Source organism: Oncorhynchus tshawytscha, linkage group LG08 (genome assembly GCF_018296145.1).
Source record: "Oncorhynchus tshawytscha isolate Ot180627B linkage group LG08, Otsh_v2.0, whole genome shotgun sequence".
NCBI lineage: Eukaryota > Metazoa > Chordata > Actinopteri > Salmoniformes > Salmonidae > Oncorhynchus > Oncorhynchus tshawytscha.
In genome coordinates, this window is record NC_056436.1 from 52,037,312 (window position 1) to 52,181,490 (window position 144,179).

Genomic DNA, 144,179 nt, shown 5'->3' on the forward strand with positions numbered 1-144,179 from the left:
CCAGGTATAAACCAACATTGACCCGTGCTAGATAGTGTAGGGGTAGACAGTGCCTGGGAAGTCTTTAAATGTAGATTCCTTGATGTGGTGAATGTGATGGCTCCCATTAGAGAGATCAGAGTAAAGCAGAGATCTAGCCCTTGGTTTAATCATGAGATTCTAGAATCTATCCAAGCAAGGAATAAGGCCTTTAAAAAATTTAAGAACTCCCAAGAGCAGCATAATTTTGTCCTATATAAATGTCACAGAAATGAAGCACAGAGCAGGATGGATGAAGCACAGAGCAGGATGGATGAAGCTAAGAGGGGTTACTTTGCTGAGAAAATCATTGAAAACAAAAATGACCCTAAAAAGCTTTGGAAATCATTTAAGGAACTAGGATGTAGTAGTACTACCAAAACAAACTAAACAGTATTGGACTGAACATCAAAGATGAGATGGCATATGAAAAAGCAGAGGTTGCCAATGAATACAATTTTTTTTTTTACTTCTGTTGCCAGCAAGCTGGTTAGCAAGCTGCCCACCAGTTCTGGTTGTTTGGAAGTAGCCAAGTCAAGAAGTATTATGTAGAGTTAGGGGTTCAGCCAAACTCTTTTTATTTTGTAAAGGTAGCAACAGCCAAAATAGTCAGTATGCTGGCAGAGCTTAAATGCTCCAAAGCCACAGGCCTGGATAATATTCCTGCAAGGTTTCTAATAGATTCTGCTGAACAAATTGGCGCTTGTATTACACATATCGTTAATCTCTCTCTTGAACAAGGCACCTTTCCCAGGGACATGAAACAAGCTAAAGATATAACTCTGTATAAGAAGGGGATAAAGTCTGACCCTGGGAATTATAGACCTGTATCTATCCTCTGTGTAACATCAAAGATCCTGGAGAGAGATGTACACGAGCAAATGTATGAATATGTTAACTAACAGGGTCTGATGTATGATTTTCAGTTGGGTTTTCGAAAAACATACTCCACTGATTCATGTCTATTTTACTTGACTGACTTGACTGACAATTGGCTCATTCATCCCCCTCCTCTCCCATGTAACTATTCCCCAGGTCGCTGCTGCAAATGAGAACGTGTTCTCGGTTAACTTATCTGGTAAAATAACAGATACTAACAAAAACTTCATCAGGAAAGAGATATAAATCTCTGTGGAATGGTACTGCTTGACCTACAGAAGGCCTCAGATACAGTTAACCACTGTCTCCTAATCTACAAACTGGAGGCACTGGGGTTAAGCAGTATTCCTCTAGGCTGGGTAAAGTCCTATTTATCAGGAAGGGAGCAAGTAGTAGAGGCTAATGGTTCACTGTCTCAGGCAAAATCAATGAGTTGTGGTGTTCCGCAGGGGAGCGTACTTGGGCCTCTGCTGTTTTTATTGTATATTAACAATATGAAAGATGCTTGCTCTTGCCATCTTTTTCTTTATGCGGATGACTCTACACTTCTGGTGTCTCACAAAAGTGAAACTATGTTGGAGAGAATACTTAGCACAGAGATTACTAACATTACTAACTAAGCTAAAGTCTCTGCACTGAAGCAATTATTTTTAGATCCAGACTTAAATTGTGTAGGTCGTCTGAAATCAGAGTGGAGTTAGGGGGTGAGGTGCTGACTACTAAAACCTCTGTTAGCTACATGGGATGTATCCTTGATGGAATCTTGGGAGGTGTGAGAATGGTCAATAAGGTGCTAGGGAAGGTTAATGCCAGAACTAAGTTTTTGGCTAAAAAGTCCAAGCTGTTTGATAAGAACTCCATGATAGTGCTAGCTACTGCCCTCATTCAATGTCATTTTGACTATGCTAGTACTTCTTGGTTTGGGGGCTTATCTAAATTTATGAAGGAGAAGCTCCAGATAGCCCAGAATAAGCTGATCAGGGTAGTATTGAAGGTAAGTCCACATACTCACATAGGGGGGAGCTGCTTTCAGGAACTAAACTGGCTGCCTGTTGAGGCTAGGGTGTCCCAGATTAGAGTAGGTTTGGTTTACAGGAGTATTTATGGTCCTGCGCCCAGATATCTAAGTGATTACTTTCCTCGTGTTAGGGATGCACACAATCACAGCACCATATCAGGCGTTGCTGATGTGTGCTCATACAGGTTCAGGAGTAATGCTGGGTAAGGTACTTTCTTGTATACTGGAGCCTCAGAATGGAATGAGTTGCCTCTGCCTATAAAAACAACGTCCTCTCTGGGCAGCTTTAAAAATAAAGTAAAAATATGTTTGATGTCCTCTGTGACCGTATGAATAACCCTTATGATGTAACTGGAATGATGAGATAGATGTTCCTCTTCTATGTTTTGTTTTATTATTTCACTGCCATACTGTTTTTTGATCTTGTCTAGCCATCTTGTCTCTAGAGGAACACAATGGAAATAAGTCCCGGACTTTATTGTGTGTTAACCTCGATGATTTTATTCATGTGCATGTATAGCTTTGAAGTTTTATGTGTGCTTGTTCTTTTTTTTTAAATGGTCAAATTAATAAACTAAACTAAACTAAAACAAGTCCCCTTGATGAATGTTTGTGAAGTCGTGATTTGTGGTCGTTTGTCATGTCTTGTTAATTGGTTTTGGACCCCAGGAGGATTAGCTAGTGTTACGGCGTTAGCTAATGGGGATCTGAATAAACATGACAAATTGGAACTATCCGAGATCAGCACTCCTACTCTGTGAGGCTTTGTGAATGTGGGCCGGCATCGTTGAGTGCACTTTACTTATGAGTGGTCATGCTGTTTGCATACTGCCGAAGCACTCAAAGCACTCGTAGAGCAAGCACGCTGACCTGCCCTAAAATTGCCGCTTTAAAATGAACATTAAAAACATGAAATGAAGTGCAGCTCCATTTTAACTTCATTGTCCGATAGTTTGAGCGAATCCTTTTTTTAAAGGCCTAGCTCTATTTTTTTGACAGGTATTCATTTTTAAACTTAAACTTCTAGGTTAAGGTGCTGGGGGTGGGCGGGGGAGCATAGCGAGTGCGGTTATTCTATTAAAGTACGGTCTTCTTTCAAAATGTCATGTCTCATGCTCAACAGACAGTAGGAAATAAAAGCTGAATGCGTAGATGAAATATAGAAACATTGCCTTTATGAGTTCGACAAGAAAAGCAATCTGCTGAGGCATTTCATCAGTATTATGTCATGTCCATTCATTGTGCCAGGTGACCAAACTTAAAGCTTTAGAAACTTTAGGTGGATTTATTTGGTACAAGCTCAACAGGATTTTGCTTTCATTGTCCGATCCTACAGTAGTATCATTACATCCCAAAAAGCACCAGAGACCAGCGCCAATAGCATTGTTATTCAGATTGAAATTAAAAACAGTAACGCATTTAACAATTTTTTAAGTTGGGTTTTCATCCAATCAGTTATTGGGAGATCTCATCGCACGCTACGCTATAACAAGTGTGTGGGCTCTGTTTTAATCAACTTATGGATTTGTTGATTTTACAGCATTACAGATCACGGACATGAATTTGAAACTGATATAAAGTTAGATAATCAGAGTTGGGACTATATGTGCAGGGACACCTTCTGCAAAATCTGAGCAATTAGAATGTCCCAAAGAACTTGAGCCAACATTGTGTCCTTCCCTTACACATTATTTTTATGATCGTCATTAACAAAATCCCTCTATGCAGGGTGTGAGAATATCGGTAAATAGGTTAATTCATTCTGCGTTTTAACACTTCAGTTTGGACTCCGCTTAGTACATGGCCACTATATGCGTTAATTCTATTGTGTATCTGGACACTTCCGTTTCCACTCCACTATAGCCACAGGTTATTTTAGGACACCAACGATAACATCCACCCCTTTCAGGACAACACAGAACAGTAGAACAATCATGGTGCCCCATCTAGGAAACCTATGACATCTGAAGTACACCTTACTCCCGGAGGTAAAGCATCAACAATGTCTGCTGTCCTGACAGACACAACCTATCATGATTAGCTGGGAGGTTTTGAAAGTGCAGGGTCATACAAGTACTTCTCAAACTATACATAATTAATACAAAAGGAGGGGACTTAAATCCTAGGATTGAACCCGAGGAACAATAGTTTGTCCCTGTGGTCCTCCTATTCAAAAGTATCCTCGACAAGATAGCTGCTACAGCTACACAGATTCTGAAGTGAGTTATTAGCCGATTCGTCAGCCTAACGAAAGCACAAAAAATACCCATTGCCATATCCCCTCAAATAAATGACTGAAGTTCTCATATTAGTACTCATTTCCTATTCTTTTACATGTTAATAAAAAGCCCATTGTGTGGATTCAGAAGCAAATAGCGAAAATGGCACAATTCACCTTTCATTAAGAATGAACAACTACAGTGCCTTGCGAAAGTATTCGGCCCCCTTGAACTTTGCGACCTTTTGCCACATTTCAGGCTTCAAACATAAAGATATAAAACTGTATTTTTTTGTGAAGAATCAACAACAAGTGGGACACAATCATGAAGTGGAACGACATGATCCAAAACATAAAGCAAAATCTACAATGGAATGGTTCAAAAATAAACATATCCAGGTGTTAGAATGGCCAAGTCAAAGTCCAGACCTGAATCCAATCGAGAATCTGTGGAAAGAACTGAAAACTGCTGTTCACAAATGCTCTCCATCCAACCTCACTGAGTTCAAGGTGTTTTGCAAGGAGGAATGGGAAAAAATGTCAGTCTCTCGATGTGCAAAACTGATAGAGACATACCCCAAGCGACTTACAGCTGTAATCGCAGCAAAAGGTGGCGCTACAAAGTATTAACTTAAGGGGGCTGAATAATTTTGCACGCCCAATTTTTCAGTTTTTGATTTGTTAAAAAAATTTGAAATATCCAATAAATGTCGTTCCACTTCATGATTGTGTCCCACTTGTTGTTGATTCTTCACAAAAAATACAGTTTTATATCTTTATGTTTGAAGCCTGAAATGTGGCAAAAGGTCGCAAAGTTCAAGGGGGCCGAATACTTTCGCAAGGCACTGTATTACATATTGCCATGGGATAAATAATCAGGTTCACTCTCCCATGTTGCACTCTTCCATCACATGTACAGCTGTTTCTCAAGATCTTGCACACAAATTAAATGCTATTGAGCCCACACTACTACACTGTCTGAGCCAAGAACTACATGTTTTCTGGTAAGATTTAATTACAACACTGGGTGGGGTGAATATAATTTATATGACATACATTATTTTTTTGTTAACTAGTAAATAGTAGCCTACAGCAAAGTGCGTTTAAATCATTTATAACTTGTTAACTATGTCTGCTAGTTAGTTTTTTCTACCATGTGGGTTTTAGCTTGCTTGAGCCTGCTAACTGAGGAGTGTTAATTCACCTGTTTCCATACATGTTTCATTCTAAAACATTTATCTTACAAAGGAGTTGTTTAATCTAACTGCTTAACTATTTATCTGTACATGGAATTGTATTTGTTTTTTTTACTCATTTTTACAAGAAAACGCCATGGTCACTATCTGATGTGTGGAAACATTTTACTGCAGCTAACATTTTACTGCAGCTAATGTAGAAGGAAAAGCTGTTTACATTTGCAAATACTGTGCCAAATCGTATGTGAAGAATGCAACAAAGATGCAGAATCATCTGGCAAAATGCATAAAGTTCCCTCAGCGCTCACAACAAGCAACCTTTGACAAAAATCCCTCTACTTCTATTCGAGGTGAAAATTATGAATCAGACACCTTATCGATAGCAGCAGCTCATGGTCCTCCTGGAATCAGAAGTTTTTTTGACTCAATGGAGGAACGTAGAGAAATGCTGATGAATGTCTTGCTCGAGCTGTGTATGCAACTGGTTCAACTCTTATGCTCACAGGCTGTGTATTGGAAGAGATTTCTGAATGTTCTTTGCCCAGCATACACCTCTCCAACCAGGCATGCTTTATCTACTCATTTGCTGGATGCAGAGTTCAACAGAGTTCAAGTGAAGGTCAATCAAATCAAAGAGAAAGCAGACTGTATTGCAATCATCCCCTATGGGTGGTCGAATGTCCGTGTGCAAGGAATAATTAACTACATCATCTCCTCCCCTCAACCAGTATTCTACAAGAGCACAGACACAAGGGACAACATACACACCGGTTTCAAAATTGCAGATGAGTTGAAGGCAGTCATCAATGGCCTTGGACCACAGAAGGTATTTGCACTGTTGACAGCCTATGCTGCGAACATGAAGGCTGCTTGGTCTAAAGTGGAGGAGTCCTACCCTCACATCACACCCATTGGCTGTGCTGCTCATGCATTGAATCTGCTCCTCAAGGACATCATGGCACTGAAAACAATGGATACACTCTACAAGAGAGCCAAGGAATTGGTTAGGTATGTGAAGGTTCATCAAGTTAGAGGAGCAATCTACCTCCCCAAGCAAAGTGAGAAGAATAAAGCTGCCCAGCAAGACCCATTTGGGTGGTGTTGTCATCATGTTTGTCAGTCTCCTGGAGGGGAAGGAGTCTCTCCAAGAAATGGCCATATCACAGTCTGTCGATATGAACAGCCACATCAAGAGGATCCTCCTGGATTATGTATTTTGGGAGAGAGTGGTAAGCAGCCTGAAACTCCTGAAACCTATAGCAGTAGCCATTACACGGATCGAGGGAGACAATGACATCCTGTCTGATGTTCAGACTCTGCTTGCAGATGTTAGAGAAGAAATCCGTACTGCCCTGCCCACTTACCTGTTGCTCCAAGCAGAGGAAACTGCAGTTCTGAAATACATCAAAAAGCGTGAAGACTTCTGCCTGAAGCCCATACATGCCGCAATGTACAAGTTGGACCCCAAGTATTCTGACAAGAACATCCTTTCTGGTGCACAGATCAATAAGGCCTATGGTGTCATCACTACCGTGTCTCGCCACCTTGGCCTGGAAGAGTGCAAGGTTCTAGGCAGTCTGGCAAAGTAAATTTCCAAGCAAGGACTTTGGGATGGAGATGCAATATGGCAGTCGTGCCAACATATCTCATCAGCCACCTGGTGGAAGGGACTTTGTGGATCTGAGGCTCATTCCCCTGTTGCCTCCATCACTCTCCATCCCACCAACATCAACTGCCTCTGAGCGCAACTTGTCCTTGTTTGGGAACACACACACCAAAGCGTGCAACAGGCTGACCAATACAAGGCTTGAAAAATTGGTGGCCATCTGTGCAAATTTGAGGCTTTTTGAGCCTGACAACGAGCCATCCTCAACAAGGTTGGGAAGTGACAGTGAAGATGAGGCCTCAGCGTCTGATGTTCAAGAGGTGGACATTGAGGAGGTCCAGGGAGAAGACATGGAAGCCTGAGAGGAAGACAACCAAAGCTTTAGTTTCTAGACTATCATTTTACAGATGCAGACATTTTCTTGGAGATGTGATGGATCATTGGGGATCATTCAATATTCCCTTTTGTTGTTCCGTGAAATAATCTCATGTGAAGAATCAACTAATTTAATTAAAGTTCAATTCGTAACTAAATTGTTTTTTGATTTCGATTGGAATTCTATTTGCAATTATGTCTACTGCTGATTAGGTAAAATATTTGTTTGTCTCCATATGATATGGTTAATATATCCAATGCAAAAAAACATCTATATTTAAATTCTTAATATTCATTTGCATATATTTCCGTTAATTCCCACGGAAAGTTTCCACCTCTGAATGTGCAACCCTACACACAACATTTAATGATTTGAGTTAGTTCATATAAGCAAATCAGTCAATTGAAATGAATGAATTAGGCCCTAATCATGCCCAGTAGTGCATTGGCCCAGCCACATGGGAGCCAGGCCCAGCGAATCAGAATTAGTCCCCCCCCCAAAAAAGTGCTTTATTACAGATAGAAATACTCCCGTTTCATCAGCTGTCCGGGTGGCTGGTCTCAGACAATCCCGCAGGTGAAGAAGCCAGATGTGGAGGTCTTGGGCTGGTGTGGTTACATGTGGTCTGCAGTTGTGAGGCCGGTTGGACATACTGCTAAATTCTCTAAAATGTGGTGAAATGTGGCTTATGGTAGAGAAATTACCATTCAGTTATCTGGCAACAGGAAAAATTCCTGCAGTCAGATTTTAGTGGCTGTTTATTGTCCCCACACAAGGTGCACCTGTGTTATGATCATGCCGTTTAATCAGCTCCTTGATTTGTCACACCTGTCAGGTGGACGGATTATCTTGGCAAAGGAGAGATGCTCACTAACAGGGATGTAAACAAATGTGCGCCCCAAATTTGAAAGATAAAGTTTTGTGCGCGTATGGAACATTTCTAGAATCTTTTATTTCAGCTCATGGGACCAACACTTCACATTTTGCATTTACAGTGCCTTTGTAAATTATTCAGACCCCTTGACTTTTTCCACATTGTTACATTACAGCCTTATTCTTAAATATTTGTTTCCTTTAATTTACATACAATACCCCATAATGACAAAGCAAAAAAAGGTTTTCAGAAACTTTGCAAATAATAACCGGAAATATCACAACTATAAGTATTCAAACCATTTACTCAGTACTTTAAAGCACATTTTGGCTGTGATTACAGCAACAAGTATTCTTTGGTATGACGCTACAAACTTGGAACACCTGTATTTGGGGAGTTTCTCCCATTCTTCTCTGCAGATCCTCTCAAGCTGTCAGGTTGGATGTGGAGCGTTGCTGCACATCGATTTTCAGGTCTCTCTATACATGTTTGATTGGGTTCAAGTCTAGGCCACTCAAGGACAGAGACCTGGGCTGAGCTACTCCTGCATGGTCTTGCCTTGTGCTTAGGGCCATTGTCCTGTTGGAATGTAAAACCTTCGTCCCAGTCTGAGGCCCTGAGCAGGTTTTCATCAAGGATCTCTGTACTTCACCTCAATCATCTTTGCCTCACACCTGATCAGTCACCTAGGCTGATAAACATCCCCACAGCCCCCACGCTTCACCGTAGGGATGGTGCCAGGTTTCCTCCTGATGTGACGCTTGGCATTCAGGTTAGAGTTGAATCTTGGTTTCATCAGATCAGAGAATCTGGTTTCTCATGGTCGGTGTCTTTTGACAAAATCCAAGCGGGGTGTCATGTGCTTTTTACTGAGGAGTGGCTTCCGTCTGGCCAATCTACCATAAAGGCCTGATTGGTACTGCAGAGACAGTTGTCTTTCTGGAAGTTTCAACCATCTCCAGAGGAACTCCAGAGCACTGTCCAAGTGACCAGATTATTGGTCAGCTCTCTGACCAGGGACAGTCAATGCGGCAGACATTTTTAAGTATCCTTCCCCAGATCTGTACCTCGACACAATTCCTTTGACTTCATGGCTTGGTTTTTGCTCTGATATTCACTGTCAATTGTGGGACCTTAGCTGTGCCTTTCCAAATCATGTCCAATCAATTAAATATACCCCAGGTGGACTCCAATCATGCCGTAGAAACATCAAGGATGAGCAATGGAAACAGGATGCACCTGAGCTCAAATTCAAGTCTCATAGCAGAAGGTCTGAATACTTATGTAATTAAGGTATGTTAATACAGTCGCTAAATTTGGAGAAACTTTTGGCTTTCATTATGGGGTTGAGATTGCTGAGGGATTTATTTAAATCCATTTTAGAATAACACTGTAACGTAACAAATATGTGGAAAAAGTCAAGCGGTCTGAGTACTTTCCATAGGTTCTGTATAGGTAATCTGGGAAGAGAGGTACACATCCTCCATTTGATTTTCAGCTAAAACCATGAAGACTGAAAGGCAGCAGTTTGCCTCAATTTATGCTGTATATTAGCACACTATTTAGGGTTCCTGTTTTCCACCAGGTTCTCTTCAAAGTTCACTGCTCAAACTTGTAGTGTTAACCATTTTATTCAAACATGTCCCATATAAAGATTAACATTAAGATCTTACAAAGATTATGACTAACTCACATACATAGTAAAATGCCACAGACAACACCATAAATATTTTCAGTAGAGTATGAACATGTTAAATTAATTATACATAGTCCCGCTTAACATTCAAAATGCCCTTGAATTCATCAAACTATTGAATACGTGACAGAAGTCCCAGCAACAGCTGAACCCTCATTAACCAGGTGATAAAGTGCTCCATTAGATGTACAGACTAAACTGAAGGACTATCAGAGACAAACACACTTCACCATCCAGGGCCCTGTTCAGGAGGGCGTAACATTAGAACATTTAGATAGGAATGTATTGTCCAGAACAGTATGATTGTCTCAGACAGAATAGGGGATCGTGAATCAGCTCGGTCCATTAGCAACATTCAGAAGACATCACCTCAGGACTCCTTTAGGATGGCCATTCCTGTATAAATGCTGCCATCTAGGGGGTATATTGATTCTCTGTTACACATTGGAGAAGGCTGTCAACATTGATCCAGTCAGGACAACACAGGAGGCTACTATGAAGATTGAACAGTTTACCAAGCCCTGAAACAAGACGAGCATTAGTCAATACAGCAAATATCTGATGGCATGTCACACTGGTTTGTATTACATTTGGAAATTCTAGTGCAAAAACTAAATTTAGAAAATTAACGTGGAACTTTATTTTATCTTTCCACAAAATTACATAAATGGCTGAGTTCATACTTCAATTTCAGCAATTGTCAAGTGTGTCTTGTTCCCAGAACCTGAGGCAGTTTCCTAGACTAATAAATCAGCTAAATTTGCTCACTCCGGGACACTTACTTTGACTTCTTTGAAAACCAGACATCCCCACAGAGCTGCAACTAGACAATTACCCTAGAAAGAGGAATTCTGTTAATTGAAATTGGATCACTTACACCTTCATGTTTACAAACGCACCATTGTCAGGTCCTCTCCATTTAGCATTACCGGGAACAGTAGCACATTCAAGAAACTGACAATGGCACAAACTATATTCTGTTAAAAAGACATCACCAAATCTCAATTTCATAACCTATACACAGACATAGTTTTTATAGCACAACTTGTGCCTATGAGTCATTTAGCAAAAACACACTACATGACCTAAAGTATGTAACCTGCTCGTCGAACATTCACTCCAAAATCATAGGCATTAATATGAGCTGGTCCCCTCTTTGCTGCTAAAAACCCCTCCCCTCTTCTGGGAAGGGTTTCCACTAGATGTTGGAACATTGCTATGAGGACTTGCTTCCATTCAGCCACAAGAGCATTTGCGAGGTCAGTCACTAATGTTGGGCGATTAGGCCTGGCTCAGTTAACAGTTCCTGTCCTTCGCCAACTCCTGATTCGTACACCAGGCTGCCAGATGGTGAAGGGTGGCAAGCTTTACACCACTCTAGCCAACACTTGGCATTGCGCATGGTGATCTTAGGCTTGTGTGTGGCTGCTCAGCCATGGAACCCCATTTCTTTAAATCCCCGACAAACAATTAGTGCACAGACATTGCTTCCAGAGGCAGTTTGGAACTCGGTGGTGTTGCAACTGAAGAGACTATTTACGCGCAACGTGCATCAGCAGTCCAATTATTTGTGGCTTACCACTTCACAGCTGAGCTGTTATTGCTACTAGATGTTTCCACTTCACAATAACAGCATTTACAGTTGACCAGGGAAGATCAAGCAGGGCTCAGATTTGACTGACCTTTTGCAAAGGTGGCATTCTACACAGTGAAAGTCAAAGCCCTTAAGGCCAGTCTATTGCCAATGTTTGTCTATGGAGATTGCATGGCTGTGCGTTCAATTTTATACACCTGTCAGCAACTGGTATCACTGAAACAGCCAAATACACTAATTTGAAGGGGTGTCCACACAAAGTATGTCAGGGGGCATCCCAGTGGTGTACTTACTGCACAGACGATGGGAAAGGTGACCACGGCACTAAGGTAGTTGTTAGCCAGAAACCAGCAATAAGTGGCCAACGTCCACATCAGACCTGACAAAAAGCCTGAACATAGGAGAATGAAATTTAGTGACCCCCTACTTAACATTATTTACAAAAATAGTATCACACATGGCATTATCTTTCCCGGCCCAATTCTTTAACCAAGTGTTTCTCAACTTGGGTCCTCAAGTACACCCAATAGTACATATTTGTTGTGACACTGGACCAAAAACTCCTGATTCAATTTGTCAAGGGCTTGATGATTAGTTGACAAGTTGAATTAAGAATTTGTCTGGGGCAACAAAAATGTGTGCTGTTGGGGGGGGTAGTCAAGGACTGGAGTTGGGAAACACTTCTAAGCCAGCCCTGGACTCAACCTGCCCTCATGGATGATGATAGAAACCCCCACAATTGCATAAAGCCCATATTTTAAGGGGGGAGGGTAGAAGTTCAGGGCACAGTTCAGGCAGAGGAGAATTAGAATGAGTGGAGAGCACCTGGCAGGATGGCTCTGGAGAACAGCCTGGGTCTGCTCCTCATGGCTACACAGTAGATGGAGAAATACACCGTGCTGGTGAGGTAGATTCCACAGCACATGGCAAACACATAGTCAAGATCTAGGAAATGGGGGGCACATTAGGTTGACAATATGTAGACTTTACACGTTGTTGAGGCTAAACACTCTTCAGCATTACACAAACTACTGAGTTTAACTTCACTAGTGTAGGGGGCAGCATTTGGAATTTTGCATGAAAAGCGTGCCCAAATTAAACTGCCTGCTACTCAGGCCGAGAACCTAGGATATGCATATAATTAGATTTGGATAGAAAACTAAAGTTAGCAACAGAACTGATAAGGCAGGCGAAAACCTGAGGAAAATCCAACCAGGAGGTACTATTATTTTGAAAGGCTGTATTTCAAATGAAAGCCTTTCCACCATACAAAGACTTGGGACCCAGTTCACTATCTCTATAGCTTCCACCACACGTGGCCAGTCTTTAGGCATTGTTTCAGGCGTTTACTCTTCAAAGAGAGGACGGTGGAAATTTCCAGACATGAGTCCTGCACATGACCGGGAAGACACTTTTCTTGTTTTTCCTTTTTTATTGATGAAGCTTTTGTCCCGTTGAAATATTGAGTATTTATGACAAAAACCTGAGGATTGATTTTAAACATCGTTAGACATGTTTCTACTAACTTTTGTTGGACTTTTTAAAACTTTTCGTCTTGGTGTTTAGAGCGCGCCTTGTGCCTTGAGGTTTTTGGATATAAAGAGAGACATTATCGAAAGAGACATTATCGAAAGAAATTAACATTTGTCTAACATGGAGACCTGGGAGTGCCACTAGATGAAAATCAAAGGTAAATGATTCATTTTAACACTATTTCTGACACCTCTCCTTGGTTGGAAAATGGCTGTATGGTTTTGGTAGCTAGGCACTGACCTAACATAATTGCAAAGTGTGCTTTTGCCACCGTAAAGCCTTTTTGAAATCTGACAGGGTTTGCATTAAGGAGAAGTTTCTGTAAATGTATGTTAAATACTTGTATCTTAAATCAATGTTTATGATGAGTATATCTAATTTGATGTGGCTCTCTGCACTTTCACCGAATGTTTGTTTGAGAATGCATTTCTGAATGCACCAATGTAAACTGAGGCGTTGGATATAAATATGAACTTTATTGAACAAAACATACATATATTGTGCAACATGAAGTCCTATGAGTACCATCTGATCATCAAAGGTCAGTGATTAATTTAATCTCTATTTCTGACTTTTGTGAGCCCTCTCCTTGGCTGGAAAATGACTATAGTTCTGTGACTAGGCGCTGACCTAACATAATCGCATTGTGCTTTCGCAGTAAAGCCTTTTATAAATTGGACACTGGTTGGATTTACAAGAAGTTTCTTTAAAATGGTGTATAGTCTTGTATGTTTGAGGAATTTTAATTATGGGATTTCTATTGTTTAGAATTTGGCACCCTGCAATTTCACTGGCTGTTGTCAAGGTGGGACGCTTACTTGTACCAGAGATGTTAATGCGTGATTGGCTACAGTCTCTAGGATCCTGCCACCTAGCACCTCACCGTATAGACTGGCTCCATAGCAGATGCTGTCGTGGTCTGCCGCATGGCTTTTTATGTAGAGGATTGGAACAAAGGAGGCCCCATACAACAGGCCTGCAACAACAGCCAACAAGCAGCCTCTAAAGAAGTCAAAAGGGTGGTGAGAGTGTTTATGACTGCATCAATAATTACTGAGTTAGCCCCATGTCCAAAAGTCAAAAGAAAATGAATGTTCAGTTAAGTCACATCCCAACATGTAACTAGAGCCCAAATCAATTGGCTTCAGCCCAGCTCCAACCACTCAATTGTGAACACAACGGTCATGAATGATTAAGGGTTGTACTCACACACAGCGTTTTCTCTTTGCTCCCATGACATCCACCCAGGACTCCGAAGGCCCATAGACACCAGAATTCACAATCTTAAGTAGACAAAATAGTCAAGTCAGATGTGTACACGATAAGTCAGCACAGCAGTTTCCCATGGTCATCTCAATGCAAACTCAAAATACATTCCTGCAGTTGTGACAAGTCTGTCCTGTGGTGGCAGAAGAATTGATCGTTACACTTTTTGCCTCACTGATGTTTCTAGAGAGCTATTACAATAAGTGTCATGAATGACATACTTTATAGACAAACCAGTCATTGGCTGATGTGCGGTAATGTCTTGGTGTTAAATCTGGTCTTGCTGTGAAGTTGCGGTGTGGTATGTGTTGTGGTACGCTTTCATGTCACCGTTGCTGCGGTCTGACATGTATCCAAAATGATTGCCCCTCAGATTATTTTTTTAATTGAACTAACTGATACTGCATGGCTATTGAGCAAAGGCATTTGGACTTCCAAACATCAAGCATAATTACCCTGTTAATCAGTAAGGGGGTGCATTCTGAATGTGGAGGTTCTCCAACATTAGTCCTCACAAAGAAAAGGATGAGTCCACTGGAAACAAATTGTAAATGCCATGCAATTTTTATGAGAGTTTCAAATACACTATATAAAATGAATAACAAATTGACCAGTGACAAGAGTATTATTCTGAGTTATTGGATTAGGTGCTTTCATGACTCATTACCTCAACAAGCACAAACCAGCACCACAGTAGTTCAATACTGGTCTGGCAACTTCCTGTGCTTCAATACCAAACCATCCAAACCTGTTGAAGAAAAAAATACTTAAATTACCTCTGACTCAATGTCTGGTCTAAGAACATAATCCCTATGGAAATTGTTCTTTTGAGCCTAAATATGAATTGCCCTTTCAAATGTAAAATATGAGGACTTACTGTGCAAAAACAATATATATATACACACAAAAAAACAACCTTACCTTGAACTTATCCAGCCCATCAGCAAACTGCTGGATCCCCAAATACAAACTCCAAGTCCAAGGCCAATGGCTTTTACTACAGGGACAACTGTTAAACTGCCTGTAAACATTTATGAAACATTTCAGTAGTTCGGGGGGGGGGGGCCCAATTTATGTTTGTGTGAAGGTTACAGTACAGCTTGAAAGTTGGAGTCATACCTGTGGCCCAGGCTGCACCTCCCAGCATTGCCAACGGATGGAATTTGGGAGAGTGGAGTATCAAGTCACCAATCATCGAAACTACCAATATGGATGCACAGTTCACCCACTGGAAAAACATCCCTGAAGATGTATTTATGTTAAAATATTACAAGATGGTCAAATGAGAGAAGTTTAAAAACATGCATTATGATTTTTTTATGGATCTCTTACCATCACCAGTTTCTATCTTTTTGACGGGGACAAAGTTGCTGCCATACAAGATCACAGCAATACTGTTTGCAACAAAGCCATAAGCCATTTCAGTCTTGTTCGATGAACCGAGCAAAGGTAATCTTCTTACTTCAGTGTTCATTGTAGCATTTTCATCTACATGCACATCTGAAGAATGTTACTGAATTTAGTCAAGGGCCATTTTATCAGAGTCAAGTAGTCCAGTAATACCAATAGACAAGAGCATTTCATATGCTGTTATTATAAATATATATTTTGAAATGAATGTTGTGAACCTTTAGCAACATGAAACAGGATTAAACAAGTGTTGTCTGGAAGATTGTTCAAGCAGCCAGCCAGCCATACAGTTTCTTCAAGACACACTGCAGATAATGATCATTTCAAGGCAGCATGCATTGTTGATTTTTTTACCAACTCAAGCATCTGTTTGCTAGCACATAGGTATATGGTGAGTAGGTTACATACCTTGTTCGACTTTCTCCGCTTCTGAGAAATTCCCCGGAGACGACCACATCATGACAGCAATCAGGAGAAAAAGTTTAAACATGTTTATATCTAGCATTTCTGCCATAATTGACGATAACCTGTTTCAAAACTTGCACAGATGTTGTGCAAGGCCATGTTTTAAGGACAATTACGTGCAGTTCCACAACAAGGAATAATGCCTCAACAGCTGACACTAATTAAGATAGGCAATCAATTAGGCTGCTGGCCTTAATTTTGAGTGTGTTCCCCAGTGGCGATACTGATGCAGGTTAGGTGAATGTGATTAACGTCAGGAAAATAATTAGAGTTAGGCTCAGCGACAATGCTTCAGTTGTCCCCAACACTAGTTGGCCTACTCCATCTAAACAATAATTTGATCTTAACAGACTTGCCTACTTAAATAAAGGTTACATTTAAAAACTTTATTCAACTAGGCAAGTCAGTTAAGAACAAATTCTTATTGACAATGACTGCCTACACCGGCCAAACCCGGACAACGCTGGGCCAATTGTGCGCAGCCCTATGGGACTCCCAATCACAACCGTTTGTGATACAGCCTAGATTCGGACCAGGGTGTCTGTAGTGACGCTTCTAGCACTAATATAAACATAAATGAACCATCTGTGACCTCAAATAATCAATGAGCACGGTTACTTGCACACAGTAATACAATTATTGTGGATAGTCAGATTAATATAATTGTTGTTGTTTTTTCAAACCTTTACATGCTGTGCAAGAACAACGACTTCCCTGGTAATCCTGTTCACATGGGACTTTAAAAATATGCAGGATATCGGCAATCAAAATAAACGTTCTACTACAGTGACCATGTTATTTTTGCATATGAAAACTATTTCTAAAATGCATACTTTCAGTTTTTCCGAAACTCACTTCACTCCAGAACAGGAGGGAAGCTGTCTGTTCAACAGCCATCACTAGCCGGCCTCCACCCAGTACCCTTCCCTGAACTTAGTCATTGTCACTAGCCGACTACCACCCACTTATTCAACCCTGCACCTTAGAGGCTGCTGCCCTATGTAAACAGACATGGAATCTCTGGTCACTTTCAGATTTTAACACTGGTCAATTTAATCATGTTTACATACTGTTTTACTAATTTCATATGTATATACTGTATTCTACTGTATTCTAGTCAATGCCACTCCGACATTATTTGTCCTAACATTTATATATTTCTTAATTACATTCTTTCACTGTTAATGTGTGTGTATTGTTGTGAGTTGTTAAATACTACTGCGCCGTTGGAGCTAGGAACACTAGCATTTCGCTACACCTGCGATAACATCTGCTAAATATAAAAATATGTTTGTTTAGGCTATTATTGTGACAAGAAAATGATGTATCTTTCGGCCTGCATGTATGGCATTGTATATTACATGCACAAATGTATACATGTATCAATTCTTGCATATATATATATAAGTCTGTTAACTTATCTGATTCATCTGTTTTGCCAGGTGTCCCTGTTCATTCTCTATGGCAACAAAGACACCCCTTCCTGTCTTGCGATGACACACTGACATAAGGTATAACCACAGCCTCTCTATATTGCGTTCTGACTTTGGACCACATTTTCTTCCGGTTGAAAATGAGTATTGGAAGTTAGCCTATGCCTCATCACTGTCCTTATCCTTACCTGAGCTCAATGCAAAGATAAACAGATAACCATGTTGGAAATCATACGTTTTTTCTGTGGTCTAATGGAGAAATGGAGTGCTCTAAAATCCTGGAATTTTTTCTCTGTCTGTTCCTAACAGGTCATGCTATTATTTTCTATTCATTAGTATTTTTTCTCAAGTTGAACAGTTCCAGCAGAGAGGAAGTGAAATAGACTTATAAATGTAAAATGTCCCTCATTAGATGGTTATTTTATAGCACAGTTCCTATAGCTCAGTGGTAGAGCATTTGACTGCAGATCAAGATGATGCCCCCTTAAATCAAGTTCTTTCAAAGAGTATTTTGAGGGTAGGACTCTTTTTTTGGAATATATTACTCAGGGAAAATTGTCCCTCATTAGACAATTTCTCACGTTCAAATCCTGGCACACCCTTGAAATCAAGTACTTTCTAAGTGTATCTTGAGAGAGGGAGTGCTCCTTTTTTGGTTATGTTACTCAGTCTAAAATGTCCCTCATTCAATGTTTTTTCTCTGTCAGACAGTTCCTAACAGAGGTGGAAGTGCAATAGACTTCAGATCAATAGGTCTCAGATTGTAATTTTTTTGTCATCTTGAAATCAAATACTTTATGGGTATGTTTTCAAAGAGAGAGTTTTCTTTATTAGGTTATGTTGATCACAAGCTAAAATCTCCCTTATTAGACAATTTCTCAGGATCAAATCCTGGCGCCCCCTTGAAATCAAGTACTTTCTCAGTGTTTCTTGAGAGAGGGAGTGCTCTGCAAGACAGTTCCTAACAGAGGTGGAAGTGCAATAGACTTCAGATCAATAGGTCTCAGATTGTAATTTTTTTGTCAACTTGAAATCAAACACTTTATGGGTATGTTTTCAAAGAGATAGTTTTCTTTATTAGGTTATGTTGATCACAAGCTAAAATCTCCCTTATTAGACAATTTCTCAGGATCAAATCCTGGCGCCCCCTTGAAATCAAGTACTTTCTCAGTGTTTCTTGAGAGAGGGAGTGCTCTGCAAAAATGTCCCTCATTAGATGGTTATTCTCTGTCAGACAGTTCCTAACAGAGGTGGAAGTGCAATAGACTTCAGATCAATAGGTCTCAGATTGTAATATATTTGTCATCTTGAAATCAAATACTTTATGGGTATGTTTTCAGAGAGAGAGTGTTCTTTATTAGTTTTTGTTGATCTCCAGCTATAATGTCCCTTATTAGACAATTTTTCTGCCTTTAGACATTTTATAGGAGAGGGGGTATAGCTCAGTGGTAGAGCATTTGACTGCAGATCAAGAGGTCCCAGGTTCAAATCCTGATGCCCCCTTAAAATCAAGTTCTTTCAAAGAGTATTTTGAGGGTGGAGGACTCTTTTTTCGAATATATTACTCAGGGAAAATTGTCCCTCATTAGACAATTTCTCACGTTCAAATCCTGGCACACCCTTGAAATCAAGTACTTTCTAAGTGTATCTTGAGAGAGGGAGTGCTCCTTTTTTGGTTATGTTACTCAGTCTAAAATGTCCCTCATTCAATGTTTTTTCTCTGTCAGACAGTTCCTAACAGAGGTGGAAGTGCAATAGACTTCAGATCAATAGGTCTCAGATTGTAATTTTTTTGTCATCTTGAAATCAAATACTTTATGGGTATGTTTTCAAAGAGAGAGTTTTCTTTATTAGGTTATGTTGATCACAAGCTAAAATCTCCCTTATTAGACCATTTCTCAGGATCAAATCCTGGCGCCCCCTTGAAATCAAGTACTTTCTAAGTGTTTCTTGAGAGAGGGAGTGCTCTGCAAAAATGTCCCTCATTAGATGGTTATTCTCTGTCAGACAGTTCCTAACAGAGGTGGAAGTGCAATAGACTTCAGATCAATAGGTCTCAGATTGTAATTTTTTTGTCAACTTGAAATCAAACACTTTATGGGTATGTTTTCAAAGAGAGAGTTTTCTTTATTAGGTTATGTTGATCACAAGCTAAAATCTCCCTTATTAGACCATTTCTCAGGATCAAATCCTGGCGCCCCCTTGAAATCAAGTACTTTCTCAGTGTTTCTTGAGAGAGGGAGTGCTCTGCAAAAATGTCCCTCATTAGATGGTTATTCTCTGTCAGACAGTTCCTAACAGAGGTGGAAGTGCAATAGACTTCAGATCAATAGGTCTCAGATTGTAATTTTTTTGTCAACTTGAAATCAAACACTTTATGGGTATGTTTTCAAAGAGATAGTTTTCTTTATTAGGTTATGTTGATCACAAGCTAAAATCTCCCTTATTAGACAATTTCTCAGGATCAAATCCTGGCGCCCCCTTGAAATCAAGTACTTTCTCAGTGTTTCTTGAGAGAGGGAGTGCTCTGCAAAAATGTCCCTCATTAGATGGTTATTCTCTGTCAGACAGTTCCTAACAGAGGTGGAAGTGCAATAGACTTCAGATCAATAGGTCTCAGATTGTAATATATTTGTCATCTTGAAATCAAATACTTTATGGGTATGTTTTCAGAGAGAGAGTGTTCTTTATTAGTTTTTGTTGATCTCCAGCTATAATGTCCCTTATTAGACAATTTTTCTGCCTTTAGACATTTTATAGGAGAGGGGTATAGCTCAGTGGTAGAGCATTTGACTGCAGATCAAGAGGTCCCAGGTTCAAATCCTGATGCCCCCTTAAAATCAAGTTCTTTCAAAGAGTATTTTGAGGGTGGAGGACTCTTTTTTCGAATATATTACTACAGGGAAAATTGTCCCTCATTAGACAATTTCTCACGTTCAAATCCTGGCACACCCTTGAAATCAAGTACTTTCTAAGTGTATCTTGAGAGAGGGAGTGCTCCTTTTTTGGTTATGTTACTCAGTCTAAAATGTCCCTCATTCAATGTTTTTTCTCTGTCAGACAGTTCCTAACAGAGGTGGAAGTGCAATAGACTTCAGATCAATAGGTCTCAGATTGTAATTTTTTTGTCATCTTGAAATCAAATACTTTATGGGTATGTTTTCAAAGAGAGAGTTTTCTTTATTAGGTTATGTTGATCACAAGCTAAAATCTCCCTTATTAGACCATTTCTCAGGATCAAATCCTGGCGCCCCCTTGAAATCAAGTACTTTCTAAGTGTTTCTTGAGAGAGGGAGTGCTCTGCAAAAATGTCCCTCATTAGATGGTTATTCTCTGTCAGACAGTTCCTAACAGAGGTGGAAGTGCAATAGACTTCAGATCAATAGGTCTCAGATTGTAATTTTTTTGTCAACTTGAAATCAAACACTTTACGGGTATGTTTTCAAAGAGAGAGTTTTCTTTATTAGGTTATGTTGATCACAAGCTAAAATCTCCCTTATTAGACCATTTCTCAGGATCAAATCCTGGCGCCCCCTTGAAATCAAGTACTTTCTCAGTGTTTCTTGAGAGAGGGAGTGCTCTGCAAAAATGTCCCTCATTAGATGGTTATTCTCTGTCAGACAGTTCCTAACAGAGGTGGAAGTGCAATAGACTTCAGATCAATAGGTCTCAGATTGTAATTTTTTTGTCAACTTGAAATCAAACACTTTATGGGTATGTTTTCAAAGAGATAGTTTTCTTTATTAGGTTATGTTGATCACAAGCTAAAATCTCCCTTATTAGACAATTTCTCAGGATCAAATCCTGGCGCCCCCTTGAAATCAAGTACTTTCTCAGTGTTTCTTGAGAGAGGGAGTGCTCTGCAAAAATGTCCCTCATTAGATGGTTATTCTCTGTCAGACAGTTCCTAACAGAGGTGGAAGTGCAATAGACTTCAGATCAATAGGTCTCAGATTGTAATATATTTGTCATCTTGAAATCAAATACTTTATGGGTATGTTTTCAGAGAGAGAGTGTTCTTTATTAGTTTTTGTTGATCTCCAGCTATAATGTCCCTTATTAGACAATTTTTCTGCCTTTAGACATTTTATAGGAGAGGGGGTATAGCTCAGTGGTAGAGCATTTGACTGCAGATCAAGAGGTCCCAGGTTCAAATCCTGATGCCCCCTTAAAATCAAGTTCTTTCAAAGAGTATTTTGAGGGTGGAGGACTCTTTTTTCGAATATATTACTCAGGGAAAATTGTCCCTCATTAGACAATTTCTCACGTTCAAATCCTGGCACACCCTTGAAATCAAGTACTTTCTAAGTGTATCTTGAGAGAGGGAGTGCTCCTTTTTTGGTTATGTTACTCAGTCTAAAATGTCCCTCATTCAATGTTTTTCTCTGTCAGACAGTTCCTAACAGAGGTGGAAGTGCAATAGACTTCAGATCAATAGGTCTCAGATTGTAATTTTTTTGTCATCTTGAAATCAAATACTTTATGGGTATGTTTTCAAAGAGAGAGTTTTCTTTATTAGGTTATGTTGATCACAAGCTAAAATCTCCCTTATTAGACCATTTCTCAGGATCAAATCCTGGCGCCCCCTTGAAATCAAGTACTTTCTAAGTGTTTCTTGAGAGAGGGAGTGCTCTGCAAAAATGTCCCTCATTAGATGGTTATTCTCTGTCAGACAGTTCCTAACAGAGGTGGAAGTGCAATAGACTTCAGATCAATAGGTCTCAGATTGTAATTTTTTTGTCAACTTGAAATCAAACACTTTATGGGTATGTTTTCAAAGAGAGAGTTTTCTTTATTAGGTTATGTTGATCACAAGCTAAAATCTCCCTTATTAGACCATTTCTCAGGATCAAATCCTGGCGCCCCCTTGAAATCAAGTACTTTCGTGTTTCTTGAGAGAGGGAGTGCTCTGCAAAAATGTCCCTCATTAGATGGTTATTCTCTGTCAGACAGTTCCTAACAGAGGTGGAAGTGCAATAGACTTCAGATCAATAGGTCTCAGATTGTAATTTTTTTGTCAACTTGAAATCAAACACTTTATGGGTATGTTTTCAAAGAGATAGTTTTCTTTATTAGGTTATGTTGATCACAAGCTAAAATCTCCCTTATTAGACAATTTCTCAGGATCAAATCCTGGCGCCCCCTTGAAATCAAGTACTTTCTCAGTGTTTCTTGAGAGAGGGAGTGCTCTGCAAAAATGTCCCTCATTAGATGGTTATTCTCTGTCAGACAGTTCCTAACAGAGGTGGAAGTGCAATAGACTTCAGATCAATAGGTCTCAGATTGTAATATATTTGTCATCTTGAAATCAAATACTTTATGGGTATGTTTTCAGAGAGAGAGTGTTCTTTATTAGTTTTTGTTGATCTCCAGCTATAATGTCCCTTATTAGACAATTTTTCTGCCTTTAGACATTTTATAGGAGAGGGGGTATAGCTCAGTGGTAGAGCATTTGACTGCAGATCAAGAGGTCCCAGGTTCAAATCCTGATGCCCCCTTAAAATCAAGTTCTTTCAAAGAGTATTTTGAGGGTGGAGGACTCTTTTTTTCGAATATATTACTCAGGGAAAATTGTCCCTCATTAGACAATTTCTCACGTTCAAATCCTGGCACACCCTTGAAATCAAGTACTTTCTAAGTGTATCTTGAGAGAGGGAGTGCTCCTTTTTTGGTTATGTTACTCAGTCTAAAATGTCCCTCATTCAATGTTTTTCTCTGTCAGACAGTTCCTAACAGAGGTGGAAGTGCAATAGACTTCAGATCAATAGGTCTCAGATTGTAATTTTTTTGTCATCTTGAAATCAAATACTTTATGGGTATGTTTTCAAAGAGAGAGTTTTCTTTATTAGGTTATGTTGATCACAAGCTAAAATCTCCCTTATTAGACCATTTCTCAGGATCAAATCCTGGCGCCCCCTTGAAATCAAGTACTTTCTAAGTGTTTCTTGAGAGAGGGAGTGCTCTGCAAAAATGTCCCTCATTAGATGGTTATTCTCTGTCAGACAGTTCCTAACAGAGGTGGAAGTGCAATAGACTTCAGATCAATAGGTCTCAGATTGTAATTTTTTTGTCAACTTGAAATCAAACACTTTATGGGTATGTTTTCAAAGAGAGAGTTTTCTTTATTAGGTTATGTTGATCACAAGCTAAAATCTCCCTTATTAGACCATTTCTCAGGATCAAATCCTGGCGCCCCCTTGAAATCAAGTACTTTCTCAGTGTTTCTTGAGAGAGGGAGTGCTCTGCAAAAATGTCCCTCATTAGATGGTTATTCTCTGTCAGACAGTTCCTAACAGAGGTGGAAGTGCAATAGACTTCAGATCAATAGGTCTCAGATTGTAATTTTTTGTCAACTTGAAATCAAACACTTTATGGTATGTTTTCAAAGAGATAGTTTTCTTTATTAGGTTATGTTGATCACAAGCTAAAATCTCCCTTATTAGACAATTTCTCAGGATCAAATCCTGGCGCCCCTTGAAATCAAGTACTTTCTCAGTGTTTCTTGAGAGAGGGAGTGCTCTGCAAAAATGTCCCTCATTAGATGGTTATTCTCTGTCAGACAGTTCCTAACAGAGGTGGAAGTGCAATAGACTTCAGATCAATAGGTCTCAGATTGTAATATATTTGTCATCTTGAAATCAAATACTTTATGGGTATGTTTTCAGAGAGAGAGTGTTCTTTATTAGTTTTTGTTGATCTCCAGCTATAATGTCCCTTATTAGACAATTTTTCTGCCTTTAGACATTTTATAGGAGAGGGGTATAGCTCAGTGGTAGAGCATTTGACTGCAGATCAAGAGGTCCCAGGTTCAAATCCTGATGCCCCCTTAAAATCAAGTTCTTTCAAAGAGTATTTTGAGGGTGGAGGACTCTTTTTTTCGAATATATTACTCAGGGAAAATTGTCCCTCATTAGACAATTTCTCACGTTCAAATCCTGGCACACCCTTGAAATCAAGTACTTTCTAAGTGTATCTTGAGAGAGGGAGTGCTCCTTTTTTGGTTATGTTACTCAGTCTAAAATGTCCCTCATTCAATGTTTTTTCTCTGTCAGACAGTTCCTAACAGAGGTGGAAGTGCAATAGACTTCAGATCAATAGGTCTCAGATTGTAATTTTTTTGTCAACTTGAAATCAAACACTTTATGGGTATGTTTTCAAAGAGAGAGTTTTCTTTATTAGGTTATGTTGATCACAAGCTAAAATCTCCCTTATTAGACCATTTCTCAGGATCAAATCCTGGCGCCCCCTTGAAATCAAGTACTTTCTAAGTGTTTCTTGAGAGAGGGAGTGCTCTGCAAAAATGTCCCTCATTAGATGGTTATTCTCTGTCAGACAGTTCCTAACAGAGGTGGAAGTGCAATAGACTTCAGATCAATAGGTCTCAGATTGTAATTTTTTTGTCAACTTGAAATCAAACACTTTATGGGTATGTTTTCAAAGAGAGAGTTTTCTTTATTAGGTTATGTTGATCACAAGCTAAAATCTCCCTTATTAGACAATTTCTCAGGATCAAATCCTGGCGCCCCCTTGAAATCAAGTACTTTCTCAGTGTTTCTTGAGAGAGGGAGTGCTCTGCAAAAATGTCCCTCATTAGATGGTTATTCTCTGTCAGACAGTTCCTAACAGAGGTGGAAGTGCAATAGACTTCAGATCAATAGGTCTCAGATTGTAATATATTTGTCATCTTGAAATCAAATACTTTATGGGTATGTTTTCAGAGAGAGAGTGTTCTTTATTAGTTTTTGTTGATCTCCAGCTATAATGTCCCTTATTAGACAATTTTTCTGCCTTTAGACATTTTATAGGAGAGGGGTATAGCTCAGTGGTAGAGCATTTGACTGCAGATCAAGAGGTCCCAGGTTCAAATCCTGATGCCCCCTTAAAATCAAGTTCTTTCAAAGAGTATTTTGAGGGTGGAGGACTCTTTTTTTCGAATATATTACTCAGGGAAAATTGTCCCTCATTAGACAATTTCTCACGTTCAAATCCTGGCACACCCTTGAAATCAAGTACTTTCTAAGTGTATCTTGAGAGAGGGAGTGCTCCTTTTTTGGTTATGTTACTCAGTCTAAAATGTCCCTCATTCAATGTTTTTCTCTGTCAGACAGTTCCTAACAGAGGTGGAAGTGCAATAGACTTCAGATCAATAGGTCTCAGATTGTAATTTTTTTGTCATCTTGAAATCAAATACTTTATGGGTATGTTTTCAAAGAGAGAGTTTTCTTTATTAGGTTATGTTGATCACAAGCTAAAATCTCCCTTATTAGACCATTTCTCAGGATCAAATCCTGGCGCCCCCTTGAAATCAAGTACTTTCTAAGTGTTTCTTGAGAGAGGGAGTGCTCTGCAAAAATGTCCCTCATTAGATGGTTATTCTCTGTCAGACAGTTCCTAACAGAGGTGGAAGTGCAATAGACTTCAGATCAATAGGTCTCAGATTGTAATTTTTTTGTCAACTTGAAATCAAACACTTTACGGGTATGTTTTCAAAGAGAGAGTTTTCTTTATTAGGTTATGTTGATCACAAGCTAAAATCTCCCTTATTAGACCATTTCTCAGGATCAAATCCTGGCGCCCCCTTGAAATCAAGTACTTTCTCAGTGTTTCTTGAGAGAGGGAGTGCTCTGCAAAAATGTCCCTCATTAGATGGTTATTCTCTGTCAGACAGTTCCTAACAGAGGTGGAAGTGCAATAGACTTCAGATCAATAGGTCTCAGATTGTAATTTTTTTGTCAACTTGAAATCAAACACTTTATGGGTATGTTTTCAAAGAGATAGTTTTCTTTATTAGGTTATGTTGATCACAAGCTAAAATCTCCCTTATTAGACAATTTCTCAGGATCAAATCCTGGCGCCCCCCTTGAAATCAAGTACTTTCTCAGTGTTTCTTGAGAGAGGGAGTGCTCTGCAAAAATGTCCCTCATTAGATGGTTATTCTCTGTCAGACAGTTCCTAACAGAGGTGGAAGTGCAATAGACTTCAGATCAATAGGTCTCAGATTGTAATATATTTGTCATCTTGAAATCAAATACTTTATGGGTATGTTTTCAGAGAGAGAGTGTTCTTTATTAGTTTTTGTTGATCTCCAGCTATAATGTCCCTTATTAGACAATTTTTCTGCCTTTAGACATTTTATAGGAGAGGGGTATAGCTCAGTGGTAGAGCATTTGACTGCAGATCAAGAGGTCCCAGGTTCAAATCCTGATGCCCCCTTAAAATCAAGTTCTTTCAAAGAGTATTTTGAGGGTGGAGGACTCTTTTTTCGAATATATTACTCAGGGAAAATTGTCCCTCATTAGACAATTTCTCACGTTCAAATCCTGGCACACCCTTGAAATCAAGTACTTTCTAAGTGTATCTTGAGAGAGGGAGTGCTCCTTTTTTGGTTATGTTACTCAGTCTAAAATGTCCCTCATTCAATGTTTTTCTCTGTCAGACAGTTCCTAACAGAGGTGGAAGTGCAATAGACTTCAGATCAATAGGTCTCAGATTGTAATTTTTTTGTCATCTTGAAATCAAATACTTTATGGGTATGTTTTCAAAGAGAGAGTTTTCTTTATTAGGTTATGTTGATCACAAGCTAAAATCTCCCTTATTAGACCATTTCTCAGGATCAAATCCTGGCGCCCCTTGAAATCAAGTACTTTCTAAGTGTTTCTTGAGAGAGGGAGTGCTCTGCAAAAATGTCCCTCATTAGATGGTTATTCTCTGTCAGACAGTTCCTAACAGAGGTGGAAGTGCAATAGACTTCAGATCAATAGGTCTCAGATTGTAATTTTTTTGTCAACTTGAAATCAAACACTTTATGGGTATGTTTTCAAAGAGAGAGTTTTCTTTATTAGGTTATGTTGATCACAAGCTAAAATCTCCCTTATTAGACCATTTCTCAGGATCAAATCCTGGCGCCCCCTTGAAATCAAGTACTTTCTCAGTGTTTCTTGAGAGAGGGAGTGCTCTGCAAAAATGTCCCTCATTAGATGGTTATTCTCTGTCAGACAGTTCCTAACAGAGGTGGAAGTGCAATAGACTTCAGATCAATAGGTCTCAGATTGTAATTTTTTTGTCAACTTGAAATCAAACACTTTATGGGTATGTTTTCAAAGAGATAGTTTTCTTTATTAGGTTATGTTGATCACAAGCTAAAATCTCCCTTATTAGACAATTTCTCAGGATCAAATCCTGGCGCCCCCTTGAAATCAAGTACTTTCTCAGTGTTTCTTGAGAGAGGGAGTGCTCTGCAAAAATGTCCCTCATTAGATGGTTATTCTCTGTCAGACAGTTCCTAACAGAGGTGGAAGTGCAATAGACTTCAGATCAATAGGTCTCAGATTGTAATATATTTGTCATCTTGAAATCAAATACTTTATGGGTATGTTTTCAGAGAGAGAGTGTTCTTTATTAGTTTTTGTTGATCTCCAGCTATAATGTCCCTTATTAGACAATTTTTCTGCCTTTAGACATTTTATAGGAGAGGGGGTATAGCTCAGTGGTAGAGCATTTGACTGCAGATCAAGAGGTCCCAGGTTCAAATCCTGATGCCCCCTTAAAATCAAGTTCTTTCAAAGAGTATTTTGAGGGTGGAGGACTCTTTTTTCGAATATATTACTCAGGGAAAATTGTCCCTCATTAGACAATTTCTCACGTTCAAATCCTGGCACACCCTTGAAATCAAGTACTTTCTAAGTGTATCTTGAGAGAGGGAGTGCTCCTTTTTTTATGGTTATGTTACTCAGTCTAAAATGTCCCTCATTCAATGTTTTTTCTCTGTCAGACAGTTCCTAACAGAGGTGGAAGTGCAATAGACTTCAGATCAATAGGTCTCAGATTGTAATTTTTTTGTCATCTTGAAATCAAATACTTTATGGGTATGTTTTCAAAGAGAGAGTTTTCTTTATTAGGTTATGTTGATCACAAGCTAAAATCTCCCTTATTAGACCATTTCTCAGGATCAAATCCTGGCGCCCCCTTGAAATCAAGTACTTTCTAAGTGTTTCTTGAGAGAGGGAGTGCTCTGCAAAAATGTCCCTCATTAGATGGTTATTCTCTGTCAGACAGTTCCTAACAGAGGTGGAAGTGCAATAGACTTCAGATCAATAGGTCTCAGATTGTAATTTTTTTGTCAACTTGAAATCAAACACTTTATGGGTATGTTTTCAAAGAGAGAGTTTTCTTTATTAGGTTATGTTGATCACAAGCTAAAATCTCCCTTATTAGACAATTTCTCAGGATCAAATCCTGGCGCCCCCTTGAAATCAAGTACTTTCTCAGTGTTTCTTGAGAGAGGGAGTGCTCTGCAAAAATGTCCCTCATTAGATGGTTATTCTCTGTCAGACAGTTCCTAACAGAGGTGGAAGTGCAATAGACTTCAGATCAATAGGTCTCAGATTGTAATATATTTGTCATCTTGAAATCAAATACTTTATGGGTATGTTTTCAGAGAGAGAGTGTTCTTTATTAGTTTTTGTTGATCTCCAGCTATAATGTCCCTTATTAGACAATTTTTCTGCCTTTAGACATTTTATAGGAGAGGGGGGTATAGCTCAGTGGTAGAGCATTTGACTGCAGATCAAGAGGTCCCAGGTTCAAATCCTGATGCCCCCTTAAAATCAAGTTCTTTCAAAGAGTATTTTGAGGGTGGAGGACTCTTTTTTTCGAATATATTACTCAGGGAAAATTGTCCCTCATTAGACAATTTCTCACGTTCAAATCCTGGCACACCCTTGAAATCAAGTACTTTCTAAGTGTATCTTGAGAGAGGGAGTGCTCCTTTTTTGGTTATGTTACTCAGTCTAAAATGTCCCTCATTCAATGTTTTTTCTCTGTCAGACAGTTCCTAACAGAGGTGGAAGTGCAATAGACTTCAGATCAATAGGTCTCAGATTGTAATTTTTTTGTCATCTTGAAATCAAATACTTTATGGGTATGTTTTCAAAGAGAGAGTTTTCTTTATTAGGTTATGTTGATCACAAGCTAAAATCTCCCTTATTAGACCATTTCTCAGGATCAAATCCTGGCGCCCCTTGAAATCAAGTACTTTCTAAGTGTTTCTTGAGAGAGGGAGTGCTCTGCAAAAATGTCCCTCATTAGATGGTTATTCTCTGTCAGACAGTTCCTAACAGAGGTGGAAGTGCAATAGACTTCAGATCAATAGGTCTCAGATTGTAATTTTTTTGTCAACTTGAAATCAAACACTTTATGGGTATGTTTTCAAAGAGAGAGTTTTCTTTATTAGGTTATGTTGATCACAAGCTAAAATCTCCCTTATTAGACCATTTCTCAGGATCAAATCCTGGCGCCCCCTTGAAATCAAGTACTTTCTCAGTGTTTCTTGAGAGAGGGAGTGCTCTGCAAAAATGTCCCTCATTAGATGGTTATTCTCTGTCAGACAGTTCCTAACAGAGGTGGAAGTGCAATAGACTTCAGATCAATAGGTCTCAGATTGTAATTTTTTTGTCAACTTGAAATCAAACACTTTATGGGTATGTTTTCAAAGAGATAGTTTTCTTTATTAGGTTATGTTGATCACAAGCTAAAATCTCCCTTATTAGACAATTTCTCAGGATCAAATCCTGGCGCCCCTTGAAATCAAGTACTTTCTCAGTGTTTCTTGAGAGAGGGAGTGCTCTGCAAAAATGTCCCTCATTAGATGGTTATTCTCTGTCAGACAGTTCCTAACAGAGGTGGAAGTGCAATAGACTTCAGATCAATAGGTCTCAGATTGTAATAGATTTGTCATCTTGAAATCAAATACTTTATGGGTATGTTTTCAGAGAGAGAGTGTTCTTTATTAGTTTTTGTTGATCTCCAGCTATAATGTCCCTTATTAGACAATTTTTCTGCCTTTCAATTTTTCTGCCTTTAGACATTTTATAGGAGAGGGGGTATAGCTCAGTGGTAGAGCATTTGACTGCAGATCAAGAGGTCCCAGGTTCAAATCCTGATGCCCCCTTAAAATCAAGTTCTTTCAAAGAGTATTTTGAGGGTAGAGGACTCTTTTTTCGAATATATTACTCAGGGAAAATTGTCCCTCATTAGACAATTTCTCACGTTCAAATCCTGGCGCCCCCTTGAAATCAAGTACTTTCTAAGTGTTTCTTGAGAGAGGGAGTGCTCTGCAAAAATGTCCCTCATTAGATGGTTATTCTCTGTCAGACAGTTCCTAACAGAGGTGGAAGTGCAATAGACTTCAGATCAATAGGTCTCAGATTGTAATTTTTTTGTCAACTTGAAATCAAATACTTTATGGGTATGTTTTCAGAGAGAGAGTGTTCTTTATTAGTTTTTGTTGATCTCCAGCTATAATGTCCCTTATTAGACATTGCCTTTATTTAGGTATTCAGTGGTAGAGCATTTGACTGCAGATCAAAGGTCCCAGGTTCAAATCCTGATGCCCCCTTCAAATCAAGTTCTTTTCAAAGTTTTTTGAGGTTATCACAAGCTAAAATCTCCCTTATTAGACAATTTCTCAGGATCAAATCCTGGCGCCCCCTTGAAATCAAGTACTTTCTCAGTGTTTCTTGAGAGAGGGACTGCTCTGCAAAAATGTCCCTCAGTAGATGATTTTTCTCTGTCAGACAGTTCCTAACAGAGGTGGAAGTGCAATAGACTTCAGATCAATAGGTCTCAGATTGTAAAATATTTTGTCATCTTGAAATCAAATACTTTATGGGTATGTTTTCAGAGAGAGAGTGTTCTTTATTAGTTTTTGTTGATCTCCAGCTATAATGTCCCTTATTAGACAATTTTTCTGCCTTTAGACAGTTTATAGCAGAGGGCTTTTGCTCAGCTGTAGAGCATTTGACTGCAGATCAAGAGGTCCCAGGTTAAAATCCTAATGCCCCCTTAATATCAAGTTCTTTCAAAGAGTATTTTGAGGGTAGAGGACTCTTTTTTCAAATATGTTACTCAGGGAAAATTGTCCCTCATTATACAATTTCTCACGTTCAAATCCTGGCACCCCCTTGAAATCAAGTACTTTCTAAGTGTGTATTGAGAGAGGGAGTGCTCCTTTTTTGGTTATGTTACTCAGTCTAAAATGTCCCTCATTCAATGTTTTTCTCTGTCAGACAGTTCCTAACAGAGGTGGAAGTGCAATAGACTTCAGATCAATAGGTCTCAGATTGTAATTTTTTTGTCAACTTGAAATCAAACACTTTATGGGTATGTTTTCAAAGAGAGAGTTTTCTTTATTAGGTTATGTTGATCACAAGCTAAAATCTCCCTTATTAGACCATTTCTCAGGATCAAATCCTGGCGCCCCCTTGAAATCAAGTACTTTCTAAGTGTTTCTTGAGAGAGGGAGTGCTCTGCAAAAATGTCCCTCATTAGATGGTTATTCTCTGTCAGACAGTTCCTAACAGAGGTGGAAGTGCAATAGACTTCAGATCAATAGGTCTCAGATTGTAATTTTTTTGTCAACTTGAAATCAAATACTTTATGGGTATGTTTTCAAAGAGAGAGTTTTCTTTATTAGGTTATGTTGATCACAAGCTAAAATCGCCCTTATTAGACCATTTCTCAGGATCAAATCCTGGCACACCCTTGAAATCAAGTACTTTCTAAGTGTATCTTGAGAGAGGGAGTGCTCCTTTTTTGGTTATGTTACTCAGTCTAAAATGTCCCTCATTCAATGTTTTTTCTCTGTCAGACAGTTCCTAACAGAGGTGGAAGTGCAATAGATTTCAGATCAATAGGTCTCAGATTGAATTTTTTTTGTCAACTGGAAATCAAACACTTTATGGGTATGTTTTCAAAGAGAGAGTTTTCTTTATTAGGTTATGTTGATCACAAGCTAAAATCTCCCTTATTAGACATTTCTCAGGATCAAATCCTGGCGCCCCCTTGAAATCAAGTACTTTCTCAGTGTTTCTTGAGAGAGGGAGTGCTCTGCAAAAATGTCCCTCATTAGATGGTTATTCTCTGTCAGACAGTTCCTAACAGAGGTGGAAGTGCAATAGACTTCAGATCAATAGGTCTCAGATTGTAATTTTTTTGTCAACTTGAAATCAAACACTTTATGGGTATGTTTTCAAAGAGATAGTTTTCTTTATTAGGTTATGTTGATCACAAGCTAAAATCTCCCTTATTAGACAATTTCTCAGGATCAAATCCTGGCGCCCCTTGAAATCAAGTACTTTCTCAGTGTTTCTTGAGAGAGGGAGTGCTCTGCAAAAATGTCCCTCATTAGATGGTTATTCTCTGTCAGACAGTTCCTAACAGAGGTGGAAGTGCAATAGACTTCAGATCAATAGGTCTCAGATTGTAATATATTTGTCATCTTGAAATCAAATACTTTATGGGTATGTTTTCAGAGAGAGAGTGTTCTTTATTAGTTTTTGTTGATCTCCAGCTATAATGTCCCTTATTAGACAATTTTTCTGCCTTTAGACAGTTTTATAGCAGAGGGGGTATAGCTCAGTGGTAGAGCATTTGACTGCAGATCAAGAGGTCCCAGGTTCAAATCCTGATGCCCCCTTAAAATCAAGTTCTTTCAAAGAGTATTTTGAGGGTAGAGGACTCTTTTTTCGAATATATTACTCAGGGAAAATTGTCCCTCATTAGACAATTTCTCACGTTCAAATCCTGGCACACCCTTGAAATCAAGTACTTTCTAAGTGTTTCTTGAGAGAGGGAGTGCTCCTTTTTGGTTATGTTACTCAGTCTAAAATGTCCCTCATTCAATGTTTTTCTCTGTCAGACAGTTCCTAACAGAGGTGGAAGTGCAATAGACTTCAGATCAATAGGTCTCAGATTGTAATTTTTTTGTCAACTTGAAATCAAACACTTTATGGGTATGTTTTCAAAGAGAGAGTTTTCTTTATTTGGTTATGTTGATCACAAGCTAAAATCTCCCTTATTAGACAATTTCTCAGGATCAAATCCTGGCGCCCCTTGAAATCAAGTACTTTCTCAGTGTTTCTTGAGAGAGGGAGTGCTCTGCAAAAATGTCCCTCATTAGATGGTTATTCTCTGTCAGACAGTTCCTAACAGAGGTGGAAGTGCAATAGACTTCAGATCAATAGGTCTCAGATTGTAATATATTTGTCATCTTGAAATCAAATACTTTATGGGTATGTTTTCAGAGAGAGAGTGTTCTTTATTAGTTTTTGTTGATCTCCAGCTATAATGTCCCTTATTAGACAATTTTTCTGCCTTTAGACATTTTATAGCAGGGGGTATAGCTCAGTGGTAGAGCATTTGACTGCAGATCAAGAGGTCCCAGGTTCAAATCCTGATGCCCCCTTAAAATCAAGTTCTTTCAAAGAGTATTTTGAGGGTAGAGGACTCTTTTTTTTGAATATATTACTCAGGGAAAATTGTCCCTCATTAGACAATTTCTCACGTTCAAATCCTGGCACACCCTTGAAATCAAGTACTTTCTAAGTGTATCTTGAGAGAGGGAGTGCTCCTTTTTTGGTTATGTTACTCAGTCTAAAATGTCCCTCATTCAATGTTTTTCTCTGTCAGACAGTTCCTAACAGAGGTGGAAGTGCAATAGACTTCAGATCAATAGGTCTCAGATTGTAATTTTTTTGTCAACTTGAAATCAAACACTTTATGGGTATATTTTCAAAGAGAGAGTTTTCTTTATTAGGTTATGTTGATCACAAGCTAAAATCTCCCTTATTAGAAAATTTCTCAGGATCAAATCCTGGTGCCCCCTTGAAATCAAGTACTTTCTCAGTGTTTCTTGAGAGAGGGACTGCTCTGCAAAAATGTCCCTCAGTAGATGATTTTTCTCTGTCAGACAGTTCCTAACAGAGGTGGAAGTGCAATAGACTTCAGATCAATAGGTCTCAGATTGTAAAATATTTGTCATCTTGAAATCAAATACTTTATGGGTATGTTTTCAGAGAGAGAGTGGTCTTTATTAGTTTTTGTTGATCTCCAGCTAAAATCTCCCTTATTAGACAATTTCTCACGTTCAAATCCTGGCACACCCTTGAAATATAGTACTTTCTAAGTGTATCTTGAGAGAGGGAGTGCTCCTTTTTTGGTTATGTTACTCAGTCTAAAATGTCCCTCATTCAATGTTTTTTCTCTGTCAGACAGTTCCTAACAGAGGTGGAAGTGCAATAGACTTCAGATCAATAGGTCTCAGATTGTAATTTTTTTGTCATCTTGAAATCAAATACTTTATGGGTATGTTTTCAGAGAGAGAGTGTTCTTTATTAGTTTTTGTTGATCTCCAGCTATAATGTCCCTTATTAGAGAATTTTTCTGCCTTTAGACATTTTATAGCAGAGGGGGTATAGCTCAGTGGTAGAGCATTTGACTGCAGATCAAGAGGTCCCAGATGCAAATCCTGATGCCCCCTTAAAATCAAGTTCTTTCAAAGAGTATTTTGAGGGTAGAGGACTCTTTTTCGAAAATGTTACACAGGGAAAATTGTCCCTCATTAGACAATTTCTCACGTTCAAATCCTGGCACACCCTTGAAATCAAGTACTTTCTAAGTGTATATTGAGAGAGGGAGTGCTCCTTTTTTGGTTATATTACTCAGTCTAAAATGTCCCTCATTCAATGTTTTTTCTCTGTCAGACAGTTCCTAACAGAGGTGGAAGTGCAATAGACTTCAGATCAATAGGTCTCAGATTGTAATTTTTTTGTCAACTTGAAATCAAACACTTTATGGGTATGTTTTCAAAGAGAGAGTTTTCTTTATTAGGTTATGTTGATCACAAGCTAAAATCTCCCTTATTAGACAATTTCTCAGGATCAAATCCTGGCGCCCCCTTGAAATCAAGTACTTTCTCAGTGTTTCTTGAGAGAGGGAGTGCTCTGCAAAAATGTCCCTCATTAGATGGTTATTCTCTGTCAGACAGTTCCTAACAGAGGTGGAAGTGCAATAGACTTCAGATCAATAGGTCTCAGATTGTAATATATTTGTCATCTTGAAATCAAATACTTTATGGGTATGTTTTCAGAGAGAGAGTGTTCTTTATTAGTTTTTGTTGATCTCCAGCTATAATGTCCCTTATTAGACAATTTTTCTGCCTTTAGACAGTTTATAGCAGAGGGGTATAGCTCAGTGGTAGAGCATTTGACTGCAGATCAAGAGGTCCCAGGTTCAAATCCTGATGCCCCCTTAATATCAAGTTCTTTCAAAGAGTATTTTGAGGGTAGAGGACTCTTTTTTCGAATATGTTACTCAGGGAAAATTGTCCCTCATTAGACAATTTCTCACGTTCAAATCCTGGCACACCCTTGAAATCAAGTACTTTCTAAGTGTATCTTGAGAGAGGGAGTGCTCCTTTTTTGGTTATGTTACTCAGTCTAAAATGTCCCTCATTCAATGTTTTTTCTCTGTCAGACAGTTCCTAACAGAGGTGGAAGTGCAATAGACTTCAGATCAATAGGTCTCAGATTGTAATTTTTTTGTCAACTTGAAATCAAACACTTTATGGGTATGTTTTCAAAGAGAGAGTTTTCTTTATTAGGTTATGTTGATCACAAGCTAAAATCTCCCTTATTAGACAATTTCTCAGGATCAAATCCTGGCGCCCCTTGAAATCAAGTACTTTCTCAGTGTTTCTTGAGAGAGGGAGTGCTCTGCAAAAATGTCCCTCATTAGATGGTTATTCTCTGTCAGACAGTTCCTAACAGAGGTGGAAGTGCAATAGACTTCAGATCAATAGGTCTCAGATTGTAATTTTTGTCATCTTGAAATCAAATACTTTATGGGTATGTTTTCAGAGAGAGAGTGTTCTTTATTAGTTTTTGTTGATCTCCAGCTATAATGTCCCTTATTAGACATTTTTCTGCCTTTAGACAGTTTACAGCAGAGGGGGTATAGCTCAGTGGTAGAGCATTTGACTGCAGATCAAAGGTCCTAGGTTCAAATCCTGATGCCCCCTTGAAATCAAGTTTTTTCAAAGTGTTTTTGAGGGAGAGGAGTGCTCTGCAAAAATGTCCCTCATTAGACAATTTCTCAGGTTCAAATCTCTTGAAATCAAGTACTTTCTAAGTTTTCTTGAAGAGGGGTGGAAAAATGTGCAATTAGATGGTTATTCTCTCAGATCAATAAGTGCAATCTTCAGATTGGTCTCAGATTGTAATATTTTTGTCATCTTGAATCAAATACTTTATGGGTATGTTTTCAGAGAGAGAGTGTTCTTTATTAGTTTTTGTTGATCTCCAGCTATAATGTCCCTTATTAGACAATTTTTCTGCCTTTAGACATTTTATAGGAGAGGGGGTATAGCTCAGTGGTAGAGCATTTGACTGCAGATCAAGAGGTCCCAGGTTCAAGTCCTGATGCCCCCTTAAAATCAAGTTCTTTCAAAGAGTATTCTGAGGGTAGAGGACTCTTTTTTCGAATATATTACTCAGGGAAAATTGTCCCTCATTAGACAATTTCTCAAGTTCAAATCCTGGCACACCCTTGAAATCAAGTACTTTCTCATTGTTTCTTGAGAGAGGGAGTGCTCCTTTTTGGTTATGTTACTCAGTCTAAAATGTCCCTCATTCAATGTTTTTCTCTGTCAGACAGTTCCTAACAGAGGTGGAAGTGCAATAGACTTCAGATCAATAGGTCTCAGATTGTAATTTTTTTGTCAACTTGAAATCAAACACTTTATGGGTATGTTTTCAAAGAGAGAGTTTTCTTTATTTGGTTATGTTGATCACAAGCTAAAATCTCCCTTATTAGACAATTTCTCAGGATCAAATCCTGGCGCCCCTTGAAATCAAGTACTTTCTAAGTGTTTCTTGAGAAAGGGAGTGCTCTGCAAAAATGTCCTTCATTAGATGGTTATTCTCTGTCAGACAGTTCCTAACAGAGGTGGAAGTGCAATAGACTTCAGATCAATAGGTCTCAGATTGTAATTTTTTTCAACTTGAAATCAAACACTTTATGGGTATGTTTTCAAAGAGAGAGTTTTCTTTATTAGGTTATGTTGATCACAAGCTAAAATCTCCCTTATTAGACAATTTCTCAGGATCAAATCCTGGCGCCCCTTGAAATCAAGTACTTTCTAAGTGTTTCTTGAGAGAGGGAGTGCTCTGCAAAAATGTCCCTCATTAGATGGTTTTTCGTCAGACAGTTCCTAACAGAGGTGGAAGTGCAATAGACTTCAGATCAATAGGTCTCAGATTGTAATTTTTTTGTCAACTTGAAATCAAACACTTTATGGGTATGTTTTCAAAGAGAGAGTTTTCTTTATTAGGTTATGTTGATCACAAGCTAAAATCTCCCTTATTAGACAATTTCTCAGGATCAAATCCTGGCGCCCCCTTGAAATCAAGTACTTTCTCAGTGTTTCTTGAGAGAGGGAGTGCTCTGCAAAAATGTCCCTCATTAGATGGTTATTCTCTGTCAGACAGTTCCTAACAGAGGTGGAAGTGCAATAGACTTCAGATCAATAGGTCTCAGATTGTAATATATTTGTCATCTTGAAATCAAATACTTTATGGGTATGTTTTCAGAGAGAGAGTGTTCTTTATTAGTTTTTGTTGATCTCCAGCTATAATGTCCCTTATTAGACAATTTTTCTGCCTTTAGACAGTTTATAGCAGAGGGGGTATAGCTCAGTGGTAGAGCATTTGACTGCAGATCAAGAGGTCCCAGGTTCAAATCCTGATGCCCCCTTAAAATCAAGTTCTTTCAAAGAGTATTTTGAGGGTAGAGGACTCTTTTTTTTCGAATATATTACTCAGGGAAAATTGTCCCTCATTAGACAATTTCTCACGTTCAAATCCTGGCACACCCTTGAAATCAAGTACTTTCTAAGTGTATCTTGAGAGAGGGAGTGCTCCTTTTTTGGTTATGTTACTCAGTCTAAAATGTCCCTCATTCAATGTCTCTGACAGTTCCTAACAGAGGTGGAAGTGCAATAGACTTCAGATCAATAGGTCTCAGATTGTAATTTTTTTGTCAACTTGAAATCAAACACTTTATGGGTATGTTTTCAAAGAGAGAGTTTTCTTTATTAGGTTATGTTGATCACAAGCTAAAATCTCCCTTATTAGACAATTTCTCAGGATCAAATCCTGGCGCCCCCTTGAAATCAAGTACTTTCTCAGTGTTTCTTGAGAGAGGGAGTGCTCTGCAAAAATGTCCCTCATTAGATGGTTATTCTCTGTCAGACAGTTCCTAACAGAGGTGGAAGTGCAATAGACTTCAGATCAATAGGTCTCAGATTGTAATTTTTTTGTCAACTTGAAATCAAACACTTTATGGGTATGTTTTCAAAGAGAGAGTTTTCTTTATTAGGTTATGTTGATCACAAGCTAAAATCTCCCTTATTAGACAATTTCTCAGGATCAAATCCTGGCGCCCCCTTGAAATCAAGTACTTTCTCAGTGTTTCTTGAGAGAGGGAGTGCTCTGCAAAAATGTCCCTCATTCAATGTTTTTTCTCTGTCAGACAGTTCCTAACAGAGATGGAAGTGCAATAGACTTCAGATCAATAGGTCTCAGATTGTAATTTTTTTGTCAACTTGAAATCAAACACTTTTTGGGTATGTTTTCAAAGAGAGAGTTTTCTTTATTAGGTTATGTTGATCACAAGCTAAAATCTCCCTTATTAGACAATTTCTCAGGATCAAATCCTGGCGCCCCCTTGAAATCAAGTACTTTCTCAGTGTTTCTTGAGAGAGGGAGTGCTCTGCAAAAATGTCCCTCATTAGATGGTTATTCTCTGTCAGACAGTTCCTAACAGAGGTGGAAGTGCAATAGACTTCAGATCAATAGGTCTCAGATTGTAATATATTTGTCATCTTGAAATCAAATACTTTATGGGTATGTTTTCAGAGAGAGAGTGTTCTTTATTAGTTTTTGTTGATCTCCAGCTATAATGTCCCTTATTAGACAATTTTTCTGCCTTTAGACAGTTTATAGCAGAGGGGGTATAGCTCAGTGGTAGAGCATTTGACTGCAGATCAAGAGGTCCCAGGTTCAAATCCTGATGCCCCCTTAAAATCAAGTTCTTTCAAAGAGTATTTTGAGGGTAGAGGACTCTTTTTTTTGAATATATTACTCAGGGAAAATTGTCCCTCATTAGACAATTTCTCACGTTCAAATCCTGGCACACCCTTGAAATCAAGTACTTTCTAAGTGTATCTTGAGAGAGGGAGTGCTCCTTTTTTGGTTATGTTACTCAGTCTAAAATGTCCCTCATTCAATGTTTTTCTCTGTCAGACAGTTCCTAACAGAGGTGGAAGTGCAATAGACTTCAGATCAATAGGTCTCAGATTGTAATTTTTTTGTCAACTTGAAATCAAACACTTTATGGGTATGTTTTCAAAGAGAGAGTTTTCTTTATTTGGTTATGTTGATCACAAGCTAAAATCTCCCTTATTAGACAATTTCTCAGGATCAAATCCTGGCGCCCCTTGAAATCAAGTACTTTCTAAGTGTTTCTTGAGAAAGGGAGTGCTCTGCAAAAATGTCCTTCATTAGATGGTTATTCTCTGTCAGACAGTTCCTAACAGAGGTGGAAGTGCAATAGACTTCAGATCAATAGGTCTCAGATTGTAATTTTTTGTCAACTTGAAATCAAACACTTTATGGGTATGTTTTCAAAGAGAGAGTTTTCTTTATTAGGTTATGTTGATCACAAGCTAAAATCTCCCTTATTAGACAATTTCTCAGGATCAAATCCTGGCGCCCCTTGAAATCAAGTACTTTCTAAGTGTTTCTTGAGAGAGGGGGTGCTCCTTTTTTGGTTATGTTACTCAGTCTAAAATGTCCCTCATTAGATGATTTTTCTCTGTCAGACAGTTCCTAACAGAGGTGGAAGTGCAATAGACTTCAGATCAATAGGTCTCAGATTGTAATTTTTTTGTCAACTTGAAATCAAACACTTTATGGGTATGTTTTCAAAGAGAGAGTTTTCTTTATTAGGTTATGTTGATCACAAGCTAAAATCTCCCTTTTTAGACAATTTCTCAGGATCAAATCCTGGCGCCCCCTTGAAATCAAGTACTTTCTCAGTGTTTCTTGAGAGAGGGAGTGCTCTGCAAAAATGTCCCTCATTAGATGGTTATTCTCTGTCAGACAGTTCCTAACAGAGGTGGAAGTGCAATAGACTTCAGATCAATAGGTCTCAGATTGTAATATATTTGTCATCTTGAAATCAAATACTTTATGGGTATGTTTTCAGAGAGAGAGTGTTCTTTATTAGTTTTTGTTGATCTCCAGCTATAATGTCCCTTATTAGACAATTTTTCTGCCTTTAGACAGTTTATAGCAGAGGGGGTATAGCTCAGTGGTAGAGCATTTGACTGCAGATCAAGAGGTCCCAGGTTCAAATCCTGATGCCCCCTTAAAATCAAGTTCTTTCAAAGAGTATTTTGAGGGTAGAGGACTCTTTTTTCGAATATGTTACTCAGGGAAAATTGTCTCTCAATAGACAATATCTCACGTTCAAATCCTGGCACAACCTTGAAATCAAGTACTTTCTAAGTGTATGTTGAGAGAGGGAGTGCTCCTTTTTTGGTTATGTTACTCAGTCTAAAATGTCCCTCATTCAATGTCTCTGACAGTTCCTAACAGAGGTGGAAGTGCAATAGACTTCAGATCAATAGGTCTCAGATTGTAATTTTTTTGTCAACTTGAAATCAAACACTTTATGGGTATGTTTTCAAAGAGAGAGTTTTCTTTATTAGGTTATGTTGATCACAAGCTAAAATCTCCCTTATTAGACAATTTCTCAGGATCAAATCCTGGCGCCCCCTTGAAATCAAGTACTTTCTAAGTGTTTCTTGAGAGAGGGAGTGCTCTGCAAAAAAGTCCCTCATTAGATGGTTATTCTCTGTCAGACAGTTCCTAACAGAGGTGGAAGTGCAATAGACTTCAGATCAATAGGTCTCAGATTGTAATTTTTTGTCAACTTGAAATCAAACACTTTATGGGTATGTTTTCAAAGAGAGAGTTTTCTTTATTTGGTTATGTTGATCACAAGCTAAAATCTCCCTTATTAGACAATTTCTCAGGATCAAATCCTGGCACCCCTTGAAATCAAGTACTTTCTAAGTGTATCTTGAGAGAGGGAGTGCTCTGCAAAAATGTCCCTCATTCAATGTTTTTTCTCTGTCAGACAGTTCCTAACAGAGATGGAAGTGCAATAGACTTCAGATCAATAGGTCTCAGATTGTAATTTTTTTGTCAACTTGAAATCAAACACTTTATGGGTATGTTTTCAAAGAGAGAGTTTTCTTTATTAGGTTATGTTGATCACAAGCTAAAATCTCCCTTATTAGACAATTTCTCAGGATCAAATCCTGGCGCCCCCTTGAAATCAAGTACTTTCTCAGTGTTTCTTGAGAGAGGGAGTGCTCTGCAAAAATGTCCCTCATTAGATGGTTATTCTCTGTCAGACAGTTCCTAACAGAGGTGGAAGTGCAATAGACTTCAGATCAATAGGTCTCAGATTGTAATATATTTGTCATCTTGAAATCAAATACTTTATGGGTATGTTTTCAGAGAGAGAGTGTTCTTTATTAGTTTTTGTTGATCTCCAGCTATAATGTCCCTTATTAGACAATTTTTCTGCCTTTAGACAGTTTATAGCAGAGGGGTATAGCTCAGTGGTAGAGCATTTGACTGCAGATCAAGAGGTCCCAGGTTCAAATCCTGATGCCCCCTTAAAATCAAGTTCTTTAAAGAGTATTTTGAGGGTAGAGGACTCTTTTTTTTGAATATATTACTCAGGGAAAATTGTCCCTCATTAGACAATTTCTCACGTTCAAATCCTGGCACACCCTTGAAATCAAGTACTTTCTAAGTGTATCTTGAGAGAGGGAGTGCTCCTTTTTTGGTTATGTTACTCAGTCTAAAATGTCCCTCATTCAATGTTTTTCTCTGTCAGACAGTTCCTAACAGAGGTGGAAGTGCAATAGACTTCAGATCAATAGGTCTCAGATTGTAATTTTTTTGTCAACTTGAAATCAAACACTTTATGGGTATGTTTTCAAAGAGAGAGTTTTCTTTTTATTAGGTTATGTTGATCACAAGCTAAAATCTCCCTTATTAGACAATTTCTCAGGATCAAATCCTGGCGCCCCCCCCTTGAAATCAAGTACTTTCTAAGTGTTTCTTGAGAGAGGGAGTGCTCTGCAAAAATGTCCCTCATTAGATGGTTATTCTCTGTCAGACAGTTCCTAACAGAGGTGGAAGTGCAATAGACTTCAGATCAATAGGTCTCAGATTGTAATTGTGTCAACTTGAAATCAAACACTTTATGGGTATGTTTTCAAAGAGAGAGTTTTCTTTATTTGGTTATGTTGATCAATCATTAGACAATTTCTCACTTTCAAATCCTGGCACACCCTTGAAATCAAGTACTTTCTAAGTGTTTCTTGAGAGAGGGAGTGCTCCTTTTTTGGTTATGTTAGTCATTCAATGTTTTTCTCTGTCAGACAGTTCCTAACAGAGGTGGAAGTTAGACTTAGATCAATAGGTCTCAGATTGTAATTTTTTTGTCAACTTGAAATCAAACACTTTATTATGACAATTTTCTTTATTAGGTTATGTTTATCAAAGCTAAAATCTCCCTTATTAGACAATTTCTCAGGATCAAATCCTGGCGCCCCTTGAAATCAAGTACTTTCTCAGTGTTTCTTGAGAGAGGGAGTGCTCTGCAAAAATGTCCCTCATTAGATGGTTATTCTCTGTCAGACAGTTCCTAACAGAGGTGGAAGTGCAATAGACTTCAGATCAATAGGTCTCAGATTGTAATTTTTTTGTCAACTTGAAATCAAACACTTTCTGGGTATGTTTTCAAAGAGAGAGTTTTCTTTATTAGTTTTTGTTGATCTCCAGCTATAATGTCCCTTATTAGACAATTTTTCTGCCTTTAGACAGTTTATAGCAGAGGGGGTATAGCTCAGTGGTAGAGCATTTGACTGCAGATCAAGAGGTCCCAGGTTCAAATCCTGATGCCCCCTTATAATCAAGTTCTTTCAAAGAGTATTTTGAGGGTAGAGGACTCTTTTTTCGAATATATTACTCAGGGAAAATTGTCCCTCATTAGACAATTTCTCACGTTCAAATCCTGGCACACCCTTGAAATCAAGTACTTTCTAAGTGTATCTTGAGAGAGGGAGTGCTCCTTTTTTGGTTATGTTACTCAGTCTAAAATGTCCCTCATTCAATGTTTTTTCTCTGTCAGACAGTTCCTAACAGAGGTGGAAGTGCAATAGACTTCAGATCAATAGGTCTCAGATTGTAATTTTTTTGTCAACTTGAAATCAAACACTTTATGGGTATGTTTTCAAAGAGAGAGTTTTCTTTATTAGGTTATGTTGATCACAAGCTAAAATCTCCCTTATTAGACAATTTCTCAGGATCAAATCCTGGCGCCCCCTTGAAATCAAGTACTTTCTCAGTGTTTCTTGAGAGAGGGAGTGCTCTGCAAAAATGTCCCTCATTAGATGGTTTTTCTCTGTCAGACAGTTCCTAACAGAGGTGGAAGTGCAATAGACTTCAGATCAATAGGTCTCAGATTGTAATTTTTTTGTCAACTTGAAATCAAACACTTTATGGGTATGTTTTCAAAGAGAGAGTTTTCTTTATTTGGTTATGTTGATCACAAGCTAAAATCTCCCTTATTAGACAATTTCTCAGGATCAAATCCTGGCGCCCCTTGAAATCAAGTACTTTCTAAGTGTTTCTTGAGAGAGGGAGTGCTCTGCAAAAATGTCCCTCATTCAATGTTTTTTCTCTGTCAGACAGTTCCTAACAGAGGTGGAAGTGCAATAGACTTCAGATCAATAGGTCTCAGATTGTAATTTTTTTGTCAACTTGAAATCAAACACTTTATGGGTATGTTTTCAAACAGAGAGTTTTTTTTATTTGGTTATGTTGATCACAAGCTAAAATCTCCCTTATTAGACAATTTCTCAGGATCAAATCCTGGCGCACCCTTGAAATCAAGTACTTTCTCAGTGTTTCTTGAGAGAGGGAGTGCTCTGCAAAAATGTCCCTCATTAGATGGTTATTCTCTGTCAGACAGTTCCTAACAGAGGTGGAAGTGCAATAGACTTCAGATCAATAGGTCTCAGATTGTAATATATTTGTCATCTTGAAATCAAATACTTTATGGGTATGTTTTCAGAGAGAGAGTGTTCTTTATTAGTTTTTGTTGATCTCCAGCTATAATGTCCCTTATTAGACAATTTTTCTGCCTTTAGACAGTTTATAGGAGAGGGGGTATAGCTCAGTGGTAGAGCATTTGACTGCAGATCAAGAGGTCCCGGGTTCAAATCCTGATGCTCCCTTAAATTCAAGTTCTTTCAAAGAGTATTTTGAGGGTAGAGGACTCTTTTTTTGAATATATTACTCAGGGAAAATTGTCCCTCATTAGACAATTTCTCACGTTCAAATCCTGGCACACCCTTGAAATCAAGTACTTTCTAAGTGTATCTTGAGAGAGGGAGTGCTCCTTTTTTGGTTATGTTACTCAGTCTAAAATGTCCCTCATTCAATGTTTTTCTCTGTCAGACAGTTCCTAACAGAGGTGGAAGTGCAATAGACTTCAGATCAATAGGTCTCAGATTGTAATTTTTTTGTCAACTTGAAATCAAACACTTTATGGGTATGTTTTCAAAGAGAGAGTTTTCTTTATTTGGTTATGTTGATCACAAGCTAAAATCTCCCTTATTAGACAATTTCTCAGGATCAAATCCTGGCGCCCCTTGAAATCAAGTACTTTCTAAGTGTTTCTTGAGAAAGGGAGTGCTCTGCAAAAATGTCCTTCATTAGATGGTTATTCTCTGTCAGACAGTTCCTAACAGAGGTGGAAGTGCAATAGACTTCAGATCAATAGGTCTCAGATTGTAATATATTTGTCATCTTGAAATCAAATACTTTATGGGTATGTTTTCAAAGAGAGAGTTTTCTTTATTAGGTTTTGTTGATCTCCAGCTATAATGTCCCTTATTAGACAATTTTTCTGCCTTTAGACAGTTTATAGGCAGAGGGGGTATAGCTCAGTGGTAGAGCATTTGACTGCAGATCAAGAGGTCCCGGGTTCAAATCCTGATGCTCCCTTAAATTCAAGTTCTTTCAAAGAGTATTTTGAGGGTAGAGGACTCTTTTTTTGAATATATTACTCAGGGAAAATTGTCCCTCATTAGACAATTTCTAACGTTCAAATCCTGGCACACCCTTGAAATCAAGTACTTTCTAAGTGTATCTTGAGAGAGGGAGTGCTCCTTTTTTGGTTATGTTACTCAGTCTAAAATGTCCCTCATTCAATGTTTTTTCTCTGTCAGACAGTTCCTAACAGAGGTGGAAGTGCAATAGACTTCAGATCAATAGGTCTCAGATTGTAATATATTTGTCATCTTGAAATCAAATACTTTATGGGTATGTTTTCAAAGAGAGAGTTTTCTTTATTAGGTTATGTTGATCACAAGCTATAATGTCCCTTATTAAACCATTTCTCAGGATCAAATCCTGGCGCCCCCTTGAAATCAAGTACTTTCTCAGTGTTTCTTGAGAGAGGGAGTGCTCTTTTTGGTTAACTCAGTCTAAAATGTCCCTCATTCAATGTTTTTCTCTGTCAGACAGTTCCTAACAGAGGTGGAAGTGCAATAGACTTCAGATCAATAGGTCTCAGATTGTAATTTTTTTGTCAACTTGAAATCAAACACTTTATGGGTATGTTTTCAAAGAGAGAGTTTTCTTTATTAGGTTATGTTGATCACAAGCTAAAATCTCCCTTATTAGACAATTTCTCAGGATCAAATCCTGGCGCCCCCTTGAAATCAAGTACTTTCTCAGTGTTTCTTGAGAGAGGGAGTGCTCTGCAAAAATGTCCCTCATTAGATGGTTATTCTCTGTCAGACAGTTCCTAACAGAGGTGGAAGTGCAATAGACTTCAGATCAATAGGTCTCAGATTGTAATATATTTGTCATCTTGAAATCAAATACTTTATGGGTATGTTTTCAGAGAGAGAGTGTTCTTTATTAGTTTTTGTTGATCTCCAGCTATAATGTCCCTTATTAGACAATTTTTCTGCCTTTAGACAGTTTATAGCAGAGGGGGTATAGCTCAGTGGTAGAGCATTTGACTGCAGATCAAGAGGTCCCAGGTTCAAATCCTGATGCCCCCTTAAATTCAAGTTCTTTCAAAGAGTATTTTGAGGGTAGAGGACTCTTTTTTTGAATATATTACTCAGGGAAAATTGTCCCTCATTAGACAATTTCTCACGTTCAAATCCTGGCACACCCTTGAAATCAAGTACTTTCTAAGTGTATCTTGAGAGAGGGAGTGCTCCTTTTTGCAAAAATGTCCCTCATTCAATGTTTTTTCTCTGTCAGACAGTTCCTAACAGAGATGGAAGTGCAATAGACTTCAGATCAATAGGTCTCAGATTGTAATTTTTTGTCAACTTGAAATCAAACACTTTATGGGTACGTTTTCAAAGAGAGAGTTTTCTTTAGTTGGTCATGTTGATCACAAGCTAAAATCTCCCTTATTAGACAATTTCTCAGGATCAAATCCTGGCGCCCCCTTGAAATCAAGTACTTTCTCAGTGTTTCTTGAGAGAGGGAGTGCTCTGCAAAAATGTCCCTCATTCAATGTTTTTTCTCTGTCAGACAGTTCCTAACAGAGATGGAAGTGCAATAGACTTCAGATCAATAGGTCTCAGATTGTAATATTTTTGTCAACTTGAAATCAATCACTTTATGGGTATGTTTTCAAAGACAGAGTTTTCTTTATTGGGTTCTGTTGATCACAAGCTAAAATCTCCCTTAATAGACAATTTCTCACTTTCAAATCCTGGCGCCCCCTTGAAATCAAGTCCTTTCTAAGTGTATCTTGAGAGAGGGAGTGCTCCTTTTTTGGTTATGTTACTCAGTCTAAAATGTCCCTCATTCAATGTTTTTTCTCTGTCAGACAGTTCCTAACAGAGGTGGAAGTGCAATAGACTTCAGATCAATAGGTCTCAGATTGTAATTTTTTTGTCAACTTGAAATCAAACACTTTATGGGTATGTTTTCAAAGAGAGAGTTTTCTTTATTAGGTTATGTTGATCACAAGCTAAAATCTCCCTTATTAGACAATTTCTCAGGATCAAATCCTGGCGCCCCCTTGAAATCAAGTACTTTCTCAGTGTTTCTTGAGAGAGGGAGTGCTCTGCAAAAATGTCCCTCATTAGATGGTTATTCTCTGTCAGACAGTTCCTAACAGAGGTGGAAGTGCAATAGACTTCAGATCAATAGGTCTCAGATTGTAATATATTTGTCATCTTGAAATCAAATACTTTATGGGTATGTTTTCAGAGAGAGAGTGTTCTTTATTAGTTTTTGTTGATCTCCAGCTATAATGTCCCTTATTAGACAATTTTTCTGCCTTTAGACAGTTTATAGCAGAGGGGGTATAGCTCAGTGGTAGAGCATTTGACTGCAGAATATGAGGTCCCAGGTTCAAATCCTGATGCCCCTTAAAATCAAGTTCTTTCAAAGAGTATTTTGAGGGTAGAGGACTCTATTTTTGAATATGTTACTCAGGGAAAATTGTCCCTCATTAGACAATTTCTCACGTTCAAATCCTGACACACCCTTGAAATCAAGTACTTTCTAAGTGTATCTTGAGAGAGGGAGTGCTCCTTTTTTGTTTATGTTACTCAGTCTAAAATGTCCCTCATTCAATGTTTTTTCTCTGTCAGACAGTTCCTAACAGAGATGGAAGTGCAATAGACTTCAGATCAATAGGTCTCAGATTGTAATTTTTTGTCAACTTGAAATCAAACACTTTATGGGTATGTTTTCAAAGAGAGAGTTTTCTTTATTAGGTTATGTTGATCACAAGCTAAAATCTCCCTTATTAGACAATTTCTCAGGATCAAATCCTGGCGCCCCCTTGAAATCAAGTACTTTCTCAGTGTTTCTTGAGAGAGGGAGTGCTCTGCAAAAATGTCCCTCATTAGATGGTTATTCTCTGTCAGACAGTTCCTAACAGAGGTGGAAGTGCAATAGACTTCAGATCAATAGGTCTCAGATTGTAATATATTTGTCATCTTGAAATCAAATACTTTATGGGTATGTTTTCAGAGAGAGAGTGTTTTATTAGTTTTTGTTGATCTCCAGCTATAATGTCCCTTATTAGACAATTTTTCTGCCTTTAGACAGTTTATAGCAGAGGGGGTATAGCTCAGTGGTAGAGCATTTGACTGCAGATCAAGAGGTCTCAGGTTCAAATCCTGATGCCCCCTTAAAATCAAGTTCTTTCAAAGAGTATTTTGAGGGTAGAGGACTCTTTTTTCGAATATATTACTCAGGGAAAATTGTCCCTCATTAGACAATTTCTCACGTTCAAATCCTGGCACACCCTTGAAATCAAGTACTTTCTAAGTGTTTCTTGAGAGAGGGAGTGCTCTGCAAAAATGTCCCTCATTAGATGATTTTTCTCTGTCAGACAGTTCCTAACAGAGGTGGAAGTGCAATAGACTTCAGATCAATAGGTCTCAGATTGTAATTTATTTGTCATCTTGAAATCAAATACTTTATGGGTATGTTTTCAAAGAGAGAGTTTTCTTTATTAGGTTATGTTGATCACAAGCTAAAATCTCCCTTATTAGACAATTTCTCAGGATCAAATCCTGGCGCCCCCTTGAAATCAAGTACTTTCTAAGTGTTTCTTGAGAGAGGGAGTGCTCTGCAAAAATGTCCCTCATTAGATGGTTATTCTCTGTCAGACAGTTCCTAACAGAGGTGGAAGTGCAATAGACTTCAGATCAATAGGTCTCAGATTGTAATTTTTTTGTCAACTTGAAATCAAACACTTTATGGGTATGTTTTCAAAGAGAGAGTTTTCTTTATTTGGTTATGTTGATCACAAGCTAAAATCTCCCTTATTAGACAATTTCTCAGGTTCAAATCCTGGCGCCCCCTTGAAATCAAGTACTTTCTAAGTGTATCTTGAGAGAGGGAGTGCTCCTTTTTTGGTTATGTTACTCAGTCTAAAATGTCCCTCATTCAATGTTTTTTCTCTGTCAGACAGTTCCTAACAGAGGTGGAAGTGCAATAGACTTCAGATCAATAGGTCTCAGATTGTAATTTTTTTTGTCAACTTGAAATCAAACACTTTATGGGTATGTTTTCAAAGAGAGAGTTTTCTTTATTAGGTTATGTTGATCACAAGCTAAAATCTCCCTTATTAGACAATTTCTCAGGATCAAATCCTGGCGCCCCCTTGAAATCAAGTACTTTCTCAGTGTTTCTTGAGAGAGGGAGTGCTCTGCAAAAATGTCCCTCATTAGATGGTTATTCTCTGTCAGACAGTTCCTAACAGAGGTGGAAGTGCAATAGACTTCAGATCAATAGGTCTCAGATTGTAATATATTTGTCATCTTGAAATCAAATACTTTATGGGTATGTTTTCAGAGAGAGAGTGGTCTTTATTAGTTTTTGTTGATCTCCAGCTATAATGTCCCTTATTAGACAATTTTTCTGCCTTTAGACAGTTTATAGCAGAGGGGGTATAGCTCAGTGGTAGAGCATTTGACTGCAGATCAAGAGGTCCCAGGTTCAAATCCTGATGCCCCCTTAAAATCAAGTTCTTTCAAAGAGTATTTTGAGGGTAGAGGACTCTTTTTTTGAATATATTACTCAGGGAAAATTGTCCCTCATTAGACAATTTCTCACGTTCAAATCCTGGCACACCCTTGAAATCAAGTACTTTCTAAGTGTTTCTTGAGAGAGGGAGTGCTCCTTTTTTGGTTATGTTACTCAGTCTAAAATGTCCCTCATTCAATGTTTTTCTCTGTCAGACAGTTCCTAACAGAGATGGAAGTGCAATAGACTTCAGATCAATAGGTCTCAGATTGTAATTTTTTGTCAACTTGAAATCAAACACTTTATGGGTATGTTTTCAAAGAGAGAGTTTTCTTTATTAGGTTATGTTGATCACAAGCTAAAATCTCCCTTATTAGACAATTTCTCAGGATCAAATCCTGGCGCCCCCTTGAAATCAAGTACTTTCTCAGTGTTTCTTGAGAGAGGGAGTGCTCTGCAAAAATGTCCCTCATTAGATGGTTATTCTCTGTCAGACAGTTCCTAACAGAGGTGGAAGTGCAATAGACTTCAGATCAATAGGTCTCAGATTGTAATATATTTGTCATCTTGAAATCAAATACTTTATGGGTATGTTTTCAGAGAGAGAGTGTTCTTTATTAGTTTTTGTTGATCTCCAGCTATAATGTCCCTTATTAGACCATTTTTCTGCCTTTAGACAGTTTATAGCAGAGGGGGTATAGCTCAGTGGTAGAGCATTTGACTGCAGATCAAGAGGTCTTAGGTTCAAATCCTGATGCCCCCTTAAAATCAAGTTTGTTCAAAGAGTATTTTGAGGGTAGAGGACTCTTTTTTGAATATATTACTCAGTGAAAATTGTCCCTCAATAGACAATTTCTCACGTTCAAATCCTGGCACACCCTTGAAATCAAGTACTTTCTAAGTGTTTCTTGAGAGAGGGAGTGCTCCTTTTTTGGTTATGTTACTCAGTCTAAAATGTCCCTCATTCAATGTTTTTTCTCTGTCAGACAGTTCCTAACAGAGATGGAAGTGCAATAGACTTCAGATCAATAGGTCTCAGATTGTAATTTTTTTGTCAACTTGAAATCAAACACTTTATGGGTATGTTTTCAAAGAGAGAGTTTTCTTTATTAGGTTATGTTGATCACAAGCTAAAATCTCCCTTATTAGACAATTTCTCAGGATCAAATCCTGGCGCCCCCTTGAAATCAAGTACTTTCTCAGTGTTTCTTGAGAGAGGGAGTGCTCTGCAAAAATGTCCCTCATTAGATGGTTATTCTCTGTCAGACAGTTCATAACAGAGGTGGAAGTGCAATAGACTTCAGATCAATAGGTCTCAGATTGTAATATATTTGTCATCTTGAAATCAAATACTTTATGGGTATGTTTTCAGAGAGAGAGTGGTCTTTATTAGTTTTTGTTGATCTCCAGCTATAATGTCCCTTATTAGACAATTTTTCTGCCTTTAGACAGTTTATGGCAGAGGGGGTATAGCTCAGTGGTAGAGCATTTGACTGCAGATCAAGAGGTCCCAGGTTCAAATCCTGATGCCCCCTTAAAATCAAGTTCTTTCAAAGAGTATTTTGAGGGTAGAGGACTCTTTTTTTGAATATATTACTCAGGGAAAATTGTCCCTCAATAGACAATTTCTCACGTTCAAATCCTGGCACACCCTTGAAATCAAGTACTTTCTAAGTGTATCTTGAGAGAGGGAGTGCTCCTTTTTTGGTTATGTTACTCAGTCTAAAATGTCCCTCATTCAATGTTTTTTCTCTGTCAGACAGTTCCTAACAGAGGTGGAAGTGCAATAGACTTCAGATCAATAGGTCTCAGATTGTAATTTTTTGGTCAACTTGAAAGCAAACACTTTATGGGTATGTTTTCAAAGAGAGAGTTTTCTTCATCAGGTTATGTTGATCACAAGCTAAAATCTCCCTTATTAGACAATTTCTCAGGATCAAATCCTGGCGCCCCCTTGAAATCAAGTACTTTCTAAGTGTTTCTTGAGAGAGGGAGTGCTCTGCAAAAATGTCCCTCATTAGATGGTTATTCTCTGTCAGACAGTTCCTAACAGAGGTGGAAGTGCAATAGACTTCAGATCAATAGGTCTCAGATTGTAATTTTCGTGTCAACTTGAAATCAAACACTTTATGGGTATGTTTTCAAAGAGAGAGTTTTCTTTATTAGGTTATGTTGATCACAAGCTAAAATCTCCCTTATTAGACAATTTCTCACGATCAAATCCTGGCACACCCTTGAAATCAAGTACTTTCTAAGTGTATCTTGAGAGAGGGAGTGCTCTTTTTTTGGTTATGTTACTCAGTCTAAAATGTCCCTCATTCAATGTTTTTTCTCTGTCAGACAGTTCTAACAGAGGTGGAAGTGCAATAGACTTCAGATCAATAGGTCTCAGATTGTAATTTTTTGTCAACTTGAAATCAAACACTTTATGGGTATGTTTTCAAAGAGAGAGTTTTCTTTATTAGGTTATGTTGATCACAAGCTAAAATCTCCCTTATTAGACAATTTCTCAGGATCAAATCCTGGCGCCCCTTGAAATCAAGTACTTTCTAAGTGTTTCTTGAGAAAGGGAGTGCTCTGCAAAAATGTCCCTCATTAGATGGTTATTCTCTGTCAGACAGTTCCTAACAGAAGTGGAAGTGCAATAGACTTCAGATCAATAGGTCTCAGATTGTAATATATTTGTCATCTTGAAATCAAATACTTTATGGGTATGTTTTCAGAGAGAGAGTGTTCTTTATTAGTTTTTGTTGATCTCCAGCTATAATGTCCCTTATTAGACAATTTTTCTGCCTTTAGACAGTTTATGGCAGAGGGGGTATAGCTCAGTGGTAGAGCATTTGACTGCAGATCAAGAGGTCCCAGGTTCAAATCCTGATGCCCCCTTAAAATCAAGTTCTTTCAAAGAGTATTTTGAGGGTAGAGGACTCTTTTTTTTAGAATATATTACTCAGGGAAAATTGTCCCTCATTAGACAATTTCTCACGTTCAAATCCTGGCACACCCTTGAAATCAAGTACTTTCTAAGTGTATATTGAGAGAGGGAGTGCTCCTTTTTTGGTTATATTACTCAGTCTAAAATGTCCCTCATTCATTGTTTTTTCTCTGTCAGACAGTTACTAACAGAGGTGAAAGTGCAATAGACTTCAGATCAATAGGTCTCAGATTGTAATTTCCGTGTCAACTTGAAATCAAACACGTTATGGGTAGGTTTTCAAAGAGAGAGTTTTCTTAATTAGGTTATGTTGATCACAAGCTAAAATCTCCCTTATTAGACAATTGCTCAGGATCAAATCCTGGCGCCCCCTTGAAATCAAGTACTTTCTCAGTGTTTCTTGAGAGAGGGAGTGCTCTGCAAAAATGTCCCTCATTAGATGGTTATTCTCTGTCAGACAGTTCCTAACAGAGGTGGAAGTGCAATAGACTTCAGATCAATAGGTCTCAGATTGTAATATATTTGTCATCTTGAAATCAAATACTTTATGGGTATGTTTTCAGAGAGAGAGTGTTCTTTATTAGTTTTTGTTGATCTCCAGCTATAATGTCCCTTATTAGACAATTTTTCTGCCTTTAGACAGTTTATAGCAGAGGGGTATAGCTCAGTGGTAGAGCATTTGACTGCAGATCAGGAGGTCCCAGATGCAAATCCTGATGCCCCCTTAAAATCAAATTTTTTAAAGAGTATTTTGAGGGTAGAGGACTCTTTTTTGAATATATTACTCAGGGAAAATTGTCCCTCATTAGACAATTTCTCACGTTCAAATCCTGGCACACCCTTGAAATCAAGTACTTTCTAAGTGTATCTTGAGAGAGGGAGTGCTCCTTTTTTGGTTATGTTACTCAGTCTAAAATGTCCCTCATTCAATGTTTTTTCTCTGTCAGACAGTTCCTAACAGAGGTGGAAGTGCAATAGACTTCAGATCAATAGGTCTCAGATTGTAATTTTTTTGTCAACTTGAAATCAAACACTTTATGGGTATGTTTTCAAAGAGAGAGTTTTCTTTATTTGGTTATGTTGATCACAAGCTAAAATCTCCCTTATTAGACAATTTCTCAGGATCAAATCCTGGCGCCCCTTGAAATCAAGTACTTTCTAAGTGTTTCTTGAGAAAGGGAGTGCTCTGCAAAAATGTCCTTCATTAGATGGTTATTCTCTGTCAGACAGTTCCTAACAGAGGTGGAAGTGCAATAGACTTCAGATCAATAGGTCTCAGATTGTAATTTTTTTGTCAAACTTGAAATCAAACACTTTATGGGTATGTTTTCAAAGAGAGAGTTTTCTTTATTTGGTTATGTTGATCACAAGCTAAAATCTCCCTTATTAGACAATTTCTCACGTTCAAATCCTGGCAAAAATATAGTACTTTCTAAGTGTATCTTGAGAGAGGGAGTGCTCCTTTTTTGGTTATCTCAGTCTAAAATGTCCCTCATTCAATGTTTTTTCTCTGTCAGACAGTTCCTAACAGAGGTGGAAGTGCAATAGACTTCAGATCAATAGGTCTCAGATTGTAATTTTTTTGTCAACTTGAAATCAAACACTTTATGGGTATGATTTCAAAGAGAGAGTTTTCTTTATTAGGTTATGTTTATCACAAGCTAAAATCTCCCTTATTGGACAATTTCTCAGGATCAAATCCTGGCGCCCCCTTGAAATCAAGTACTTTCTCAGTGTTTCTTGAGAGAGGGAGTGCTCTGCAAAAATGTCCCTCATTAGATGGTTATTCTCTGTCAGACAGTTCCTAACAGAGGTGGAAGTGCAATAGACTTCAGATCAATAGGTCTCAGATTGTAATATATTTGTCATCTTGAAATCAAATACTTTATGGGTATGTTTTCAGAGAGAGAGTGTCTTTATTAGTTTTTGTTGATCTCCAGCTATAATGTCCCTTATTAGACAATTTTTCTGCCTTTAGACAGTTTATAGGCAGAGGGGGTATAGCTCAGTGGTAGAGCATTTGACTGCAGATCAAGAGGTCCCAGGTTCAAATCCTGATGCCCCCTTAAAATCAAGTTCTTTCATAGAGAATTTTGAGGGTAGAGGACTCTTTTTTCAGAATATATTACTCAGGGAAAATTGTCCCTCATTAGACAATTTCTCACGTTCAAATCCTGGCACACCCTTGAAATCAAGTACTTTCTAAGTGCATCTTGAGAGAGGGAGTGCTCCTTTTTTGGTTATGTTACTCAGTCTAAAATGTCCCTCATTCAATGTTTTTTCTCTGTCAGACAGTTCCTAACAGAGATGGAAGTGCAATAGACTTCAGATCAATAGGTCTCAGATTGTAATTTTTTGTCAACTTGAAATCAAACACTTTATGGGTACGTTTTCAAAGAGAGAGTTTTCTTTATTTGGTCATGTTGATCACAAGCTAAAATCTCCCTTATTAGACAATTTCTCAGGATCAAATCCTGGCGCCCCCTTGAAATCAAGTACTTTCTAAGTGTTTCTTGAGAGAGGGAGTGCTCTGCAAAAATGTCCCTCATTAGATGGTTATTCTCTGTCAGACAGTTCCTAACAGAGGTGGAAGTGCAATAGACTTCAGATCAATAGGTCTCAGATTGTAATTTTCGTGTCAACTTGAAATCAAACACTTTATGGGTATGTTTTCAAAGAGAGAGTTTTCTTTATTTGGTTATGTTGATCACAAGCTAAAATCTCCCTTATTAGACAATTTCTCACGTTCAAATCCTGGCACACCCTTGAAATATAGTACTTTCTAAGTGTATCTTGAGAGAGGGAGTGCTCCTTTTTTGGTTATGTTACTCAGTCTAAAATGTCCCTCATTCAATGTTTTTTCTCTGTCAGACAGTTCCTAACAGAGGTGGAAGTGCAATAGACTTCAGATCAATAGGTCTCAGATTGTAATTTTTTTGTCAACTTGAAATCAAACACTTTATGGGTATGATTTCAAAGAGAGAGTTTTCTTTATTAGGTTATGTTTATCACAAGCTAAAATCTCCCTTATTGGACAATTTCTCAGGATCAAATCCTGGCGCCCCCTTGAAATCAAGTACTTTCTCAGTGTTTCTTGAGAGAGGGAGTGCTCTGCAAAAAGGTCCCTCATTAGATGGTTATTCTCTGTCAGACAGTTCATAACAGAGGTGGAAGTGCAATAGACTTCAGATCAATAGGTCTCAGATTGTAATATATTTGTCATCTTGAAATCAAATACTTTATGGGTATGTTTTCAGAGAGAGAGTGGTCTTTATTAGTTTTTGTTGATCTCCAGCTATAATGTCCCTTATTAGACAATTTTTCTGCCTTTAGACAGTTTATGGCAGAGGGGGTATAGCTCAGTGGTAGAGCATTTGACTGCAGATCAAGAGGTCCCAGGTTCAAATCCTGATGCCCCCTTAAAATCAAGTTCTTTCAAAGAGTATTTTGAGGGTAGAGGACTCTTTTTTTGAATATATTACTCAGGGAAAATTGTCCCTCAATAGACAATTTCTCACGTTCAAATCCTGGCACACCCTTGAAATATAGTACTTTCTAAGTGTATCTTGAGAGAGGGAGTGCTCCTTTTTTGGTTATGTTACTCAGTCTAAAATGTCCCTCATTCAATGTTTTTTCTCTGTCAGACAGTTCCTAACAGAGGTGGAAGTGCAACAGACTTCAGATCAATAGGTCTCAGATTGTAATATATTTGTCATCTTGAAATCAAATACTTTATGGGTATGTTTTCAGAGAGAGAGTGTTCTTTTTTAGTTTCTGTTGATCTCCAGCTATAATATCCCTTATTAAGACTATTTTTCTGCCTTTAGACAGATTCTAGCAGAGGGGGTATAGCACAGTGGTAGAGGATTTGACTGTAGATCAAGAAGTCCCAGGTTCAAATCCTGATGACCCCTTGAAATCACGTATTTTCAAAGAGTATTTTCAGCGTAGAGGACTCTTTTTTAGAATATGTTACTCAGTGGAAAATGTCCCTTAATTTATAGACAATTTCTCAGGATCAAATCCTGGCGCCCCCTTGAAATCAAGAACTTTCTAATTGTATCTTGAGAGAGGGATTGCTCCTTTATAGCTTATGTTACTCAATCTAAAATCTCCCTCATTAGATGGCTTTGCTCTCAGTCAGACAGTTCATAACAGAGGTGGAAGTGCAACAGACTTCAGATCAAGAGGTCTCAGGTTCAAATTATTTTGTCAACTTGAAATCAAATACTTCTTGGGTATGATGGGTCGACAGGTGTCCCGCTGGCACCTGGCCCTTATTTCATGCAATTCCACTCATTTTGCCATGGGGTGAAGATCATTATTTTTCAGTTTTAAAGCAAATTTCCTGCAACTCTACACATTTTGCCATGATTTATGTTACTATGATATCTGAGAGTGACTAACAAAATCAATGTGGGCACGTGCACCTTCATTCCCGGTCAATAATTTGACCATGATTACTACAAGTTGAGAAAGCTGGCTAGGATAATTTACCAATCTAAAAAATGTTTTCTGACATTAGTGACTTTCTAATTTAGTGACTGTCAATGACTGACATAAAAAAGAGAAAAACTACTGATGCACAACATATTTTCAAAATGGCACCTTCCGTATTCTAACTTTCAACTGTAAGTTGAGACACCGACTGAGTCCCCCCCCCAAAAAAACGTTGAAATATATATATATATATATTGGGTTTTGGGCCGCTAAGCGACCGGTTATGTTGCTTATGCCCAAGACCGGCCTGGTAATGGCCATCGAGTGCAGTAGGTATTTTAGCATGACAGTCCTGAAGTTAAGGGAAAGGCTAGATTATGTACATTCAATGTGTCTATTTAGGAGCCTTGGACTTGGCTAGCTCTCTTTGGGAGAGAAACAGACTATGGCTGCATTCCAAACATGTAAAAAACAATCCTCTCCCCTCAGCCCTCAAATTAAGTGGACACTTCTGATTACATATCATGATGTATGATGAGTTTACACTTTCAGGCCAAGGGGTGAGGGAAGAATGAAGGAATTTTAAATGGACCACCCTTGCCCGGAAATTCATCACTTCACAGTTGGGTTTTCAGTCAACATGGATCCACCGGTAGCTGTTGTGGGTGTGCTTTATATGCCCTACAGTTAAATATTATTGCATTTCATATCTTGGCTAGAAGACAACACACCCGCAGACATCAAAAGTAGCCATTCGATGATATCAGGTAAATCCAAAATTACAATGTCTGATTTCAGGGAAAGTAGTATGCTCTAGCTATCATTTCCCAAAGCTAACCAAACAAAAACAACATTACTTTTACGATACGTGTTTGTACCATTGTGCATTAGTTGCACAATTTCTAACTGATTTACATTAGTTTTTACTTACACTTGTACGTTGACTTCTCCATATTGATGTTAGTTTTAAGTTTTGGCTGACTTTTCTTAGTGGATGTAGAATCATTGCAAATTGAATTATGGAGTGTTTTAGGCCCCAAGTGAGAGAGCACTACACACAAGGAAGAACGTCTTGTGAACAGGTCAGGGTTCAAGAACAGTTGAAACTGGAGCAGCAGCATGACCAGGTGGATTGGGGACAGCCAGGAGTCATCAGGCCAGGTAGTCCTGAGGCATGGTCCTAAGGCTCAGGTCCTCCGAGAGGGAGCATACTTAAATTCACCTTGAGGAACAACAAAATGTAAAATTGAGGACAAACCATCCACAGAGATGAACTGATATCTTTCCGACAGATCAAGATCTAAACCAGGCAAGCACTTGTCTATGTAGACCATTTAGGGTTTCCAATCTCTCCAAAACAATATGGTGTCAAATGAAGCACTAAGGTCTAGGAGAACGAGGACAGATGCAGAGCCTTAAGTCTGACACCATTAAAAGGTCATTTACCATCTTTACGTGTGCAGCAATGATGGGGTCTAAAACCAGACTGAAGTGTTTCGTATACATTATTTTGTCTTCGGGAAGGCAGTGAGCTGCTGAACAACAGCTTTTTCAAGAGAGGCATTAGTTCAAAGAGTCCCTAGTTTGCTTTCTAATGATCATGATCTTTTCTTCAAAGTTCATGAAATCATCTCTGCTGAAGTAAACACCATCCTCTCTTGGGGAATGCTGCTTTTTAGTTTGCTTTGTGACAGTATCAACATTTATTTTTGGATTGTTCTTATTCTCCTCAATTAGGTTGGAAAAATTGGATGATCGAGCAGCACGGAACTGTCTTTCCAAGCTAGTCTGAAGACTTCTAGTTTAGGGGGAGAGCCATTTCCATTCCAATTTTCTGGAATCTGGTTTCAGTGCTCAGGTATTTTCTATATATTTTTTAACCTTTATTTAACTAGGCAAGTCAGTTAAGAACAAATTCCTATTTTCAATGACAGATTAGGGGCAGAAAGACAGATTTGTACCTTGTCAGCTCGGGGGTTTGAACTTGGAACCTTCCGGTTACTAGTCCACCGCTCTAAACACTAGGCTACCCTGCCGCCCCATACACCAGGGAGCTACTTTCTTGTGACAAATGTTTTTTGTTTTTGGGATGCAACTGCATCTAGGGTGTTACGCAAGGTTACATTTCGATCCCCAGTCAGGTGGTGAACCAGTGTTTGTACTCCGACAACCTTGGGTAGATGGAGGGAGTCTGGAAGGGCATCTAGGAATTTTGTCTGAGAATTTATATCATGGCTTTTGATGATCCTTAGTTGGGGTCTGAGCAGATTATTTATTGTGATTGCAAAAGTAATAAGATAGTCCAAGATTATGAGGAAAAACATTTAGATCCATAAAATGTATTGCATGGGACAAAACTAGATCCAGGGTATGACTGTGGTATTGAGTAGGTCCGGAGACATGTTGGACAAAACTCACTGAGTCGATGATGGCTCCGAAAGCCTTTTGTAGTGGGTCTGTGGACTTTTCCATTTGAACATTGTAAGTAAATTACAGTAAATTCATCAGGCTTGAGCCATGTTTCAGGCCATTCACATCAATATTATGATCAGTGATTAGTTCATTGACTATGACTGCTTTGGAAGTGAGGGATCTAACATTAAAACCTGTTAAAGATAGGGCTGACTACTGCCCCCTTTGGAGGAATTGCGTGCCCATATTAAACAGAAAAAAAATCTGTCAAAAATTGCTAATATATGCATATAATAATAATTATTGAATAGAAAACACTCTAAAGCTTCTAAAACCGTTCAAATTATGTCTGTATGTAAAGCAGAACTCTCAAGGCAGCCATTCTCCCAAACTCTCTCTTGTCATCATGAAAGTTGGCCCAACTTTGACGTCATCGCCCCCACCCTTCCCAACCAGCTACGGATCTGGGAACAGTTCCTATCTCTTCAGCACGGTGTCCTCTTTCAGTGGGGCCTCACATTGTGAGAATTGCGCGCTCCCTCGAGTTTTGGCGGGCTGAAACCTCCGGGTCACGCGAAAATACATGTACTTTCATGCGTGCGTCGGGTCCGGAGCTCTCTTTCTTCCAGGATTGACCAAACGATGTAGGTTTGTCTGTTCGAGCTAAGGATTGTTTTGCATGTTTAGAACATGCTAATGTTTGATTCTGCACTTAGTTTGACCAGTTTAGTCGACATATAATATGTAATTTTGAAGTTTAGATGCGCATCCACTAGAATTTTGGCTGCATTTCAACTGGAATTTGTCGTGTTTGATAACCTAAAGACACAGACTTGAAAACCAAACGCAGTTTTTGGTAAGTATAACTCCTTCCACGTCTTCTGATCGAAGAACATCAAAGGTAAGGGAATATTTATGTGTTAATTTTGGGTTTCTGTGGACTCCAAGATAGCGGAGTCATATTGCTAATCTATGAGCGCCGTCTCATATTATAGCCTAGTGAACGAATTCTGTAACGTTAAAAATAAATGTAACACAGCGGTTGCATTAAGAAGAAGTGTATCTTTCTAACTATATGTAGAACATGTATATTTAGTCAAAGTTTATGATGTGTATTGCTTGTTATTTGACGTTATCTGCCGGGGCTATCATCATTTCTCCGGACATTTGAGTAGCATTTTTTGAACATGGCGTCATTGTAAACAGAGATTTATGGATATAAATAGCATATTATTGAAAAAAAACATAAATGTACTGTATAACATGTCCTATTACTGTCATCTGATGAAGATTTTCAAAAGGTTAGTGAATTATTTTTATTTTAATCCTGCGGTTGTTGATTGCATATTTTGTTCACCGTGGCTATTCAAATTAGCTGTGTCTTTGGTGGTGGTTTGACAAAAATATGTGCTATGTTTTCGCCGTAAAACATTTTAGAAATCTGACTTGCTGGCTAGATGAACAAAGTGTTTATCTTTCATTTGAGCTATTGGACTTGTTAATGTGTGGAGGTTAAATATTTCTAAGAATATTTTTGCGTTCCATGCGCCACGTTCCAGCTGAACGGGGGAGGGGTCGTTCCCAAAAGGGAACCCTAACCCGTCAACAGGTTTTAAGCAGACCTATTTTGAGATGTGAGATATCAATCTTTCAATAATGGAGTCGCCAATATTGAAGGTTTTAAATTTGTCAGAGCTAATGTTGTCTGGCTTCAGCGGCTCAGGCCCCGTAATGGGCGGAGAAGAGACCTGAGAAGGCCCAGCCTCTGTCTCAGACTCATTGCTTAATGGGGAGAACCGGTTGAAAGTTTGTCGGCTGAATGAGCGACACCAGTTGAGCAGTCAAACAGCATTTATTTCCAGAAGCCTTGAGAAAATTGTCAGGCTGTAGGAAAGGTGCGGGGAGGGGGATTTACACTACTATCTGTAATTACTGGTGGCAGAGATGCTGTTTCATCATTTCCTACACTTAAATTGCCCTTGCCTAATGGTTGCATCTGAAACCGGGCTTGCAACACGGCTATCCTCACCATAAGGCGACGGTTCTCCTGTATATGATGAGTACAGCGACTGTAATTAGAAGGCATAGCGTTAATGTTCGTACTTTGCTTTTTCGGCGGGTGCGGGTCCTGCAGAATAATATGCAGGTAAAGCATTTGGGGTGACAAATGTATTGAATAAGAGTTGAGCAACCACTTACTATACACCATTAGACATTTTGTCAAACTGTATTATTCTTAGCTGTAAGCAGAAGGCTACCATATATTCATTGGCATTGGTTTGATTTTTAACAGTTTAGCCACGTATTAGTTCCTATTTCACCCCAGCGAGCGAGATATAGAGAGAGAGAGATGACATGATGGTAAGGGAGAACTTTGCTGCCCTCTAGTGTTCCGCTGCAGGACATGTCATGTCAAATGTACTCTTGACGATGTCCTTGCCAAGACTTTGGCTGCATCGCAAAAGTGGCTGTCTCTCCTCCTCTTTCCTGCACTGATGCAAAAATGATTGTCAAATGACTACTACATTGCTTTAACATATCCTGTGTCTTCACGTGAATTCAGATGGAGAGAAGAAGTATATATTTTTTTAAATATTTTTTTATTATAAAAAAAAACATTTTAGGGGTGGATCAGCTTTAATATCGCAGATTGTTGCTTCCATCTATGTACTTGTCGGCGTTATTTCCAATCTACCATATATTTTTGAGGTAAATATATTTACAGTTGAAGTCGGGAAGTTTACATACACTTAGGTTGGAGTCATTAAAACTAGTTTTTCAACCACTCAACAAATTTCTTGTTAACAAACTATAGTTTTGGCCAATCGGTTAGGACATTACTTTGTGCACAACACAAGTCATTTTTCCAACAATAGTTTATAGACAGATTAATTCACTGTATCACAATTCCAGTGGGTCAGAAGTTGACATACAATAAGTTGACTGAGCCTTTAAACAGCTTGGAAAAATCCCGAAAATTATGTCATGGCTTTAGAAGCTTCTGATTGACATCATTTGAGTCAATTAATTGGAGGTGTAACTGTGGACATATTTCTAGGTCTACCTTCAAACTCAGTGCCTCTTTGCTTGATATCATGGGAAAATCAAAAGAAATCAACCAAGACCTCAGAGGAAAAATAATTGTAGACCTCCACAAGTCTGGTTCATCCTTAGGAAGGCCAACATCCCGGTGTTGCCTCTTCACTTATGACGTTGAGACTGGTGTTTTGCGGGTACTATTTAATGAAGCTGCCAGTTGAGGACTAGTGAGGCATCTTTTTCTCAAACTAGACACTCTAATGTACTTGGCATTTTTCTCAGTTGTGCACCAGGGCCTCACACTCATCTTTCTCTTCTGGTTAGAGACAGTTTGCGCTGTTCTGTGAAGTGAGTACCACACAGCGCTGTACGAGATCTTCCGTTTCTTGGCAATTTCTCGCATGGATTAGCCTTCATTTCTCAGAACTAGAATGGAATTTCAGAAGAACGTTATTTGTTTCTGGCCATTTGGAGCCTGTAATCGAACCCACAAATGCTGATGCTTCAGATACTCAACTATTCTAAAGAAGGCCAGTTTTATTGCTTCTTTAAATCAGAACAAGTTTTCAACTGCGCTAACAAAATTGCAAAAAGGTTTCCTAATAATCATTTAGCCTTTTAAAATGCTAAACTTGGCTTAGCTAACACAATGTAGCATTGGAAGACACGAGTGATGGTTGCTGATAATGGGCCTATATAGATATTCCATTAACAATCAGCCGTTTCCAGCTACAATAGTCATTTACGACATTAACAATGTCTACACTGTAATTCTGATCAATTTGATGGTATTTTAATTAACAAACATTTTTGCTTTTCTTTCAAAAACAAGGACATTTCTAAGTGACCCAAACTTTTTAACGGTAACACTAGACTCTATTATTATTATAGTGAGAGATTTTAATACCGTTTTAAAATATCTCTTTTGACTGTAAAGGAAATCACGCTACAAACTTTCACCCTCAGACACTAAAGGAAATCATGAATGTCATGGATATATTGGAATTAGTGGATATATGGTGGCTTAAATACCCTAACCTAGTGAGATATTCATTAATCAAGCTAGTAGTCTTTCTTATGTCATTCTCTCTGGTAGAACACTGTTGTACTACTCCCTTCACAGAACAGTGCAAACTGGCTCTAACCAGAAAAGAAAGAGGGCACAACTGAGCAAGAGTTACATCAGAGTGTCTAACATCTGTGAAAATTAGACCATAAAGAAATATTGAATCTAGAAAGGTTATTCCTCAACTTCTCCATCAGTGTTTAGTTCAAGTGGCCTGGGATGTTCTAGCAGTGTAAGATGCCGTGTTCAGTTCACTACAGGGACATTACGATATGGTGTTTATCAGAGCCGCATGTTATTTTCTCAATAGGTTTTCAAGTGTTTGTTTCAGGCTCCAACATAGAACTTCTGTCATGATTTTTAAAAATTAAAGGCAATATTTGATAGCGTGGCTTCTTATTCCTTCTTCTTTTCACAGGAGAAATGACAAAATGACATAGTCCTTTATGGTAACATGACGTGACACATAGTGGTTGAAATTTTATGTGGTTACTGTTTTACTGAGTCAAATTTATGCAAAACACTTATCGTGTCAGTCGGCTGCCTTGGACAGTGCGTCCGTATTGTGACAAGAACTGAAATAATGAGATGGGACATTCAAGCCAGCTCAATTGTTACTGTCAGATTTCAGCCTTGAATTAGCATATTTGGTCATTTTCATGTATTAGAGTATTACAATGCCAGGTGAGAATTGTATGATTCGCTTGGTGAAGAGATTGGCTCTGTTTGACTCCTATAAATACTTGGGAGTTATAGTGGACAATAAGCTGAACTGGAAAGAGAATTCCCAGAATATCAACAAAAAAAGAAATCACAATCCAGACTGTACTTTTTAAGGAAGCTCTGATCTTTTAAATGTGTGTGACAAAATGTGGTGCATTTTTGACAGCAGTGCAGTGGCTTATGTGTTGTATTATGCTGTTGTGTGCTGGAAAGGAGACTTAGCAAAGTAGGAAGTAAATAAACTGGGCAAAATCATAAAGAAAGCAAGTGCAACAATCCGACGCAGTCTGGAGTCAATGCAGGACATGTTCGTAAAAAGGCTGCCAGGTAAAACACATAATCATGAGCAATGCCACACACCCACTCCACAGGGCTTGAATGCAATACAGAAGCAGATTCAGTAGCAGGTTCGTCCTGCCCAAAAGCTCCACAGAGAGGTTAGGAAGGTCATTTTTACCCACAGCCATGAGGCTTTTTTCCCCCAGGAGGCCGGACAACTGATCTTTTTCTTATCTTTTTATGGCTGTTAACGTGCAGCGGTCTGTGTCTTCCTATATGTTCTATCATGCGTTTGCCCACCGATACGGCTCATGCCTTTGGAATTGTATTGATTGATGATGCTGAAGTGATAAAACAATTTCCCAAGTTGGGATTTCTAAAGTACTACTCTACACCGAGGGTAGCCGTAGCTTGTTACCGGGGTCATCTCGGCTAATATCGGTGCTCGTTAGGAACTTACCCCCTTCTAACAAGTCAGAGTCTTGATGGACAAATGTATGTGTCAGTTACCTCAAATGTATGGAGAAATTAACATGGAAATCACCTATTGAGGGCCGAACTTGAACACAATGTTCCAGACAACTTTTAATAATTTATTACCTTGTCTATCAAAGCCCTCCTACCCTCTCCCCTCTGAACCCAGTCAACCTGTTTCCCTTGGTACCTTCCTTTGAGTCAAGTGGCCAGAGTCTGATGAATGAGCTGAAGTAACATTTGGACAGGACAAAGGCAGTTGTGAAGCCTTCTCCCACCTAGGGGAAAGCAGAGAATAATAACATTCGGGCTCTCCGATAGAGGAGAGAAAGAAAAAACAATGTCACAACAATGTGGTGTTCTGTGGTTCATGTGTTGAAACGTGACAGTCAGCATAGCATAGCCCCGGGATTTGAGGTAAGGAACGTACGTCCATCAAGGACATGTCAAGCTGAGATTGTTTACTTCCACGGTTCCAAACGCCATGTGCAACTGCGTGGTATCATGTTCCATTTGCACGCTGCAAATACAGCAGAAGGCTGAGGATGTTGAGTGGTTCAGGAATTGATTCCATCCACGTAGACATAACATTGCCTCCTTACCATTGTGACATAAGGGAGAAAAAAAGCCATTTGCTCTCTCTTTTTGAAATATTGAATGTGACACAAAAAGCTTTGAAAATAAATCACAGATATGAGCAGTCACTTTTTTTTCTCATTGTATGCGAGAGAATTGCTGTCTTAAATAAAACAACAGGTGTCTAACTTCTATCAGATGTTTTTCTCTCCAATTTGATTCAGTCAGGAAATGAATGACATTCCGTTTGAAAATGATCACATTTCGATAATGACTCGTGCAGGATAAAAAATAAATAAAAAGAGATGTGAAACGTTGTGTGCCACACGTGGCTCGTTGCATAAAGCCACTGGATAAATATTGGATGTATTAAAGAGCAACCACTCATCAACACAGACGGAGGTAGGACATTTGGAGAGGGAGAGAGAAGGGCGTGTGTGTGGGTGGGTGGGTGAGTCCGTATTTGTGAGAAGAGGCGTGAGAAGAGATGGTACATGGAGAGAGAGAGAGAGGAGTAAAGAGAGACTGGGGAGAACAAGAATGATTGAGAGATCAGATCACACTCATAACTCTGCTTTACTTCATAAAACTTCCAGCCAGTGTCTGATACACTCTAAACCACTGGAGGGCAACGTTGTCCTGCATTTCATTACCCTACAGACGGTTACTTTGGTAACGTGTGGGGTGGGGGAGCTATCACAATTGACATGTTTTCAAATATTTAGATATAGTCAGATTGCATATCTCTACAGTTAAGGGAGGCAATGAGACATTCCTGCAAATAAAAAAACACTGAGGGTACACCTTGTCACATACCATATAATTATAGGTAAATGTGCAAGATGCTGTGATGAAAAACAATTAAATGAATTTACTATACATAGATGTATCAAAAAGTCTTTGTCTCTAGTGAAGAATTATCATTGAGAGTACAGAGAGGGTACCAGTGGGTGGTGATGGGAGTGTGAGGAAGTCTAGGCAAAGCCTTTTACAACCAAACAGTGTCCCGAATTTACGATTGCATAAAACAAGGAAAAAGCGGAGCGAACCAGGCCGTGTGTATCTTGTTGAAAGCCACGTGCGCTTGTCGGAATGAAGGCAGGGGAAATTTGCTTGAAATGAACAGCGTCGCACGGCTGCCGCTAAAACGCTAAAAGCTGTGGGTCGTATCAAAGTTTAATGCCACAGCATAAGTAATGAGACAAGCTCGCCTCGTTCTACTAATACATTATACAAAAGAAAATTGCTGCCACTCCCTGGGGATTTTTTCTTCTTCTTCAGGATATGAAAAAGGGGGATCTAAACATAGAGAGAAACAGCTAATACAGATCAAAAGAATGTGGAAAATGGAAATATGACACAAACGGGGCAAGCAAACATCCCTGTTTCTCGAGGAAAGCGAGTCCTAATTTTGGTGTTAGACTCAAGCCCACTAATTGCGCCCGGTGATGTGGCATCAAGAAAGCTCCTCACTTTTGTTCCGTTACTCCATGGAATAGCGAATGCTTCTGCCCTTACCAAGAAAAAAGATTGCAGTTTCGAAACGGCAGTAAAAGTCGCAGTAACTGCAGTTGACTGTGGTATTTTGGACGCAGTAATCGCAGAATAACTGCACTGTAACTTCAATTACACTGCGAAATGACTGTAGTAAAAAAAAAAAAAAAGTGCTATTTCGGAGGCAGCATTTGCAACATACTGCAGTGTACTGCATTTTATACTACACTCTGACTGCAATCATTTTTTTGTAAGCGTGGGAAGCAGTTCAGTGTCCCTTTCCTGAAGAAAAAAAACTATAGCCACTGAAAAACCCTGTTTCCAGACGAGTAAATGATGTCTATTCCCGGGGTTGGCATTTGATATGGGTTAGGCTGAGGGGGTGGGGTAAAAAATGGAGTTGTACACCGACAAGTATATCTCCTATATCTACACAAACCCTATAAGCCCACAATAGTGAAGTGAGGAGAATAGTGGAAGCAAGCCATACTGGCAAAACTAGACCTTTAGGCATTAGGACTCCTTAATGCATTCCAAAGCACATTCTTATCTGGAGAGGTGGCTATATCCAAACCCCCCTCTGACACTTGTCATTCTGAGTGCATTCCGCCCGGGGTGACTAGAGGCTAAAACGAAGCCGGTAATGATCCAGTCGCGGCCCACGTACCTTTCACTCTCCATCTACACAGTCAGGGGGTTGGCGGGGGTGAGAGCAGTATAGAGGCGGAGAGGCTATTACACAACGGCATACTGGGTAATTACTGACACTCTGCTTACAGTAGGACAGGCCCCACAGAGGCTCACGACAGCCCCTCTCCATCCCCTGGCTGTCGCCATCGTCATCTTTGCCACTGCCTGTGCCATCGGGACTCAGCTGGCCAGGGCAAGCACATTTTCCCATAATCCCCTGGGGCATTCCCAGATACCCAGGCCGCCAGAGCCAGTGATAAGAGGGAAGAGGGGGAGGAGTAAAGGGGAATAAAGTGGGAGGGTTTTCTTTCCCTAGGGAGTTGTGAGGTACAAATCAACTACTGCTGAAAATGTCCTGCATCCACATTCACAAACGGGTGTGCACGTGTGCAAGCATACACACACACACACACACACACACACACACACACACACACACACACACACACACCACACCCACACACACACACACACACACACACACACACAAACACACAACTACCCATCCCCCATACATCTCTCCTCCACTTAGACCAGAGGTCGGTAAGTCTGTCTGCTGAGAATTGGCTGTCTTGCTCCTGCGTGATGCTTTTTAAATTCCACCCCTCCAACTCTCTGTGCAGCCCTGCCTCATTAAAGCTATGCTGAAGAACAAAAAACCTCCCCTCCGATCACGTTAGGATCTGAAGCAGTGGTAGTAGTGGGCAACACAGTGATGGTAATGGGTGGTAGCTAGGCTAGCTTCCCTTTTTCAATACGGAGGTACCTGAATATATTAGAGATTTATTGAGTGGGTGTCATCCGGATCAGTTAGAGTTACTAGTGATGATGCTGGAACCTTGGTGAATACTGAGTACTGTATCTTAGCCCACTCACTTTTAAAGCAGGAATGGAAATGCACTGGCACTAGAAGGGGGGGGGGATACCCAGTCAGTTGTACAACAAAGTATTCAACTGAAATCCTCTGAATCAGAGGGGTTCGGGGGGTCATAATCAACATCCACGTCATCGGCGCCCGGGGAACAGTGGGTTAAATGCCTTGCTCAGGGGCAGAACGACAGATTTTTTACCTTGTCAGCTCAGGGATTCGATCCGGTTACTGGCCCAACGCTCCTACCCACCAGGCTACCCGCCGCCTTTAGAGTCCCTTCCACTGTGACACAGTAACTGAAAGGCCAAAAATGTCAAGTTTTAAAAAAAACAGTGCAAGTGCCATATTGGATTATCCATAATACTGTGTTATCCTTATTTATATTGCAGTGTTTCGCTCTAACGCTTTGTGGACCCATGCCGGTTTACAGCACTTCCTTATTTAAACAGACACGTAGTCATATCTGAAAGCCCCAAGCACAGTTTGAATGAGAGCAAAGATTATATCGAGACTTCCAGTGTTATTGGCAATGTCAAGTTGGCAGTGACTGTTAAGTCACAAAAGTAGCATTGAAATCAACTTCCTGCATGGCAAAGTTCAGTCATTCGAAAGGAAGCATACATGTGAGAACAAGTGCAAAGTAACGCAGCCCAACGGCTCAGATTCAGCCATTTGAAATTACTAGACTTCCACCAGAATGCAAACCCCTTTCAAGGTTGGTGCAAGCAAAGCATTTTGTAGGCCCAAGTCTACTGTGCTGTTTGTGGTTTCTTCTGACAGACACTAGCCAGCACACAGGATTTGGTTCTGGGTGCCAAAATGATCTAAATAGGAGTGAGGCCGTAACTTTTATTTATTTTCTGACCGTATCAAAGATGAGCAGAGATAAAGTGGGAGTTTTCCCAAAGTGGCCTTAAAGATCATAGTATACACCAATGTTTAAGCCTACGTGGAGTCAACGAAGACCAGCCAACAGCATTATAGAGATCATAGTGGTGTGTCAGACACTTTTTGTTGGTAATATATCTAAGAGCTGCATGATATACGGAATCAAGTGATATTTTAAGTAGAAACTGTGGACCAAAATTTTATTTTAAAAGCCTGTTATATTAAATGAAGTTAGGGCCGGGCATTATACCGTATTTTACAATATACCTGTATTGATGCACATACTGGTTTGGGTTTTTTGCTTTACCTTCTATAACGGTATTCCAATGTTTGGTTTGGTAATTGTGATACGCAACTCTGGCACGTGTAATGTCTGTTGTTATAGTTTACTCCGTTTGCTACTTGAAGTCTATGGTAATCGGCGAAGGTCTCAGACTTTCATGGGAGTAGGGCGGTTGTTGGCAAAACACAAGCAGTTTGTGGTGTTGTAAATAAGCTTCTTTTTTTTCTGAACAGCGATCAGTTACTTTCAACATGACACCTTTAATAGGATGCCACCTTTCCAACAAGTCAGTTCATCAAACTTCTGTCCTTTTAGAGCTGCCCCGGTCAAATGTAAGTGATGTTATTGTGAACTGGAAACATCTAGGAGCAACAACGGCTAAGCCGTGAAGTGGTAGGTCACACAAGCTCACAGAACGAGGATGCCGAGTGCTGAAGCGCGTAAAAATCGTCTGTCCTCGGTTGCAACGCTTACTACCGAGTACCAAACTGCCTCTGGAAGCAACATGAGCACAAGAACCGCACACAAGCCTAAGACCACCATGGGTAATGCCAAGCGTCGGCTGCAATGGTGTAAAGCTCGCCGCCATTGGACTCTGGAGCAGTGGAAACGCATTCTCTGGAGTGTTGAGTCATGTTTCACCATCTGGCAGTCCGACGGACGTATCTCGTTTTGACAGATTCCAGGAGAACGCTACCTGCCCCAATGCATCGTGCCAATTGTAAAATTTGGGGGAGGAGGAGTAATGGTTTGGGGCAGTTTTTCATGGTTCGGGCTAGGTCCCTTAGTTCCAGTGAAGGAATATCTTAATGCACAGCGTACAATGACATCCCAGAAGATTCTGCACGTGCCTGAAGTCCCTGCAGCAATTTTCCAACATCTAGTGGAAAGCCTTCCCAGAAGGGTAAAGGCTGTTATAGCAGCAAAGGGGGGCTCAACTCCATATTAATGCCCATGAATTTGGAATGATATGTTCGACTAGCAGGTGTCCACATACCTTTGACTATACTTTTGTGCTTCGTTCATTAAAGAGGGGATCGGCGATACAGGAGTATGGTAATATAATTATGTAGGAATAGGGCTAACATTATAATTATTATTATTATAATTAACTTATATAACCCTCTCTTGTTAGCACAGTTAGAATGGACTGATGGGACGTGTAAGGGTAGGAAGGTATTATGGTGTGGTGATTTAATGCCCATAAATTAACTCTGGTGAAGTACATGTAAAGTCAATAATGGAATATAGTGGCAACAATTGGGTACTCGTATCGCTGTCCTCTCTGTCAGAAACGTGGGATTAGTGTGTGTTAACTATGGGAAGGCGGGCGAGACACAGTGGCGAGGGGTAGAGAGTCATGCTTGGACATGACATTGGTATCTGCGGTGATGGTATGGAGGAGTGAACGGGAAGTGATGAGAAACCACGGTAGGGAGTGATCATTTTCCGATTGTGTGTGTGTGTGTGTGTGTGTGTGCAGAGTAGAGGCAATAACATGAGGTGGTGCTTTGAGAAAGCTAAGTGGAAGATGTTCAAGTACCTGTGTGAGTGGACGGGAGAAAAGTTATCAATGGAGGTGCCTGTGGAGGAGTGCCCTGAGGAAGTAATGTCAGTAATCATATTAGCTGCAGATGTGACTTCCAGTGTGTTTGGGGGGGGGGCTTGACAAAAATGAATTTCATGAAGCATCAAGGGAAGAGAGCGATGACCAGAAGAATGATTAAGACAGCGAAAAGGCATGGTGGGATTTGCTCCGTTTATTGGTAGAGGGACTGAAATTGGTGTAGTTTGGATAGTTTTTTTTTTTACGTGAAAGTGCTGGAATTCCAGTGTTGGTGGAAGGAAACGTCACGGTAAAGAAGTGGTAAACGTCCGAGGCGCTGCGTTCTCAGTGATTCATAGAAGTGAGCATCTGTGTGATGAGACGTAGGGAAAAGTTCAAGGAGCTCGGAGATGTCTTAAAGTGAAAAGGGGAGTCAGGAGAAGCTATGGATGCTGAGTTCTCTATTTTTGAGATGACAAGCGCGTTGGAGGGTTGTGGGTGGGCAGACTGCTGATGGAGAAGGTAGGGTGTGTTATGTGATGTTTAAGCACGCTGTGGGGGACATTCTAAAGAAGAGAGAGACCGTAGATTCTTCCAGCAGACTTTATTATAAGATTTGCAGAAATGGAGCAACCAGCATCACTCAAGTAGTTCTATGCTGAAAGCCCATCAAACAAGAGTTAGGTCTCCACTTTTTTATAGAAAGGTCCATCCTCTTTTGTCTACGTGGTAGTGAAGCAGATGTGTGGAAACAGGGGCGGAACATTGTGTAAAAGGCGATTGGCTTGTCTGTGCAGATTAAGATAGCAAGAGGGCTCAACCGTATAACTGCGTTTTTGTCACAGTTCACACTATAACGTGATCCTTCCTGCAAGGTTCCATACAGCCGACAACCGGCAGATAGTAAACCCACGGGATATCACATGTTGACGTCGCACCCTAACGGATCTTAGCTTTATACGCCCAGTCTTATAACAGTGTCACACAGACAAGTTTGCATCAGGTTAGAAAAAAACACTAGCATATAACGAGACAATTATTTAAATAGTAAAACACGGGATAGCATGACTAATTATGTCGTTTTCCAAGACAATGCACTGGACAGTGTGTTGGAAGCAGTGTTAGGGTTGTATAATAAGGTGTGGAGGACTCGGGTGATACCTGCTGGCTGGTGATGTTCAGTAGTATTGCTTTTGTAAAATCAGTTAAAGACCGCGTTAGGGCAGGCAGTTCTAGGCCTATTGCGCTGACATCCAACACATACATTAATGGAAAAAATTATAGTGAGTAGGATGATGTACTGTATCTCTTGAAAATTAGGGGTTTGATGAGCATAGCACAGAGTGGGATCAGGAGAGAGAGAGGTCTGCCATGAATGCCCTGGTGACAGTTAGTACAGAGACAGTCAAGGCCATGACAATAAAAGAGGTGATGAGTGTTTTGTATTTTGACATTGCGAAAGCTTTCGATACCATGTGGAGGGAAAAGTTGTTGATCAAGTTAAGGGCATTGGGGGACGTTTGTATAACTGGATCATGGACTTCCTGTTTGATCAAGTCATACGGGTGAAGTCAAAATTGTCAATGGGTTTGAAGTGGACAATGGTACTCCCCAGGGAAGTGTGGTTAGTCCGGTGTTGTTCACCCTGTTGATAGATGACATACAGTAATGAGTAATGAAGATAATTTAATGTAGGTAGAACATGACTTGCCTCACACTCCAGTACAGTAGGTGGCGGTGTATGCACCTTAAGTTGGATGTTATCCGCCAACCCAATCCCAATAGAAGTGTGGCATGTAGCAGCACGGTCTAACTCTACAAAGTGTTCTCATTTTGCTAGATAAAAAATGGCCAGTCCAATATGGCATGGCCAAATACCTGCAATGCTGGTTCGTAAATGACAAATAGGCAACCATAAATACATAACGTTGTCATGATGTACTGATGACGAATGTGTTAAATAACTTCCTGAATATACTAAGAGTCACAGCTAACTAATTGTTTGTGCAAGGGTGTAACAGGCGTAGCATAAATATGTTAGATAGCTAGCTACATGGGGTAAGAAAACATGTAATGTAACATCTAATTAGGGTCTCCTGGAAACAATAACCAACACTTTGGTTCCAGCCCTGTTAATAATTACTCCCTGGCTTATTCATTTGTTGTCATGTCAAACAACAAAGTATGCAAGGTGCTACCCTCTATATTCCCTATATTGTGATATACACCACGTTATTATTCCGACTCTACAGTTATTTAGAATAATAATTGTATTTCCATGATTCCAACAGTTCAAAAATTAACTAGGCTGATGTTTTTTGCCCAGATCATGCAGCCCTGCGTGGCACAATATGTAAATGATAAAAGTGCATGAGATGCAGAAAGTGCTAAATGTATGTGTAGCCACCCTAGCATATTTTGAACTTTTATTTTTCAAAAAGACAAAATACAGTCAAATAATAATAATAATGCCTTATAATATGCACCACATGGAGAATTCAAATAAATCCGATTCTTTATATAAAGACTTAATTAATTAAAGTTAATTAAAGTTAATTAAAGTGTCAAAATTCTGCATTTTGACATGTCCCTCAGTCAACCCGGTGTCATTTCTATGAATATGTAAACCCACTTGATCCCAAATGCTCTACAAGCATTACCATCATTGTAAAGCTTAAGTTATTTTTTTGCTTTGACCAAATCATATTTGAAGACTATTATTTATTTAATGTGATTAGTGATTCATTTAAGTCTGTACCTTATTTTAAGATCAACCCTGTTACATGAATTGAACTCTCATTTTAATTTCAAAAAGACACATTGAACATCTAATAGTCAAAACATTGTGTAAAAGCAGGTGAGCTGGTTCTACTCTTTTTGGCCGTTTTGTGGTGGAAAACCTGTTATCCATAAATAGACACGCTAGAAATATTTTAGCAATAATTAAATACAAATGTGAAGCTTGCTTTCAATTGCCACTCCCTGTTACACAACAAGCTTTCATTCCCCGTCACAAGGGAATTTGTCTGATTTCATATGAAATCGTCAACTCTGTTACGGTCAACCCTGTTACTTTATTTGGCACTTAATATAGTCTCTTTTTTTACCTCTTGAGATGGGAAAACATGTTTTTTTTAATTAAGTTAAAACATGCTCTCTTTATGACATAATGTTAAAAGGAGGTGGAATCGAAAGTTTGTTTTGACCAAGTTACTCTTCTCAAAAGGTACCAACTGTTCTCATGAAAAATAATCACATTGTCAAATTACATCAGTTAACACACAAGTTCACTGTTCACATGAAGGTTAATGTCTACGTCTGCTGCGCTGTTAAGTTTCTTGTTCGTTCCCTACAGGACTGTATTTATCCAATGCTATATGTCATGAAGAGTATTTTCTCACACTGTACACGCTAATTAAATACCGTATGCATCGCTAACTTCCTCTCCTCAAAGTTGTCATCTCTACGACTTCCTCTCCTCTGCATGAGGTCTACTTTACAGCCTTATTATGTTTTCCCACATGCACAGTAGATATAGCATATACTAAAACAGCTCTAGTGCAGTAGGCAGCCCACAATTTCCAAACATTTTCTTGTTGTTGTCAATTGCTAATGACAGCACAGACTGTTCGTTTGGAAGTGCAATGTCTGGGTAACCATTGAATTAGAACAGCCTACCTACTTCTAGTGCAAGCCAGTGTTTGTTTTTTTCATCTCAACAAAACTGTCTGTCATATTGGTTATTAATGGGACACAAAAACAAGGAGTAGACAAACTTACATTTATTTTGTTATAGTTTGATGTTGAAAGGCAACCATAAACTGAAGTCATTATCAAGTTTTAGTAGTGGCTGGCTCATTAAGGAAACAATGGCCACAATTTCTGACAGCTGGTACTTTAGCGGTCTCCTTGCATCCCACCTGTCTTGGAGCTTAGTTATGGCAAATATCACATTTCCAATGTCTCAGGGTGCTGCCAAAAAGAGAATGAGATTCGATTAGGACTTAATAATGCTCCTCTGTGGAGCTCCAACTGGGTGTACGCAGCAGACAAGTGCTCGAGCCACGCACGCACGTAACGCACGCACGCACACACACACACACACACACACACACACACACACACACACACACACACACACACACACACACACACACACACACACACACACACACACACACACACACACACACACACACACACACACACACACACACACACAGATATTTGCAAGCATGGACATACACAAAAACCAAACACAGACCTTAATTTAATTAGGCAAGTCAGTTAAGAACATATTCTTACTTACAATGAATGCCTACCCCGGCCAAACCCTAAACCGGACGACGCTGGGCCAATTGTACGCCACCCTATGGGACTCCCAATCACGGCCAGTTTTGACACCTCTTAGTACTGAGATGTAGTGCCTTAGACCACTGCGCCACTCGGGAGACGTTCGGGCTTTGTAATATGAAAGGATTTTCATTGTTCTTGCAGAAGCTGTCACACCTCTGGGTAACTTCTGAACCGTAGCACTTGTACACAATGTTGAGCATGAGCAACTCTGACAGTGAAATGGCTTTCTGTGAGTCGTTCAATGTCACCCAGGTCTAATCTTTCTCTCTTTCCTCTTAGCAGAGAAACATAAACGTGTCACTGTCACAGATTAGGACTGAACGGATGGTTGAACGCACAACCAATTTGCATCAAGTTTAAATGCCATTCGGAATAACCACCTGTGTGTGTGTGATGCATATCACCCTCATATCAGGCATTTCTCAAAAGTGTGTGAGTGTGTCTTTCTGTGTACACACCATACAGCTCAGTAATGCTAATCCATCTGATAACTATCCTTTCTCCCACATCAAAGAAAGTAAGAATGACAAACCAGAAAGGCACAAAAGATGATGGTTTCAAAGGGAGAAAATTCCTTGTATTTTTATTTAACTAGGCAAGTCATTTAAGAACAAATTATTATTTACAATGATGGCCTAGGAACAGTGGGTTAACTGCCTTGTTCTGGGGCAGAATGACAGATTTGTACTTTGTCAGCTCAGGATTTCGATCTAGCAACCGTTCAGTTACTGGCCCAATGCTCTAACCACTAGGCTACCTGCCGCCGAAATGTTACCAAGACCAACTGACAAATGGGAACAAGAAACACAGCACCGTAAGAACTATATCAGTCAGTGGAGGGTCCTCCTCCTCTGTGATTTTCAGAAAAATTACAATTGTAGAACATTTTAAAGTGATCCTTTTTAAATAAAACTATACTAAATATAAATCACAGGTCACCAAATAATTTAATAAAACATACTATTTTGCAATGAAGGTCTTCAGTAGCCTAAAAAGCACTCTGTAGGGTAGCACCATGGTATAGCCCGGAGGACAGCTAGCTTCCGTCCTCTGGGTACATTGACTTCAATACAAAACCTAGGAGGCTCTCACCCTCTTCTATAGGTTGGAGACTTCCGGAGGATGTCCTATCAGAGCTCTTGCAGCATGAACTGACATGCTGTTCACCAATCGAAGCATCAAAGAATGAACACTGGAACTCTTCCAAGTCAAGGTAAGCTTTTGGTTTTACTCTTATTGCCACCGGGACCCGCTGGTGTAACAGCTAAAATACTTACTGACTGTACACTGTAACATTACTGCATGATTGTAGCAGGTTTACTAACGCGTTAGTTATATTAACTATTTTGACTATGACGTTATTTTAGCTAAAATGATGACAACGAGGTAGGTTGTGTGTAGAAGTTATGATATGGTTTGGCTTGGAAAGTTTTTGTTATGCATTAACAACCACAATTGACGAAGGGAAACTATGAGGGGAGGATAGCGCATAGATGCAAAAAAGATTACAATGTGGCTGTTATGTAAGTGAACTATGTTTACGCATGATCAGGGGTGTATTCCTTCTGCCGATTCTGTTGAAAAACATTTCACAAACGAAACAAAACGGGGATAAACATACCTGAATTTGTTCAATAGAAACCCTTGTTTGCAACTGTTGGACTAATGATTCCACTCTCGTTTGCAACTAATGATTCCACCCTATATCCGCTTGATGCAGTTAAGAATGTCCAAAGTGGTATTGAATGTGTCTCTGTCTGTCCATGTGTCACGGTCTGTCACCTCAATTTTCTCTCGACCTGTGTGCACTTACATTGTAATCTTTGATTCATAGGCTAGGTTGTAGAAACCTCATGATGAGTATAGGGAACATTTGACTATCATGTAGAAGCCTGTAATGATTGCTCTAACATTGAACTAAGTGAATGGAATATGAATGACATTCATTAATTATGAGGACCATTTAAGGACATACTCATGAAAAAAATAATGGTCCTCCCTCATCTTAAATGGCACTGACCACCACTGATATCAGTGTACCACACTGCAAATCATTCCCCTGACCCCATCTCTTCTCAATACTTCCACACAATAAACTTGAGCTCTAACAGCACAGAAGAGAGCCAAGGCTAATACTGCTTCTCTATTGGACAACTCCACTAACCATAATCCCCCTTGACACAGAAGAGGTGGAATCTAAAAGTATACAGGCGGCCACCAAAGCTGCTATTGTCACGGTATTAAGCTTGTACGCCTCAAAGGTTGGTGTCTTGAATAGGGGGAGGAGAGTGAAGGTTGCTGGAGCGTTACACTGTTACACTGTGAGGAAAAGCTCATGGGATGTGGGATCAATACTGCCGCATCTTGGAGTGAGAAGAGAACAATGGAAGGGAAAGGTCTACTAGCCAAATAAATGCTGGTAGCACTTCATTTTCAGCCCTGTTTAAACTGTTATTTAACTAGTTGTACAACAGAGAATGATGTAGTAACAGGATATTTTCTGGTACTTCAAATAATTGTTGAAACAAATCCAAATTCTACCGAAATGTTGAAGCCTGTGAACAAGACAACATCTCAATACCAAATTGAAAAAGTGGAAACACCCCAATATACAACATTAAAACCACACAGACAAACTAAACTTAGGCACATTTAGAGAACGCGTAAAATCTATACATACCGTTTGTCTCAAAATGAAACAATGGACATGTTGGATTTAATATAGAGATCTACAGTTGAATGTGTGCTTCAGCTTATGGAAACAGATTTTCCTCCCAGTCTTGAGTGTTCCGATTTGTTCATGAAAGAAAAAAAAAGTTTATTTTCCCTGTGACACATTTATGTCTCCATAACAATGGCAGAGATGTGATTCACAGTACAAAGCTAGATATACGGTATGTACAGTAGCTTTGATTGAACTGATCATGTCAACATCATACTTTAAAAATCTTAGCTAGCAGTCATTATCATGAATGAAGTCGACAATCTTCTGGCAAATCCTTTTTAATCCTTGTCTTAAATTATAGATAAAATGTATTGGTGCTCATCCGCCTTAAACTTAAATATTACACAAGCTGGGAATCGAAATTCAACAATCAGTGGTTTGCAAGGAATCGGTGACAGTGTCTAACTGTAAGCATTGCAAAGCAATCATTAGCCTGCTATTCAGTGGAGTAGCTGTTTATAATGATAAACATTCAACAATGGCCATGTTGTCAATGAAGCATGATTTTCTCAAAACAACTGTTAACTTGGAACTGAAGTCTTGAATTCACTGAAGTCAAGTTAACTGGGAAGTCAGGATTAAATGAGCTCCAACGGGGAAAAAACGTTTTGAATGGTCGTCCAACTCGTAATTGTAAATCCAGCCAATTTCTAGAGCTACGACCCGAAGGTCAATGACGTCATCATGATTCAACCTTGTTTTTTTCAGAGTACCTAGTTGTTTTGAAAGCTCCATAAATCCAGAGAAAGCCAGACTTTGATGACAAAATTTGCCCACGAAGGACCGCCTCACCACCTTCCTGTTCAAGTGAGTACAGCACAACAAGGTGAGTCCAAAAATGTATTGTATGCTGCTGCATTAATTATGTAATATGCCAGGGAGACATGAATACAGTAGCCAAGAAAGTAATGGTAAGTGTTCAGTATGTTGTGTAGTAAGATGTTAGTAGCCCATGTGCCTCACCCTAATAATTTTGTCTATTTACCTCTCTTAATTTCACCTACTGTTCTGACTATGTTGTGCACACGTAGACTTTAACCTGTTTTAGAGAAATGTAATCTTTGAATATTATAAGAGCTTTCATTGTCTGCTTATATGCCCCCTTTATTTATCCTACGGTTATGACTTGGTGTACAGGGAGAACACTAAGAATGGCCCATGTTCTGAATTATGTCGCTGTACATTTCAAAAGTTCTAAACAGTTATATTGACTACGTCCGCCTTAGCTCGACCATTAATGCCTTAATCCAAATTATGGATTGCCTCTTATCCACTTGTCTTTCCCTTAGGCCATAGTTTTCACTTCTCAATTGTCATTAGAAACCACATTTGTTTAAGCAAGTCAGCCATATCGGCTTTGTTTTTTGTAAAGACAGTAAATGAGGCTGAATGAACTGTTTTGCTGACAGACAAGGCTCCGCTGATAGCAGTGTTAAAATATTGGGACTGCTATTGGGACAGCTTTTTAAGTAGGCTCTAACAGTTTGTGGGCACTGTTTGTCACCGTTATTAGTGCAAATAATGTATTGTTTAGTGTTGTGTTGTGTAGTGGCTTTGCTGGAAATCAACAATGATGAAAATGTGAATTTTCCTATTTACCTTAGAGGACAATTGACCGTTATGGATGTGACATTCTCTGTTATGGATGTGTCGCTGCAAAATGTGTGTTTGTATATTAAAGATTTCTTCACCAAACTTCATCGTAATACTTTTGTTGTCATCTGAAAATGCAGTGGTACACCGCAGAGGTACTCAAAGCGCCAAGAAATCACTAGTATCTTTAAAAGTTATTGCATTGGCTATGTCGTGGAAATTGCAAGATTGTTATAATGCTTGTATTGTATTATAATGGTTGTTTTATTCGACAGAATATAGTATTCTGTTAACTATTGTGTGTGAGTTTTACTGAGGAGGGCTTCTATGAGATAGCACTGACCGAGGAGATGTACGATGTCTTTGGGTAATAAAGCCTAAAGAACATTCCAGAGAACATGAGCTAATGGTTCTGTTCTACACCGTACCAGGGAGAGACGGCTCTAGTTTGTAGTAGGAGCGCCAGACACTGGTCTTTATAATGAAAACTGTTGACACAGCAGTAACTGTCTGCAATGTATTATAGATACATTTCATACAAATCTTAACCTTGTGACCATTCTATGTATCATTTGTTCGTCATATAGGTTGAGAGGGGTGTATCTTGGCTATCAAAGATCTTTGTACTTTTGTGTTGTCACTTTCAATAGTTCATTAGAAATGGCGCAACATTGAAAGTCAAATTGCTATTGCCATGCTCTTATTATTAAAAATGTAGTTTAAGTATAACTCTGACTGCTGTGTGAAGTTTGTTTCTCCTCATTTGGTAATGCAGAAATTAGCCACCACAGCTATCAAAGTGCACTCATGGGTCCCGTGTTAACCAACCAAAAATGCACAAATGTGTATAAGTGGGCTTCATACCTCAATAACAATTATATAAATATTTGCACTTTCATAATAACACTAAAGGAACATTTTGTGTTATGAATGTGACATTCTGCATTATGCATGTGACAGGGTCCTAAAATACAGACAGTAAATTATGACACTATACTCTATGTCAAATGTACAACGTTTTAGTCATTTCTTTCTAGATCATTAAGAAGTTGTTTCAAATATTAAATGTTATTATTAATCACATACTCAGATAATTAACATCAACAAACTCATCAATTCAAATGTTATTTTTTATAAACTCATGCTTTGTATTAATCTCACACCCTTTAATCTCCCATCTCAGGCTCTGTGAAATGGTACCCCCTCCCCGATGTCCACAAAAGAACACAGGGACTGGGCAACTTGGCCTGCTGACACCCAATCCTTGTCCTCCTTGGCTGGCAAGATGTACACAGGATTTGTAGTAGTTTCTCCTCAAGAACTGCAGTTCAACACCATCAGTCTTTATCTTATCATGTATATGACAAGAAGGCAGTCCCCTGCTTTAATGTTCACGACTGTGGATCTGGACAAGGACTGGTCGTCAGGCGATTGGTGTGTTTGGCTGGTAGTCCACTGCTCTTGAGGACACTGCACAAAAGTGTGATCAGCTGATTGACATGCAGATGAATAAGCTTCCGTCTCACTTTTCCCCATGAGGTGGGCTCAACATGATGGATGGCTTGAGTTCCTGGAACAGGTCTCACATCTTTCCACAGGTCCTCCAGGTGATGCTTCTGGGTGAAGTCTTCAATCTCTTCCAATGTAATCAGCTTCATTTGTACATTTGGGCAGCTCCATTTTGACACAGCTAGAAAGGCTGCAGCATCATTGACCACCTTTACCTGATGACTGAGTACACTCCATCCACTGCACCTTTTCCATGGCTTGTGGCAAAGTAGTGCCACTCAATGCGCATTGTTGGGAACAGCTCTTTTAGTGTTGTTGACATGTTTTTCCAGCTAAACTTGTTCATCAACTGCAAGGCAGCCCCCTCGCTGAAGATGTGCAACTGTTTTACCTGAGGATGTTTTTCCTGCATATCTTGAATGATCATGTTTAAAAATGTTGCCACAGTATTCTTGTCATGTTCAAAGCTGTCACCCATGATGACACAAGACAGGGGGGGTTAACATCAGCACAAACTAAATAAAAATAGTTCTCTACCTCTGATGCCAGTGTGCAGACTGGATCTCACCCTGACATGGAGCAGTGTAGTTCTCCGCAAAGTCCACATGCACCACAGAATCCTCAACACCTTCCTTCACCCGAAGGAGCCACTTTGCTTTCTCTTCACAACAGTGCCCCAAGAACTTTGGGCCTGTAGACTCAAGAACACCCCCAGCACCCCATTCCTCTGGAATTTCACCTGCACTCCCTCTGCCTCAAAGGCATACCAAGTTGTTTGTGTTTGCTTGTCCTCTTCAGGAATGTTCTTAAGAATATGCATGTCAAGCTGTTTGGCGTTGCTGCAGTCCAAGGTACTCAGCATACATTGTTGGCTTCCAGCACAGCAGACCAAGGCCTCAATGAACTCTGATTTGTGAAATGCCTTCCGTGGTACATGATGGCACACACAATTCAGAAGCAGTTTGGTGTACTTGTGGTAATGGCACACATTTCTTGGTGTGTCTGAGCACCAGAGAACATTGGGGTGTTGCAGCTCTGCAAACTTAGATTTCTCGATAACAGCCTCTGGATTTTCTCCCTTGAAGGATCGATATGCCTACAACACCGACATTTTTTCGTCCTCCCTCTCTGATGGTCATTACATCCCTGGTGCCTGCATGCCTCGTTTCTAATATAAAACCCATTTACCAATCATTGTGTTTTGTCAGAGAGTTCAGTGTTAACGGTTTTTCTTCTTGTTCTTTAAAGAAAGCACAATGAGATTCCCAGCTTCTGAAACAACAGCCTTTTTATTTGGACTCGCTGGCAAAGCTTTTAGTCCCCCGTTTAACTGCCTTTCCAAGAGGCTGCTTGAACCTAAAAGGCTGAGGATTGGGATGAGTTGGTTGGTGGGGTCTTTAGCAATAACATTGCCTCTTTTGACCCGAACGCCTTTTCTCTCTGCTTTTGCTCGTTCCATATCTGCCTCATGCTTTGTTTGTTTTCTTGATTCATCTCCCAGCTTGCTTCCTTTTTCAACCCTTTTCTTTGAATGAGCCATCACTTCTTTTCCTCTGTCTATATGCCTTTTGGTGCTCAGCATTTGTTTTAACCATTGCTGAAATTAGATAATAACCTTGCATTATTTTCAGGCCTAATATCATCACATCTCTCTTTACCATATTCATTTTTAGGATGTTGAAATAAATTAACTGATTTTACATGTCAGGGATGCTTTGGGATTTTGGCAATGTTTGGCAATATCTGTGTGTCCAGCATGAAGGAAGTTAGAGGTAGTTTCACGAGCCAATGTGAACTAGTGTTAGCGCAATGCCTGGTGGCATATGGGTATCTGCCCTCCGCATGACTGGTGAAAGTTTTGTATGGATTTTTAAGACCTTAATTATGAATTTAAGACCTTTATTATGCCATGCTCTGGTTAGCGGAACATCACATGATTGCAGTTTGTATGAATTAATGTGAGTACACCCGAAATGGATCACTCACACAGATAGATTAAGATTGCCTGCTTGCTAACGTAAACACAATACAGAAGCAGTAGGAAGTGCATGAACATTAATACAAAATATATTTTGATTTGTTTAACACTTTTTTTGGTTACTAAAATGATTCCACGTGTTATTTCATAGTTTTGATGTCTTCACTATTATTCTACAACGTGGAACATAATAAAAAATAAACAAACAACCCCTGCAATGAGTAGAGTCCAAATTGTTGACTGGTACTGTACATACCCCACCAGACATGCCAGTATGGGTTTTTCATGTACCCAAACCAAAAACAGATTTAATGTGTCACTTGTGTATATGAATGTCTTTCCTATACATAACTATTTTTTTAATGTAACATTTTAATTTAATGTAATATCAGTCGATTACTGTTCTGTATTTTGTCATGAATTTGTAAGTTTTATGTCAACCACAGGAAGAGTAGCTGCTGCATGTGCGGTAGTTGACGGGGATCCTAATAAATAAAACTAAACTTTACTTGTGTAACGCCTGTCGTCGGAAGGAGTGGACCAAAGCGCAGCGTGAAAAGTGTTCATCATTTTTTTTATTATCAAAAAACACTAACAAAGTAACAAAACGAAAGCGAACAGTTCTGTCAGGTAACGGAGACTAAACAGAAAATAACTACCCACAAACACAGGTGGGTAAAAGGCTGCCTAAGTATGATTCCCAATCAGAGACAACGATAGACAGCTGCCTCTGATTGGGAACCCTACTCGGCCAAAACAAAGAAATTGACAACATAGAATGCCCACCCCAAATCACACCTTGACCTAACCAAATAGAGAAATAAAGGACAGGACATGACAACTTGCATAAAATCTGTGGTTGGTATAGTAGCTAGCTGCTGTCAGCTTGGCTAAACACAATGTCAGCCAGGTTGTAGCCTACACATCGAACTCAATTAGCTGACCATCTGAACTTAAAAACCTCTCTCCATAGCAAAGATTGATTAGTTTACCTCACTGTTACTACTCACTACTTCCCTTGTTTGTTGTTGTTGTTGTTCTTCTTCTTCTTATGTGGTTTTTATATGGAGGTTGGCAACCAACTTCAAGGTGTATCACCGTGACCAACTGGACTGGAGGCTGAACCAGAGACAGGGAAGGTCTAAATCCTACCCATTAATCTCCTTAAGGAAACAAAAAATACAGAATTAAACACTACATACTCTGAAGATTTTCTCAGCAGTTCACTTACGCTTGGCTCTTCAACACAATTACTCCTTAAATCTGACAACAATCTTTCCCTCCCATATTGCTGGCACTAAAATAGAAGGTGTTCCACTGTCTCCATCTATTCCTGACAGTGATCACACCTCAATGTAGTGTTGAGCCTTGTGTGTCCCAGTCTCAGCCTTGTGATTAAACTTTCCTCCATTTTATCTCGACCCGAGGACCTCCCTGCCCCACCTTTTCCTGGATCTTATACAAGCACTTTCCTTCCCTGTTCAACAACTCTTGACATTTGTTTTTAACCACTTTTCTTATTAGCCCTTTGGCGTCTGCTTTACTGATTGACATTTCCATTCCAAAACTAGGATCTTTGAGATTCTGCTTGGTGAGAACATCCACCACCTCATTCCCCTCTACTCCCACATGAACTAGGTACCCAGAGGAACCTCAAAAATATCCCCATCTGTCTCAGCCTAAACAGGCACCGCAAAATCTCATACAATACATCCTGCCTGCTCGGTGACAGAAAATAATTTAAGCTCATCAGTGCTGCACATGAGTCAGAGCAGATGACTACCTTGTCTGGCCTCACCCCCTCCACTCACTGAGCAGCCAAGAGTATGGCCAGCAACTCCATTGTGTACATGCATAAACGATCCGTTGCTCTATTTGTCACTGCCACCTTAACCTCAGGGACACTAAAAGCTGCACCTGTCTTCCCTGCAGGGTCCTTAGATCCATCAGTGAATATATTAAAGACCACATAGTACTGAGTTCTCAAATGTTCACTTACAATATTTACTGGATCTACTTCTTACTTGCCAACTCTTACCGTCTCAAGCAACCCTAGGTCTATAATTGGCTGAAGGAGCAACCAAGGTGGGATAGCAGGAAGGACCACAGAGGGGCTGTTTCCCAAACAGTCCCATTTCCCTCACCATGTTATTACCTATCCACACAACTTCAGATCTAGTTCATACTTTTAGCACTCTAGGAGCACATTTTTTGTAGGATGATAAACCGTATGTCCTTGAAAATTGACACAATATGTCATGGATATTGTTGTCTTCTTAGCATTAATGGCATCTCTCCCAACTCTACCTGCAGTGCTGTCACCGGGTAGATCCTTACTGCTCCACGTCATATTCTTAGAGTTTGCGCTTGGATTACATCTAGATTTTTAAAGATGTTGGAGCTGCTGATCCATATGCTACACTACCATAGTCCAGTGATGACCTTGATACCGTTATATATAATGTTTCAATGCCATTCTATCCTCCCCCACTCTGTTCTGCCCTTTTAATTTGATGATTAAACCAGATCCCCAATAGCCCAAACATTCCCACCCTCCCCAAATACCTTATGCACAGCTTCAGGCATATTTTCTCCCCAATGTTCTTTCTAGTAAAAAGTGTCTTGTAAAACGTTTTCTCAACTAAGAACTTAAATCTCCACCTGAGGGACGAATGCTCAACGTCCCTGATCGTTTCTTGAACTCTTCTGGCTGTATGGGGAATATTTTTCCCTCTCTTCCAAAGCGCCCCGTCATCCGCAAACAATGACCTCCCAATATTGGTTCTCACATGGGAGAATACATTATCAATCAAAATGGGGAACAGGAAAGGACTAATTACACTTCCCTGGGGGGGGGGGACCATTATCTCCCTCATAATACAAGTGAGTGTGGGACAGAGCTTCCCACACTCACTTGTATTGATCATCCAAAAACAAAGTTCTTTATCCAGTTAAAAACACGTCCTCCCAGTTTGATAAGCAGGCCCTCCTTCTACACATCTCTACATCGAAGAAAATGGCTAGCACCACCTCCTTAATTGCCTGTACCTTCCGTATGACTGACTCCAGACACAGTACAGGGTACGTCATTCCCCTGCCTTTCCTGAGCCTACTTTGACCTTTTGACTAATGTCGGGCCTTTGCTTTCCAGGAAGTACATCAGCCTTTCTGTTATCATTCTTTCCATAAGTGTACAGACATGAGATGTCAACGCTATTGGTCTATAACTTGATGGATTAGTGGGGTCTTTGCCTGGTTTCTGTATCGGCACCACGACTACCTGCTTTCAACTGTCAGGCAGCTTCCCTTCCTGCCACACCTTTTTGTAAAGGCCCAATATTTTCTTCCCATTGCAGTGTCACTGAGATGAGCCATCATAATGTAAAACAACATACTTTCTCAGAGACGTTACTCCAGCTTAAGCTATCACTCTCTTCATCTCATCCAAAGTAAAAGGGGCATTCAATGCATCCTCCACCATCTTTTTCTGAACCAGAATCCATGGATGCTCTCTTTCGCATGCTGTCCCTCCCTCATTAGTTTATTTGAGCTGTGCACCTTCACAGATGCCTGGGCTAAAGTTTCTAAAAGTTTCTAAAACTGTTTGAATGATGTCTGTGAGTATAACTGGACTCATATGGCAGGCAAAAACCTGGGAAAAAATCCAAACAGGAAGTGGGAAATCTGAGGTTTGTAGTTTTTGAAGTCTCCCCTATCGAATACACAGTGGGATATGGGTTATTTTGCACTTCCTAAGGCTTCCACTAGATGTCAAACGTCTTTAGAACTTTGTTTCAGGCTTCTCATGTGAAGGGGTCCAGATGGGTGCTGTTTGACTAAGGGGTCTGCCTGCAGCCTCGTTCTCAGTCACGCGCTTTCACTTGAGAGGTAGCTCTCGTTGCATTGCTCTTCTACAGACAATGGAATTATCCGGTTGGAACATTATTGAACTTTTATGATGAAAACATCCTAATGATTTATTCTATACTTAGTTTGACAAGTTTCTTCGACCTGTAATATAACTTTTTGAACTTTTCGTCCGACTGGACCAGATCGTGCTTTTGGATTTGTTTACCAAAAGCCCTAACAAAAGAAGCTATTGGATATAAATGGACATAAATGATGGACATTATCGAACAAAACAAGTAATTATTGTGGAACTGCGATTCCTGGCAGTGCATTCTGAGGAAGATCATCAAAGGTATGTGAATATTTATAATGCTATTTATGAATAATGTTGTGGATGCATCTACCTTCTGCTTCTTCTGGTCTCAGGGTGGCTATTGTTTACTGGACTCCTGACCTGAGCCTGCCGTTGGCTTGAGCTGGAGCGGCTGTTATTTAAGTCCCGCCATGGGACTGCAGTGGCATTTGTGCCTTCCTCCCCTCTCACCTGTTCCCCTCTCTGCAGGCTCCAACCAGTCATCGAGAGGAAAAAGCCGGCAAAGAATGCAACAACAAGGATTCTTCTCACTTTAACCTGATTCTCCCATGGCCAACTAGGTCGTACCAGGCGGAAGTCCATCCTCCGGTACATCTGGAACTGGATCATATGGCACGTTCCTGCAGTGGCCGGCGTGTACCCACGTCGATCTCAGCGGTGGGGATTATCAGCAACACCTGGAAAGAGCCAGTCCACCTCTGCTGGGTCCAATGCTTCCTCAGGTCCTTGACCACTACCCAGTCACCAGGTTGAAGCTTATGTAGGATTCCCACTAGGGGCTGAGGCAATGCTGCTTTCACCCTAGAAAAAATAGCCTTCAGAACATTGTTTAGAGCCGTACAGTAACGTACCATGTAGTTGTCGCAGCCATTAGAGTCAGCTTGTTCTGTTATAAAGGGGTATTTAACATCCTCATAGGTCTACCAGTCAGTATCTCATGAGGGGACAACCCAGTGCTTCCATGAGCCCTCCCCCTCATGTACATCAGTGCCAACGGCATCACAGTGACCCAGGGGAGACCATAAGGTTAACCATCTTAATTTCCAGGGTCTGATTAACATGTTCAACTAATCCCCCAGACTGAGGCCTTCAACTGCAATTGGTTCTGAGGTTTATCTGCAGACTCTCAGACAGGTTCTAAATAACAAAATGGGACCAATTTCCACTGGTTAATTTGGGATGGCAACCCCCACCTGGGTAGAATCTCTCTCAAGAGGTTCTTGCTACAGCTGTAGGAAAGCCTCTACCCATTTGGAGAAGGCATCCACTACAACCAAACAATATTTGTAACCCTGACAAGGTGACAACTCAATAAAATCCATCATCACATGCTGAAAAGGCCATTCTGGGGTTGGATGAGCAGATATAGGCATGGGAATTCCCCTTCCTGCATTGTTATTCATATAAATCACACATTTAGCATTTTTGCTCAATAAACACAGAAAATCCAGGTCCAAGCCATTTTTTTTCTTTTACAAAAATCAACAATTTCCCATTTGAAACATGGTCATAGCCATGTGCCAACTTAGCAAAATCAGGGAAACAAGAACATGGTAAAGTTGGTAGCCCACCCAGGCCCCACCACAGTTTCTGCACCTGGTCATGTGTAGACAGCCTCATCCATTTCCTCAGCTCGACAGGACCAACAGAAGACTGCAAATCAGAAATGTCAGTGAGAGAGGAGATGTTCTGAACGGGAAGTTAAACTATCTCTAACACGGGTGAGTCAAACGACACAGCCAGAGATTTGGCTCTCAAATCAGCATTGGCATTTCCTTTGGAGACAGGATCAGAGGAGTTAGAATGTGCCAAACACTTACATACAGCAATTTCAGAGAGAAGAAAAATTGCTTTCAACAGGTTATCAACAAGTTTGGAGTGAGCAATAGTCTTGCTCGGAGGGGGTGAGGAAACCAAGTTGTTTCCACAGAGTTTCAAAATCATCTACCACACAAAATGTACTCTTTTTTTATTTAACTAGGCAAGTCAGTTAAGAACAAATTCTTATTTTCAATGACAGCCTAGGAACAGTGGGTTAACTGCCTTGTTCAAGGGCAATATTACAGATTTTTAGGGATTTAATCTTGCAACCTTTCAGTGACAAGTCCAACACTCCATCCACTAGGCTACCTGCTGCCCCAAATGGTGACTGACTGGTGTTTAGCCAATATACAAGCTCTGGTGAGGGCAACTGTAGCTTGTGTCGAAAGGTGTGATGGTAATTTAGCACTCTCCAGTGTGGTTGCTTCTGTGGTAACTGCATAAGCAACAAGCGGTTCCCCTTTCTCAGATCTCTGAGTGGAGCCATCCACAAATATTTCCAGTTCAGCATTCTGCAAAGAAATATCGTTCAAATCTGACCTTGGTTTAGACACAAGCTCCACCAGAGCTGTACAGTCATGTGGCTCTCTGTCCTCCTTGGTCAGCAACAATGTTGCTGGCTTTAGCACAGTGCACCTTTTCAGGGTCACATGAGACCTGGTTAGAAGTACATTCTGATATTGGAGCAACCTCACTGGAGTCAGATGAGCAGTCTTACCCTGTGAGGTGAGAGCATGAACAATTGACACATTGCCACAATGTCAGCACGTGCTAGTACAACTTCAGTAGCCGCAGCCACAGCCCTCAAACCTCTCACCCTGCTATCCAATCACTTAGAATAATAACCCACTGGTCTCTGTTTCCCCCCCATGGTCCTGAGTCAACACAGACATAAACCCATTCTTCTCACACATAAACAGATTGAAAGGATTAGAATCGTCAGGCTGACATGTGGACGTAGTCATGAGCTGTTTCAGTTTCATCAGGGCAATCAGTCCTTCAGGGGTCCATTTAATCTTGTCATTCATAGCTATCTTGTGACCATAGATGGTATTTGATAGAGGCTGGACAACCTTGCCATAGTCGGGAAGCCATGCCCTACAGTACCCTGCCATACCAGTCAGTGACATCATGTGCTGTTTGGTAACAGGCTGTGGGACAGAGAGAATAGCTTGCTCTCTCTCTGGACCCAGCCGTACTGTATTAGAGTGCTCCCCTCCGGGTGAATGAAACCCTCAAAAAGTTGTTCTAATGCAGCTGAAACAATTGTGGAGGACTCAGTGTACCCAATGGGGGCCATGGTTCACATAAATCTCTTACTGAGGAATGTGAACACGAACCAGAACTGTGACTCGGGTGCAACAGGAATGCTAAAAATGCATTAGCCAAATCCACAACAGTAACCCAATTAGCTGGGGCTGGAACTGCAGATAACAATGTAGTTGGATTGGGAACCACAGGGGTACGAGCAAACACATTATTGACAGGTCTCAAATCCTGCACAAAACGGCAAACACCTAAAGCTATTCTTACTGGCAAGATAGGGGTATTGCAAGGTGACTCTGGAGACAAGACTAACGCTCCGGGCTCTAATAATGAAGCATGTACAGAAGTAATACCAGCAATAGCTTCTTTACTGAGTGGATACTGTGCTCAAATGACAGTTGGTCCAGTCCATACACACCCCCATCAACTGGTGTGTCTGAGTTGAATGGGTAACAAAACGTTAGTGTGCTGGGTGAATAGGTTGACTCATCTGGACGCATTTCCCAATCAACAGCATTTACCAGCCCCTTCATCCCAACCCCAGTATCCGCCCACTCAACCATGTGTGATTTTGCCAGGGACTCATGTGGTGCTCTATCTTCAAGCATGTAGAGCTCCCTCTGTGCAGGGGTTAGAAGTCGCTGCTACAGTACAGGCCCTCACACTGTACTGATTCTGGTGCTACACTTTCCAACAGCCATTTGTTTTCATATCCCAGGTCTCTTGTCAATGGAGAGAAATGGGAGGTGCAATGTAAGCCTGCTTCAGACATAAAAACTGCCCTCGTGGCCCCAATGGGTTTTGGCCATTGAGAAAACACAAGCAATATTGGGCTTATTATCAATAAGCCCAATATCAACGTTATCAACGTCCCATGCATAATACCAATCACAAAACTCAGACACCAGCATCAATTGCTCCTCTTCCTGATGTATCACAATGATGCAAGTTGGGCCACAGGTTCTTTGCTCCGTTCATCTTTCCCTCGATCATGACAAGTGTCGCAGTCCCTGCAGCTGAAAAACATCAATACAGCATGATGCTGACACCACCATGCTTCACCGTAGGGATGGTGTCAGATTTCTTCCAGACATAATGTTTGGCAGTCAGGCCAAAGAGTTCAATCTTTTATTTATTTATTTATGTATTTTTTCGGGGTGGATCAGCTTAATATCGCGGAAAGATTGTTGCTTCCATCATTGTAATTGTCTGCACCATTTCCAATCCCCCATATCTTTTTGGGGTAAATATATACATACACGTACTTATACACATATACACATCCACATTCCTATATAGATATACATACTATTTTTTAGAATATACCTTTATTATTCCCTGCAAACCCTACCACCCTTCCCCCAATTGGAGTAAACTAATAAACAATAACACAGGCTTATACCTTCAGTTTAACCATCTTATATACATTTTATAGACAATCTATTTTACAATAGTTATATTTAGTTTGTTTTTAGTCCTTCTTCTATTTCTGATGTCCATCCAGTTTGATTTCTATTTCTAACTGCTATTTCACCAAATTCCAAAACCTATATACATTTTACAAATAATTCAATCTTGGTTTCATCAGACCAGAGAATCTTGTTTCTTATGGTCTGAGAGTCATTTGGATACCTTTTGGCAAACTCCAAACAGGCTGCCAGTGGCCATTGAAGGTGAGCACTTGCCCACTGTAGTCGGTGACGACGACAAACTGCAATCAGGTCAAGACCCTGGTGAGGATGATCAGTGCGCAGATGAGCTTCCCTGAGATGGTTTCTGACAGTTTGTGCAGACATTCTTCAGTTGTGCAAACCTACAGTTTCATGAGCTGTCCAGGTGGCCTTTTATTGTCCCCAGAACAAGGTGCATCTGTGTGATGATCATGCTGTATAATCAGTTTCTTGATATGTCAAGTGGATGGATTATCTTGGCAAAGGATACATGTTTTTGATTATACATTTTTTTAAATATACATTTTATTTCAGCTCATGGGGCCAACACTGTACATGTTACATTTATATTTTTGTTCAGTGTATTTTGGGACCTCGGTATCATTAAAAGAATGTAAACACACTCTCGCATCGATGTCAGTCTTTCATCAAGTGTTGAGCCTAATTGAGACCCATGGGAGGTAGATGGATTGGTGGCAAGAGGAACTTCTGATGCAGCACTGGAGGCAACCAGTAAACAAGAACAGTACACTAAGATGTTGTTATTCCACCTGATTACTTCTTGTATCTGATGGTAAAATTGCCCCATCATCTTTCTATTGGAAATTGTGTCACATATATTTGATCAATGCATGAAGTTCAGAAAGGAGGTTATTCTCCGTAAACCTCTCAATATATACCCATCCAAACTGTCAGAGTAATACTTTAGTATTTTTGAGTAAGTCTAGATAAAATCCTCTTAGATGTAAAGTCACCTATTTAGATGACCAGCGTGGTTCTGGTACCGGGTACAACAGTAATTTCCACTTGTAAATTGATCTGTGGACACCATAGAACGAAATGGCTTGCATTGAGCGATAGCCCTGGTTCCCATGGACACATAGTATATTCTGAGTCTGTGTGACGTAGGATGTGAAATCTGATACCACTTGAAGCTGGGAAGTCAGTCCTACCATTTGTTTTGCTTATCTGACTGTCCATCAACTCCTGGCTGAATCCTACATCACAGCCATTGACAAAGCACATGCCTGCAAATGAGTGGTTTCATCACAGTAGTACATTCAGAGCTCAATTTATAGCTATTAATCTAAAATAATTCAAAGATTTTAAACAAAAATTCACTTAGACGGACAAGATTAATAGGACACTATGAGATGAAAGGTGAGTTTCTAATGAGTTCAGGATGCAGAGATAAAGCTACGCGAGACATTTCACAGCAATGGGGGCAGAGGTTTTGATCAAGAGAACTTTTTGAAAATATGCACATTTTCTCTAAAGCTAAATATACAAATATGTATTTTTCAATTATAAAAAAGGTGAAATCTTATAGTTAATCATTTTATCATTTGTTTAGGCTATATTTTGAAAGTACATGTCATTTCAAGCCATGTTCAGTTTTGTTGAATAGGAAATGCATCACATAAGATGTTTCGTAGTTCCATATTTTTATCATATTTGTAGTGTACTTGAGCTTGTGTCCTCAAAAGTGACTACCCCTCAGCAATTTCTAGCTTTTTTTACCAGAAAGGTGACATTTTAACTTTTGAGTATGCAGCATTACTAGTTATTTTTTATGGCCCCCTCATGATAAATAATTACTTTTGGGGATTACATAGATGACATTTTCGATTACCTTTAGTTGCATACAACTGGATAAAACAAAACACACTCTGAACAACCTTTGCAGGAAGAGGTGTATGCATATTCGTGGCTCAAAACGTGATCTCTGAAGTCACTTTTTTTAATGGATTCTAGGACAGTACCCAAGAGTAAATGAAGGCCCTCCCATTCATTCAAAAAATATACCTGATGGCTCTAGGCAGAGATACAATTTTTATTTAGGGGAGAAAGAATGTATGTTAAGACAAGAACACTCTGAGGAACAAATTACGACACGCAGTGAGTCTGATCAGTTTTTATGACTTGCATTGGGCATCCTGAAATTCAACCAGCGGTTCAAAAGGAATATGTCTACAGTCTGTCGTTGTCATTCAAACTCACAAACAATTCATAATAATTAGGCAGTATAGAACAATTATGTGGAGGTATGAAACCATTCTCCTAAAAAATCATGTTCATAAATGTGTATGTATTTTTCTAAATCTACTGTGAACAAATCACAAGGCTGAGGGTCAGAGATGTTGTACAGTATGAAAACTTTAAAGAGAGAAAATGCAACTTTTTTTGGAAACGGTGCTTCTGAATATAACAGATTGAGTATAATATACCAGGGAGTGTTATGATAGACATTGAATCCAAAACCAGTCTCTTCCCCTCTTCCCATTTGCACGTTCTGCAGAGTGTTGTATGTGTCCATGTTACTATTTAACAAATTAACTGAACACTCAATAACAAAACAACAAAGAGAGTGACCGAAACAGTCCTGTAAGGTGCAAACACACAAAATAGAAAACAACTACCCACAAATCAAGTTGGAAAAACAGGCAACCTAAGTATGGTTCTCAATCAGAGACAACGATTGACAGCTGCCTCTGATTGAGAACCATACCAGGCCAAACACATAGAAAACCAAAACTAGAACAACACATAGAATGCCCACACCAACTCATGCCCTGATCAACCCAAATAAGAAATATAACAAAGGAACTAAGGTCAGGATGTGACACTGAGCAAATGCATTAGTATTAAATAACATAATTTCCCAATTTTTTGGAGCATACAATAAAGCTCAGTATTTTAATTATTTATTTTATATAGTCATAATCGCTCATCTTTATCAACAGTGTCAACAATGTTGTAACGGATTTCCTCCTCTACGTCTGAGGAGGAGTAAGGATCGGACCAAAGCGCAGCGTGGTAAGTGTTCTTGATGATTTTTAATTCAAATTCAGAACACTAAACAGAAAATAACAACGTGAATTTACAAAACCGAAACAGTACCGTGTGGCCAAAACACTCACACGGAAACAAACAACCACAACCCAAAAGTGAAACCCAGGCTACCTAAGTATGATTCTCAATCAGAGACAACTAATGACACCAGCCTCTGATTGAGAACCATACTTGCCCGAACCCAAAAACCAACATAGAAAAACAAACATAGACTGCCCACCCCAACTCACGAGCTGACCATACTAAAACAAAGAATAAAATAACAGAAATATGGTCAGAACGTGACAAAAGTACAACCCTACTTTATATGTTTTGTAAGGATACCGATTGTATTCGCTGCAATAATGCTGTTTAAAATGAATGGCTGGTACATCCTGATCCTACCTTGAAACTGCCACAGGATATGGCAAATATTCCTGCCTACTTTTTGTTGATGACAACAACACCGAACAAAAATATGTGTATATATATAAATATATATATATATCACTTTTAGTGAGCATTTCCCCTTTGTCAAGAGAATGTCTCAAGTTTTGAAGGAGTGTGCAATTTGCATGCTGACTGCAGGAATGAATGTCCACCAGAGCTGTTTCCAGAGAATTGAATGTTAATTTCTCTACCAGAAGCCATCTCCAACATCGTTTTAGATAATTTGGCAGTACATCCAACCGGCCTCACAACCACAGACCACGTGTGCAGTGTCGGGTGGGCGAGCGATTTGCTGATGTCATCAATTTGTACAGTGTGCCCCATGGAGGCGTTATGGTATAGGCAGACACAAGCTACGGACAATGAATACAATTTGCATTTTATCGATGGCATTTTGAATGCACAGTGATACCTTGAAAAGATCCTGAGGCCCTTTGTCATGCCATTCATCAGCCGGCATCACCTCATGTTTCAGCATGATAACGCATAGCCTCATATCGCAAGGATCTGTACACAATTCCTGGAGGCTGTAAATGTCTCAGTTCTACCATGGCCTGCATACTCACCAGACACGCCACCCATTGGGCATGTTTGGGATACTGTGGATCGACATGTACGACAGCATGTTCCAGTTCCCACCAATCTTCAATAACATCGCACAGCCATTGAAGAGGAGTGAAACATAATTCCACAGGTCACAATCAACAGCCTGATCAACTCTATACGAGGCATTAGGCAAATGGTAGTCACACCAGATACTGACTGGTTTTCAGGATTCGCGCTCCTACCCATTTTTTGAGGTATCTGTGACCAACAGATGCTTATCTGTATTCCCAGTCATGTGAAATCCATAGATTAGAGAGATTTACATGGTTATCAAAATGTCATAACAGGGTAAGCCTACACAAGGCAATAAAAAACAGAACAAAACAGGTGGTGTTTTAAAATGGGTTCTGAAAGGCATCCACGTGGAATGTTGGCCAAGCAAACTCGAATAGGGTCTTAACACCCACCGTGAACCATCATATCATGCATGGCTTAGCACATCAGCAATGAACATCAACCAATCTAACATTAGCTAGCAATCTAGAGTTCTGGGCCTGGTAATATCTCTCTAGGAGCTGATTCCTCATTAGTATTGTGAAATAATTGTACTTTTAAGGAAATCATTTAATGGAAAAAGCTGATCTGAAAGCAGTGCTCCCTTTCATTCAATCCTTTCAGTATCAACACATGCTCCAATGACGCACTTAGCCACCACTCCCTGTGTGGTGTTTTGGGAAATGCATGTTACATCTTCAGCTATTATAGGAAAGATGCATTGTTAAAACACTCTTAAGCCTAAGTTCTATCGCTTCGTGAAACCGGGTCCAATGTTTGCCTTCGAACTCCCCAGAAGAGTTACGGTGTCAAAATATATACCTTGTATTTGTTGGACAAGCTTGCTCACCACCCACAGAAAAAAAGCCCCATTTCACAACATGTTCAACTTAAATGTGTTGCTACTTAAATGTGTTGCTTTATCCAATTTGAACATTATGTTTATTGTCTGTATTGTACAAGAAAAAACAGCAACTTTAAACTATTTATAATATCAACATTCTTTTATTTAGAAAATAAAATAGCTGCCTAAAACTCAGAAGTTTTCTCCATCTTTATACCTTTCTCATATTCCCATCCTCTTGGGATGAGCCCAACCGAAACAAAACTCATCTCCAATATGGCAAAATGTGCAGGCAAAACAAAGTGTGTGCCAGGGCTACACACTGGCTAAACACAAAACCTTTTGACTGAGAATCAGCAACCAAGTTGTCCTTACCACAGACATGTCTGATTTCAAGGGGAAACTCCTGCAATATGAGACTCCAGTGAAAGATTCTGTTCTATTTCTGTTGATCGATGATTTGTTTTAGTCTGGGACCTCTCGTACACCCATTGAAAGTGCGGCATAGGGTCGTTTGATTGTACCAAAAGTTAATTTTCGTTTGCGCCTTCTAGAAATTCTCACTGGCAAAGTCATAGACATGGTGCAATCTGTAACGAAAGCCCTAACGTGCCCCAACAAAAAATGTTTCTGTGTTTGAGGTGATGTCCTGCAATAACCTCTCTCTCTCAGGAAGCTCAAATAATCTCTGACATGATCTACAAACACAAGCTCAATCGGACTGAAACCAAGAGATTCCTGAACAACCTCCTGTGCTGCAAACAGCACCCCTTCATCCCAGTCTTTCTCGAACTCAAAGCAGTAAGCTCTCAACATAGACTTCAAAATCTGATGAATTCTCTCAAGAGCAACTTGAGAATCTGGGTGGTAGGCAACATCCAACTGCTGTAGCACTTGCTGGAATACCTTTGACCTGCGGAAGGCCAAATATTGAAAATAATTTCACAAGGGCTTATAATTTTCCTCAGTGGAACGGCTTCAGGGAAAGGAGTAGTTGCGCAAATGATGGTTAAGAGAAATTGGTTACCACTCTTTGCTTTGAGTTAAGGACCAACACAGTTCACCAGAACCCTGCTGAAAGGTTAGTCAAAAGCAAGGCTGCAAAGGTTCAACCAGTACCGTTTGGTTTACCCGTCTACTAACAAACATAACAGGATTTACAGTAAGACACAAACTCCTGTTTCAGACCAGGCCAGAAAGAGTTACTCAAGATACGGTCATACATCCATCTAAAAGAATTGGAGGCCTCTTACACTTCAATGTTGTGATGCAAAATTACAATACATGCATAGCTAGCAGAATTAAAAAGGTTTTACTAGGTATTGTTCATCCTGATCAGAAAGGTTTTCTACATGGACGATACCTTGGTAATATACGACAACTACTGGAAATAATAGAACATGAAACATCTAAGAAGCCAGGCCTGGTATTCATAGTGGATTTTGAAAAGGTGTTTGATAAAGTAAGCATCAGATTTCAGGTAAGACCAAAGTGCAGACTGTGTTGAAGTAACAATGTTTATTGCAACAATAGGGGCAGGCAAACGACAGGTCAAGCCAGGCAGGGGTAGATAATCTAGAGTAGGGAAAAAGGCACAGAATGACAGGCAGGCTCAGAGTCAGGACAGGCAAGGGTCAAAACCAGGATGATGAGAAAAAGAGAGACTGGGGAAAAGCAGGAGCTGAGACAAAATGCTGGTTGACTTGAACAAACAAGACGAACTGGCACAGACACACAGAAAACACAGGTTTAAATACCCAGGAGATAAGTGAGGAAGATGGGCGACACCTGGAGGGGGGTGGAGACAAGCACAAGGACAGGTAAAACAGATCAGGTCGTGACAGTAAGTATGGACTTTATATATAAAATATATGTAAAATGCCTGGATTTTTTCAATTTCAGTGTATCTCTTATTCAACGGGTCAAAGTAATGTATAGCAACCCAGATGTACAACCCAGATGCTACTTTGAACTGTCAATATGAGTTAAACAAGGGTGTCCGCTGTCACCATATCTATTCATTATGGTAATCATAATGCTAGCTATTAAAATCAGATCAAATAACAACATTAGAGGATTAGAAATGCAATATTTAAAAACAAAGGTGTCCATGTAGGCCGATGAATCCATTTTTATATTTAGTCCGCAAGCTATATCCTGCAAGGTCTCCTTGAAGATCTAGATAGGTTTTAGTCCAGAGAGACCAAAAACGTTAATTATGATAAGTGTACCATATTATGTATTGGATTTAAAAAAAACACAACTTGTACATTACCCTGCAGTTTACGTATAAAATGGGCTGACAATGAAGTAGATATACTTGGTATTCATATCAAAAAACATACAACATCAATAGAAAACATGTAAAATAGACAAGATCCTGCAACAATGAAGATGAAAATACCTGTCTATTTATGGAAAAAAACACTGATTAACTCCTTAGTCAGGGGATAGTGCATACGGCCCAGTACATCACTGGGGCCAAGCTTCCTGCCATCCAGGAGAGGAAGGCCCTAAAAATTGTCAAAGACTCCAGGATCTCAGCGCTCACTGCCACTGTCGTCCGTAATGGGTCCGCAGTCAAACGACCACGCCTCATCACTGTCAAACGCTCCGTAAAACACTTCAGCAAGCAGGCCTTTCTAATTGAGCTGGCCCGGGTATGCCTGGTTATTCTTTAAAAGTGCTTTCTTCACCATCTTAAAAAAGCATGCCCCATTCAAAAGTGTTGAACTATGAACAGATGTAGCCCTTGGTTAACTCCACACTTGACTGCCATTGACGAGTACCAAAACATCCTGTGGCATACTGCTTTAACATCGAATAGCCCCACGATATGCAACTTTTCAGGGAAGATTGGACCCAATATACACAGGCAGTTAGGAAAGCGAAGGCTAGCTTTTTCAAACATAAATTTGCATCCTGTAGCACAAACTCCAAAAAGGTTCTGGGACACTGTAAAGTCTATGGATAATAAGAGCACCTCCTCCCAGCTGCCCATTGCACTGAGAATAGGAAACACTGTAACCACCGATAAATCTACGATAATCGAGAATTTCAACAAGCATTTCTCCACGGCTGGCCATGCTTTCCACCTGGCTACCCCTACCCCAGTAAACAGCTCTGCACCCCCCACAGCAACTTGCCCAAGCCTCCCCCTTTCTCCTTCACCCAAATCCAGATAGCTGATGTTCTGAAACAGCTGGCCTAGACAATCTAGAACCTCTCTTTCTAAAATTATCTGCCGCAATTTTGCAACCCCTTTTACTAGCCTGTTCAACCTCTTTCATATCGTCTGTGATCCCTAAAGATTGGAAAGCTGCCGCAGTCATCCCCCTCTTCAGAGGGGGAGACACTCTAGACCCAAACTGTTACAGACCTATATCTATCCTAATATTTAACACAAATAATGAAAAAGGCATTCAAATCAGTTCCAATAACCCTAAAGCTGCCAACATCTCACACCTTTATCTTTTTACTCTTAACTTTCTCAAAATGTTCCATATAACCCTTCCTGTTTTTCTGAGCTTTGCACTGAGCTAAGCTATGAGCCAAGATGGAGCATGCGCAGGGAGTTGAAATTGACACTGTTATCACGGATGGTGGGCAATCAGCATTTTCATGGTTTCATGCCTCTTTCAGTTTTCGCCCCCATAAAAAGATTCCCTCAGGGGAAGACCATTGATTTTACCTCAACATCATCTAATTAATGTACTGTTGGTTAGAAGTTGCAGCATGTACCGTTATTCATGTAACTTTAGTTGTTCTACAAACGTGGGGATATATGTTTTGATTTTTAATACATTGTAAGGCTGCATGATGAGACTCGAATTATGTGTTGAAAAAAGTCGCTTGAAAGGCAAAAGCTCTGCTTTGTTTTTACGAAGGCTGTACACACTCCAATAGTCTCTCATTCAAAATTTGACAAGAACTTGATAATGCCTCAAATTTCACGGTGGCATCCTCTTTGTGGTCGTAATGCACCCTAAAAAAAACATGCCTTTTGCATCCCGTAGTACTGCGTTGTGCCCTTCTCAATCAAGCATCTGTCACTCAGTCAAGTGATCGGGTCTTTCTCACAAGCTACATACATGTGAAGACAGACATATTGGGACACAACTACGCGCATCCTTATCCAATTCTGAGGTACATATTGAAGATATTGTAAGAATGTTCCACGTTTACTTTTCGTCAGCCAACAAGATGAGTAGGCCGAACGAACAGCAAAAGCTCTAGCCAATGTCAATCTACTATCCCCCGTAGTACAAAAGTTAACCTATTCTGTGCGAGAAATAAATATTCCAAACATAGTCTGGAACAGTTGTGGGATGCAATGGATCCCAAATTAATACAACCACTAACATAAAATAATTCAATGTGGTTGACGCCACAAATCATAACAATTAACTTATAATGTTGATAAACTATTAGGCTATTTCTTTACATTTTAAGTGTATCAATGGGCACATAGTAGTAGGCTATAGGAGCAAATGTTCCATTAGCGGAAAACACCTTGATCAAAAGTAACCGTAAAAGCAGCTATGCATGTAATGCTTTTATTATGAAGGTCCATTTTATGGTGAAAATGATCTTCCCCATACTTGAAACTCACATGCTGCTTATATATTCCAGTTAGGCTCCACACCCCATCTAAAGCAGATTTACCTCTTATTAAAGGATCCACCCCTTTTTTTCAATTTTCGCCTAAAATGACAAAATAAATAAATACCAGCTCTCTCTTTTCTGATTCATTCTCGTTCTTACCACGTCGCCGATTCTTTCCTCCCTTACCTTTATTCTTCGGCATATTCCCAATCTAGCTGAAATAAATCATTCTCTCTACTATTGTTCTGACATTTCACATTCTTAAAATAAAGTGGTGATCCTAACTGACCTAAGACAGGGAATTCTTTGTAGGATTAAAAGTCAAGAAGTGTGAAAGACTTAGTTTAAATGTATTTGGCTAAGGTGTGTGTAAACTTCCGACTTCAACTGTATATAATTCACAAGTGATACCCATCAGACTATTTTTGATTTAATCTCGTCTTTTCATATACTAAATAATATATGTGTGACATTTGTTTCAATTTAGAATGGGCCAAACAGGGGAAGCGGGAAAAAATACATGTTATCTATGCATTTAAATAGCGTATGGAAGATGCTTTTCCCTGTGGTTTATTTTCATGCCAGCCAGGTAGGCTATACTTCTGTTGTAAATATAAGCAACATGCTTAATATTAGTAAATAAATATAGCAGGCCCAGCCTATAGAAAGTGGATGGGTTCCTCATCTTTTTATTAGCGGCCATCACCCACAATTGCATAGCCTATAGAAATGCTGAGCAACATGAGCTTATGGGCACTCATGAAGTGTTTGATTAGATGAAATAGACTACATTTGCATTGATGTCAGATTGATTAGAGGGACAATAGTGTGCTGAGTACCAGGCAGTTAGCAAGTTTGGTAGGCTACTAATGACCATCAGCAACATCAGAGTTTGGAGAAGCCTAATTACCGTGAATAAACGGTCATGTGGAGTTTGACTGCCTTCATGACTCATGACCGCCAGTTCGGCGATAATACGGTCACTGCAACAGCCTTAGGTATACTACATTATTGAAGCCTCTACTACATTGTCCTTGAAAATAATACAAAAAATGCACATCTGTAGCTATTGGATAATGGCTGGAATGAAAAATTAAATTAAATTAAAATTAAAATTATTCCATTCCAGCCATTATTAGGAGCCCGTCCTCCCCTATTAAGGTGCTTGTGTCTCCCTCCTAGCCAACTGAGGTTTAGGAATGCTTCACAGCTGTATATCTTCCTCTCTCAGCCAGACCACAGGCCCCATGCAGTGCTACCTAACAGCACCCTCTCATGTATTAATGGGGGACATGATTAATCTCTGTGTTGAAGGCTCCATGTTGACAGCCATTGCTGTTGCCCTAAAATGGCCACGTCAGTAGCTACACAAAGTATTCGCTTTTGGAGAGGTTTAGTGGAAACATTAGTCAAATCCTTGTGAGTGTCACACCAAGTCCTTAGTGAACCTTTTTATGTCTCTATTTTGGTTTGGTCTGGGCGTGAGTTGGGGTGGGCATTCTATGTTTTTTATTTCTGTGTGTTTGGCATGGTGTGGTTCTCAATCAGAGGCAGCTGTCTATTGTTGTCTCTGATTGGGAACCATACTTAGGTAACCTTTTCCCACCTGTGTTTTGGTGGGTAGTTGTTTTCTGTTTTTGTGTCTGCATAAGACAGAACTATTTCGGTTTCGTTGTTATTTCAGTGTTCAGTTAATAAAAATCACGAACACGTACGACGGTGCACCTTGGTCCACACCTTCTTCAAACAGCCGTGAGATAAGAAATGCAAGATACTTTTGTCTGGTTGTGTTTTTTTATCACTGTAGTGGCAAATTGTGACTCAGACTGTTGACAAACAATTAGTTTTTTTAGAATCTAAAGACACGATATGATATTATCTAATATTTTGCATGTTATCAGGGGCATCATGCACCCATTACTTTAGAGGGGGTACAAAGTACGTGAGGATCGGGGAGTGGTGGTGCCTGGAAGTCGTAGAATAGGGCATTTTTCAAATACCAGATTCATAATCATTGTCTAATTCTATGTAAAGAAATGTCTAAGAATACCTCTTTACCTGTTCAATTGTTATTTGAATGATGGATGCACATTGATTCTTTAAGAACTTTTATAGTGTAGTAATTAATTTAACATCAAAACATTTTAAAAACAGGAAAATCTGAGGGGGCACGTGCCCTTGTGCCCCCTTTGGGCATGAGGCCTCTGCATGTTATGAAATGGAAATAAATATATACTGTATAGCAAATAAAATCCTGCCCTTATTACAAACTGAACCTGCTGTATCTCCCTGTCAAAATGACCAGCCACAATAATATCCACACAACATCGCAGATCCACCCACACACGCCAATAGCATACACATTCTTATAGGCACGACAAACAACACCCGCAAGCCATGTCCACTTTAATATTACCTTTGGATCCATGGAATCCACGTAGCAATTCCATACCCCACCTACACAAACATACTACCAGCATCTCACATTTACAGTTGAAGTGGGAAGTTTATATACACCTTAGCCAAATACATGTACATTAAGTTTTTAATAATTCCTGACATTTAATCCTATCAACAATTCCCTTTCACAGGTCAGTTAGGATCACCACTTTATTTTAAGAATGTGAAATGTCAGAATAACAGTAGAGAGAATGATTTATTTCAGCTTTTATTTCTTTCATCACATTCCCAGTGGATCAGAAGTTTACATACACTCAATTAGTATTTGATAGCATTGCCTTTAAATTGTTGAACTTGGGTCAAACATTTCGGGTAGCCTTCCACAAGTACCCCACAATAAGTTGGGTGGATTTTGGCCCATTCCTCCTGACAGAGCTGGTGTAACTGAGTCAGGTTTGAAGGCCTCCTTGCTCATACAAACAATTTCAGTTCTGCCCACAAATTTTCTATAGGATTGAGTTCAGGGCTTTGTGATGGCCATTCCAATACCTTGACTTTGTTGTCCTTAAGCCATTTTGCCACAACTTTGGAAGTATGCTTGGGGTCATTGTCCATTTGGAAGACCCATTTGCGACCAAGATTTAACTTCCTGACTGATGTCTTGAGATGTTGATTCAATATATCCACATAATTTTCCTGCCTCATGATGCCATCTATTTTGTGAAGTGCACCAGTTCCTCCTGCAGCAAAGCACCCCCACAGCATGATGCTGCCACCCCTGTGCTTCATGGTTGGGATGGTGTTCTTCGGCTTGCGAGCATCCCCCTTTTCCCTCCAAAAATAACGAGGGTCATTATGGCCAAACAGTTCTGTTTTTGTTTCATCAGACCAGAGGACATTTCTCCAACAAGTACAATCTTTGTCCCTATGTGCAGTTGCAAACCATAGTTTGGCTTTTTTATGGAGGTTTTGGAGCAGTGGCTTCTTCCTTGCTGAGCGGCCTTTCAAGTTATGTCGATATAGGACTCATTTTACTGTAGATATATATACTTTTGTAACTGTTTCCTCCAGCATCTTCACTCTCTTCACTCTCTCTCTCTTATGTTGTTGTTCTGGGATTGATTTGCACTTTTTGCACCAAAGTACATTCACCTCAATGAGACAGAACGAGTCTCCTTCCTGAGCGGTATGACGGCTGCATGGTCCCATGGTGTTTATACTTGCATTCTATTGTTTTCACAGATGAACGTGGTACCTTCAGGCGTTTGGAAATTGCTCCCAAGGATGAACCAGACTTGTGGAGGTCTGCAATTTTATTCTGAGGTCTTGGCTGATTTCTTTTGATTTTCCCATGATGTCAAGCAAAGAGGCACTGAGTTTGAAGGTAGGCCTTGAAATTCATCCACATGTACACCTCCAATTGACTCAAATGATGTTAATTAGCCTATCAGAAGCTTCTAAAGCCATGACATATTCTTCTGAAATTTTCCAAGCTGTTTAAAGGCACAATCAACTGAGTATATGTAAACTTCTGACCCACTGGAATTGTGATACATTGAATGAAAAGTGAAATAATCTGTCTGTAAACAATTGTTGGAAAAATGACTTGTGTCATGAACAAAGTAGATGTTCGAACCGACTTGCCAAACTATAGTTTTTTTAACAAGAAATTTGTGGAGTGGTTGAAAAACTAGTTTTAATGACTCCAACCTAAGTGTATGTAATCTTCCAACTTCAACTATACTTCATAACCCAAGACAACAATGACAATGCAAGTAACTTCATACAACTGTAAAACTTATGAAAAAACATTTTGGGGAATGTGACATTGCTGCAGATGTAGGATCTTCATTTTAACAGTTTGCTACAGAAAGATAAATAATCTTGCAGCGACAGGAAATCAGAATTATTAAGTGGCTTATAATTAATGGCCATTTTTGTAGGGATTAATATATTTTTCATAAGGAAAATTCAAGTCTGACACTTTAAAGTGAAGATTACACACTTCAGAATCCTGTTTAAACCTCAAAGTTTTAAAGGAAAGTTATGCTGCAACAGGTTGACCAAATTAAGATCCGTCATCTCTAGATTGCTGTGTTGCTAAATGACCCTTTACGTTTCCCCCTACCGGCTTGTGATGAATAGCCGTGGCGTGTTGCTGTATTGGGCTGTAACAAGGCATGCAAGGCCTCCAGCACTCATATATTTGGCCTTTTGATCTATCAGCCCCATCTGGAGATGTTCATACCAACAGGCCCTCATGGCTTGACTGAAGCTTATTGCTTCAGATAAACTGTATCCATCTTCCTCCGTAATAGTTTACTGAAGACGTGTTGTTGGTACACTCTGTTTTCTCCATGGAGCGATCTGATAGTAGGGACAAGGTCGAATGGGATGTAATGCTGAATGGGAAGCTCGTAAAGTCACACGGGAAGATTGAGGGCAAATATTGTGATTTTAGATAGAGTTACTGCATTGAGGATTTATTTACTTGTTTGCGGAATGAATAAGTTATTAATTAATAAAGGAATACGTGTGTCAATGCCAAATAGCACGGTTCAAGGGGATACTAAAAAAGCTAAGCAGAGACCCATCTACCTCAATACAATTTGCTACTAGGCTACATGTAGTGAAAGGATCTATCAATATTCAAATGAAAAATAGGCCAAATCTCTAAAACAATACATTTTATGCATAATTAAGCTTTCAGTGACAAAGAGTCATCCTGGACATACAGTATAGCGTAGACAGACCGTGTGGACAGATCAGCTAGCTTGAGAGTCTGTTACTCACAGCTCAACACTTCTGGTGGGAGTGTTCAGAACAATAGCTTTGAAACCACCTCGTCTTTTGGGGCCAGAACGGACTGTGGCGACAGGTGCTGCTCTGCTCTTTTAAATGGCTAGCTTCTGGTTCTCTCATGCTCCATCTCTATTTTACTTTACCTACACCCGGGACTAACTGTTGCTTCCAACCCTGGAGAAAGTCAAGTGCCAAAGTACCTCTACAGTATTGCATTTATTTGCTATTTTTTTACCTCTCCTGTACTATCCCTTGCTGTCTGTGCAATTATCGCTGTCATTATACGGTTGGATGAGTAAAGATTGCCGGTGGCAAACAGGGAGAGAGGCAAACATGGAGACACAGCTGAGTGAGTGTGCTTGTGTGTGTGTGTGTGTATTTGTGTCCAGTCTGAGCGCATGATGTGCCCTCTACATTTGTAATGTGAAACATTCTAATGCATTTCCTAAATGTTGCACATTTAATAACATATATGACCGACCACCTTGATTCGGTCTTATTTGAAAACATTTGAAATGGTGTTGTTTACATTGGATAAAAGCAGAGACAAAGCTACAACATTGAATATCATACACTGCATTTTTGAGGAACAATGGGAAAGTAATTTTGCTTTGAAAGTTAATAAACTTGTAACCTCAATTTTGAGAAAATGGCCCTTGACTGTTTGAGTACTGGAGAGCTCTCCTTTGTCTACACCCAATCAGCATTGTTCACATCCTCTTAAGCCAGCCCCATCAGGGGTAAAGTGGCTAAGCAGCGGGATTAAAAAAATAGGAGCAGCAACGTATGGCTTGTGTGTTAGGAGAGAATCATGTGAATAGAGGCACTGCAGATAGTGCTGATTACTGATCCGTCCGAACCATGCATGAACAAGGGAATCTATTTTCTGAGAGCCTGATTCTGTCCAGCCCTTGAATTTGGTGCAGGGCATGTAACGTCCATAGCCTTTTCGTCGCAAAATTCCCTGATCTTCTCAAAAATATACGTTTGTCTAGCTGTGTCCAGTCGAGGTGGTGCTTGTACAGGCAGACCATCTTTGGGAGGAAAGATGTCAACTTTGCGCAGTAGATGTAACCTGCTCCCCACTGAGTCCATATGCTCCTTGGCGATAACAACACCAGGCTCCAGAGCATCAAAGCTGTAAAACAGGAAATAAAAAATAAAAATTTGAAGACATTTACAACCTTGCACAACATCAATTCACCTCACAAGTTTTGATAAGAAGAATAACCTCATATAATACAATGAAAATGATATTCACCTGAAGTGCTGGTATTGCTTGATCTGTGGCAGTGGCCTGAAGTACAGAGTCAGGTGTTGTTGCCAACCATAGCTTAACTTGTTATGTCTGCTATCCCGCTAATGGGATCGATATGACAACTACCAGTGAAAATAGAGGGCGCCAAATTCAAACCACAGAAATGTCATAATTACAATTCCTAAAACATATGTATTTTATATCATTTTAAAGGTAATCTTGTTGTTAATCCCACCAAAGTGTCTGATTTCAAATATGCTTTTCAGCAAAAGCACAACAAACGATTATGTTAGGTCTCCACCAAACCACAATAAGCACAGCCATTTTCCAGCGAAATATAGCATTCACAAAAAGCAGAAATAGAGGTAAATTAATCACTAACCTTGAATTATCTTCATCAGATGACACTCATAGTACTTGATGTTACACAATACATGCATGTTTTGTTTGATAAAGTTCATATTTATATCAGAAAATCGGAGTTTACATTGGCGTATTAGATTCACTAATTCCAAAAACATCAAGTGATTTTGCATAGCCACATCGTTTCAACAGAAATGCTCATCATAAATGTAGATGATAATACCAGTTATACACATGGAATTATAGATATACCTCTCCTTAATGCAACCGCTGTGTCAGATTTCAAAAAAAGTTTACGGAGAAAGCAACCCATGCCATAATCTGAGACGGAGCTCAGAACAGTAGCCAAATTAGCCTCCATGTTGGAGTCAACAGAAACCAGAAAATACATGATAAATGTTTCCTTACCTTTGATGAACTTCATCAGAATGCAGTCCTAGGAATCCCAGGTCCACAATAAATGCTTGATATGTTCAAAAATGTCTGTTATTTATGTCCAATTAGCTACTTTGGTCTGCGCGTTTGGTAAACAATTCCAAAGTCACAAAGCGTGTCCACCATAACGTGACGAAATGTCCAAAAGTTCCGTAACAGTCAAGTTCCGTAACAGTCGGTAGAAACATGTCAAACGATGTACTGAATCAATCTTTAGAATGTTGTTTACATATATCTTGAATAACATTCCAACCGGAGAATTAGAATGACTTCAGATGACCGGTGGAACACAGGTCCTTCACCTGTGAACGCGCATGGTGAAAGCATGGTCAACTCGTGGCAGTGGTGACTGTTTCCTGTCTCATTCGACCCCCCTTCACATTAGAGTCATCAGACAAAGTTCTATTGACTGTTTACATCTAGTGGAAGGCGTAGGAAGTGATGTCGCTGTAATTTCAATGAGAGCTTGGTTGAAAATCTGCCACCCCCAGAAAAAATACAAACAGGAAGTGGAATTCCTCAGGTTTTTGCCTGCAATATGAGTTCTGTTATACTCAGACATAATTCAAACAGTTTTAGAAACTTCAGAGTGTTTTCTATCCAATACTAATAATAATATGCATATATTAGCAACCGAGACTGAGGAGCTGGCCATTTACAATGGGCACCTTTTCATCCAAGCTACTCAATACTGCCCCTGCAGCCATAAAAGGTTCATCACCGTCGGACACACCTGGCTAATTTGATTGGTCGTCAGCTAGCTAGCTAACAGTAAGCTTTAACTTGGTGTCTTGTAGGTAGCTAGCTAACAATGAACCATAATCCTAATCCATAGAGTACTAGCAATAACAAACAAAAAAACAATTGTCATAGCTATCTTAACTTATCCAAACAGGTTCAATGTAAGCTAGTTAGCAAGCTAACATTAGGCTATAACTAGCAATGCAAAATGGCATTCTGAGATATCACCACACACAGATCCTACCGGTAATGTTAGCCAGCAAGTCAGCCATCTAACATCAGCTAGATAACAGTAAGCTTTAACTTGCAATAAAAACAACTTTCTTACAAAATTAGAAACATATAATATCTGAAACTGTAGCTAGACTCTTAACCATATACATGGTTGACCGCTTCATGGCAGACTGCAACTCCTTTAATTAAATAAGACGTCCTGTGTCATTTATTTTTTGTTTGTACAGCTTGCTTGGCCCGTTGTGTCAAATCACTCTGGTTCACACTGACCGTGTGCAATGCCATAAGAATCATCTTAAGCTTTAGCACCCACCCAAAATTAACATTTTACTTGCCCTATCAGAGCTGGTTAGGCTGTTTTCATGTTATCCAGAGCATTGGTGACTGTAACTGTGTTCCTGGCAACAATTTAATTACGCATTTTTGCCAACGTTTACTGACACCGGCCATATTCAACGGGTGGTGAGCGTTGGTAAATTCAGTTATTCTGCACTCTGGCACACTCAGATGAGAGTGCTCTGAAACAGTTGTTGCAGTGACATTCTATTGAAATGGACACTTGCATAGTGGAATCTTCTGTTACGTTTTACTACGCGATACATTTAAAAAAGCGCGACAGGATTACCTACACAAACTGACCAGCTCAAATAGGCAGAAGCGTGCTATATGGCAGACCAATCCAATCTCATCTCTTGGCATGTCCAGCCCACTCATTATCTCAGCCAATCATGGCTAGCGAGAAGATTGCTGACTTTATCTGTGGCTTAATCAACTAAGCTCATAATTTCATACGTTTGTTATTAAACCTCTTAGCGCACAGATCAGCTAAGGGATCAAAATCCACAACATACGGTGAAGCTGGTGCACGCCAAATTCAAATTACAAAATTGTTATATTAAACATTCATGAACATACAAGTGTCCTACATCATTTAAAAGCTTCACTTCTTGTTAATCCAACCGCGTTGTCAGATTTCAAAGGTTTTATGGCGAAAGCATACCATGCAATTACCTGAGGACAGCGCCCTACACCAAAATACTTTTCCAAACCAGCACAGGCATCACAAAAGTAACAAATAGCGATAAAATAAATCACTTACCTTTGAAGATCTTCCTCTATTTGCAATCCCAAGGGTCCCAGCTACACAATGAATGGTCGTTTTGTTCGATAAAGTCCTTCTTTATATCCAAAATAAGTCAGTTTAGTTCACGCCAATGATCTCAGTAATCCACTCGTTCAACATGCATACAAACAAATCCAAAAAGTTATCGGTAAAGTTCGTCCAAACAAGTCAAACAATGTTTCTAATTAATCTTCAGGTACTCTAATAACTAAATAAACGATAATATTTAGGAAGGAGTATAGTATGTTCAATAGTGAATATAAATAACGAAGAGTGTGTACCTCATTCACAAGCCAACGAGAACTTTTCTATTGAGAGACATCATGAAAAACTACAACTACTTGCTATTTTTTCAAGAAACAAGCCTGAAACCCTGTCTAACGACTAATGATATCTAGTGGAAGCCATAGGTACTGCAATCTGGGTCCTATCTATTTGTATATCCCATAGGCTCGCATTGAAATGGCCTGTGACCTAAAAAAGGTGGATTAACTTCTTCGATATAGGGGGCGCTCTTTTAATTTCTGGATAAAAAAACGTTCCCGTTTTAAGCAAGATATTTTGTCACGAAAAGATGCTCGACTATGCATATAATTGACAGCTTTGGAAAGAAAACACTTTTTCCAAAACTGCAAAGAAAGAACCTGATGCTAACCCAAGATGAACCAGGACCCTTTTGACCAATGTCTCCTTATATGGCTGTGAATGGGCCAGGAATGAGCTTACACTTTCTGTCGTTTCCCCAAGGTGTCTGCAGCATTGTGATGTATTTGTAGGCATATCATTGGAAGATTGACCATAAGAGACTACATTTACCAGGTGCTCGCTTGGTGTCCTCCGTTGCAATTATTGCGTAATCTCCAGCTGCGTGTATTTTTCCATTTGCTTCAGAGGGAGAAACCAAACTGCCACAAATTATTTATCATCGAATAGATATGTGAAAAACACCTTGAGGATTGATTCTAAACAACGTTTGCCATGTTTCTGTCGATATTATGGAGTTAATTTGGAAAAAAGTTTGTCGTTGTAATGACTGAATTTTCGTTTTTTTTTCTTAGCCAAACGTGTTGAACAAAACGGAGCAATTTCTCCTACACAAATAATCTTTTTGGAAAAACTGAACATTTGCTATCTAACTGAGAGTCTCCTCATTGAAAACATCCGAAGTTCTTCAAAGGTAAATGATTTTATTTGAATGCTTTTCTTGTTTTTGTGAAAATGTTGCCTGCTGAATGCTAGGCTTAATGCTATGCTAGCTATCAATACTCTTACACAAATGCTTGTGTAGCTATGGTTGAAAAGCATATTTTGAAAATCTGAGATGATAGTGTTGTTAACAAAGGGCTAAGCTTGTGAGTGAATATATTTATTTCATTTCATTTGCGATTTTCATGAATAGTTAATGTTGCGTTATGGTAATGAGCTTGAGGCTATGATTACGCTCCCGGATACGGGATTGCTCGACGCAAGACGTTAACCTCTGGTTTTTGCCTGCCATATCAGTTCTGTTATACTCACAGACATTATTCTAACAGTTCTGGAGTATTTCCTGTCCAATGCGACCAATTATATGCATATCCCAGTTTACTTTGGGCATGTCAGTCATTCGAAATTCCGAACATTTCCATGTATGCCGAAGAAGAAAGCCCAAATAAATGCTTCACAGATTTCAAGTAACAGACTCATCAACATGAACTGTTCAGAGGAAACTGTGTGAATCAGGCCTTCATGGTCGAATTGCTTCAAAGAAACCACTTCTAAAGGTCACCAATAAGAAGAAGAGACTTGTTTGGGCAAAGAAACACAAAGCAATGGACATTAGACTGGTGGAAATCCGCCATGTCTTTGGAGACGCAAAGTAGGTCAAATCAAATCAAATTTGATTTGTCCCAAACACAGGGTTATCCGATGTTAATGCGAGTCTAGCGAAATGCTTGTGCTTCTAGTTCTGACCATGCAGTAATACAGTGGCGTGCCGTGGGCCTGGGGGCTGGGCCTTCAGTGAGGTCCTACACATTCCCACCCGAATTAATCCACCTCTTATTACCATCATTATGATGCCATGGCTCTAGACACTATACATTTAGACAGAAACGCAGTATAACCAGGCGTTGCGTCACCTTGAAATTTACATTTTTGATTCTGAAGGCCTGAGGGCAGATTTTAGAGCCCTGGCAACACATGATGGCTGAATATGATTGGATTAAAGATCTAACATAAAGACCAGCCCTCCAAATCTCAACCTGGGGCTGGAAGCAGTGCAACCACGAGGAAAGCTATGAAATGAAGAGAATAACTCTTACTCTGGGGAATAATTTAATACACATTTGTGGGAAAATATATTTAAAAAAATATATATTCTGATGATGTTTAGGCCAGCAGAGAAGGCCTTGCTGGCCCTGACGGCCCACCACTGCAGTAATATCTATCAAGTAATCTAACCTAACAATTTCACAACAACTACCTCATAGAAACAAGTGTAAAGGAATGAATAACAATATGTACATAAAAATATATGAATGAGCGATGACAGAATGGCATAGACAAGATGCAGTAGATGGTATAGAGTACAGTATATACATATGGGATGAGTAATGTAGGGTATGTAAACATTATATAAAGTAGCATTGTTTAAAGTGGCTAGTGATACATTTATTACATCAATATTAAAGTGGCTAGAGATGAGTCAGTGTGTTGGCAGCAGCCACTCAATGTTAGTGATGGCTGTTTAACAGTCTGATGGCCTTGAGATAGAAGTTGTTTTTCAGTCTCTCGGTTCATGTCTTTACCGGAGAAAAATACCAAAGAACTGGCTCTCTTCCACTCGCTTGGAAACACTACAGCCAAAATGGGAGCCACCTAGAAAAACTACCACTTCTGGCTAATTTTTCCAAAAACCAGCCTGAAACTCTTTTGACATCTTGTCGAAGCCCTAGGAACTGCAATCTGGGATGACTTGGCATTATAATAAAAGTGATAGCCATTGAAAATAGTGGTAGGCTGAAAGTTAATTTTTTGGAGATGGTTTGTCCCCTGGGTTTCACCTACCTCATCAGTTCTGTTATACTCAGACATCATTTGAACAGTTTTAGAAACTTTAGAGTTTTCTATCTGAATCGACCAATTATATGCATATCCTAGCTTCTGGGCCTGAGTAACTGGCAGTTTACTTTGGGTACGCTTTTCATCCGGATGTCAAAATACTGCCCCCTACCCAAGAGAGGTTAAAAGCGGTGGTTCGTGCTTTCAGTTTTTGCGCGAATGCTGCCATAAACGGTTTCTGGTTGGGGAATGTTTTAATAGATGCTGTGGGTACAACATCACCGTTGCACTTGCTAATAAACTCGCTCACCGAATCAGCGTATTCATCAATGTTATTGTCCGATGCTATGCGGAACATATCTCGGTCCACGTGATCGAAGCAATCTTAAAGCGTGGGATACGAGGAGGGAGGAGGGCTTTATATGTGTCGCAGAAGTTAGAATAACAATGATCCAGGGTTTTCCCAGCCCGGGTCGCACATTCAATATGCTGATAAAATTTAAGGAGCCTTGTTTTCAGATTAGCCTTGTTAAAATCCCCAGCTACAATAAATGCAGCCTCAGGATATGTGATTTCCAGTTTACATAGAGTCAAATGAAGTTCTTTCAGGGCTGTCAATTTGTTTGCTTGGGGAGACGGATATACACGACTATGATCGAAGAGAATTCTCTTGGTAGATAATGCGGTTTGCATTTTATTGTAAGGAATTCTAGGTCAGGTGAACAAAAGGACTTGAGTTCCTGTATGTTGTTATGATCACACCACATCTCGTTAATCATAAGGCATACACCCCCGCCCTTCTTCTTACCAGAAAGATGTTTGTTTCTGTCGGCGATGCGTGAAGAAGCCAGGTGGCTTAACCGACTCTGATGACGTATCCCAAGTGAGCCATGTGTTCGTGAAACAAAGAACGTTACAATCTCTGATGTCTCTCTGGAAGGCAACCCTTGCTTGGATTTCGTGTACCTTGTTGTCAAGAGACTGGACATTGGTGAGTAGTATGCTTGGGAGCGGTGCACAATGTGCGATGTGCCCGTCTACGGAGCCTGACCAGAAGACCACTCCGTCTGCCCCTTCTGTGGCGCTGTTTTGGGTCGCCTACTGGGCTTCGATCCATTGTCCTGGGTGGTGGACCAAACAGAGGATCCGCTTCGGGAAAGTCGTATTCCTGGTCGTAATGTTGGTGAGTTGACGTTGCTCTTATATCCAATAGTTCCTCCCGACTGTATGTAATAAAACCTAAGATTTCCTGGGGTGACAATGTAAGAAATAACACATAAAGAAACTAAATACTGCATAGTTTCCTAGGAACGCGAAGCGAGGCGGCCATCTCTGTCGGCGCAGAATGATCTCTGCATGTGCGGTTCCCACCGTGAAGCATGGAGGTGGAGGTGTGATGGTGTGGGTCCTTTTCTGGTGAAACTGTCTGTGATTTATTTAGAATTCAAGACACACTTAACTAGCATGACTACCACAGCATTCTGCAGCGATATGCCACCCCATCTGGTTTTTGCATAGTGGGACTACCATTTGTTTTTAAGAGGACAATGACCCAAAACACACCTCCAGGCTGTGTAAGGGCTATTTGACCAAGAAGGAGTGTGATGGGTGCTCTATCAGATGACCTGGCCTCCCCAATCACCCGACCTAAACCCAATTGAGATGGTTTGGGATGAGTTGGACCGCAGAGTGAAGGAAAAGCATCCAACAAGTGCTCAGAATATGTGGGAAGTCCTTCAAAACTGTTGGAAAACCATTCCTCATGTAACGGCAGATTTCCTCTTCGTCTGAAGAGGAGTAAGGATTGGATTTATTAAAAAGGAACTGAACACTGAAATACAAAACAATAAACAATGTGATGAAAATGAAAAACGAAACAGTACCGTGTGGCGACAAACACTCACACGGAAACAAACACCCACAAACCAACAGTGAAACCCAAGCTACCTAAGTATGATTCTCAATCAGAGACAACTAACGACACCTGCCTCTGATTGAGAACCATACTAGGCTGAACACAAAAACCAACATAGAAAGACAAACAGACTGCCCACCCCAACTCATGCCCTGACCATACTAAAACAAAGAATAAAATAACAGAACTATGGTCAGAATGTGACACCTCATGAAGCTGGTTTAGAGAACTCCAAGTGTGTGTAAAGCTGTCATCAAGGCAAAGGGTGGCTACTTTGAAGAATCTAAAATCTAAAATATATTTTGATTTGTTTAAGACTTCTTTGGTTACTATATGATTCCATATGTGTTATTTTATAGTTTTGATGTCTTCACTATTATTCTACAATGTAGAAAATAGTAAAAATAAATAAAAACCCTTGAATGAGTAGGTCTGTCCAAACTTTTGACTGGTACTGTAGTTCTGATGATTATGTTGAAATTAGATTAATGTAAGGAACTGTTAGACAGGTTAAGTCAATGTATTTAAGGTGAAGTTTGACCATAATTTCAATGTTTACAACATTTAAAATTAGTTGAAAACTGTACTGGATGAGTACCTCTTTACTAATGACCTGGCACTGAGTAAAACCTATGTATCTATTTATGCAGATGACTGAACATTATAGATGTCAGCTACCACAGCAAGTGAATTCACTGCAACACTTATCAAAGAGATGCAGTCAGTTTTGGAATGGGTGGCAAGGAATAAGCTAGTTGTAAATATTTCAAAAACTAAAAGCATTGTATTTGGGAAAAAAACAGTCACTTAAAACCTCTTAGCGTCCCCTGAGACGTCTGCGTCCCACCCAGCCATCTGGAAATGCAAATGCACTACGCCAAATGCTAATAGCACTCGTTAAAACTCAAACGTTCATTAAAACACACATGCAGGGTACTGAATTAAAGCTACACTCGTTTTGAATCTAGCCAACAAGTCAGATTTTTAAAATGCTTTTCGGCGAAAGCATGAGAAGCTATTATCTGATAGCATGCAACACCCCGAAATACCTGAAGGCGATGTAAACAAAAGAATTAGCGTAGCTGGCGCTACACAAATAGCAGAAATAAAATATAAAACATTCATTACCTTTGACGAGCTTCTTTGTTGGCACTCCTATATGTCCCATAAACATCACTATTGGGTCTTTTTTTCGATTAAATCGGTCCATATATACCCTAAATATCCATCTATGGAAACTGTGTGATCTATAAAAAAACACAGTTTGAAAACGCTACGTCATTTTTTTAAATCAAAAAAGTTGACGATAAACTTTTACTAAACACTTCGAAATACTTTTGTAATCCAACTTTAGGTATTAGTAAACGTTAATAATCTATCAAATTGATCACGGGGCGATGTGTATTCAATAGCTCCACGTCTTCAAATCATGTTCGGAAATCTCTCTTCCAAAACTTCCTGTCGGAGACCGGATGGAAAGGGGTCTCTCTTCTTCATTTGACCAAGAAACAATGTCCAGGCAATTGACAAGACTGGCGACATCGTGTGGAAGCTGTAGGACTTGCAATCTAAGCCCCATTTAATTTGGTCTCCCATAAACAATACATGCAAGTGGCGCATTGATATTTTTTTCAATTTTCAGTGATCAGTTTTTCTTGCGCTTTTCGATGAGACACACGCTCTGTTATAGTCACAGCCGTGATTTAACCAGTTTTAGAAACGTGAGTGTTTTCTATCCACACATACTAATCATATGCATATACTATATTCCTGGCATGAGTAGCAGGACGCTGAAATGTTGCGCGATTTTTAACAGAATGTTCGAAAAAGTAGGGGGTAGGCTTAACAGGTTTTAACACTAAACCTCAACTAAATCGTGTAATGAATACTGTGGAAATAGAGGAGACAACTGTCATTGTCAAAACATATTGACCTAATGGTTGCTAAGAGGGGGAGAGGTCTGTCCGTAATAAAGTGATGGTCAGCTTTCTTGACAAGGCTATCAACAAAACAAATCCTACAGACCCTACTTTTGACTGCATCACTACTTGTCTTTGTGAGAGGGATTGACATGTTAAATGTACCAAGCTGTCTGTTCAAACAACGAGCCCACAGCTCAGAAACCCATGTATACCCTACTAGACATGTCACCTCTTCACAGTCCCCAAGTCCAGAACAGACTCCAGGAAACCCACAGTACTACACAAGGCCATGACTACATGGAAATCCATTCCACATAGTGTTGTAAAGTACTCAAGTAAAAATACTTGAATGTACTACTTAAGTAGTTTTTTGGTGGTACCTGTACTTTACCATTAATATTTGTCACACCCTGATCTGTTTCAGCTGTCTTTGTGCTTGTCTCCAGTCCCCTCCAGGTGTCGCCCTTCTTCCCCATTATCCCCAGTGTATTTATACCTGTGTTCTCTGTTTGTCTGTTGCCAGTTTGTTTTGTCCATCAAGCCTACCAGCATTTTTCCCCTTGCTCGTCTTTTTCTATAGGTCCTGTTTTCTAGTTTTCCCGGTTTGACCATTCTGCCTGCCCTGACCCTAAACCTGCCTGCCGTTCTGTACCTTGTCACACCCTGGCAAGGTACAGAACCGTTCTGTACCTTTTGACTCTGATCTGGATTACTGATCTCTGCCTGCCATTGACCTGTCATTTTGCCTGCCCCTGTTTTAGTAATAAACATTTGTTACTTCGACACTGTCTGCATCTGGGTCTTCCTTAAAACGTGATAATATTTTTGATTACTTTTACTTTTATTCCACTACATTCCTAATGAAAATATGTACTTTTTACGGCCATACTGTCACGGTTCATGAATCCACTGCCTCCCTCTCTCTCTCTCTTTCTCTCTCTCTCTCTCTCTCTCTCTCTCTCTCTCTCTCTCTCTCTCTCTCTCTCTCTCTCTCTCCCGTGTTTGTGTGGGCGTGGTTCCCAATCTCGGCCTGATTGTCTGTGCCAGCTGGAATCACTTATCTTCCCTTTATATGTTCTGTAACCAGTGTTTCTTGTTGTCAGATCGTTGTTACTTCTCTGAGGTTGTGTTGTGTGTCTGTGCTCATCTCTCACCGCCCTTGTGTGGATTATCTGCTGTGCTTCCTCCTACCCATCCGGACACACTCCCTGGATTTCTCAGCACGCTATCTTAGGAAGATGCGCCCTAGTCCCTGGGTCGGATTCCGTCTGAGTACAGTCCTGACTATTTCTTACGAGATGTTCCATGCAATTCTCGTTGCAGCCACGGACCTTCAACCGTGAACAGTCTAAGGTAGCCTTCGTACTCACACTGCTATCAGGCAAAGCGGCTCTTTGGGGAACGGCGGTGTGGGCGAACCAGGACCCATGCTGCACCTCTTTCCAGACACTCTCCGAGGAGATGAGAAGGGTCTTCGATCGGGCCGTGGCGGGTAGGGAGGCGGCCAGACTACTCGCTGACCTTCGCCAAGGAGACCGTTCAGTATCGGAATACTCCATCCAATTCCGCACTCTGGCCGCAGAGTGTCAGTGGAACGAGGAGGTGCAGTGGGACATGTTCCTGCATGGGCTGGAGGACCGGATCAAGAAGGAGATTTATGTTCTGGACCTTCCCAGGAATTTAAATGGACTAGTGGAACTAGCCTTGAGGGTCGACGCTCGTCTGAGTCGTATTGGCCGCCGATCATGCCCTAACAGACCGTATAACGACACGGAGGGCTGGCATGCCAGCGGCGGGAACACGGCCAGTTCAGCATCCGCTCACGAACCCATGCAGCTGGGGAGAGCTCGGCTCTCCCGGGAAGAGAGGGAGAGGCGGAGATCCCAAGGACTCTGTCTCTACTGTGGTAGAGCGGGCCACTTTATCCACTCCTGCCCGGTAAAAGATCAGGCCCGGTAGTAAGCATGAGGCTACTATCGGGTGGTGTCACCACAGAGAAGACCTCATCATCTACTCTCCTCCCGGTAAGACTAAGATGGGCCACCCACACACACAACACCCAAGCCTTACTGGACTCAGGAGCAGAGGGTAATTTCATGGACTTCAAGCAACGCTTTTGGTGGCCACTGATGGCTCGTGACATTCACAGTTTTGTCTTGGTTTGCTCGGTTTGTGCCACTGGGAAGACTTCTAATCGACCCCCAGATGGGTTACTCCAACCGCTGTCGGTCCCTTCGAGACCCTGGTCCCACATCGCGCTAGATTTTGTTACCGCCCTCCCGCCCTCCCAGGGCAAGACGGTTGTTTTGACCGTGGTGGACCGGTTCGCGAAGGCGGCTCATTTTATTCCCTTGCCTAAATTACCATCTGCCAAGGAGACAGCGGTAACTGTCGTGGATCACGTCTTTCGCTTACATGGCCTGCCGATGGACGTAGTTTCTGACAGGGGGCCCCAATTTGTGTCCAAGTTTTGGCAAGAGTTTTGTAGGTTACTGGGAGCGAGTGTCAGCCTGTCTTCAGGGTTTCATCCCCAGAGCAACGGTCAAACGGAGAGGGCCAACCAAGATTTGGAGAGAGTGTTGCGATGTTTGGTTTCTAAGAATCCCTCTTCCTGGAGTCAACAACTCTCTATGGTTGAGTACGCTCACAATTCGTTGCCAGTGGCAGCCACGGGTCTCTCTCCGTTTGAGTGTAGTTTAGGTTACCAGCCACCTATCTTTCCCAGTACGGAGTCCGAGGTCACTGTTCCCTCCGCTCACGCTTTCATCCAGAGGTGCCGTCACGCATGGAGCAGAGCCCGTGAGACTCTTCTCCGGGTGGGGGCGCACCAAGGCTAAGGCCGATCGCCACCGGTCGAAGCCTCCGGTATACGTCGTTGGCCAAAGAGTGTGGCTTTCTACTAAGAACATTCCACTCCGATCCGTTTCGAACAAGCTTGCCCCCAAATTTATCGGCCCGTTCAAAGTCACCAGGATCATTAGTCCGGTGGCGGTCCGGCTCAAGCTTCCTCCGGCGTATAGGAGAATTCATCCTACCTTTCATATGTCTAAAATAAAACCTGTGTTTCAGGCACGTATTATCCCGCCGGTCCCGGTTCCCCCGCCGCCACGACTTGTTGATGGGGAACCCACCTTTTCTGTCAATTGTATTTTGGACTCTAGAAGGAGGGGACGCGGATTCCAGTACCTGGTGGACTGGGAGGGTTACGGCCCGGAGGAGAGAAGTTGGGCACCTGCTAGGGACATTCTGGATCACTCCCTTATCGATGGTTTCAATCGACAGGTAAATTCGCCTGGGAACGCCAAGAGGCGCTCTCTCTCCCGTGTTTGTGTGGGCGTGGTTCCCAATCTCGGCCTGATTGTCTGTGCCAGCTGGAATCACTTATCTTCCCTTTATATGTTCTGTAACCAGTGTTTCTTGTTGTCAGATCGTTGTTACTTCTCTGAGGTTGTGTCGTGTGTCTGTGCTCATCTCTCACCGCCCTTGTGTGGATTATCTGCTGTGCTTCCTCCTACCCATCCGGACACACTCCCCTGGATTTCTCAGCACGCTATCTTAGGAAGATGCGCCCTAGTCCCTGGGTCGGATTCCGTCTGAGTACAGTCTGTCTGTCCTGTTGCTGCTGTAAACTGTATTTATTAAACCATCGTTGCTTGCATCTTGCATCCGCCTCTGTATTGTCACACATACATTTTCCCTGACACTCAAAGTACTAGTCATATTTCTAATGCTCAGATGACTACATTATGGCACAATTCATGTACAGTATCTATCAATATAACGCGTTGTCATCCCTACTGCCTCCGATCTGGCGGACTCACTAAACACAAATATTGCGTTTGTAAATCATGTCTGAGTGTTGGAGTGTGCTCCTGTTTGTCCGTCATTTAAAAAATGAATGTGTACCATCTGGTTTGCTTACTATAAGAAATTTGATGTATTGCATACGTTTAATAAATTATGACAATTTAATACCTTTTCCACCACTGTACATTTAAAACCAGATACTTTTAGACTTTTACTGAAGTAGTATTTTACTGGATGACTTTCACTTTTACAATCAGTTTCAAATGTAACAATCTGTTATTTGAGGCATTTCTATCGACAAATAGCAGTAAGGCCAAATTCAATGTTTCATCAAATATTGTTTTAATAGGAAACTAGGCATATGTCACGGGTCACAACTTCACAGGAGAGCCATTTGAACGTAAACTTTTTTCAAAATCAAAATGCGTTTGACATAAATACCTTCTCGAACATATAAACTTTCATGTGCCTTAATAAACTTGTATGCCATCTGTAAATACAAATACAGTTGTTAAATTACGAGCCTAGTTGGTTTAGCTACAGAAAAAGTCAGCAACCTTCCCGCTAGCCATGATTGTCTGAGATGAGTGGGCTGGACATGCTGAGAGATGAGTTTGGATTGGTCTGCCATATAGCTCTGTTCTGTCTATTTGAGCTGGTCATTATTTGTAGTTCAACCTGTCTAAAGTGGCTTTAATTTTTTTTTATTGCGTAGTAAATCTGCATATGTGTTGCTCTCCACTTTCTGGAGGGCCGAGTTTTGAAATCAGTGGAATTTGAGTATGATAGCTAAGGAGATGGAGAAAACACCTGTCTCCAGATTACATCTTCAAACTAAGGGCAACCATGGCATCCGACAGTAAGAGTCTAGCTCAGCTACATTTTCAGATATTGGTTAGCTACCTGCAGATTCATGCGGAGTAGTAATGTCATGAGTCGGTATTATGGTTAATTGTTTAGCTAGCTAGCTAGCGAGCTACATGTCTTAACAAAATACTCCACTATGCAATTATCCATTTTAATAGAATATCACTGTGACAACTGTTGTTAGACGTTGGTTAGGTACGTGCAGATTCATGCACGGTAGTTACGTGATGAGTTGGGATTATGGTTCATTGTACGTTAGCTACATGCCTTAACAAAAGACTCCACTATGCAAGTATCAATTTCAATAGAATGTCACTGCGACAACTGTTGATAGATGTTGGTTAGCTACCTGCAGATTCATGCACGGTAGTAACGTCATGAGTTGTGATTATGGTTCATTATTTAGCTAGCTATCTAGCTACATGTCTTAAGAAACGTCTCCACTATGCAAGTAACCAATTCGTAAATTCAGTCTGGCCATCCATTCCGATTTCAGTGCACTCTCGTCTGAGTGTGTCAGAGCGCAGAATAACTGATGAATTTACGAATGTTCAACACCCGCTGAATATGGACGGTGTCGGTACATGTCAGCAAAAAAATAATTATTCAATTGTTGCCAGCAGCACAGTTACAGTCACCAACGCTCTGGATAAGATGAAAACAGACTAACCAGCTCTGCTAGGGAGAGTAAAATAGTCAGAGTTTGGGTGGGGGCTAAAGCTTAAGAGGGTGTCAACAGGGGTACCTTTTAGGACTCCTGTAGGCATCAGCGACGTACAGTCATGCATGCATATATTTTATATGTGGAGTACCTACTCCAGTAGGTACCAAACTAATTCAAAGGCCATTTTCTCAAAAGTGAGGTTACAAGTTGATCAACTTTCAAATCAAAATGACATTCCCATTGTCCCATTGCTCAAATGTCACACCGTGATCTGTTTCACCTGTCGTAGAGATTGTCTCCACCCCCTCCAGGTGTCGCTTATTTTCCCCGGTGTATTTATCCCTATCTTTCATGTATCTCTGTGCCAGTTCGTCTTGTATGTTTCAAGTCAATCAGCGTGTTTTGCCAGTGCAAGTGCTTTTTCTATTCTATTTTGCTACTCCTCCTGGTTTTGACCCTTGCCTGTGTTCTCGCCTGCTTGACCATTCTGCCTGCCCTGACCTCGAGCCTGCCACACTCTACCTCATGGACTCTGAACTGGTTTTGAGTTTTACCTGTCCTCGACCATTCTCTTGCCTACCCTTTTTGGATTATAATAAATATCAAAAACTCAAACCATCTGCCTCCCATGTCTGCATCTGGGTCTCACCTTGTGCCTTTATGGTGTATGACATACCATTTCAAATTTTGATAGATAAGACCGTCATATTTGTTTTTGATACCTACAGTGGTCCTAAAAGGCTGCAAAATGTGCAAACTGTGCAAGGGGTGTGTAGACTTTCACTAGGCACTGTAGATCTTTTTTTTAATGTATCACTCACTCTCTGAGCTGGGCTTTGTGTTCTTGCTTCCTCACTTATTCAGGAGCCTTTTCAGGCGAAGAGACAGACCAAACTGAGCCGAGATTGAGCTCCCTGGGGGTAGACGGACAAATAGTGTCCCTCTCCGTGATTAAATACCCAGCTCCATCAGTGATGATGGGCTCCGGTTTACACAGGGAAGGCTGCTGGGGAGCTTTGTAAAGGGTGCCCATTTTAAATGACTGATTGGGTCTGATGTGAGCGGTGGCACCGTTTGCCTGTCCTATTCCATTAGAATGAAGGTAAACACACAGACACACACAGACACACACTTCCATCACATATAAAATATATGCATGCATGACTGTACGTCGCTGATGCCTACAGGGGTCCTAAAAGGCAGCAAATTGTACATACTGTGCAAGGGGTGTGTAGACTTTCGCTAGGCACTGAAGATATTATTGTTAATTATCAGAAAGGTGGCTTTGTTCAACTACAAACGTTGAAGTAATACACTAGAAACACAATCTCTCATGAGCCTGTGGCCTTCATAAGCAAGAACTTAACTGACAATCTACAGTCAGCATCCACCTCTGCCCCCTTTCACTCAAGTCAAAGATCTTCCTGAAACATCTGCTTAGGGACCTCTCGTCTCACCTTCCAATTTCCAGCATTGATGTGGCTGAGCTCAGACCAGATGGCTCTCTCTCTCTCTCTCGCTCGCTCTCTCACTCACTCACTCACTCACTCACTCACTCACTCACTCACTCACTCACTCACTCACTCACTCACTCACACACACTCACACACTCTCTCTCTCTCTCTCTCTGGGCTTTGTTTACTTGCTTCCTCACTTATCCAGGAACCTTTTCAGGGGGAGAGACAACTGGAACTGAGCCGAGATTGAGCTCCATGATAGTGAGACGGACAAATTGTATCCCTATCCATGATTAAATATCCAGTTCCCTGAGTGATGGACTCCAGTTAACAAAGGGCAGGCTGCTGGGTGGACTTTATAAAGGGTGCCCATTTTAAATGCTTGATTGGGTCTGATGTGAGCAGAGGTGACATCATTTGCCTGTCCTATTCCATTAGAATGGAGGTAAACACACACTGATGTACGCACACAGACTTCCATCAAGGAGAGCGAGCTTCCTTCCTGGTGAAAGAGGTGAATGTTTGAATACAGAGCTGATGGAGTGGGGATGGGGAAACAGAGATTTATTGTGAAGTGAGGGGGAGGGGCAGAAAGAGGAGAGGTGAGACATACAACTTTTTCATCTTGCTAGCAGGTGTGGAGACTGCCTAAGTGATGAAGCAATGCCAAATAGGGAAACAAAAAAAGAAAAAAGCACAAGATCACAGGAAAGTGATTATTATCGCTGTCACTCATCCCTTTGCTTTCAATGAGGTCTGGTGAAAATTCGGTGGCTTAGGGAGAGGTTGTAAAGTGGTGACAAGGGATAGATTTTTAAATGTGCAGAAATGTTTTTAAAATTCAAAATCAAATAGCTAAATGAACCTTGGTATGACCTTCTTAAAACAATTCCATATAGCTTAGTAGAACACCCCCCGGCTTAGACAGGGCTTAGACTCTTATGGTTCATATTCCATTCAATGTACGTTGCCAGGTACAGAGAGTCATTTACGGTAAAAAGGGTCATCTGTTTCCATTCTATTGTGTGTGTGCATGCCAGTGTGTTTTCGTATTAGTGTCAATGTGTGACCGTCAGGCATAAGCCCTCAGCGTCTAAGCCTTACCAGTGAGGACACACACACTACCTCACTCCGCAGTGAGTTTGCATGGGAACAGCAGAGCCGTACCTCAGCGGAGAGAAAGCTCTCTTGCATTTGTGTAGATCCAAGCTACCTAAAGACACACACAATCAGCAAAATACTAACAATTGAGCTGGCAGTGGGAAACATTTCCCTAAAGTTATTTTTTATAGATGTTCCTCTGAGATGTACAGCAGAGACCAACACTCCTCGCCAAGTGTTAGCCTACTGTGCATTGCAATCTAATGTAATCTAAAGATATAACCTTATTACTGTTATTCTTCTGTTATTGCCCTGATGGCCTTATCAAGGATGACATGAACAGTACAGTAGGAGAGGAGAGTCCGAGGCAGCTCCATGTATCTCCCCTCTTTTTATGTTTAAAAAAAAATTAGGATCCCCATTAGCCGACGCCAATGGTCACGGCAAGTCTTCTTGGGGTCTGACACAACGAAAAAGACATAACAGACAAAAATACTTTGCAATTTTACATACAATTAAAACATAAACATTACAGACTTATATATGCAAAACAACTACAGCTAAAGACACAAATGTACACACATTTTGGAAAATAAACAATACAACTAAAGAATGTGTGCGTGTGTTCTGGGAGGCAAAAGGGGGTGTCTGACCCGGTACGAGATGGGTGTAACTAATAAATTGGCCCACTGAGTGGGTTTAATTTGCCACTGGACATTGTGTACTATGTTATCCCCTTGTCAGTGTCGTGTGTATAGGTGTCAGGGAAGTCAGGCGCAGGAGAGTCAAAATGAAGTGTAAATGGAGTCTTATAATAAATGTCAACAGAACATGCTCCATAACACTAAAAGGTACAGACATGAAAAACCATGGGTACGAGGACCCGTCGTGCACCAACACAACAAAATAACAACACTGACAATAAAACAATCTCTGACAAATACATGAGGGGAAACAGAGGTTAAATACACAACAGGTAATGAATGGGATTGAAAACAGGTGTGTGGGAAGACAAGACAAAACCAATGGAAAATGAAAAATGGATCAATGATGGCTAGAAGACCGGTGACGTCGAGCACCGCCCGAACAAGGAGAGACTTCGGCAGAAGTCGTGACACCCCTTGTCTGCCTCGTGTGTGTGTGTGTGTGTGTGTGTGTGTGTGGGTGGGTGGGTGGTTGGTTGTGTGTGTGTGCGCGTGCGTGCGTGTGTGTGTGCATGCATGTCAGTATATACAAATAAAAATGTGGTCACATGGGGGAGAGGCTTTGTGCCGTGAGGTGTTGCTTTACTTGCACTACATGAGATAGAAGGGAGTTCCATGCGAGGAATTCTCCTCTGTGCTTTTTCATGTTTTGAACCAAATCCAAGGCAACAGTGGCAGAGCTGCGAACAGCAGGGGCATCTGGCTTTTCCATCAGCTCGTCTCTCCTTTTCTCCATTTCCCTTCCTCCCTCTCCCCCTCTTCCTCTCGCCTTTATTTATCTCTGCTGTTCTCCCTCTCCCCCTCGCCTTTATTTATCTCTGCTGTTCTCCCTCTCCCCCTCGCCTTTATTTCTCTCTGCTGTTCTCCCTCTCCCCCTCTTCCTCTCCCCTTTCTTTCTCTCTGCCGTTTTCCCTCTCTCCTTTATTTCTCTCTGCTGTTTTCCCACTCCCTCTTCCCCTCTCCTTTCTTTCTCTCTGCCGTTTTCCCTCTCCCCCTCTCTTATTTCTTTCTCTCTGCTGTTCTCTCTCCCCTCTTCCTCCTCGCAGTGGTTTCGAAGCGCATGGCTAAACCCCCAAAAAACACACTGCGACCATTCGACCGCGCCCTGGCCATGATGAAACTACGAAGCGCAACACTAATAACATCCCCCTGAATATTTTAGACACTATTTATTTTTCATCCACCGGCTGGAAAACGAAGCGATTCGGTTCTATATTGTGCCCATAGGGCGTTTTGTAGGCTCATATTTTTTTAATTGCCATGCTCTTTTGCCAAAACGGGAATGGGTGACTACAATTTTTCGGGCCATTGTCCCCTCACTTTAAACTTAGGGCTACTACAGGACATACAGATGCAAAAAATATGACAATGTAGACAGGAGCCTTTTCTTTTTACATAATGCTACTACACATGCCCTGCAGTTGCATTAGAGCACTCAATTAGAGGAGAATAAAAGACATTGAGAGGTGCTTAATTTAGCGGTACCGAGAGAGAGAGAGGACAACCCATGCATTGTGTGCCCCCCAGCATTGACCATGTTGTTCAAGCAGAGTTTCCATTGGGCAGTGCAGACGACTGCTGACTGACTGATCTATTAACCACCATGCATCATAAATAACTTATTATTATTTGTAAATTCAGTCACAATTAACCCATGATATATCCCGGTTTTGATGCTCTCGAACTCAGACATTTTCTTTAAATTTTTTTGGGGAAAATACAGTGGCTTTTCTGGGTGCCATGCAACTGTTTGTGACGTTGCACATGGTGTTCTATTGTTTCCAGTAGTTGCCTTATATTATCTCCAATGTATCGTCAGTGGAGTGTAAAGGGCCTCCATTTTTTTAAATGGACTGGATCTATATATTTCCCACTTGTATCCTGTTTCAGTAATAATGAAATCAGACCTTGTTGAGTGTCTGATAAACTACCATTTACATGGGAGTGGTTAAAACATGGTCCTCTGAGTATATCAAAAAAGGTTTGGTATACCTCAACTGGTATGTCATCCAGCCCTGGAGTTTTCCTGGACTTAAAGGCTTTAATTGAATCAAGAAGATCCTCCTCTGTAATTTCGCCTTAAAATGAGTCTTTCTGTACGGCTGTTATTTTTACATTATTAATAGAAAAACAATTCATACAATTAGCTTCGGAAAGAGGAGATGGAGGAGCCTGAAACGAAAACATACGCTTAAAGTACTTTACTTCCTCTTTCAAAATATATTTTGGTTAATCATAGGTGACTCCGTCATTTGTAAAAAGTTTCAGTCAATTATTTTTGGTAGCATTTCTATGTTGAATATAAAAAATGATTTAGTGCATTTTCCCCCATATTCCATCCAGTATGCTGTATTATTACTATAATACATTACACTTGATCTTTCTTGAAAAAGTTCCTACATTTCTTTTTGTTTTTCTTCTAACTTATCCTGAGCCTCATTGATACAGCTTTTATTGCCATCTATCTGTTCTGTTAGACCTTCTAGATCCTTTGTTAGTATGGACTCCTTTGACCTAAATTGCTTTTGTTTTAGAGATTAGTACTGAATTGCATGGCCTCTAAAGGCACATTTAAAAGAGTCTCATACAATAAGCGGATTTGCTGTAACTGTTGTCACGTACAGCAGGTCAGCCACCAGGGGGAGAGTCGTTTAGGCCTGGTGGCAGACGGAGTCTACATCATGGGGCGATGGCTCCCTCTGCTGGACGTGCCAGGTCTCGACGGGCTCTCCGGCCAGGACTAATTGGAGCTGATTGTTGTTGGTGGGTAATTAAGGGCTGATTTCTCACCAGCTGTACGAGTCCCATAAAGCTGCCAGAAGGCAGCACACAAAAGAGAGGGACTGGGGGAAGAAAGGTGACTTCCATATAGCTGGAGATGCTAGCGTCCCACCTGGCCAACATCCAGTGTAATTGCAGAGCGCCAAATTCGAAATACACATAATAAGCATTCATATAATATACAAGTGTTATACATCGGCATAAAGATTAACTTCTTGTTAATCCAGATTTCTTAAAGGCTTTACGGCGAAAGCATACCATGCGATTATCTGCGGAGAGAGCCCCGTGTAAATAAGCATACAAACATTTACCAGCCAAGTAGAGGAGTCACGAAAGTCAGAAATAGCGATGAAATTAATCACTTGCCTTTGATGATCTTCATATGGTTACACTCACAAGACTCCCAGTTACACAGTAAATGTTTGTTTTGTTCGATAAAGTCCCTCTTTATGTCCCAAAAACTCAGTTTTGTTGACGCGTTTTGTTCAGTAATCCACTGGCTCCAAAGCGGACACATCAGGCAGACGAACACATCCTAAAAGTACCAGTAAAGTTCGCCGAAACATGTCAAAGTATGTTTATATTTAATCCTCAGGTTGTTTGTCTTTATAATCAATAATATTTCAACCGGACAATACCGGTTTCAATAGAAAGGAAAAATAACAAATGGCACGCTCACGGGACCGCGCCCAAATCAGGTCTGCATACTTCCTCTGTCCTCTGGCCAAAATGGCTTTTTACTCGTTGTTTTAAATAAAAGCCTGAAACCATGTCTAAAGATTTAGTGGAAGCACTAGGAACCGCAATCTGATTCCTAACCCATTGGATTCTCCTTAGGCATTGAGTTGAAAAACAGCCACATGAAATTAATTCCACTTCCTGGATGGATTTTTCTCAGGTTTTTGCCTGCCATATCAGTTCTGTTATACTCCAACATTTTTTTAACAGTTTTGTAAACGTTAGAGTGTTTTCTATCCAATACTACCAATTATATGCATATCCTAGCTTCTGGGCCTGAGTAACAGGCAGTTTACTTTGGGTACGTTTTTCATCGGGAGGTGAAAATACTGCCCCCTACCCAAGTTAAATAAACACTTGAAACCGAGCTAATCCTACTCTGTCCATGTCTGATATGTGTAAGCGTCTTGACCAAACCCCCTGGTCTACCACACTGTGTTACGTCGGAACAATTCAGTTATAAATTCCTCTATCCTAGTTAAAAACAAGTTATCATCCAATAGGCTTTGATTACATTTCCAATATCCCCGCCCTCATGGAAATTCAGTAAGAGTAATGTATTTGCCAATTATCTGATGATCCAACCGCATTCTTTTCCCTATCAACACTTTTTAAACTTTTGGTGCCCACGAGAATTACATAAAAAAAGAAGTCAAGACGACTAGCTTGATTGAGCCACTGCCATTGTATATCTCACTAGGTCAGGATATTTAAGCCTCCATATATCCACAAGTTCCAATATATCCATGACATTCATAATTCCCTTAAGAACATGAGGGTGAAAGTTTGTAGTGTGATTTCCTTTTACGGTCCATTGAGGTATTTAAAACAGTATTATAATCTCCCACCATAATAATAGAGTTTCTTGCAGGGTTGATAATTTATAATATATATTTTTAAACAAGCGAGGATCATCATTATTTGGTCCGTAAAGTTTATGGTCCAAAAACATATTTAACATATTCCACCTACCTTGCGGACCTGTAATTACTATCATCACCCCGTTTGTGTTTCTTTGTCCATGGGAGATGTATATTTCATCCCCCCAGACCATCTTCCACTCACCTTCATCTGAAATTGTTGAATGAGTTTCCTGTAAACAACCATTATTATATTCCTTCTCTTTCAGCCAGGTAACTATTGTTTATCTTTAATTATTGTCTGCTAAGCCATTACAATTATAACTGGCTATACTTATTTCACCATTTACCATAATGAAATACTGTAACGCCTTCTAGGAGTAGTGGGTGGAGGAGTCAGGCGCAGAGAGCAGGTAGTTCAAAAGGTGGATCTTTATTCCAAAGACAGTGAAAACAGACATGCCAAACACAAGGGCGCATAAAATACCCAGTCCAAACAAACAGGACTAAACTGTCCGGAAAAATAGAATCCACAAATAATCCAACACCATGAACAGAAAACAAGCCCGCACAAAAGCCAGCGGGCATAGTGCCATTAAATAGCCCACAAACAAAACTAAACTCAAAACAGGTGTAACCAATCAGAACAAACTAACAGAACCAAAAAAGGGAATCAATGGCAGCTAGTAGGCCGGCAACGACGCCGCCCGCCGAGCGCCGCCCGAACAGGAAGAGGTACCATCTTCAGCGGGATTCGTGACAGATACACGTTTCAAATCTATTCATCATAATATTTGTAAATGTACCACAGTGATTGAGTGTCCATATAGCTGTACCAATGATATTTACCCAACTCCCTCGTGGGGACAACATGCATGGCTCACATAGAATTGCGTCTCATTTTATACAGTTTAAAGCCTATCATGTAGTGTCAAGCCCCGATCATAACACCATGGGGTCCTATTTGCATTCTGGCTTAACCCACCTTGAACAATGATATCAGTTTCCACATTGTTACCTACTTGTGTGACTTTCATATACTGCACCTTTGAGAACCTAATACCAGACATATCGAGAGCAATTGGGGTAGTCACTCGTGTTTTCCCTGTATAACATGTCTCATGATGTTCTTTCGATGTAATGATCTAAATTGACCCAGTTCTGTTGAGATAGGGTGTCCTTGATGTGTTGATTAGTGTTCTTTTTTTAATAGAAGAAAAAACACTCATACCTCATGTTATGCAAGTAAAGAGCCTAGTAATCAGGTTCATGTTAGATAAGCCAGGATACTCTGTGAGACATATATGTTTTGTTCTACTTCTGGTTGATGCCAATATCATTAATGGCTTGTCGGTTAGAATTTCAAAGGGAAATCCAGGGGGAAAGATGACAATTTTCCGTACGTCGATCCAGTGTGGAAAGAAAATGGTACCATATGAACCAAACCTTGACTGCGTAGGTGCATTGTTGTTTGCATCTTGCTGCACCAAACGTTCTCACATCTCCCTGTCCTTCAATGGCAACCATTGTTAGTCATCTGTCAGACTCAATTTTGAAGTGCCTTGTTATTCATGCATAAGTACTAGGGAATTGGTACTGTGAAGGTGCAACTTCACTTCCCACTGTTGAATTGAATTATTTAAAAAAAACATTGGCAGCCAATCAGGTTAGGGACTTTGAACACCCAAGCACGCACACTCATTGGCCAGTTCATTACGTACACCACCCCGCTTACAGTTTTTTCTTACAGACAGTGAGGTCACGTGGCCGTGGCTTGCTATGTAAAGCAGGCAGACAGGAATCAAGGCATTCAGTTCCAGTTTGATTGAACAATGGTATGATCATCGTTGCCAGGCACGCTGGTTTCAGTATCTGGGCGAAAACAGCTTGTTGATGAGAGTTTGAAGGAGAATGGCAAGAATCTTGCATATCAGGTGGGGCACAGACAGCGCAGTACAACAGTGGTGTGCAGAACGGCATCTCGGAACGTACAATTTGTAGGTCCTTGTCACGGATGGGCTATTGCAGCAGACGACCACACTGGGTTCCATTCCTACCAGCTAAAAACAAAGAAGAATAGTAAGCCTGCAATTACCAATGCTGGACTATTGAGGAGTGGAAAAATATTGCCTGTTCCAACGAATCCCGGTTCCTGTTGCGTCATGCTGATGGCAGAGTCAGGATTTGATGTAAGCAACATAAGTCCATGGCCCCATCCTAGCTGGTGTCGGCACAGAGTGGTGGGGGTGGTGTAACAGTGAGGCACACGTTAGGTCCCTTTAAACTAATTGAGCAATGTTTCCATGCCCCGAGGAATTTGGGATGTTCTGGAGGCAAATGGGGTTCTGACCCGGCACTAGATGGGTGTACCTAATAAACCTGCCCACTGAGTGTAAATCACCTAGGGGCTGACACAACATCAGTTTAGTTTGCCGCTGGACATTGTGTACTATGTTATCTTGTCCGCCTCGTGTGTGTGTGTGTGTGTGTGTGTGTGTGTGTGTGTGTGTGTGTGTGTGTGTGTGTGTGTGTGTGTGTGTGTGTGTGTGTTGTGTGTGTGTGTTTTATGTGTGTCTGATCACATATACTCACTTCCACTTCTCTTGGTCTCAGATAGGCAAACTGTCCACGCGACTCTCAACATGTTCTGTCCTTCTTCCCTTGCTGGAACAATATTCATATATTTTTAAATGTGCATTACATGTGCATTGTGGATGCAAACAGTAGTACGAGAGAGAGAGATAGCTTTGAGTATGCTACTGTTCTGCCATCAATCTAACATTTGACAAGGGCAGGACTCCAGTGGGATGAACATATGGTACAGCAGAAGTGGTGGACGCTACTATTCACTACCAGTGATTCACATATTGACAGCTGACATCGCTACAAGAGACATAAACAAATGTTTTTAGCCTGAGAATAATGTAGATGTTGACATAACTTTGACACAGAAAAAGGTAACTATAACATGTGGTGGCAGGGTAGCCTAGTGTTTAGAGAGTTGAGCTAGTAACCGGAAGGTTGCAAGTTCAAACCCCTGAGCTGACAAGGTACAAATCTGCCATTCTGCTCCTGAACAGGCAGTTAAGCCACTGTTCCTAGGCCTTAATTGAAAATAAGAATTTGTGCTTAACTGACTTGCCTGGTAAAATAAAAAATACAACTTCATACTGTATATTTTGCCAAGACACTGAAGATATTCTATGATATTTCAGACCTAACAACAACAGTCATCAATACATGTCTCAGTTTCCTTCTTGTTATTGTATTCAAGCAAGAAGGAGAATGTAATATTCTCTATGGAATTTTATAAGGGGACATTAGGTAAAGAGTGTTATTTTCTTCCACTTCTGTTTGGCTGAATTATTAACACCACAAGCACATTGTGTATGTTTAGCTCTCCAGGAAGAGTTTACAATAGTATTATGATTAAGCCATACATATCTGTAACACTGGGGACAAACGCTTTTTAATTGAAAAAAACATCATCATAAGATGGTCATTCACTACCTTCTTTATGCTCTGGGCAAAAAAAGAAGCTGTCTTGCTATAGAATTGAAATACATATTCAAGTGAATTATTGGCAAGGGGAGATTAATGTAATTTCTTGTATATAGTCAATGAGTCAATTAGATAAAAAATAGAAATTTCTGTCACACAGTATAAGACATCCTCTATACAGGTGGAAATATTGCAGACGACAAATATTGCCCAAAATATTTCTCATGCACATTGTCTTGAATCTAAGGGGATGCTCCTTATTGTCAAGATGTTCCTGTTGTTTGTGACAAGTCAAAATGTCACTAGTCAAGTGTTTGGTATGAGAGCCTATTGCATTACTCTGGAGCTTCAACATGTAATCCTACTGTTATGATTAGTTAGTTTCTTTAAAACCCTTTGCTTCAGTCAAATGACCTAGTGGCATCATGGGTGGAATGTTAGTCATTATTTTCATAATTGTATAGCTAATTAACATGATTTCCAAAACCCCGCCCAAAATCCAGTGTTTCTATAGCAATCGGTTTTGTTATATTTCAGTCTTCTGGGATGTATATAAAGGGCAATATTGGGATGCAATCTCAAAATTGAATACATTTCAGCTCTACAGTAGGGCAAAAAAGTATTTTGGTCACCAATTGTGCAAGTTCTCCCACTTAAAAAGATGAGAGAGGCCTGTAATTTTCATCATTGGTACACTTCAACTATGACAGACAAAATGAGAAAAAAAAATCCAGAAAATCACATTGTAGGATTTTTAATATATTTATTTGCAAATTATGGTGGAAAATAAGTATTTGGTCAATAACAAATGTTTATCTCAATACTTTGTTATATACCCTTTGTTGGCAATGACAGAGGTCAAATGTTTTCTGTAAGTCTCCACAAGGTTTTCACACACTGTTGCTGCTATTTTGGCCCATTCATATATCAATACAGACAAATTCTAGGTGGATAGTGTGGTCTACAGTTTATCATGAGATTATCTACCTCAGGCGAGCAAAACCTCGAGACTTCCATAGATATCGTGCACCAGCTGTTGTTTACAAATATACATAGTCCACCCCCCTTGTCTTACCAGACGCCGCTGTTCTATCCTGCCGATACACCGTGTAACCAGCCAGCTGTACGTTGATAATTCAGCCACTACTCCGTGAAGCATAAGATATTACAGTTTTTAATGTCCCGTTGGTAGTTTAATCTTCCTCGCAGGTCGTTAGTTTTATTTTCCAATGATTCCAATGATCTTCCAAGAACAGAAGGCAGTGGTGGTTTATTAGATCGCCTACAAATTCTCAGAAAGGGATTTGGGCCTGTTCCCGGGAAAGCAGTATGTCCTTCACGTCGGGCTCATCGGACTCATTAACTTTTTATGGCTGGGGGGCAGTATTGAGTAGCTTGGATGAATAAGGTGCCTAAAGTAAACGGCCTGCTCCTCAGTCTCAGTTGCTAATATATGCATATTATTATTAGTATTGGAAGGAAAACACTATAAAGTTTCTAAAACTGTTTGAATGATGTCTGTGAGTATAACATAACTCATATGGCAGGCAAAATCCTGAGTTGAAATCAAAACAGCAATCTGAGCTTTGTATGTATTCACCAGAGTCCCCAATGAAATCCCCTTGAGATATTAATGATGTTGCACTGCCTAGGGGTTCCACTAGATGTCAACCATCAATAGAAATTGTAATGAGACTTCTATGATGTTGTGGGAGTGAATGATAGCAGAATCAGTCAGGTGTCTGGCAGTCAGCCATTTTCTGATCATGCTTATTCCTTGTGGTAGTCACTTGCGTTTAATTTCTCACAACGACAAGAAGGAATACTCCGGTTGGAACTTTATTGAAGCTATATGTTAAAAACATCCTAACGATTGATTCTGTACTTATTTTGAAATGTTTCTTCGACCGGTAATATCACTTTTTGAAGTTTTTGTCCGATATAACGCTGACCAGAATTAGCGTTTGGATATGTATTCCAAATGCGCTAACAGACATTTTCGAACAAAACAAACATTTATTGTGGACCTGGGATTCCTGGAGTGCTTTCTGATGTAGATCATCAAAGGTAAGGGAATATTTATAATGTAATTTCTTGTTTATGTTGACGCCATCGTTGCGGCTGTGGTGTTTTTACTTCTGAGCTCCATCTCAGATTATTGCATGGGTTTATTTTTCCATTAGATTTTTTGAAATCTGACACAACGGTTGCATTAAGGAGAAGTATATCTATAATTCCATGTGTATAACTTGTATTATCATTTACATTTATCATGAGTATTTCTGTTGAATGATGTGGCTATGCAAAATCACTGGACGTTTTTGGAACTAGTGAATGTAACGCGCCAATGTAAACTCAGATTTTCTGATATAAATATGAACTTTATCAAACAAAACATGCATGTATTGTGTAACAGGAAGTCCTATGAGTGTCATCTGATGAAGATTATCAAAGGTTAGTGATTCATTTTCTCTCTTTGTGCTTTCTCTCTCTCTCTCTCTTTGGCTGGTAAAATTGGCTGTGTATTTTAGTGAGTTGTTGGTGACCTAACATAATCGTTTGCGGTGCTTTCCCTGTAAATCCTATTTGAAATCGTACACTGTGGTGGGATTAACAACAAGACTACCTTGAAAACGATATAAAATACATGTATGTTTGAGGAATTTTAATTATGAGATTTCTGTTCTTTTGAATATGGCGCCCTGTACTTTCACTGGATGTTGTTATATCGCTCCCGGTAACGGGATCTCAGCCATAAGTTAAAGAAAGAAAAAAGGTTCTGCCAGTTCGCGGTGAGTAAACAATGTCCAGAAGTTATTTCCGGTCATAAGAGATGGTAGCAGCAACATTTTGTACAGAATAAGTTAAAAAAACAAGTTACAAACAATGCAAATAAAATGAACATTTGGGAACGTAACTTAGAATGAGGGCTGTCTGGGATCTTGTGTCTCAGGTTTGTTGTAGTCACTCAAATCACTGTTAAGCAGTCGAAAGTTGCATGAACACTCACAAGGTAAATTTTAAAAACTTTGATTTGAGAAATTTGTGGGGAACCCTACTTGAGAGATATTGAATGAATGTACAGTCGCGGCCAAAAGTTTACACAAATATACATTTTCACAAAGTCTTCCTAAGTTTGTATGATGGTAATTTGCATATACTCCAGAATGTTATGAAGAGTGATCAGATGAATTGCAAAGTCCCTTTTTGCCATGCAAATGAACTGAATCCCCAAAAACATTTCCAATGCATTTCAGCTCTGCCACAAAAGGGCCAGCTGATATCATGTCAGTGATTATCTCGTTAACACTGGTGTGAGGATTGACGAGGACAAGGCTGGAGATTACTTTGTCATGCTGATTGAGTTCGAATAACAGATTGGAAGCTTCAAAAGGAGGGTGGTGCTTAGAATCATTATTCTTCCTCTGTCATGGTTACCTGCAAGGAAACACATGCTGTCATCATTGCTTTGCACAAAAAGGGCTTCACAGGCAAGGATATTGCTGCCAGTAAGATTGCACATAAATCAACCATTTATTGGATCATCAAGAACTTGAAGGAGAGCAGTTCAATTGTTGTGATGAAGGCTTCAGGGCGCCCAAGACAGTCCAGAAAGAGCCAGGACTAAAGTTGATTCAGCTGCTGGATCGGGGCACCACCAGTACAGAGCTTGCTCAGGAATGTCATTTTTTGCAAGTAGGTGGATGTTCACACCTACAGTAGCCGGGCTATAAAGAGTCTATTGTCTTGCTAATTGGTCTAGAAGTGTTTGAAAACCTGTTTTCAAAATGCCACCAGCTGTGCATCACTACTATAAATAAAAACACAGCATCTTGTTTACATTCTTTTTTGTAACCACAATGTCACAAATAATTTGTATCTACCTTTCCAATTACTTTAAGAGTTTGAGATTTCCAAATGTGTGATTCTCACGTAATTTTTTGTTAAATCCAGTTTGTAATTAAGTATAACTTTTGGGTGACGCCATTAGTGGAGGTCTGCATTCCGCTAGCGGCACCCCTCGACAACATTCCGCTGAAAAGGCAGCGTGCAAAATTAAAAAATATTTTTTTGAAATATATAACTTTCAAAAAATTAACAAGTGCAATGCACCAAATGAAAGAAACTTCTTATTAACCTCTCTGGGATCGTTCAGGACGATAGCATCCCAACTCGCCAACAGCCAGTGAAATTGCAGGGCGCCAAATTCAAAACAACAGAAATCCCATATATAAAATTACTCAACCATACAAGTATTTTACACCATTTTAAAGATACACTTCTCGTCAATCCAAACACAGTGTCCAATTTCAAAAAGGCCTTTCGGCGAAAGCAGAACTTATGATTAGGTATGTTGGTCAGAGCCAAGTCACAAAATGTTAGGTCAGAGCCAAGTCACAAAAACACACACAGACAATTTTCCAGCCAAAGAGAGGAGTCTCAAAAAGCAGAAATATAGATCAAATGAATCACTAACCTTTGATGATCTTCATCAGATGACACTCATAGGACATCATGTTACACAATACATGTATGTTTTGTTCGATAAAGTGCATATTTATATTCATAAATCTCAGTTTACATTGGCGCGTTACGCTCAGTAATGTTTTGCTTCCAAAACATCCGGTGATTTTGCAGAGAGCCACATCAATTTCCAGAAATACTCATAATAAACATTGATAAAAGATACAAGTGTCATTCACAGAATTAAAGATAGACTTCTCCTTAATGCAACCGCAGTGTCAGATTTTTTTTTTAAATTACGGAAAAAGCAAACCATGCAATAATCTGAGTACGGCGCTCAGACAACAAAACAAGCCAAAGAGATATCCGCCACGTTGGAGTCAACATAAGTCAGAAATAGCATTATAAATATTCACTTACCTTTGTTGCTCTTCAACAGAATGCACTCCCGGAAATCCCAGTTCCACAATAAATGTTTGATTTGTTCGATAAAGTTAATCATTTATGTCCAAATTCCTCCTTGTTGTTAGCGCGTTCAGCCCAGTAATCCAACTTCATGGCGCGCGATTACCAGGTGCAGACGAAAAGTCCAAAAGTTCATTACAGTCCGTAGAAGCATGTCAAACGATGTATAGAATCAATCTTTAGGATTTTTTAACATAAATCTTCAATAATGTTCCAACCGGAGAATTCCTTTGTCTTCAGAAATGCAATGGAACACAAGCTAACTCTCATGTGAACGAGCGTCACGAGCTCGTGGCACTCTGCCAGACCACTGACTCAAAGAGCGCTTATGTACCACTCCTTTACAGTAGAATCATTACACAAGGTTCTAAACACTTGACATCTAGTGGAGGCCTTAGGAAGTGCAATTTGACCCTATAGACACTGTGTTTTCGATAGGCCAAGCGTTGAAAAACTATAAACCTCAGATTTCCCACTTCCTGGTTGGATTTTTCTCAGGTTTTCCCCTACCATATGAGTTCTGTTATACGCACAGACATCATTCAAACAGTTTTAGAAACTTCAGAGTGGTTCCTATCCAAATATGTCTATATTAGCAACTGGGACTGAGTAGCAGGCAGTTTACTCTGGGCACGCTTTTCATCCAAATGTGAAAATGCTGCCCCCTATCCCCAACAGGTTAATTACCATAGTGGTATGGGTGGTGATTTTTATGGCACGGTGAACATACTCGTCATAAGGAAATATAGAGCGCAATCACCGCAGCTGTTCACCCGATGTTAGTGGAAAAATGGACATTGTCAAATCAAAATCCAACCTTTATTTATACATTTTAGAGGACAAAGACTTTATGACCAAAATTATCCTGTTTACACTTTGAGGTCAGTTTTGTCAACTGTTTCTGACTAATATCGATACAAAATAGGCTGTTTTCAAAGGGATGCGTTGGTTTTTAAAGGCAGTAGCTCCTTTAAACAGTTACATAGTTTAATGGCTCTGATAGGAGATAACTGATGATGGTTCAGCAACATTGTAGTAACTCCACAATGCTATCCTAAATGACAGAATGAAAAGAAGGAAGCCTGCACATAATAAAAATATTCCAAATCATGCATCCTGTTTGCAATGAGGTGTTAAAGTAATACTGCAAAGAATGTGGCAAAGAAATTCACTTTTTGTCCTGAATACAACGTGTAATGTTTGGGGCAAATCCAACTCAACTCATCACTGAGTAACACTATATATGTATCATGTTATGGGTATGCCTGTCATCGGCAAGGACTAGGGAGTTTCTTTTAGGATAAATGAATGGAATAGAGCTATGCACAGGCAAAATCCTAGAGGAAGACTTGGTCCAGTCTGCAGACACTGGGAGACAAATTCACCTTTCAGCAGTACAATGACCTAAAACACAAGGCCAGATATACACTGGGAGTTGCTTATCATGACGAGATGTAATATTCCTGAGTGGCCTAGTTACAGTTTTGACATAAATTGTCTTGAAAATGTATGGCAAGACTTGAAAAGGGTTGTCTAGCAAAGATCAACAACCAACATGACAGAGCTTGAAGACTTTTTAAAAAGAATAATGGGCAAATATTGTACAATTCAGTTGTGCAAAGCAAGACTTACCCACAAAGACTCACAGCTGTAATCACTGTCAAAGGTGATTCTAACATGTACCCACTCAGGGTGCTGAATAATTATCTTATCAAAAGTTTTCTTCCATTTTGAGTATTTTGTGTAGATCGTTGGCAAAATATGACAACTAAATCCATTTGAATTCCACTTTGTAAAAAAAATGAAGGGCTGTGAATATTTTCTGCAGGGACATAAATCGGAGCTCTTCACTCTGATGACAGATTTAATCTCGGTATTCCTCCCTGGACGAGTCTGAGGACAATGCCAGCTCTATCTGCAGGAGTGACATGTAGCTTCCTGTACTTTGGCTTTCCAATATCGATAAAAACCCTTCCCCGTCAAAGGCCCATAAACTCTTAAATCTCTAGCTTTAACAAACGGGAGTTTGGAGATAGCAACTTTTCTGGCTCCATTTTTTTTGCTGCAGATGGTTGCACACCACGGCACACCCAAACAGATGCCAAGTAATTTTTTCCTCAGACTGATGAGCTGCCGATGTTGTTTACCCATCTTCTATTCCAGTCATCATTATGCCGCCGATGTGTCGGCTTCGTTCACGTATCATTTACACTGTCAACTGGTTGCGCTGAATAGTGGTCAGACTCATGTTTGATGCCTGTTGGATTATTTGTTTGTTTTTGTCATGCTTTATCTGTAGTCACTCCATTTGTTTACTGATTCAAGAGACTGCGAGCGTGACAGTGTGATGGTGTGAATGGGACTTTTTGTTATTGGATGTTAACAATGGTGTACGTTCAGGTGTTATTCACTGTAGCCAGCCGGGTAGGCAATTGAGAACAATAATCTGTATATGCCACCAATACATTTTCAGTTGATCTTTTACAATTACGACCTGGGATTAGTTTCCCAAAGCCTTGTAGCTAACATGGTTCTTTCTTTCACACAACATTTCCCTTGGGTACCATATCTGAGGAAAAACACTACAATTGAGATAACACCTGAAAATGACACTGGAGTGAACCCATCACAGCACACAAAAACATGGAGATCTCCTTAAGGCCCCCATGGGCCCATGCAGACAGTAAAAGGGAAATTTACATTGGGGAATGCACATTCATATGCTGAATGGTATCTGCTCGTATGCTCTGTCCTCCAGAGCAGAGGATAGGCACATCCGAGTTTCCCTTCCATCAACTCAGTGCCACATATCATTACAAGACAGACCATTAGTTTATTGCTCAGCCAGCAATGGCAACTAAGTGAGCGTGAACAATGCGAAACATTGAAGGAGAGAGCAACATTCCTTGTTCAGTTAAATTGAGAGAAATAATATATTGTTTGGTAGCAGCCAGGCCCAAGTTCACTTCTTCTGGTTTGAATTCAATTCCCTCTGTGGTAGCAATAAGCTGGGCATGTTTGTCTTTTCAGGTGAACTTTCCAGGCCACATACTTTGAATGTAGATTAACATTCATACATGAAACAAGAGAAAAAGCCATATTTAAAACTGTCTCATTGTTCACAGTATGGGTGGCCCTTAATTCAGACTCCTAGTTAGGTTATTGCCAAAGCCAAAGATATGAAAAGCCTGTTATCTCGAGTACGATCATTAGTCTAAAACCTAAACCATTTCGACAGGCTGTCAACTTCTTATATCCTAAAATTATGTTCACATTATACAGAAGTGTCTACATGTAAGGGTTTGGAGATAAGAATGTTGCTATGTTACAGTCTATAAGAGCGAAATCAAATCAAATCAAATCAAATGTATTTATATAGCCCTTCGTACATCAGCTGATATCTCAAAGTGCTGTACAGAAACCCAGCCTAAAACCCCAAACAGCAAGCAATGCAGGTGTAGAAGCACGGTGGCTAGGAAAAACTCCCTAGAAAGGCCAAAACCTAGGAAGAAACCTAGAGAGGAACCAGGCTATGTGGTGTGGCCAGTCCTCTTCTGGCTGTGCCGGGTGGAGATTATAACAGAACATGGCCAAGATGTTCAAATGTTCATAAATGACCAGCATGGTCCAATAATAATAAGGCAGAACAGTTGAAACTGGAGCAGCAGCACGGCCAGGTGGACTGGGGACAGCAAGGAGTCATCATGTCAGGTAGTCTTGAGGCATGGTCCTAGGGCTCAGGTCCTCCGAGAGAGAGAAAGAAAGAGAGAAAGAGAGAATTAGAGAGAGCGCACTTAAATTCACACAGGACACCGAATAGGACAGGAGAAGTACTCCAGATATAACAAACTGACCCTAGCCCCCCGACACATAAACTACTGCAGCATAAATACTGGAGGCTGAGACAGTAGCCTGTCATGAGCAAAAGCCAGTCATGAGCTGTTACCATGGAAATAATCGAGCCGGTCTATAAAAGAAGCCTTTAATACTCACTGAATTCCCCCTCCCCCATCCACCTACACTAACACGCTTATTTTACTGATGAATGGCATAATGGTCATCCATTACATGTAATAATTCCCAAAATTAAGATGGTAGGATGGATGTCGGAACAACCCAGCCCCCCTCCCACCACCAACAAATACTTGTACGAACGCCAACATAACAGACAGAAGTGACATGGTGTACTAGGATATGAGAACCCAGCTAATACTGTTGCCATGCCAACTCAGCCAGGGGATACCTGTTTTATAGCATAAAAAAACACCAACCAAATATAGCTGCCTCTGAAATGTGTTTTTGTCTCACTCTCAGAGATTGCAATACTGTCCTAAATCTCAAAAGGTAACAAAATGAGTCAAGGACCACAATGAATGAATAGGTTTTATCAGCTCAGATGAGAAAGCATTCCATCAAATGACAATCCTGGCCACCAGATACTTTTTTCTTTCAATTCTTTGAAGGTAGGGAGACAGATTTGACATAAATCTTGGAGTTGAACGATATGACAGTGATGGAAATATTGTGTTCCATTGTCA

At 40.0% G+C, this 144,179-nt stretch overlaps 1 protein-coding gene and 30 non-coding genes across 31 annotated transcripts; 30 read left to right on the plus strand and 1 right to left on the minus strand.

The window, feature by feature from the left end:
* Positions 1 to 9,800: 9,800 nt before the first annotated feature.
* LOC112257100 (transmembrane protein 144-like) lies at positions 9,801 to 16,288 on the minus strand. The gene is made up of 12 exons (XM_024430669.2): positions 16,093 to 16,288; positions 15,607 to 15,774; positions 15,394 to 15,516; positions 15,196 to 15,295; positions 14,942 to 15,022; positions 14,730 to 14,808; positions 14,218 to 14,291; positions 13,892 to 14,010; positions 12,301 to 12,420; positions 11,769 to 11,866; positions 10,664 to 10,717; positions 9,801 to 10,402 (listed from the first exon to the last, which is right to left on the minus strand). Exons 1-12 carry the CDS (start codon positions 16,196 to 16,198, stop codon positions 10,319 to 10,321), a joined length of 1,206 nt encoding a protein of 401 aa, XP_024286437.1. The 5' UTR covers positions 16,199 to 16,288; the 3' UTR covers positions 9,801 to 10,318.
* A 2,725-nt stretch (positions 16,289 to 19,013) lies between these two features.
* trnac-gca lies at positions 19,014 to 19,085 on the plus strand. The gene has a single exon. It is a non-coding gene; the product is annotated as a tRNA-Cys (tRNA).
* Positions 19,086 to 20,345: 1,260 nt separating this feature from the next.
* On the plus strand, positions 20,346 to 20,417 carry trnac-gca. Its single transcript has one exon. It is a non-coding gene; the product is annotated as a tRNA-Cys (tRNA).
* A 1,262-nt stretch (positions 20,418 to 21,679) lies between these two features.
* Positions 21,680 to 21,751, plus strand: trnac-gca. The gene has a single exon. It is a non-coding gene; the product is annotated as a tRNA-Cys (tRNA).
* Positions 21,752 to 23,008: 1,257 nt separating this feature from the next.
* trnac-gca lies at positions 23,009 to 23,080 on the plus strand. The gene has a single exon. It is a non-coding gene; the product is annotated as a tRNA-Cys (tRNA).
* A 1,257-nt stretch (positions 23,081 to 24,337) lies between these two features.
* On the plus strand, positions 24,338 to 24,409 carry trnac-gca. Its single transcript has one exon. It is a non-coding gene; the product is annotated as a tRNA-Cys (tRNA).
* Positions 24,410 to 25,390: 981 nt separating this feature from the next.
* On the plus strand, positions 25,391 to 25,462 carry trnac-gca. The gene has a single exon. It is a non-coding gene; the product is annotated as a tRNA-Cys (tRNA).
* Positions 25,463 to 26,723: 1,261 nt separating this feature from the next.
* Positions 26,724 to 26,795, plus strand: trnac-gca. The gene has a single exon. It is a non-coding gene; the product is annotated as a tRNA-Cys (tRNA).
* A 1,259-nt stretch (positions 26,796 to 28,054) lies between these two features.
* trnac-gca lies at positions 28,055 to 28,126 on the plus strand. Its single transcript has one exon. It is a non-coding gene; the product is annotated as a tRNA-Cys (tRNA).
* A 985-nt stretch (positions 28,127 to 29,111) lies between these two features.
* Positions 29,112 to 29,183, plus strand: trnac-gca. The gene has a single exon. It is a non-coding gene; the product is annotated as a tRNA-Cys (tRNA).
* A 1,276-nt stretch (positions 29,184 to 30,459) lies between these two features.
* trnac-gca lies at positions 30,460 to 30,531 on the plus strand. The gene has a single exon. It is a non-coding gene; the product is annotated as a tRNA-Cys (tRNA).
* Positions 30,532 to 32,985: 2,454 nt separating this feature from the next.
* trnac-gca lies at positions 32,986 to 33,057 on the plus strand. Its single transcript has one exon. It is a non-coding gene; the product is annotated as a tRNA-Cys (tRNA).
* Positions 33,058 to 33,753: 696 nt separating this feature from the next.
* trnac-gca lies at positions 33,754 to 33,825 on the plus strand. Its single transcript has one exon. It is a non-coding gene; the product is annotated as a tRNA-Cys (tRNA).
* A 1,773-nt stretch (positions 33,826 to 35,598) lies between these two features.
* trnac-gca lies at positions 35,599 to 35,670 on the plus strand. Its single transcript has one exon. It is a non-coding gene; the product is annotated as a tRNA-Cys (tRNA).
* Positions 35,671 to 36,367: 697 nt separating this feature from the next.
* On the plus strand, positions 36,368 to 36,438 carry trnac-gca. The gene has a single exon. It is a non-coding gene; the product is annotated as a tRNA-Cys (tRNA).
* Positions 36,439 to 36,775: 337 nt separating this feature from the next.
* Positions 36,776 to 36,847, plus strand: trnac-gca. The gene has a single exon. It is a non-coding gene; the product is annotated as a tRNA-Cys (tRNA).
* Positions 36,848 to 38,099: 1,252 nt separating this feature from the next.
* On the plus strand, positions 38,100 to 38,171 carry trnac-gca. Its single transcript has one exon. It is a non-coding gene; the product is annotated as a tRNA-Cys (tRNA).
* A 1,254-nt stretch (positions 38,172 to 39,425) lies between these two features.
* trnac-gca lies at positions 39,426 to 39,497 on the plus strand. Its single transcript has one exon. It is a non-coding gene; the product is annotated as a tRNA-Cys (tRNA).
* Positions 39,498 to 40,776: 1,279 nt separating this feature from the next.
* On the plus strand, positions 40,777 to 40,848 carry trnac-gca. Its single transcript has one exon. It is a non-coding gene; the product is annotated as a tRNA-Cys (tRNA).
* Positions 40,849 to 42,097: 1,249 nt separating this feature from the next.
* trnac-gca lies at positions 42,098 to 42,169 on the plus strand. The gene has a single exon. It is a non-coding gene; the product is annotated as a tRNA-Cys (tRNA).
* A 1,229-nt stretch (positions 42,170 to 43,398) lies between these two features.
* Positions 43,399 to 43,470, plus strand: trnac-gca. Its single transcript has one exon. It is a non-coding gene; the product is annotated as a tRNA-Cys (tRNA).
* Positions 43,471 to 44,730: 1,260 nt separating this feature from the next.
* trnac-gca lies at positions 44,731 to 44,802 on the plus strand. Its single transcript has one exon. It is a non-coding gene; the product is annotated as a tRNA-Cys (tRNA).
* A 700-nt stretch (positions 44,803 to 45,502) lies between these two features.
* Positions 45,503 to 45,574, plus strand: trnac-gca. The gene has a single exon. It is a non-coding gene; the product is annotated as a tRNA-Cys (tRNA).
* Positions 45,575 to 46,569: 995 nt separating this feature from the next.
* On the plus strand, positions 46,570 to 46,641 carry trnac-gca. The gene has a single exon. It is a non-coding gene; the product is annotated as a tRNA-Cys (tRNA).
* A 2,034-nt stretch (positions 46,642 to 48,675) lies between these two features.
* trnac-gca lies at positions 48,676 to 48,747 on the plus strand. The gene has a single exon. It is a non-coding gene; the product is annotated as a tRNA-Cys (tRNA).
* Positions 48,748 to 50,009: 1,262 nt separating this feature from the next.
* On the plus strand, positions 50,010 to 50,081 carry trnac-gca. The gene has a single exon. It is a non-coding gene; the product is annotated as a tRNA-Cys (tRNA).
* Positions 50,082 to 50,780: 699 nt separating this feature from the next.
* Positions 50,781 to 50,852, plus strand: trnac-gca. Its single transcript has one exon. It is a non-coding gene; the product is annotated as a tRNA-Cys (tRNA).
* A 700-nt stretch (positions 50,853 to 51,552) lies between these two features.
* Positions 51,553 to 51,624, plus strand: trnac-gca. The gene has a single exon. It is a non-coding gene; the product is annotated as a tRNA-Cys (tRNA).
* Positions 51,625 to 52,903: 1,279 nt separating this feature from the next.
* trnac-gca lies at positions 52,904 to 52,975 on the plus strand. Its single transcript has one exon. It is a non-coding gene; the product is annotated as a tRNA-Cys (tRNA).
* Positions 52,976 to 55,018: 2,043 nt separating this feature from the next.
* On the plus strand, positions 55,019 to 55,090 carry trnac-gca. The gene has a single exon. It is a non-coding gene; the product is annotated as a tRNA-Cys (tRNA).
* Positions 55,091 to 56,372: 1,282 nt separating this feature from the next.
* On the plus strand, positions 56,373 to 56,444 carry trnac-gca. Its single transcript has one exon. It is a non-coding gene; the product is annotated as a tRNA-Cys (tRNA).
* Positions 56,445 to 144,179: the final 87,735 nt, after the last annotated feature.

Excerpts from the sequence above, each read along its gene's own strand:
- LOC112257100 (XM_024430669.2), bottom strand. The coding sequence starts at position 16,198 with ATGGCAGAAATGCTAGATATAAACATGTTTAAACTTTTTCTCCTGATT. Across the intron at positions 12,421-13,891 it reads CTATGGAGCCAGTCTATACG|ATCTTGACTATGTGTTTGCC; the intron begins GTGAGGTGCTAG and ends CCCATTTCCTAG. Across the intron at positions 11,867-12,300 it reads CTCCAGAGCCATCCTGCCAG|GCTTTTTGTCAGGTCTGATG; the intron begins GTGCTCTCCACT and ends TCCTATGTTCAG.